This window comes from Musa acuminata, chromosome BXJ2-11, assembly GCF_036884655.1.
Source record: "Musa acuminata AAA Group cultivar baxijiao chromosome BXJ2-11, Cavendish_Baxijiao_AAA, whole genome shotgun sequence".
Taxonomy (NCBI): domain Eukaryota; kingdom Viridiplantae; phylum Streptophyta; class Magnoliopsida; order Zingiberales; family Musaceae; genus Musa; species Musa acuminata.
In genome coordinates, this window is record NC_088348.1 from 31,729,616 (window position 1) to 31,867,583 (window position 137,968).

The window sequence follows — 137,968 nt, forward strand, 5'->3', positions numbered from 1 at the left end:
AGGATTCCATGGATTTGGCGTGCTCTGGAATGACCCGATGCAGGAGGCACACCATGGATACGAATTGCCCCCGGTTCAAGGAATCACCCACGAACATCATCCGCTTGCCTCGAAGCATTTCCAGCATTAAGGTGGCGTCGAAGCTGTCATCCATGACGAAATGGACTCAAATCGCTGAAATTGATCTTTCGAAAGAACAATCAACCATTGACGAGGTTAACCTGCAAACTCTTATCACACCTTCCCATGTCTCACGTCCTAATCCCCGAGTAGTACATTCCCATGTGCCCAAGCGTGGGCCAAAATCCTTACATTACTATCAACAATGGCACAGAATCTTTTGTCGTCATAATGGGCGGCGTTCGGCCCAAGCCCAACTTATGGTCCATCACGCGATGTGATGTAAGACACGACTCCGTCGTCACCAAGCTTACAAGAACACCAAGGAAGAGGGGTTGATTACATCCCTCACGCCATTCCCGACGCATATGCGTTCGAGAATTCTTAAGCATCTCACGGGAAAATATATCTTCGGGGAACCATTTGTGTTTCACCACCGATCAACCAAACAAAACCAGAGAAAAAAAGAAAGATGGAATCGAGTCGCCGTCGGCGGAAAAGAAGCTAAGCAGTTTGTATCGGCAGATGCAGAAAGATAGACAGATACCTGGGTAAAGAGCAGCGATGCGGCTGCCATCTCCAGTGCTGGTAGCCGGAGTCGGGCCTGCCGTGCGTCTGGCATGTCAGCTGGGGCTGGATGTAGGGGCAGTCCCCCTCGCCGTAGTGCGGCCTCGATAACTCGTCGTACACCCATTCCCCCGCGAAGACATCGCATCCCTCCTCCGTCTTCCCCACCGCGAACGGCATCACCGCCTCGTCCTTCTCTGTTCCGAATCAACATCGACTCGGTCAGTCAGTCAGGCTATTCATTCATACGCACTAATTCACAACGAAGTCTCGTTTCCTTTCTCTCTTTCGAACCTCTCGGGACTCTTCCTTGCTGCTGCTGCTGCTGCGGCGGCGGCGGTGGATCATCTGGTCGCCGGAATGGAGTGCCGAGGATGCACGTGAAGTCCTCGCCGTAGAGGACGATCATGAAGGCGACGAAGGAGAAGACGAAAAGACGGGTGCGGAGGTTGCGCCTTCTATGGGGGAACGGCGACTTCATCGACTCACACCCAACGACGCAGCTTTTGGTCGGCCTCTCCAGATTGCGAAGGCATTCATTGAAGGCTTCCGGTGGCCTCTTAATTAAATGGTCACAAGGCTATACATGATTTGACATATTTATCCTTGTGAATATATATACATTCGAACTTGACATACATATATCATTGCACGACAATAAAAATTATTCTTCAATACAATTTTTATTTTTCATGAGATTAAAAGGGATTCAGAGTTGAGATTCCTTATCCGAGAATAAATTATTATTAGTTCACAAGGAAACAACCAAAGAGTGCAGGGGGGAGTGTAGGGGGACAGGTCACGCATGGATCGGTCCATGTGAAGGCCATATTTTTTGGCAGTAGCATCGTTGGTAGGCAGAGAGTCATTTGCCATCGCACGGCATGATTCTAATGTTTTGATCCAAGTCTGACCCAAAGAAACAAGACAAAAAAAAAAAAAAAAAAAGAATCATTTTGGCGGAATAAATGAGAAATATGTGCGCCGAACGAATGAGAAATATGGGCTCATTCATTTTTGTTCTCTCATGTCCGGAGAAAGTGGGGCCGCGTGTTCCGTCGATTTCAACATGGCATTATGAAGCTACATAGGTTGGTGAATCAGCGTATGTATGTAATGGGACGAGAACACGTTAAAGGTGGTGGTGGTGGGGTTGGGGTGGTTGGCTTTTTGGTGGGGGAAAGTAATATTGAATTTGATGCACACATCAACGTTTAAGTCCAATTAGTTGGGTGACATGCATGTTAGGACGGTAGCATTGATTTAAACTCGTGACGTCTATGCAATGGGCTTTCCTTTTAGAATGAAATTTAGATTACCTTAAAGACTTGTATTCCATGCTTCTCGAGGGTTTAAATGAGCTAATTTTACATCCATATGATGAAACTTTTTGAACTCCTAATAAAATTAGCTACGAAACACATGAAACTATTTATATTCAACAAATCATTTTGCTAGATTGAGTATTTTAAAATAATTAATAAAAATCAAGGGAGATTTTAAGATTGTTGCTTGTTCAAAACCTTGAAGAGGAGCTTGCTATTTTTTTCACTTCTAATATTGATGTTTTAGTTGAATAGCATGTTTTATTTTAATCTTAATTATCATCGAATTTAATTTTTTTTTTTTTTAATGATATATACCTAGCCAATAAGATGCTCAAATTAGTTCCGAACTAAAGGTGAGAGTTTTGAGTAAATATTAATTGTCCTCAATTATAACGAGTTTTTATGGTATATTAAATTCAGAAGAATATTCTATAGTATTATTGGAATTTTTTTAAAAATTAACATCCACATGGCTCGATTGTTGGCTATGACTTATTCCTACTAGCTAATTGTTGTTACCACATGTTTGAGCTATGATTGAGCGAATTCATTTTCTCTATCATTTATCCTCTCGAAGGTATAGTTCGAGAGCTTTCTCAAAGCGGTTTGGAAGTACAACCAAGTGTGGCTTGGCACACTATTGATCAATGCATTAGACACCATCCAAGCCTATCTCGAGGGAGATGACTTGAGTGCTTTTTAATGTTTAGTCTAAAAGAATGTATTTGAAATACTTTTTATGCTTTAACTCGAGAAGGATCCATTAGACATATTGTGTTTCCTTAGCCTGATAAAGGATGCATTGGGCATATTTTTATGCTTAATCCGAGAAAAATATATTAGATATATATTTTATGCTTAGTTCGAAAATAACACATCAAGTGCATTTTCGATGACATATATTTGATGCTTAGTCCAAGAAGGACACATCGAGTGTATTTTCAATGCTTAGATCAAGAAAAATACATCGAATGTATTACAAAAAGTATATCGAGTACATTTACGATATTTGATGCTTAGACCAAGAATGATACATCGGATGTATTTTCAATGCTTAACTCAAGAAGAATACATCAGACATATTTTCAATATTTAGCCTAAGAAGATCATATCAGATATGTTTATGATGCTTGGTCCCGAGAAAAATGTGTCAAGCATATTTTTGATACTTAATCCGAGGAAGACATCATGTATCTTTTTGATTCATGATGCATCAGACACTTTTTTTTTTTTATGTTGAACTCAAGAGCTCATTTTCGATCCTTGACCTAAGATAGTACACTATATATATATATATATATATATAACCTAACGCTATCATGAAAACAACAATCGACACGATTTTATTGGTAAAAATATTTAGTATATTTTTTTCCTTGTCTTTTTCTTCGTATTGTATTGTGGCTTATGGACAACAGTATGTCAAAGGAAACCGGTGCTCAGCTCAGACTTAAGCTGAACTATCATTGTCATTGTCAGTGCAATTTATGACACTTGCCAACAAGTCAAATCGTAAGGTTTGGTACACCCAATTCCAACCTTGGCGACACTCGAAACATTAATTCCCAACCACACCATGTACAAAGAAGATGTGAAACACAACTGAATAGTCCGATCGGCATAGATAGATGATGAGTTAATTTGTGATCCATGAAATATATTCTTAAAAATGTTGGAGTGATCGAGTCCGAACGATAAGAATCTTTGGTGAACGAAATGTAAGGGTGGGTAGTGAGCTTTCTATTCGTTTCTATCGTTATAATTACGTCCTTTTCTAAAGAAACAAACATTAATTGGAATCACTTATGTAGCATTGACCAAACTTCCCAATGTGCGCGATTTAGGTGAGGAGAGGAAGCAATTTCTATTAGGTAAGAGGACCATAGTGTTGGTGAACAAATATGTCATGACTGATGAGTCAGTACGGCTTAGTCCACGGATTGATGTAGGGAGTTTTCTGTCAGCTAAGATGGATATCGAGGTAGGTCGGGCCCTCTCGATGGGGTGTTGATCGACGTTCCTCGGTCGATGCACCGTTTGTGTTGAGCAATGTCTTTTCCGTCTCTAGGTTGGTCGGTAGCTCGTCTTCGTACACTAGATGACAATTCCCATGTTGAGACGCTCGCGACTTGATGGTGGTCGCTTTCCTGCAAAAAAGATCCTCGTCGGGTGATTTTCGACTTTGGCCCCTCCGACAAGTTTGCGCGTGGGGGTGAAGCGTCGTCCCGAGCTTCCGAGACGGGACATACCAAACAACACCTTGGTACAGGTTCTGACTTGGCGCGTGGGGATGCTTCCCTTACTGACTCAGTTGTAGCACAATGTGGTATCGATTGTGATGTGTCTTGGACCCAAAATATATCTTATCACGTAGCATTAACTTGCATTAGTGCAACTTCGAGTTGGCATAGCTTGAACGTGTAAGAACGGCACGTCTGCGACAGTCCTTTAATTAAAGTAAAGTGCGAGCACTGTTCTCACATCATTTATCGTATCGGGTGGGTTCATGTGCCGCACGTAATAAAGAGGCCGACCGGCGAGGCACGCAGAACAGGAGTGGTTGGAGGCATTCATGCCATCTGAGCTGGTGGGGGAAAGACGCGAAAAGAGGTTGTGCAGGCGTTAATTACTCCTCCACGTTCCACAGTATATATATATATATATATATATATATATATATATATATATATATATATATATATATATATATATATATATATATATATATATATATATATATATATATATATATTAATTTAATTTAATTTAATTTAACAACTAAAGCTTTTAGGTTATGGATTAAACGTAGTGGTATAGATCTTTCTTCTGATAACGAATGCAACATTATTTCCAACAACTGTGAGAACGTTGCCTGTTTATTTATTAACTTTGTAGTTTATCGGATCAAGATTAATGGACATATCGGATTGGTTGCTATGGACATGATCGATAGAAGGATATGATGGTCTTCAACTCATTGACCAGATCTGGAGATGCTTGCGTGCAGTCGCTTGTGTTTTAGTTCGATTTACTTAAATGTATTTATTAGCGTTGATAAATAATGCTGATATCAATTTTGATGTGTTATTTCTTTAGATAGATTTTTAATTTTTTTATAAATCATAAGAGTTTAAGTATTTTCAGATTTGAATATGAGACAGAAAAAATAATCAATTTTGTAAAAGATTATGATTTTAATATCAGCTATTATTCTAAAAAGATTAAAGTCTTATAGTTTATATAAATATTCAAAGAAATTTTGATGATGATAAATTTGATAAATATAAAGCTTGAATTTTAACTAAGATAAATAAAGATTTCTTTTGGTATTCTTGATGGCATAATTATTTTTGGTAGAAGATATTAAAGAAAGCCATTCATTAAAAATACAAATATCAAAAGACACCCACATATCAAGATTTAATATCTATTCTATAACTATCAAGATGTTTGTATCAAAACTACTGGTGATATAGTATAAAGAGATATAGTAGAGTTTATGTATGATTTGTTAACACTGAAAGATAGAATATCTAATACCTAATAGAAGAGTGTAAAAGATTTTATTTCCCGAGTTAAATGGAAATATGTTACTATAGATTTTTTAATAGGACTATCCAGGACTACGAAATAATACAATGAAATTTAGGTAGTAGTGGACAGACTCAATAAATTTATTCATTTTTTCCCTAATAAAAAGTATCCCTAGGATAAACTAGCAAGTTTATATATTAAGGAGATCATTACACTATCTCAAATAGATATCAAAGATTTACCTTTAAGTTTTGAAAAAGTTTATAGAAATCCTTGGGCACTTTATGCCTAATTAAGTTTGCTTATAATGATAGCTATCACTCTAGTAAACAAATGGCTTTATTTGAAACTTTTTATTAGGAAAAAATACATATTACTTATGTACTGGGAAAGTGGGATAATAAAAGCTTTTCAAAGCTCAATTGATTTAAAGAGATGTTAATAATATTTGAATTATAGTGAAGAGATTTGGAATTCAAAGCTAGTGATCAAAACTTTTTAAAGGTATCACCAACCAAGAGAGTTATGAGATTTATCTAAAGAGAGAAGCTGACGTATATTAATTAGCTCATTTGAGATCATATCTATAACATATAGATTGACATTACCCTTGAATTTAGCTCACATGTACGATGAATTCCTCGTCTCTATATTTTAGAGGTATATTAAAGATTCATCTTATATTATATCCTACCAACTTTACGACTAATAAATGATGTCACCTTCGTAGAGTAACCAATCTAGATTTTCAATATATATATATATATATATATATATATAGAGGAATAAAATTATATCCCGAGCAAAGATCTATTTGCAAAACCATTCAAATCAAAAGGTAACTTATACCAAATTTCTTTTAACATGAGAGAAATGATCAAATCTTCAATTTAGACTTTTTTTTATTTTCTTACTGATAAATTTTTAAAAATAATTATTCAATATTTTAAGTAGATTGATATTATTTTTTATAAATAATTTAAATAAAAATAAAGGTTAAATACATATAAAAATAAAAAATCTTACCTTATGTGGAGAACTCACCTCCTCCTATTAAAGAGAGAGATTCATCTTCTTTCTTTCTTACTGAACCAAGCCTAATAGTACAAAGAACTTGGAGTTGCATCTTTTTAAGAAAAGATAGGTTCTTATGCCCAAAAAATAATTTTTGTCTGTTTTAAATATTTAAAAAAATTATTTTTAGATTAAAATATATTATAATTATTCATGCTATATGTAATTTCTAATTTTTTTTCTATTCCTTTAATTGTTTGAAATTTTATTATTAGATTAAAATATTTTATAATTATTCATGTTAAGTGAAATTTTAAAATTTTTTTATACCTTTTAAAGGTTTAAAATTTTATTTTAGGATTAAAACTTATTAGAATTATTCATATTATATGATGTTTCTAAAATTTTATCTTAAATGCATGATATTTGATTTTCATTAGATTTATATAGTACTTGATTAAATATATTATTTTCTTTTTTATGTAATTTTATTTTTTAAATATACTATTATTTATTATATTTTAATTACTCAATGCTAATTAATACTTTTTTATTATAATTCTATGATGTCATAATTTAGAATTAGGGGAGTTAGTTATAATTTGAATTCAAATCAACTAGCGGACTAAGCCTAGCTAATAGGCTAGGCCAACCAATAAGCTTCAACTCATAAGTCAGCCTCAACCCTAATCTATTTTAAAGGACTACTATAGAAATAATATCAACACTAATCTCCATAACAAACATATGGATAACAATAGTTGGGACCTAAATGGAGAAGTAAAGTAAGGGTCTATGTTCTCACCCATTAAGAGAGTGAACTTTTAGAATCTATCAGGTATAATCACACTCTATAAAATGTTTGCTACTATACTTATGGATTCCGATTTTATATATTCTTTTAGATCATCTCATTTTGCTATAAGACTGTATAAAAATTCTAAGATAATGAGTGATACACTAATGGTAGCAACTATTTTTGATATGAAAAGGCTTTCAACATACCATACAAGTGATGATTATTTTTTAAATATTATTGCTTTCTCACACCTAGATTAACTATCTTTTAAGTTCATTGCGAATCAAAAAAATCCTCCTCTTATTATTTAAGCATTGAGTGATATCCGACTATTATTAAAAGGATGTTAAGAGTACTTACTCATTATTTTTAAAGAAGAATTAAAGATGCTAGTATTAAAGGACATCCACATTATATAAGATTTATAAAAGATTTTTTAAAAATAACTATACGTTTGTGTAGATTGATATAAAATAATGTGAAGTTTTATATAGAACGATAAGTGTCAACAACATTGATGGGCTACTTAGCCTATCAAGCCTAAGTCATGACATTTTATATTAGAATTAATTTATATTTATTTATATTTGACCATAGTGGGAGGGTTCAAGTAGAAAAGGACTATGTGTAGATGAAGTCAGATGACTCATCACGACGTAGAGTTACCATTGTATTATACCTAATATGCATCATATTAGAATTTGAACTAGGTTATGTTGGGCTCGATAAGGATGTCAAGTGTCAGGGGGAGAAAAATCGTAATATCCTGATTAGTCCCATATTAAAAATAAAAAAAAATTAAAATTAATTTATAAGAATTTGATGGATATATTATTATCAACTCTAATTTAATTAGTAATTTAAATCAAATAAAATTATGATACAGATAGCGTTGGAAAAGATTTGTTACTAAATCAATTACATTCATAATGAAATCTTTAATAGAATTTGATTACATGTCAAATTTACTCTTTCTTTCTATCTTTCTTTTCCATTTTATTGCTCGAGTACTATTTGTCAGAAATGGGGGGTCTCATGAAATCCAAACGGAGGACGAATGGGGCCACAACGCTCGAGTACTCCTTGGCACAAAATGGGGAGTCTCAAGTAATCCAAATGGAGGACCAATGGGGCCACTAATGGACCTGCAACAATGTCTCGAGTTTCCACACATCAACTGCAAGTCCTCAAGTGGAGATTGAATCGGTCACATGAATTAATGAACCGGACATTGTTGCAGATGGACACTTGTGATTTAAATCCGAGCAGCTGTCCCAATCCAATCTTGCCATCGATGTCATTGTGGCCCTCATCACATTCTCCAATTTGTTCTTTCGGTAGCACTCCTAAAAAGTAATTTCTACTAGCATCACAAATTTCACAGACAACTATAATAATAACGATGCAAAAATTATCTATCGTACAGAGTACAAATGGTTCTACGACCACTTGGCAAGAATAGACATGAGTGCTGCTCCCAGAAGGAGAGAGATGTTCATGGCAAGTTGTAATTTGGGTTTGTTCTGCACCCTCGGATTCGTAAAATCTTGGGCAAGCAGATCAACGAGGGCCATATAAATCAAGATTCCGGCAGAGGCAGAATCCAGAAGACCTTCGACGACGAGAGCTGTGGGACTGTTTTCGTCGTACACCGATGATGTTCCCATACCTACCGCAATCCCAACCGGTGTCGTGAGGGAGAAGAAGAGCCCCATCGTTACCATTGACTTCATTTGGTACTTCGCCTGCGACACAAAACCACAATGCTTTCGCTAGCAAAAATCAATCGAATAGTAAATCGAATTTTGATGTGCCATTTTTATGTAAATCGATCATGGCTAGTCTAACCCAACACTCCTCATTTGATTTACCTGCACGATGCATCCTCCGAGCCCTACACCCTCGAAGAACTGATGAAAGCTGAGAGCAGCCAGCAGAGACCTTATCGTAGATGGAGTCTCCGATGCCCCCAAGGAAATCCCAATTATTACAGAATGAACCACGATGCCGAGCTCCAAAACCTGTGTTGTGCACCCATCGAAATCAAAATCTCTCTGACTGCTTCACGAAGAAAGCACCGAAGAAATTATCAACTTGTGCCTCGTTAGAGCAAGCAGTTCAGTGATTTTACCTGAGAGATAACGCGATGGCGGATCAGCTGCTGAGCCGAAGGATCCTCGTGAATGTGACCGTGATTTGCATGGCTATGTACATGAACGTCGTTGTGCCCGTGCACGGTGATTTGCATGTCAGCCTTGGTCTCGTCGGTCACGGCCGCCGTCCGAGCCCTAGCGCTGTGCGAGCGGCTAAAGTATCCGGTGGCCACAGTGTCCATCATCAGCGTCGCGATCGCGGCGACCATCGCGCCGAACCCAGCAAACGGAAACTTCTGCCAAGGACTCGGATCGAGACACGAGGAGGTGAGGCCGTCGAAAGCGTCGGGGAGGATGTGGACGAAGCCGGTGGCGAGAATGACACCGGCAGCGAACGACTTGATGACGAAGAAGACATCCTTTTCGGGGTGAAGAGCGGGCCACCATTTGCCTAAGATGGGGATGCAGACGCCGATACTGCCGCACACAAGGATGGAAAATATCGCTGCAATCTTCAGCGGGAGGGCCTTCTTCTTGTCACGGCCCGCCTCATCGGTGGAGCACTCGCAGTCGCCGTGAACAAGCAGAGGAAGAAGAACCACCGCGAGGAAGAAGACCGAGGCACCTCTCATCATCATCTTCCCGGCGCTTGGAGAGAGTCTTGCAATGGATTACCGGGAGGCTGGAGCCGCGTTTGTGTAGATGGTGGGGTGGGAAGGAGGGGGTTTCGAGGGAAAGATGCAGCAATCGATGAGCACATGATTGTCTCCAAACGTTGACACCGATTAGGATAGGATTTGTGGGCTCGTCTTGTTAACGAGAGAGTGAGGCTCTTCTTTTGTGCATCATTCTTCTTCTTCTTCTTTCCGTCGTCCAACATATAATAATACCTTCATCTCTGCTTCTGCGATTGATGTATTGAATTCAAGGCATCAACATGTTTGTAAAGTGGAGATCGTCGATGGGTGCTTCCGTCGGTTGATAAATTACTTGTGTGGGTGTCGACACTGTGTTGTCATTCGGACAGCAGTTTGTTTATAGTAACGCTCGGCGCCATGTACGGTGATATTATATTTATATATATAAATAAAAGAGCAAATAAATAACCAACGAACTAATCGAGAACACAGTGGAAATGATGCAGCACACGAATCTTGAAGTCGGAGGAGACAGGTTTTGTCTCTTGTTGCGGGCTTGAAGGTTGTGGAGCATGTGAACATGTACCTAAAATGCATTGCACTGCAGTCTCAGCAGTGCCTCTCTCTATGTTGGGCCATGAATGAATACCCACTGGTCTCGATGACCTTTTTGACCAAGATTAAGCACACGCCGTGCTCAGGCCGATCAGACGCCCATGGCTGTGTAAGCTAGTGTTCCCAAATAGTCATTAGCAACCATCGACGGTCAAATAAATTGCTTCCCAAGTAACATCAGCATTCTAGAAGCGGCCTTCTGGCTTTCGTTTCCGTGTCTCTCTTGTCTCGTCTCCTTCAACCTCCGCACATGGATTCTTCAAACCTTTGAATGCGACAGGGCTGGGAGATGGAGGAATCGCGGAGCAGGCGAATGGGAAGAGACGTGCCGTGGCGGCTCACGAAGCTCATCCACAAGGCGCGCGAGGTCACCACACGCCTCCTCCACTGATGATTACGATCGCCGTGACAGTGAAGTTTGGCCGCCATCGACTCCTCAAACGACTATTCAGCGTAGGAATCCAACTGTTTTATTCTTTTACGACATCGACTTTCTTTCCAATTGAATTCATATATTATATTCTTTGTTAAATCTATTATAAATCGAAGATGCTCATATAAACTAGGACAAGTGCAATCCACGAATGTGATTGTCTTCTCGTTCTTGGATTTGATTTGTGAATATATATATATATATATATATATATATATATATATATATATATATATATATATTAGTGTAAACAACCTTAAGCCGTGGTCTTGGGACCGACGCGGCTTGGTTCGGATCCGGATGATGGGGATCTTCCTGGGACGTTCCTCGAAACTGCTGAGGTGGCCGATTACGGTGGTCTGATCGGGACGGGGTCGTCGTTTCCTCTAGGCAAGAACTTCTCGCCTGCACCTCCAGTAGGGACCTTCGGCTTCGCATCTGCACAAAGGTTGGGTCGGGGAGCTTGACCCGACCCCTTCGATAATCAAGTCAGTAAGTGATAAATGGGGTTTCTTGGTTGTCCTCCTCCTCCCATTTAGAATGCGAGGGTATTTATAGGGAAGCTTACTGTTTCCTGATGTGCCCGCTTATGGGGGGCAGACTCGTACTCCTGATAGCATTTGACACTAGTGTTGGCATGGCGTGAAGGACCGAGTCTGAACAGGATGGTTAATGTGCCTCGATCGACGTTCCAATCCGTTTGACCAGGTGGTGTCAGGTCAATTGAGGCGTTATCTAGGGCAACTGACGTCACCCTGAGTCTTATCGTCGTTATCACCCTCATCAATATATATTTATTTATTTATTTATTTATATTTATACACCAAAAGATATATGAAAATATAGGCCAGTGAAAGGTAAAAAGATATTTTCCCAAGATTCTCCCCCTTCACACCACACGACGAACTCAGAGGCGGACAGAGTCGTGGGGAGACCACGAGTCCTCCACACGCGCCTCTGCTTCCCCATCGATCTGCACCGTCCACGCGTCCTGCATTCGCTTCGCCTTCTATATGTTCCCCTCGCCCCCTCATCCTTTCTCCGCCGTCCGCCTTGCTCTTCCAAATCCTTTGCTGTTCACACCATGGCGTTGCTTCTCAAGGCCTCCGCCGCTCTCGCTCTTGTTTCCGCCTCCTCCGAGGCCTCGCAGCCGCCTTCTCCCGCCGTCCGCCCTTCCTTGTCTTCTTCTTTCGCTCCTTTTAGATCTCCGAGGCGAATGAACCGGCGCGTCTCAACGGCTGTCGCCGCCGGTTCTAACCATGTCATCACGGGAGTCGTGTTCCAGCCTTTCGAGGAGATCAAGAGCGATGTCTCTCTCGTGCCGGTGGCCCCCGACTCGTCCATCGCTCGTCAGAAGTACGCCGATGAGTGCGAGGCTGCCATTAATGTACAGATCAAGTCGGTTCTCCTTCCTTACTCGAACAGATCAAATTCGAACTACTGGGGATTTAATACCTTTCTCTTACCCTCTGTCTGTGTTTTCTCCTCCAGTGTCGAATACACTAATTCGTACATTTATCATGCCCTCTTCGCTTACTTCGATCGCGACAATGTGGCGCTGAAGGGCTTCGCCAAGTATGTCATCGCAAAAAATCCAGAACATGCCCTTATCTTCCTTCCTGCACAGACACATATATGTCTTAGATCTGCGCTGCTCTTGCTTGTTTCAGGTTCTTTAAGGAGTCGAGCCAAGAGGAACGGGACCATGCAGAGAAATTGATGGAGTACCAAGTGAGTGGTTGCTTTCTTCCCTCTTTTGTTGGATGTTTAGGGGTTCCGTTCTTCCTTTTCGGATCTGTGATGACTAAACCAAACCAAATTTGATGCGGTCAGAACAAGCGCGGAGGAAGAGTGAATCTTCAATCCATTGCTACGCCATTGTCCGAGTTTAATCACGCCGAGAAGGGTGATGCACTGTACGGTAAGTTGTGGTTTCTGCACAGAGCGCGGGTCTACTTATAATTATTGACCAAGAAACATGAATTGCCGATTTATGCATGCTTATCGCTGTCATCATGAAGCTTTTGTCCCTACTTCTTCCTGGGTTGTATTATCTTATTGAGGTGCCATGAAAAAGGGAGTTCTTTTGACAGAAGTTTGCTAGAAAGAATTGAAGTCTCGAGCCTTCATGGACGAGATGAATCCAACTCTGACACCTTATGGACGAGGGCTATTGTTTTATAGATCTATATGGTCGTATAATCTACATGCTCCTGATTAAAAATTATCTTTGTTTATGTGGGTATGCCTATTCCATCTCTTGTTCTGTAGGTGAACCTTCTTATCCAGATCTAAATTGTCTATATTGACCTAGATGAGGGTCCTGACTTCATGCATGTTTCTTTGAGATAAGATTACTCGGAAGCCTGCAATTTCTGCTTATTCATGCTTCTGTTTTTTTTGTTTTGTTTGATGGTTTCATCAGACTTCAAATTATGGTGACATAGTTTTAGCAAGTTGTTTATGTTGTTGCAGCAATGGAATTAGCCTTGTGTCTTGAGAAGCTGACAAACGAGAAATTACTCGGATTACATGATGTAAGTAATCCTGACCTATGAAATTAATGTGTTGTTTTTGGCAGGTTAGTACCAGCTTATGTTATCGGAGTCTTCACTGTGTTCAAATTTCATGAAACAGGTGGCCGAAAAATGCAACGATGCTCAGATGGCAGATTTTATCGAGAGCGAATTCCTTGAAGAACAGGTGAAAGACTCCCATATTATCCACAATTAATGAGTTGTTTTATACATATTTTCCTTTACTTTTGGAACTATAATGTAAAAAAGCTGCAATTTTCTTTCTAATTGATACTTTCTAGTTGCTGTCGTGGCCATTAGAGGATAGTTGTTAAGATGTTCATCATTCGTGATCCTAACCAAAAAGAAGAAAAAAAAGAATAGAATATTGCCATTTGTTTGGTAATTTTTCATCATCTTCAAGTGGTAGAATTAGATGCATCATGACCTAATCGATTAATCTAATCTAAGTACTTTTATTATGTTGAGAGTCTCTCTTAATTAGTTCTTCTCTTCTATTATCCAGGTGGAAGCCATCAAAAAGATATCTGAATATGTTGCTCAACTGAGAAGAGTGGGGAAGGGACATGGTGAGGTTTTATACACACATACACTCTCTTTAAAATTTAGTCAGCATTCGAAGTTGTTGAGTTGGTCTTACAATCATATAACTTTACTCATCGTAGGGGTTTGGCACTTTGATCGGATGCTGCTCGATGAAGGAAAGTTGCATCAGGCATAGGAATCATGTGGCTTTGTCTTGGTGTGCAGGATGTCTTAGATGAGGTCTCTTTACATGAAGCTTTGGTTTGGCATTTGTATTGGTGTTTCTTCAGTAATAGACTTTTGAGAATTAGAGACGTGTGTGACATGGTCCCCTGCTAAATTTGTTTTTTATGTAAGTCTAGACCGTATAATAAATGTTGCCGAGCTTAATACGAATAGTATGCTGGATGATTGATGATGATGATATCGGGGGGAAATAAGAGGTCATAATAATGAAGTCAATTCTGTGTTCCGATTGCTCAGTTCGCAGGGAAATGGGCCAATTTGGGCCTTCGAGTACGGACAATCATGAGGACCTCCTGTTTCGCTTTGTCATTGTCGATTCGCCTCCTAATGAAAGGTCCTTCGGCTGGTACAGTTCCCTTCAAGATGTATCCGAGGGGTCGAGCACAGCCCACGCTGTCAGCACTCGGAGTGCTTCCTTCCGTCCTCTCGGCCCGTGCTTCAAGGTGAAGGGCTTCAGAGACATGGCTACACCCCGTCCTAATTACAGCATTACACATCCCTATGGTGGCCATGACGTGTTCCTGTACGATCAAATGATCAGCAGGCAGCAACAGGAGATTCACATGCATCATCGACTCGGCCTTGGATGCCTCGACCTTTCTTCTTCTGCATCGCAGTATGATCATACGCTGCCTAAGCTTTTTATTATCACCACCCGGTCGACATCGCTCCCAGTGGTGTGCCTGCCATTTCAGCAGCTCCCTTTTGTGAGAATCCATAACTCGAGTTAGCAGGTAAGGCTTCGGCTTTTGTGGCCATTGGTCTCGAGAGAGAAGAAACATCCTATCATTCCGTACGTGTGGTGTTCCAGACAGACATCCTTTGTAACATGACTCCAGTAAATTAATTTAGATATATGCAACTCATTTATCAAACAAGATTTAGTTGGAGAGAGAAAAAAAAAGGAGGATGAGCCTATCTCGCATTCTGTCCAATTATTCCTTCTCATCATGGCCTTCTTACGTCACAGCAAACTTCGACATATTATTTATCATATAACTTTGTGTGCATACGTATATAATACTTTTGATTCTTTATATCTTGTTCCTTGTGGTCTCAGAACCGTCGGATTTGCAGGCTTCTCTCTCAGACATCATTAAATAAGCACAATAATTTTAAAATAATAAAAAAAGAATGGCTAATATATATATATATATATATATATATATATATATATATATATATATATATATATATATAATGGAAATTTGACTTTAAAAAGGGACTTATTTAAACTGCGTGGCATCTGAATTAAGCATAACCGAGAAGCTGAGAGACGCATCTAACGTAGCATAATTAATTGCAGTCGTATTGTAAGTGGCTTTCCCACTATACATTCCTTCTCATTTCTTAATCTAACGTCTCTTTCACAATATATATTCATAGGACGAGCCATATCTATTGATGAACAATTTTAATGATTAATTATTCTGAAACACTATAAAAATAAAATTGTTGTCCTTCATGTTATGCAATTAATTAGTAAGAGGTTGAAACCGTTGGCGCGCCATTCCCTCTGAATGCTCTCCTAGTTTTAGAGCTTATAACACATACGAGAATCCACCATGCTAACCAAAGAAATCACTCGTGGTCAAATTTCCATGTTAACTTTTATTTTTCTAATTTCATTATTTATCTTCATCAGAATATATATATATATATATATATATATATATATATATATATATATATATATATATATATATATATATATATATATTCTTGAACATATTAGAACTGTTACTATCCAACCCCGTTTGGGTGGAAACACATTATTTGAATGCGAACGCCGTACAATAATTGGTGAGGAGGATCCTAACCTACTAACCAACCAGCCGAGTTGATTCTTAATTAACAAGTAATTCCCATGGTGATGGGAGTAGCGTTATGTACGTGGAAGCTAATCCCTCACCGCCACGTGTTCGTTTCATTAGGGTGGGTCTACATACATACATGCATGTTGATGCCGGCCGGGTGAAGCCTAGACAAGACCGGTATTCCCGTCGTTGGACTGTGCTACATGCAAGAGAATTAAGGAGCTTGTCAGCATCTTACCTGATAGTGTGAAGTACTCGCTGTGGTTGAGACATTGTTGATTCTCTTCTTTCGACTACATAATTGAAGAACGACTTGAGATAGCTGACGTATGTGCTGACAGACTTAATTTATGAGGCATATTTACGGTTCCAATACTTGTTCGACAATAAAAATCTCCACTGCCAATGTCTTACTGTACCTGCAGCTTATGGGAGGGGAAGAAACTTGCCGATAGCAACAATTAATTCGTATTCCAAGTTGCAGCAAGCCGCTAAAAGATATCAGTGGTTGCAGGAAACGATTCATCTCAGCTTCGAATTGTGCATCAAGAGTTTGGTCCATCCAAAGGGAGAATAAATAATATACTCCTGTATTTTGCTGTTGTTCTTGTGATGACATCTGCCCATGAGAACCATAAAATGGTTCTGTGTTGGCAGCAACGCATACGGCGTTGAGTATAGATCACTAGGACTGCTAAGCTTAGAGTGGTTGTTTGTCAAAGAGGTTGTAGTTTCTCGTAGATGTCACTAAGAAAAGGATGTAAGTAACAAGAAACAAAACCGGTTCTTAGAGAGAGAGAGAGAGAGAGAGAGAGAGAGAGAGAGAGAGATGGCAGATGGAACTGATGGTGGCTAGAAGAAGGGGAGATTTGGTGTTACTGCAAATCACAGTTGGAGATGAAGACTTGTTGTGGAAGAGAGGAAGCACGTACGTGTGGGGGCTCCTGATCGAACAATTCTCACGTCGGTCGCTACCGCAGATGAGAGAAAAAGACGGAAGGGAAGCTTTTCCTAGGATCAAAGATGTTGACGAGATTGAGGAATGTAGAGGAGCTTGTAATGGATTGAGGAATGACTTACTTTGGAGTTCTATTCCTGGAGGTGGAATTAAGTCTCACTCAGCTGAAATATTAATGGAGGGCCTGTATCAGTGCTTCCGAACTAAGGGTTAGAAGGAAAAAAAGAAGAGAGAAGATGAGATCAAACCCTACAGTGCAGTGCAGAAAGCAAAAACAATCGAAAGAGCAAAATTACAGAAAGTACAACAACGTAGAGCGAGAAGAAATAACGACATGGGATAGCAACCCAGTTATCACAAAGGAATCGAGATCGATCTCGACATCATTATATCTTAAGGTTTTTGAAGCATCCTGAAGATGGCATAGCAATGATGAAAGCAACCTCAAGGCAGCATAGCATAGCAAAGCAAAGACGAAGTGCTCAGAGTTCAGTTCAAAGTATATACTACAGAATTATAATCAGCCCACTAAAGCATCCAAACGAAATGAGCGCAGAAGAAACATCCAATCATAACACCATTTAAAAGAGAGAATTAATTCAAACAAGTACTGCATCAGGAAAAATAAAAAGTGCATTCTGTCTTGTGTTCATCAAAAACAGGTTGAATCAAAGAAGATCGCCAAATCTAACGAACACTACCAACAGTAACTCTTGTGATCCATCCCAACTCCCTCACCATCATCATCGGCAACACCGGCAGAAGCGAGATTATATCTCGATCAAGGGATAGATGAGCCACCCGGCGGAGCAGTAGTAGATCCCTCCGGGAGGCTCGAACCTGAACCACCACCACCACCCAGGACGGCGGCGGTCGAAGAATGCTCACCTGCATCCCCACCGGTAGAAGGCGGAGTTCGCTTCCGCTTCTTCTTCTCGTAGCGGATCCCCCGGGCCTTTGCCTGGCTGTCCCGGACATCGCGGAGATAGAAGCGGACGGCGCGGGCGGCGAACGGGTTGGTCTCAGGCTTCCCCCCGCTCTCCTCGTACGCCGCTCGGAGGCGCCCGATGAGGGCGTCCAGGGAGCCCCAGGCCTGCCTGAGCGGGCACGGGCACGGCGCCGGCGGGTTAGGGCAACCGAAGAAAGCGCACCCTGGCGCGTGCACCTTCGTCTTCCCGAACTGGTCGATGTACCGCAGGAACTCGATCACATGGGCGCCGCCGCACCCCGCCAGCGCCAGCGGCGGCCTCTGGTTCCGGATGTACTGCAGGAAAGTGTTCCAGTCCCGGCGCTTCTGCGACTCGTACCTGCTGAGCGGCGCCACCGACGCCCGGGGCTGCTTGTCTGCGGTTCCCCCGGGCGCCGCGCCGGCGGTGGAAGATACAGAGGAGGAGGAGGACGGGCCTTCCCCCCCCGGCGGGCGGTGGTCGTTGTCGGATGTAGTCGAGTCCATGCACCGACGTCAGAAGAGGAAAGCGAGATGTAGATGTATCTTGATGGGACCAAGAAAGACAATAGAGAGAGAAGGAGAGAGAGAGAGAGAGAGAGAGAGGGAGAGGGCAAGTAAAACTAACTAGTATGAAGGGATTCACATGGTGTCCCGTCGGTCAGCACCACCGAACAGGGCTTCTCCTAATAGCAATAGTGATGAAGAGCGTTGGGCATCGGTTTGAGCACAGAAAGCAGTGCATGTTACTCCTCCCACCAACAAAAGAAGAATGACGTTTCAAGGCTTCTTGTGTTGGTAGATGATGAGTGGCTGCTCGTTTACTTTCCTATTTTTCGCTATTTTTGTCACTTTGCAGTACGAGTACTTCGATTCCATTGTTAGTGATTTCAATATCTTGTGATAGGGCACGATAGGAAGATGATACATAGGATGAGCTTAAGCTGACGCTCAAGAATTTGGACAACTCGTTAGATTCTATACTTTCCAGATGTCAAATCAACATATATAAATTCTGAAAACTGCAATTCGATGTATATTATGCTCAGCTCATGATCGAGAGGAAGCCATCTAAAATCGATACCTTTATTCGATTAAAATCCTAGAAAAAAAAGAGGTAATTCTGAAACATTGATCGGTTTGATTAGAATGCTCCAAAGCCTCAAACGGTCGATGCTAATGCTTCTTATATTTAAGAAAAATGATAAAGGAATCTTTTACGCAATACATTCATCATCATGTCATCACTAAATTAGGCGGCTCGAAATTGACCGTATGTGCGTATGAGTTGACGTCTGGAAATTAATTCTTCCTCCCTCTTATCTTGTGTTTTTCTCGATAGGATATAGCCACTCCAATCATTCTTCGAAAAATTCAAACAGAATGATGTGTTCTTGGACTATCGGTCACAACTATTACAGTAACGCCTAATGTTAGGTACAATTAGTCCATTTATACAAGGCTCAAAACTCTGGTTAAGGCGTTTCTAGATGTACCTCTCTTGTAACAGGGTTTTCCGACGAGAAACATCATCCATGGATAACATATATTTAACGTGAAGATTAAGGTTGTACATGCTAAACAAACATCATCCATGGATTACTCTCAGCCTGCTGATCTAATTAAATCCAGCGGAAAGTTAACCCTAGTGATCGAAAATGGAGAGGATCGACATGTGCGTCCTCCCCCCCCTTCTTCGAGCTTAACAAGGGGAGGAGCAGCCAGCAGCAGGCGAGGGACATTCCTGCTTCCCTGCGCGTCGGTAAACGAGACCGGTAACAGTGAGACACAAAACGATAGGAAAGGAAACCCTATACCTTTCATTGAATAACTACAAGATAAAAACATTTTCATACGATTTCTTCCTCCGGTCAACAACATGGGACCCCCTTGTTAGCATGAGCCGAGCAGGTAAACCAGCACACCAGCGGAACCGGACGACCGATGTGGCCGACCTTTTTCTGCAATCCAACCACGGCAACTCACAGCTCGGTCCTTTCTCCCAGGAGCATTTCTCTCGCTCGACCACGGCGTGCCGCTGCAACACCGACTGCTACTGCTTCCATCGCCCACACCAAGCTGAGCCAAAGTTGATACCAAGCTGAGCCAAAGTTGATCTCTGTACTCGGGATGCTACGAGATTGGATCTTTGACCCTTCGTTTGTTGGGCTCGCGGGACGTAGGAATCCCCCACACCCGGGTACACCCATCACCGTCTTCACCATCAAGCATTGGACAAAGCCGTGCCCATCGATCTTGTCAGCGTCGCATCAACCCTTGTCTTTTATTTTTATGTCATATTCCCGTCCCCGCCTTTCTTCCCAACACTTCGTTCCACCCACACCGTCGTGTCGGAGTCTCACGTTTTACGGACTCCGGTAAAGTAGTCCATGTCCCAAAAACAACAGTAAGGCACGCATGCATTGCACCAGATGCGATGATGGTCTTAATCCTATGATTAGACCACCTCTTCTCTCACGACACAGTCCTCATCTTCTTTTCTTTTACTGAACCAAATAGGATGCAAGTCAAGAATTGGCAAGTCATGTCATCCGTTGCTTCTGGACTCCTGTGTTCATCTGAACGGTCGCGATCTCGTAGGTATCCACTATGCCCTTCTCGAACAACATATTTGATGGCCGTCGTCATACTGGGAGGAAGAACATAATAATACATTAGAAGGTTGAGTTGGGTTTCAAGATTGTTTTTATCAGTAAATTAATTATTTAATGAAGTATTTTTTTTTTATTATTTTCTAACGATTCGAAAATGCAATATACTACTTTGTCGAATTCTTTTTTGTTTGGAAAAACAGAAACATTATATCTATAAATGTGTGTGCAGAGCGACATCGCTCGTCGCAACCGCCTGACCATAACAGCATATAAATAAGCCTGGAGGTTGAGAGTGGTGTGATGCCGTTGTTCGTCTCTCCACCGCCTCATCCTTTTCGCCTTGAAACCCTCTGGATGAATCAAGGAGAAGAAGGGATCACGATCAAGAAGCGGCGATTCCGCTTGATCTCTGCATCCCGCCCCGACTCCGGTCTTCGGGTACGTTTTCTGTGTCTTTTGTCCTCTCTGTCGTTAGGGTTAGGGGATCGTTGCGGTGGCTCTTGCGGCCATTCGCCATGTTGTTGTTGTGTTCTTGTCTCGATTTTTCTCGTTTCTGATTGTTCTTGGGCTGGTGGGGGGTTTTGAGCAATGTGCTGCTTTATTGTCGTAGAAAGAACTCTGCGGGAGTTGAGATTGAAGACGACCACCAACAGATGGCAGAAGAGCCGGTGTCGAAGAAAGCGAAAAGGAACCGATCGAATTTCTTGGAGGCGGCGGTGTCATCGGCGGATGAAATAGGTAACCGACCGGGCCAATGGCTTGAAAGCCGACGAAAATGGGAACACCAGGGAGTCGGAGATCGACGAGAACTTGCATGGCCCAGATCCAGCAGTATATGGTAGGGAGAGGAACCATCGCCCCCTTGCATCCAACGATTTCATCTCTTGGGCTTCAGGGTCCAGGCGCGAATATAGGTAAACATTTCTTTCTCTCGACATGTTCTCTGTTCTTGAAATGGTGGATGGCTATCTTTCTTTAATTGCTTATTATAGTTGAATAGAACGTAATTTTGAAACCACACAAATTTGCCTGTTCATTATTTGGATTGTAAAATTGTTACCGCTGTTTCATTCCTAGAGATTATATTGTTAGATGAAGTCTTTACTCAAGAAAGAGAAAAAAAAAATAAAAGAGTTGAACGAGTAGGTGACAATTTCTTGCTATAAACTCTGTTTCACTTTTATGTCACTTGTTGATTGATGATATAAGTGATATACAGGTTCTTTGATGAGGTTTACATGAGTTCTTGATGTTTTCTTTATCTTGTGATGAATGTGCTTTATTGTTCATGATTATTTTAATGAGTTTCGCTTGAACTTTTTGTCTTGTTTATACTCTTACGTAGGTAATATATGCAAACCAACAACAACAACAACAACAACAACAAATATCTTCCTATTTCTTGTGCTTTTCGAGTTACCATGTTTCAACCACATTTCGTGAATTCCAGAGTACCATATTTGACTTGAATCATAACTGATCTTATAATTGTTCTATTAAACAAAATAATTTAATCTGTATTCCCTCAGTGATCACAAGGTACTTCAGGTGCCTATCTATATTGTCACTACAATTCTTTGAATAATTTGTTTTCTATAATTCTTCTCTTGAAAGTTACATAGCTCAGGCAATATCAAGGTTAAAGAAACTTTTAACATATTTTTTAAAACTTATCTAAATTATTTCCTTGGATGATTCCAGTCCCACAGATTAGATCCAGTCCATTCTGTCGAGTTCATATAGTCACTGGTCAATCCAATCCTAGGAGTCTTGGTTTCTCTCACACAATACTGTGTGTTTATTTATGTTTAGTTACTTGTAGAAAGGAAAGATGTTGTGTTTCCTATGGGCACCATTTCGATGCCGTTGTGCCTTCAGGATGAGAACATTGTGATCAAGTTAGACGTTCCACTCGTATCAATTTGGTAGGCTTGAGAGACCATGAGAACAAAATGTTTAGTGCAGCTTAACTGCAAAAAAAAAAAAAAGAAAGATATTCCTTAGTTTTCAAGTTTACTGGAAATAAATCATGAGGACTCGGTAATGTCTTCTCCTTTCTGCCATCCTTAGAATTGGTGAGGCCTGTAGGTGAAGTTCGCTGTCTATTCTTTAGCAACTACATTATAGAGTGGATTCATATTTCATGCTGCATACTTAATGCGTTGAATAAAAGATATTCATCAAACACGTCTTTCCGTTCACTTGATCTTCGTTTACATATGCTGTATTGTATATTTGATGTATATGTTGAATCAATCTGTCAAGACGTTTTCAAGATTTGTAGTAGTTGATTTTGGGACCGGTTTTACCAATCATATCATTGAGATAGATATTATGATTTAGGAGTTGCCATTCTTGATCGGGCAAATAAATTGAACAAGTTAGTTGATGGTGTTGATTTGACAGTGTCACCTGATTTTAACATGAGTAAAATTATAACAGATGGGTAAGCTACATGATTCTCTGGTGCCATTGTCGGTGATGCTGGTGTTGCTCTTCATCGTGCCACAATGCTGCAACTGTGTGCCTAGAAGCTGCCTCCAGGATCTTATTTGAATCCAGTTCAGTTGGAAAAGGTTAGTTCCTATTTCCTTCTATAAATGCTCAAATATTAGCATCCTGTTTTGTGCATTTCATTTGACTACTATTGTATGGGAAGTAAGGATATTTTCTATGGAGTGTATAATTGTCCTTTGGGTCTTTTTGATGCATGATATATGGCCATTGTTTTTTTGGCTTGGTCAACTAAACCCAATTTGTATTTCCCAAAGCCAAACTGTAACAGACCAAGTTTCTTGGCCGTGGGTTTATTTTGCCCATGATCTCCGTTGTGAGTTTGCCAAATTTGCTAAAGTAACTCGATGTCTATTGATTTTATGCTGTCTTTGTTAGTTCAGAACTATTTTGATTGATCTTGATCTATTTATTTCTCTATTGGAAGCTTTGTTGGCTGAAGAAGTTAGTAGATGTGGGCTAATTTTTGTTTCAGATCATTTGGATCAGACCAGAATCGTGCCTTCTTGAACCATTCGGTCTTTCACAGAATCGTGCAACGATTGTCTTTCTTCAATAACAAGTCAAGGTTGAGATTCCGTGAGTGTTCTCATTTATAATCAGCTAGCTTTTGAAGGCCTTTAGCCTCGGTGTTCTTGTGCATCTGAATTTTCCGGTTTCTACATTATTTTGCTAAATCAAAATTGCCGGTACCTTTCTGAAAATTGGGGGTTATTTTCCCAGCTGGAAATTAATTACGAGATTTTAAATTGAAGATCAGTTCTTTTGCTCATGATGTTCATGCAGCCAGTGCAAAGTGATTAACTTAATCTGCATTTACTTAATCCAACTTGCAAGCACAATGTTCTGATTTTATAGATTTAATTTGGCCAAGTCAAACCACGGCCATACGTCGCCCAGAACTTTGATGAAGTTCTTGCTGGTGAGTGCTTTTCTTTACTTCACACCACATTGTGACGACGCTGTTTAAATAAGGAACGATCCGTCTCCGTCGTAGGGTGGCCACGAGTCTGAGGAGCGCGACCAATGCGAGCGAAACTAAGAGACACCCGAAAGATTTTAAAATTTCAAATACACCCGATTAAAGTAAATATTTTTCTTTAAATAGTATTTTCTCACTCTTCTTAAGGGCTACTTAATATATTTTCTTTTGCTTACTCCAGTTAACAAAAAAAATTTAGCGAAAATTTAAGCTTCCAATTTTCTTTATTTTTTTTCTTCCTCTTGTTAATCTTTTATATTTTCCGTGCAATCAAAACTTCAGTTAAAACTTGCTTCGTCGACCGAAAATGACACTTCAAAATGAGCACGATAAGGAAAAAAAAAAAAAAAAAGGAGCATGATAAGTAACCAACATATACACAAAGGGTAAAATAACAAATTCAAAAATTGGAGCATCAGCAAGTGGAAGATGCCGCTCCTCGATAAGGTTAAAAAAAAAAGGAGCAGGATATTAAATTCAAAAAATCGGAGAATCAGGATAATAGCAAGTGGAAGATGTCCCGCTCCTCGGAACTTTTCGAATCTGCCATACATGAGCTCTATGCATTTATTTTGCAAACTATTAAACTTCTAACTTAGAGAAATATATAAGAAAATCGATTACTTGAAGGCGTCAGTTCTCTCTCTCGACCTTATGTGGTCGCCGTGGATGAGTAGTCGATACCCCGCCACCGCAGGCGCCACCCTCCGCTCTCCCACCACCTCCCACCTCGGGGACCTCCAAGCCATCGTCCATGACGACGCCGACGAACACCCCTCCTCCCACGTCTTCCGCCGCGTCATCCACCGAGCCCGCCCCGCGTCCTCCGCCCTTCGTGCTCTCCGCTCCGCTGCCTCGTATCCCGACCGACGCGGCACCGTCGTCCTCTACTTCACCTCCCTTCACATCGTCCGCCGCACCTTCGAGGATTGCCGCGCCGTCCGCTCCATCCTTCGCGGCCTCCGCGTCGTCATCGACGAACGCGACCTCTCCGTGGATTCGCGCTCCCTCGCCGAGCTCCAGGCCGCCCTTGGCCGCCATCGGCCCACCCTCCCGCAGGTCTTCCTCGCTGGCCGCTGCCTTGGCGGCGCCGACGAGATCTGCCGCCTCCACGAGTCCGGCGAGCTCAAGGCTCTCATCGACGGGACAAACCCCTCCGCCGCATTCCCGTGGTGTCTTTACGATGATTGACGCAATTGAGGAGAAAATATGACATCATGACTTGTATCCCGGCCCCGTGGTATCTTTCTTCTGCATCTGTCATATATATTTTTTAAAGTCATTTTACAAGTGCGATGTGCTTTTCATCCTCGTTTGTTGCGCCATCCTCAACAACTGCCAGCTACTTTATACGAACCTGTTTCTTTCTTTCCCCTGTTTTCACTTTAATTTCTTTGGTGATGATGGTGGATGCCACAATACATCTCCAAGTCCACTGCCTTGTCCCGGAAGAGAGGACAATGTTTAGAGGCGAGATCTGCTTGGTGCTATACACTTATTGTTTCCTAAGTTAATCCCTGATGAACTCTGTTAGAGCGCTGCTTATCTATATGGGTGACCCTCTCTAAACTTTTACCATATTAATGTTAGGGCAACAGCCTATAGATTCATCTATCGAACAAATGATCAAACAATTCTTGGACTTCAAAAAAAAAAAAAAATCAAACTAATGATAGATAGATTATTTGGCCAAATTTATCTTAATTTTGTAAACCAAATTGGTAATAAAATGATGACAAATCATCAGTGTGTTTCTTTTTAATTCATCTCGTTGCATCTTTAAAAGGCTCAGAACAAGTTTATTCTTCTTTCTATTCGGAACATCTTGTGAAGACGGACTATAAATTGCTTTGCAATAATCCACAGTACCGTAACTAATAAAGAATAATGAGGTTTATTACTTCTATGCCCTTACCACTAGATCATGTCTATGAAGCACAATTCCCTCGTATCCTCTCGCCCACTTCTGCCCTGACTCCAAATTGATCCATGTCTTTCTCATGATGCGGACTTACCTAATATTAACTCCTATCCTAATACTCGACCCAACACAAATATCACACTACACATTGTATGATCATGTGGACAATAGATGAAAATAAGGGAATTGCAAAAGTAGCTACTATGTCGGCTACATTCATGAATTTTGTGGCTCTATATTATGTAGCAAGAATTCAAGAATTGCAGATATAATGAGAGAAGCTAAAATTTGACCATTATCTTGAAAGGGCAAAAGGAAGAAAGCATCGGAGATAGATGGTGCAGACGGATCAAGGAAAAGGCACGACGAGATGCATAAAATTGAATTCCTAACTATAGCAAAACACCGATCAGCATCAGGCAGAAGAAAAACTAAGTTATAGAAGAGAATAGACTTACCTGAAATCCCCATCAAGCTTCAGCTGCTGAAATAGAATACGCCAAATGAGACATCGCTCGCCTCAACCCGATCCCGTTCTTCTCCAACTTCCTTGAGATAATCACGGAACTGATTACGCCATAAATCTGAATTCGACCTCAGATTTCATCAGCAATAACTAACCATACGAAGCAACAAGTATAAAGGAAAAGAGAAAGATGGGCACAGAAACCCTAAACAGATAACATCAAAGCTTGGAACTCGCTCGTTTGTCCAAGGATTAACCGGACACGGATGCATCGTGAGACGCTGCAGGGCGCGGAAGCATTACTGAGTAGGGATCATGGGTGCTTCTCTTCCAAGATTCGAGGGGGGAGCCGATTCCCTCATCGGCTGAATGCCACTGCAGCAGCGATCGGACGGGATCAATCAGGAGCAAGGCAGATGGAGCGTAAGATATTGTTTAGGATCTCATCTTTCTTTTCCGTCGGGAAGAGAGGATTTCTTACCGAATCAAATGGCGGAGAGGATTGCCGCCATGGCGGTTCTTGACCGCCTCCTTTTCTTTTAGAGAGAGAGAGCGCGCGCGCGGATCAAATAGCGGAGAGGATCCCCGCCATGGCGCTTCTGGATCGTCTCTTTTTCCAGCAGGAGAGAGAGAGAGAGAGATACCGAATCAAATGGCGGAGAGGATCGTCACCATGACGCTTCTTGATCGCATCTTTTCCGGGCAGGAGAGAGAGAGAGAGAGAGCGAATCAAATGGCGGAGAGGATCGCCGCCATGGCGCTTCTTGATCGCCTCTTTTTGCAGCAGGAGAGAGAGAGAGAGAGAGAGAGATACCGAACCAAATGGCGGAGAGGATCGCCACCATGACGCTTCTTGATCGCATCTTTTCCGGGCAGGAGGGAGAGAGAGAGAGAGAGAGAGAGCGAATCAAATGGCGGAGAGGATCGCCGCCATGGCGCTTCTTGATCGCCTCTTTTTCTTGCAGTAGAGGGTGAGAGGCCTCGCATGTTGAGAGGTCTTTCAGTGTGAGTGTGTGTATATATATATATATATATATATATATATATATATATATATATATATATATATATATATATATATATATATATATATATATATATATATATGGAGCTTTAGTTTGGGTTTGATGTTGGGCTTAGCGTTTTAAAGGGGTATATATATATATATATATATATATATATAGAGAGAGAGAGAGAGAGAGAGAGAGAGAGAGAGAGAGAGAGCTTTAGTTTGGGTTTGATGTTGGGCTTAGCGTTTTAAAGGGGTAGACCCAATCGCACCACTACGCTGGCAAATTGAGGCATACTACCCATACACATTGAGTTGGACGCATAAGACCCATTGATATTGATCTAAGCTCATCATAGAAGGGCAACCTTTCACACGATTCGCTTCTCCTGCCCGCCAAGTGTTAAAGGCTCCTGTGCCCTGCACCGGTGTCCTACAGGACATAAGATGTACGGAGCCGGATTGGCGAGTCGACACGTGCCACCCACACAGTCACCGTACATAGCCCCCGAACTATTTATCTTGGCAATAAATTGTCAAACAAAAGCGAAACATAATCAGGAAAGGACCCCTTCTTTTCCAAATTTCCCAAGCACATGTATTAAAACTTGCTGTGCTTCTTCTTGTGAACCCTTTACACCAGCAAATGCTTAAATCTCCCACACCTACACCCACCATCATTGCAATTGGGCTTGTGGCCCACTGGGCTTCAACTATACAATCACCTGTAGAATACTAAATTTATATGCCATTTCCAAGACATTCATAACTTTACTATGGTCATTCATGTACCATGTAATTTCGCTTTCTATGTGTGTATATTTCAAGAATTTATTTATGCGCGTGATCATCACGTCGCGCAACCCAACACCATTAGCGACATCTTGTCTACTTCTCATTGTGCTGGCAAACAGAGGGGTTAAAGCAAGATAGCGTGCGTGAAGCAAATCGATACACAACAAGCAAGCTTCCAAATCCCTCCTGTCGCACCCTCAGCAATTAGCTGGAAGGACCGAGAAGTATCCTGACTTCTTACCTCTCAATTAATTGCTGACCGCCACAGCCCTTTAATTGGAAGTTTTATTTCGTATCAGCCTATACCAAAACTGGGGATTAGAAACCTTCATGCAGAACGGCTCTGCCATCCCTGGCCAGCTCTTCGTTCTTTGCGTAGAAACACCGCCATCTCCACCAACAACAGTGAATGAGATGAGCCAAAACTACCCTTTTCTTTAATGTGAGACGAAGGGCAAGCTGGAAAGCGAGGTGAATGGGATGGCATGGCATGGGCCGAAACCCTCTTGCACCACTCGACGCTTTCATCCTTTGGAAGCCACTCGCCGAGCCATCCCCACCCTCATAAAAGCCCAAACTCGAATCCATATCCACCACCACCACCAACACCGGTGAGGATGGCAGCACAGGACGCTCAGCCCTTCCGTTGGCACTACGACGCGCTCGACGACAAGAACTTCCACGTCCGTGGCCGGGGTCTCCTCTTCCTTCTCATCTCCTTTACCATTCTCCTCTTCTTCACCCTCATCTGCCTCTACGTGAGGTGGGCGTGCCGCCACCGTCCGCAATGGGGGGCCGAAACCGCCCCGGTGAGCATGTCGTCGGCCGCGACATCGCATCGCACAGCAGGCCTCGATCCGCGGATCATCGACAGCTTCCCGGTGCACCTGCACCGGGACTTGGAGGCCGGCGAGGAGGCGCAGTGCTCGATATGCCTGAGTAGCCTGACGGAGGGGGATAAGGTCAAAGTGCTGCCCAGCTGCGGCCACACGTTCCATGTGGAGTGCGTGGACGAGTGGTTAAAGGCTCACACGAGCTGCCCGCTGTGCCGGGCTTCGCTCGCCGACTCGTCCGTGGCCGCGGAGCCGGCGGGGGCTGCGGTTTGAGGGTGAGAGAAGATGGAGCAGGATGCATGAAGGACAGAAGCTGCAGAGAGATGGCGAAGTGAAGAGACATGGCCTTGTTCTGGAACGCGGAAGATGGTGGGCATGCAAGAGAGAGCCGTGGGGGAGGGTGGGGAGGGGGAAGCTTGCTGTTCGCTAGCTGCCGTCGAGGGTAGCTCTTTCTGTGGGTCCAGAACACTCTGGTGTTGTACGCATTCACATGAGATGGATACTTTTTATCTTTTCATGTCTCCTTACGTAAATAGAACTGAAATGATGTGGGTTTTGTTGTCAGTGTGGGTTGTAGCCGAAAGGAATTTATGAGTTGCGTGTGGTGAGATCGATGCAATGCACAGATATTTGGGACGAATATTCTTCACTGGATGCCTGATGCGCGGCCATGCTTTGGTTCATAGATATGGTTGTGTGACATCCTTTATTCCTACGATTCACAGGTTTATGCTGTATCAGCATATCTGACAGTGAGAAGGTTGAGGTGACAACAACGTCAAAAATTAAGTTATTCCTATAGTTCTCACCCTTGTAAGCTATAAAGCAGATCAAAACGCTAATTGAAGCAAAAAAAAATCACGAATTAAGTTAGAAATCGTATCAAAAAGCATAATTGAAAGAAAACGACAAGCAAATGTGGCTGCTGGGATGCTAATTGAAGCAAAACAAGTTGACGATTTAATCTATAAAGCATATCAAAAATCATAATTAAAAGAAAACGATAAATATTTGTGGCTGCTGGGATTCGAGCCCAGGTCTCCACGGCCACAACGTGGAATTCTAACCACTAAACTACAGCCACATGTCATTGCTAATCTACGCATAAGATTTTAATTATATTATAAATGTAGGTTACTCCCAGAGAACAACAATAGTCATCCACAGCAATAGTGCTACAATAGACAAGTATTTTACCTTACTTGGCAACCTTCATGATATGCAATTCCCTCAGGAATTGCATGGGAATTTTTACATTAAAAATATTGTTATTTAGGGTAATAGTTTTCCAAACAGAAGTAAGCAAGAACCAAAGAGAAGGCTTCTCCTTGTTCAAAATGTTGATAAATAGTTAAGAATCAGATTCCACTTCCAGCCTTGATGGCTCAAAGTGCTAACTTTCAATTCATTTTTAACCATATAAATTATGTTTATTTTTTCTAGCTAACCAATATGTGACTTATCCCCCACCAGCCTTCAGACCGATTAAACACTTCATAGCAAGAGACAATAGGCAATTGCTCTATATATGATGGAGGAAGAAGAGACCTTCACCCCCCTTGAAAACTGTCTCGTTCAGGCCCTTCCAGATCAACTACATGCAGTAGACAGTAAGGACTTTTAAGGATCAAGGAACAACTCTTAGATAAATCCTCCACTTGCCTAATCCAAGCTCCAATTTTCCAATCATGAAAGAAATATAATTTGAGATCCAACTTGGAAAGCTCTCCCTAAAAGTTCACATGAACTCTGCAAACTCGATTGAGGTTCAGTTTATATGACTGCTTACATATTTTATGGTAGTAGTATTTTCACAATTATGATCTGCAACAGCAACGAAGTTGGTAGAAGATTTTGGTAGTTTGAACACCAAGTTAGGGATTTTCCTACGGCTGAAGAACTTCGGCAACCACAGATATAAGCAAGAAAAGAAAACTTCCCAATGAAAACCAAAACCATAAACCAAATATTAACCTACGGCCAATAGATGAAAATTCGTAACGAAATGCTTACTTTCCACACGGCCGAAGCGGATGCAGATCATCTCCTACTTCGCGATCAGCAAAATGTAACAGGCATGACTTATCGTCTCCCGCATCCTCCTGGATCAAAATCGTCGGTACAACTGCACGCCGAACGAAGAAAAATTAGAAGCGGGAAGAACAACCGATTTCGTCCTGGAAAGAACGTAGCCTGAATCAAGAAAGGAAAAAGGACCAACCAAGATGGTTAGCGCCGATCTTGAGGGTCTTGGATTGCCGCATCACGAACCCGACTTTGCCACAAATCGTGATCGATCGGGGTTTGAGAGGGGCACGTCCTCATCCTCGTCGCCGGCGGTGACTGCGACTTCCAAAAGGGGGTGACGATGGGGGCGATCTGAGTTCGACCAGACGGACGGTTGGCAACTGGGGTGGAGTGAGAGGTCGTTGGGGTCGGAAGAAGAACGCCACCTTCTCTATACGTACGAATGGAATTCTGTGACCACCGGATTATATCGTCCCGAGGTCCGGTCTGTCAACCCAATCCTCGATCGCATCAATATATATATATACATATATATGTATATGTATATACATATATATATATATATGTATATGTATATACATATAGATATGTATATGTATATACATATATATATGTATATGTATATGTATATACATATATATATGTATATGTATATGTATATACATATATATATGTATATACATATACATATATATATGTATATACATATACATATATATATGTATATACATATACATATATATATATACATATATATATATATATATATATATACATATATATATATATATATATATATATATATATAGAGAGAGAGAGAGAGAGATGTGAGGAAAATATACGTACCCTTTTACTAAAACATGACATAATAATATTCTTAATAATTGAAATACCTTCTTATCTTGAGAAGCCCCGCTGAAGCAACTGCAACAGAGCCCCAGCCACATATACAACTCGTCTTCACAAGGTAATATGCTTGTGCATAAATGAGTCCACGACTGAAGCAACACAATTTATTTGTTTTGACATCCTCCTCACTGAAGCTTTGCGAAATTTTAGTACAAAAATCCTTTACCTCTCCTCGAATTAGAATAATGTGCATTTCCATTTCCCAAACACACAATTCATGCAAAGGTTGGAAGGCTTGGGGAAGCACTAACAAATTCAATAGGAGTACACCAAAACTCAAGACACTGGTCAGACTAAGCAGCTGCGGTATTCGATGCAGTGTCGATTGGTTCGGCGTCAGCGGAGTCATCACGGCCATCTCCTTTCTTGCCTACAAGCAGCAAAAAAAAATGGCATAGATACAAGACTATCAAAGTAAATAGTAAATTTGCTGGCATAAAAAATCATCAGCGAAGGAATTAAAACCACAGATACCTATGTTCTGTAAATAAGCACGAGACACTTGACAACTAATACACTTTCAAACTAACACCTAGCAGGGTGAACTAGGACAACGGATGCTCACCCTTTTTCTTCTTTCCTCCACCTTTCTTCTTCGTCTTTGTTCCCAACGCCAACCATGCTTTTATTTCAGGATTGTCATCGATAGTCTTGGTAGGCTGCAACTGTTGAAGTGGGTGAGAAGTAACCCTGTCTGACCCATTGGGCATCAACAGTAACGTAAACTTAATGTGCGCAACAAGATCTCCTGTAAACATAAGCCAATAGGTTAACTCACTAGTGAACAATCTACATAACCGATGACATGTATTTGAAGACCATTAGCATTCGGCCATTCTAAACGACTTCAATGTTTAGTTTCACAGCAGAATTCAACCAAAAAAAAAGAAATTGAAAGAAGTTAGCCAGCAATTTGACATACAACTGCCAGAGCTAATAAATCATACCAGGCTTCTCATGCAACACAGGGTATGGCTGTAAAAGATCATGGTTCACACATTCAACAAGTCCAAGTCGAGCTCGCTTCTCTTCTAAAGCCCTGTGAAAAATAATAAAAGGCACATGGTTCCAAAATAAAAAGCCCAAAAAGAAACAGAGTACTTGAGTTCTAGAAAAGAACACATGAAGGCAAACCTTGCAGAAAATGGCATAATTGGGAATTTTTGGCTTATTTCACTGAAAATAAACCTCGATGACTTCATTTTTAAGTGATAGCTTTTGTCGACAGCTCTTTTGTATATGGTAGTTTGCTTCTCATCCAACAGTTTCGGCTGCAAGTTAATTTGTCATGAATCAGTAGAGAAGACTGAGGATGAATTACAAGAGCAAATGAAGTAAAAACATATCAAGAGGCATGAATTTCAGTGATGATAATCACACAATAAGTCTTAAGAACACCATTCTCACCTTTCCTTCACCTGTACTAGTCACGATATCAATTGCGTACACTTCATTTTCTTCGAATTCCACTTCATCAACACGAGTTTCAGGGTTCGTTACACTTATTATGACTTTGTTCCCATCAATTACAAACTGTTTTAACTGATGACTAAGCACTCCCTCAACAATTTTGCAATCATAGGCAGCAGCTACCTTCTGAATAGCTTCTGTGACGTCCTTATTCTGCCAAAACAAAGCATGATACAAGAACTAAAACTCACAAGGAATTCACAACTAGACACATAAGAACACCTGATTGTACTGCTTGTGCTACATTAACATAAAATATAACTGACAATTAGATATCTAGAACCCATTCCTCAACTAGCTGATAGACATACGAGGTTAAGAAGCTAAGCAGTCCAAAGATGGAGTGAGTGAATGAGAAACTGCATAATTACAAAATCCAAATGAAAATATGAGTCGATGAATTCTGGAAAGCATTATTGACTATATGACTAAGAACAAACCACTGAAGCTCCTATAAGTACTTCACAACTAAGAAAGACACCAAAAAAAAAGCTTGTGTGGTGAAACTCATAAACCTACTTATGAAGATCAACAAAGAATGATATTTAATAAACTGGAAATAACTTGCTCGATTGTAAGCAAGTTCTTAAAATCCAACATGTTGATTTGAACATTAATTAAAAATTTTCCAAGCATCTCAACGCTAACTGCACAATACCAGCATAATATTCATCTCAAACTCACACCAACTAACTCGGGTTAATAGGTGCAGACCCATAGCATAACTTACTGTTGGTAGGCAGATTTCTAATCAATATAAGAGACTGCAAATTAATTGTAAAGGCATCACAATCATGATTTTTTTTTAAAAATTAATCTTTCTATTAATCTGCACCTATCTGAAGTATTGTAGTGGAACCTTATTCCCAGAAACAAATAAGGGCTTCCACAATTGGGTAACCGACTTTCTAAACAGCCTTTGCAGTTGTAGGTCTTCTAATTTGTCAGAATCTTCCAGTGATCCAGATTAGGACAATAGAATAATTAAACAGTTGATTAAAATGTCAGCAAACATCCAACACCATCAAAAATCAGACTGACCAACAATTAATTTATCATAGTGGAAAACATTTGCACAATTTATTTATAAAAGTGAACTGAAAGTAGATCCTTTTTCAAACACAAAGGTAGACAATGACAATCTTGTTAACCATGTAAGAAAAAACCAGTCAAAGAACCGTCCACCTCATCATAATAAGTTTGGTGAAGCCAATGACAAAGTAGATTCTTCTTGGTGAAGCAGTTGGTTAAACGGTACAAGCATCAATATCCAGTATGTTCACAGCAAACTAAAATTCAAACACGATGGCCCCACATAGTGAATTCACACAACCATTTAAGAAAAGACCTAGATGGAAAATGAAGAACAGTATAATGAGTTCAGTAAGATAGGAATTTTATTGAAAATATTCCAAACAGGAAAAACTTGAATCGCCATTTACACAGCAAAAAGAATCTGGGAGAACAACTAGTCACATTCTAAAAATCACATGCGCAAAACACCAAATCCTCATAAACTTAAGAAACCAATATATAAGTTTGTTTGTTAGAATTAGTTCCCTTTGAAGATAAATGATGCTGAGGCTCAAAAAGTTATTATTTTGATGACAAAAGTTGCGTTGACAACGAAAAAGACAAATAATTGCATGCACAAAAGTATCTTTGAGTAGAAACCATGAAAGAGAAGGGAAAAGGGAAAATATGCTGAAAAACTTAGCTGTGTAACTATCTGGATAATGATACACGCATGAGAACGACATAGGGTTAGTTGGTTTGCCTTTTTTGGGTTAAGCACAAATAGAAATACTGGTCATTTACAACATCATGTATGGTATTACAATCTTGCTAGTCGCCAATCTCATGATCGATTTGGTCAAAAAAACAATTACACCTGAAAGCTTAAAACTCAATGAACCATAAAATTCTGAACATCCCACAGAAGCAACCGGCATCCAAACACCAACTCAATTTCCAAAACAACCATATTAACAGATATAAATTGTGCATCTAATTATTAATTAGACAGTCCACACAACTGACGATAATTGATCTTTTGGGAATTTATTGTTCATGCATCTGACAGATCTGAGCACTTCAAAGCATTCAAATAAATCTAAAACAAAAATATTGGTCCAATGCCTCTCGAACTCATGACTTGCATTTGTTCTTGATATGCCCATATGATGCTCTTTGCTCTATTGCTATCGGTGAATCGAATGATATGTTAAATATGACCCTATTCTTGAGCTCATGTCTTACATTATGATCATGATTTGCTCCTATGTTCTCATATATTCCTTTGATATCAATGAATCGAATGACAAGTCAAATATGACTCCATTCTTGAACTCATGCCTTACATTATGATCTTGATTCACTCTTATGTTGCTATATGTTCATTTGATATCAATGAATCAAATGAAATGACATATATGCCTCTTGAGCTCTACCTTTTGATCATGATTTGCTTATACATTGCTCTTTTCTCCCGGTTAAGTATGAATCATAAGAAATGCTAAGTATGACTCTTGAATCCATGTTTTGCATCTTGATGCTTATGCCACATGATTAACTTCCTCTATGTCATGGATATGATAGTCACTTGCTGAACTTTGTAACTCACATTGTTGCTATATAAAATTTTCAGGCTAGCTTGCCACTCACACATGTTAGTTTTAGACTGGGCAGTGGAATGCTAGAATATTGTGACATTTTTGGTGGTCTAACAAGATGTTATTGTAAAGAACATTTTGCTTGTAATGTAATCTAAAACTATAAGTTGGTGTGTGTTGTTGTAAAGGTTAAAAGATCTCCCATGTTTTGAAAGTTTATAATGTTAAATGTGAAGGCTTTATATTGGTCTGAACTTCTGGTAAATGATTGATTTTTATGATTACGGTATTTGCATTGGATCTTGTGAGTCTATAAGTGGTTATTAATGATTTTGATTTGACATTGGGTTTTATAGAGTTATCAAGTGATGTGTTATATGTTTATAGACCGCATAGGTTTTATAGTATGTGTGTGAATGAGAATTGAATGCATTTGATGTCCTCAAATTCCATGTTATGGATTTGGGTTTGGATACGCGGGCAATTGAAAATTATTATTGATTTAAGATAGGTTCATGCCTCTAGGATGTCATCTTAGAGGTGTGACAGGGGTGGTATCAACATTTAACCATTTTATTATTATCCACTAAACACCAAAAAGAAAGCACCAATCCATTGGCACATGTGGGCACGAAATTAAAATTAACATAACTATGATACAACCGAGTGATAAGATGAACATTTCAGAAGCAAGTAATCAGGAAAAACAATTTTGGTTTTATTATGCTTATAGAATAATACAAATTCCATATTCGAAAAATGGTTAACTTAATACTAATCTCATGCTTAAAAATAGTTACCTTCTTTCCAGGCCTCACGAGCCGCAAGGCAACTTCTGCTGCGGTATTGGCAGCAGCGATCACATCTGCAGCCCTGCCGGTCACAGGTCCTTCCTGGATAACATGAGTGTGTGCGACCACCGCAATAAACCCATCGATATGGCATCCCATGTCACTGCAAAACAGAGAACCATCGGAAGAGACATTACACATCACCGGTCCCTCAGAACGGATATCACCTAACAATTGATATTCGTCAATACGTACATTTTCACAATGTCATTCGCTTCCAGAACTGCCTCGTCGCTCCCTAGCGGTGAGAAATGGCACACTGTATTATTGACAGAAACGCATGTTGGGAAGCCTACACCCCTTTCAATCTTTCTCTTTACATTTTTGTACATGTTCCTCGTTTGCCTAATTGCACCCATGACAAGCTTCCACTTCCTCAATATTCAATATACCGAAGTAGAAAAGACGATGAGTAACAAGAAATACATACTCTCTGATAAAAGCGTCGCCTTTCTCGCAGAGATCAACGATCTTGGCTTTGGGTTTGCACTCCGATACCACCAGCTGAAGGGCCTCTGCACGGGGCAAACAATTAGCTCTTAGAATCAACATTTTCCAGCATCATAGACACCGAAAGAAAGAATCTAAAGAATGGGTCGGGAACACTACTATTGACGATCTCAGCGGCGCTCTTGTACTTGGTGACGACATCGGGGGAGGTGAGATCCAACTCCTTCTCCTCCCTTGCTTCGTCGTCCGACATCCCTCGAAACCCTAGACCTTATACTCCAAAGAGGAAGATAAAGAAATTATAGAAACAGACGATCGCTATAAAACAGAAGAACCATTTGAGCGCTCGAAATAGATGTCTACCTGAGGAAAACAGATGGAAAGCACAACGATGCGTGCGCGGGTACAGGGGCTCTTCGAGGGTCACGTCAAATCAACGAGAAGAAGAAAAGATTTAGGGTTTCGGGCGGCCGGCACAAACAGTCGGTGGCGGCTTAGGGCATTAGTTGTAGTCGATCACGAGAATTGCACGTGCTGCGGTGATTCCGTCCGATGATATTGCCAATGTTGGTCCTTTTGCATGCAAGTCCTCTTGCAATTAAATTTTCACATGGGGGTTCCTATAATAATTAAATATGGATAACAAAACAATAAATTGACTTAAATTGGTTTTTTTTTTTGTGATTTATCTTTTTTTTTATTTCATGGAGAACAATATGTGATTTATCTATAAGAGAATTTTTTTGGGCTAGAAAATATCCATGTTTTAGGTATTTTCTAAAGGGTATCCCTCTTTTATTTTTATAAATAATATCTCTGATTTAAAACTATCTTTTTGTCAAAATTTTCACTGATTTTATTATTTTTAACTGTTACGATATTTTTATATAACTCATTTATGGTGTTTTTTTATGCATCAAAAACACTATAATATTGTTTTTTAATTATAATATTTTTTAATTTACAGAATTTTATTTTTTAAAAAAAATCATCACGTTAAATGGCATCAATTTAAACAACAGTGATGAGTATTTAGTATCAACATTAATTGGCCATTCATACTCTTGTCGACATGGCCAAGAGTACGATCACACTGTTATGGTTTCTATTTATTGGGACCCAACAACTTATGAAAGGTTATGTTTGTAAATCCAAATGCAATGCTGAGTAATCCCATCACAACATCTCTTGTCAAGTTTAAGGGAATTCTTCTTTTCGCGATTCGGATGATTAAGACTTAATAATGAAAATAATAATTTTTATTATTATTATAAATTAAATAATAATAATTTTAATGGAGTTCTGTTATATATATATATATATATATATATATATATATACTAAAGGTATTGCACTACCCCCTCAAACCTCTTAATGCAGTCAACAGTTGTACTGCGTTATGGTAATGCTCGGTCACTTTGACAAACTCGAGTGTAAATAATCAATTTCATTGACCTCTACTTAGGTTTCGTTTGAGCTTCACATCGCAATGTCAAACACAAGTATGGCTTTTGTCATATATTATATTCTCATTTTATATATTTAATAATAATATTTATTTGTTTGATTTTGTCCTTTACTTTACGAGGTTTTCTCGAGTGGATATGAATTTTGGAACAATCCATCTCCTAATAAATCTAGTCATATATTTGTATGATCAAGTTCCTCCCGAGACTCATTGTTACTTGCACTCGAAAGTTTCACCTTTGTAATATCGTGATACTTCCTTATGTTTATAACTTTTTTTCTAATATAAAATTTGATGCATATGCATGAAAGATCCATCACTACAATATCATGTATCATCCTTTAATGTTCATAGTCTTCGATCTAACATGTTTACGATCAAGTTGTTCTCGAGTATTCCATCTTGGACCCGAGATCACCATAATATCTTATTTCTATTTATCAACTACTTTTATAAAAGGTGTTCAAACCATTAATCGATTTAATTAGTTTATAATATTAAATATTTTAAAAAATTTATTAAAAAAATTAAATTAAATTGAATCTTAATCCAATCAGATGATACGATAATATTTATGAAATTAAGCCCACGTTATTTATAAAATTAAATATTTTGATCGATTTAATTAATACATTTAAATCGATTAAAGCTTAGGGTATTGTACTCAATCAAATTGATATCTTTTAAATTAAAATCGATTTGATTTTATTCAAACCGATTAGTAAAACGAAAGAAAAGTACTTTTGAATCAAAACCACTTGTAGCCATCGAGGTTGAACCATTAATGAACCGATTTGATTCTAGTTCGTTTCGATTCGATTTTTTTATTCAATTTAAACTGATTTTTCGATTCAATTTGAACACTCTTAACTTCCGTAAATCCTATGACTCAAAGAAGTATTTTATTTTTTTATCTTTCGCTAATTAAAATTTAATAAAAATTAAATTAGGAAAATATGAAAAAAAGTAAATGTAAAAATATTTTTTAAATAAATAATAAATCAATAAATTTATATTAAGTGACGTATATAACCAATCGGACTCTTAACGGAAACACGGAATTAAATTTACAGTTTCTTTTCTTTATCTTTTCCTTTCTCAAATCCTAACACAGTAAATTTCGAATTTTCCTTTCCCAAATCGTAACACAAGTTCTTGCTCAGGTTCAAAGATCATGGCCTCAGCGAACCACAACTCCATTTGACTGGCTAATGAACTCGGTTTGACTGCGTCGCTGTAGACAGCCGACATGGACAGCATCCACGTCGGCCGTCCTTTGCACCCGCAGGTATATCCTGATGAGACGACGCGGTGATCTCAGCGGTGGTCCGTGGGTTTCGCCCGAGAGAGAAATCACCTGGAAAGAGAAGGCTGGCAGAGAGCACAGGCCGAGGATACGGCTCCGGCGATCACTTCGCCGCAAATGAGCGACGAATCAAAGCAACGTGGAAAGCATGCTGATGCTGGTACGCTCGAGAATCGAAGTGGCTCTCGTCGTATCAGTCAAACAGCGGAAAAAAACTGGTCTTCGCTGTTGAATGATCCGCTGGAGGATGTCATCTACCACAACCCCAGAGAGACGCAAGCAACACAGCGCGAATGTGACAACACGACGCACGTCCACATGCAGCTGATGTCATATTTGCGCCGCAGCTGTTTGAGGAAACGACCGAAAGAGCTCTCGCGCCAAAAGCTTTTGCGGTGCACGTCTGTCGGCCACTGCTGCCGGTGTCGCTGCATGCGGCCGCAATGGCACGCATCAAGAACACGTTGCGGTGCAGAAAGATGCAACCATGGAACGGCAAGTCGATGCTTGCTGCAGATTAAAATGAATATAAAGGAGCGAAGCTTTGACCGTACTCTCTTCGGGTGTTCCAAATGCAGTGAATCTGCCATGGAAGAGCCAATCCCATCCACAAGGTTGGTCTTTCAACGTCACTACCATGGAGCGGCGGTGCTTGTGGCCCGTACTCCACGTAGAGAAGCAGAAGTAGAGGCTAAGAAAATGCAAATTGCCATCGAATGATGTTACTTTTCGATAAAGAACAATAATTTTTGTTGATCCGTCTTCAACCTCTGCTTCTTTTACGGTGAGAAATGCATCGTATGGACGACCGTATCTAAATGAAACACTATAATTCGACCAAGTAGGAAAATAAGAGACATGAGCAATGGAATCGGACCTATGAATGTTGCACGTCCAAATGAACTCCTGATAAATATGACGAGCCATCGTCGTCTACCTGAAAAATGGATTTAAAGTCAAAGCAAAGATGTACTGACCATAATTGATTTGACATGGAGAAGATAACTAGAACGTGCAAATGCTTTCGTTCAACTTTAGAGGCTACGAGATCACTGTTCTTTGTTTTGTGTTGATGCGTGTGTGAAAACTTGAACGAGAAATAAAGGAATAATCTCACATAGCCATCCGATGATTGATTAAGTTTGATCAATAATTTAACACGATTAAATTTCTGTGTCGAATTGATAACTAATCTCATAATTGATTGATTTCGGCTCAAAACTTATCATATGATTTAAAATATCTCAAATTATGTTAACCCAAGTAAATAAAAAATATTTAAAAAAAATCAAACGATAAGTAAGATTCAAGTTTGGGTCCTTCGAAATAAATATATATTAAATATGATTTTATGAAAAATTACTATGATTTCAAACCCTTGATCTCTGATAAGTCAGACTAATGTTATCATTCTAACTTTTATAATACCGACTCGGTATGTGTATATTAATCTCATAAGCTAAAGCAACCCTAGTTTTGAAACTAAGCTACTTATAATTTTCTCGTTTTGAAACTAATGTTTTTATTTTAACTACACCACTTATAATTTTTAAAAAAAATATAATTATGATCGACTTATGATGGGAAGATTGTCAATGATGTCTCTATCAACCTGATTTGATCCTAAGCTACATGTGCATAAATTCAAAGATAACTAAGAAGATGACTCGAATGCTCCCTTACCTACCTTATGATCGACACGTAAAAAGATTAGAATAAAATGGGATACTTGACGTAATATATTTGATGTTTAAACGTTAGGATCGAAATGAAAAGCGAAGTTATAGGTAAACAATAACTATCTCGATAACAGTAAGTTGATGAGACCTTTATAATAGGCTGAGCCTTAGGAAAATATTTGCAGCATAAGCTGCATATTGCATTGTTGTTTTTCTTTTATTAAAACTAAAAAATAATTATTGTTTGACAAATGAAACCTTATAGAGTACAATTAATCAATTTAATATCTCATACAAATCCTCAACGAAAAATTAGTCTAAAGGGCTTTGCGGCGACACTGTCATCGTCGATGGCTTCGTTGTGGGCTCATATAAAGACCAAAGAAAAATAAGAAGCAACAAAATTGACCAAATCCCATTTCTTTAATGTTCCACAGATTCAGACCCGCTCAGCGGTTCACATTCTTTCTTCCCATCTGAAACACATGCTATTTTAATCCTTCCGATCCAATAAACTATACGGTGGACTGCGCTCACCGTAGAATTTGGCATATAAATACGTATGTCACAAGTCAACCAATCAGAGGACGGCAGAAGACGACTTTTTTTTTTTATGCTTTTAGATCATCAACCGTTGCAGTCTGCATCGTGATTTGCGAATTTGTTGATCTCGAATCACAATGACGGTATGTCCGTGCGTATTATTTTCTCGTTCATCTTTTCGTGGAGGGGAATCGTTCCTCCTTTGCATTCAAGTCGGCCAAACACGACTTGCATCATTTTTCTTCTTTAATTTATCCAATCAAAAAAGTCCACTCGCCACCATTTTTATCACGTTAGCATCACAATCCAAACCTCACATCACCACCACCACCACCACCATCACCTTCCCCCGCCCCCATCCACCACACCTCTCTTTCTTTTTCTCACTTGTCCATCTTGCTCTATAAATACGCTCGTCCTATGGACGCTTACGGCCGTAGCTCAACAAACGAGACTTGTTGCTGCGGTTGTCGTCCCCTAGATTGCTTCGACGCCTTGGAGTTGTAGTCTCATGGATTGCCCGCAAGGATGGCCCGAACAGGTAGTTCGTGTCCAGGCCTTGTCCGACAGCGGTCTGATGACGATTCCAGACCTGTACGTCAAGCCGCCGGCCGAGCGCCCGTCGGTTGGTAACGGTGGTGACGTTACGTCCGACATCCCGGTCATCGAACTGGGGGGGCTGGCGGAGGGCGCGGCGGAGTGCCGCGCCACCATCCGCGCCGTGGGGGACGCGTGCAGCGAGTGGGGATTCTTCCAGGTGGTGAACCATGGGGTAAGCCCGGACCTCGTCGCCAGGGTCCGGGAGGTGTGGCGGGCCTTCTTCCATCTCCCTATGGAGGAGAAGCAAGCTTACGCTAATGACCCCAAGACTTACGAGGGCTACGGCAGCCGTGTCGGCGTCGAAAAGGGTGCCATATTGGACTGGGGTGACTACTTCTTCCTCCACCTCCTCCCCGAATCCATCAAGAACCAGAACAAGTGGCCTGCCCTGCCATCGTCTTGCAGGTACGGTACACTCCATTGTCATATAACAGTACTAGTAACGACGGAAAACCATAGTATTCATGGACATGCATGCGCGTGATCGAGCAGGGAGACGGTGCAAGAGTATGCAGATGAGTTAGCGAAGCTGTGTGGGACGCTGATGAAGGCGCTGTCCATAAGCTTAGGCCTGGACGTGGAGCAGCTGCAGACCGCCTTCGGAGGGGACGCCGTCGGCGCCTGCCTCCGCGTGAACTACTACCCAAGGTGCCCGCAGCCGGAGCTCACCCTCGGCCTCTCCGCCCACTCCGATCCCGGTGGCCTCACCATCCTCCTCGCCGACGACTGCGTCAACGGTCTCCAAGTCCGCAGAGGCGACGACTGGGTCACCGTCCAGCCCATCCCCGGCGCTTTCATCGTCAACGTCGGCGACCAGATTCAGGTATAGCCCCGATCCACCTTGTGGCGGTACGTGTGTCGTGCATCTCTTAGCGACTACTTTGTTCGTTGATGGTTATGTTGGTTTCTTAACCATCTGTCAGTATCTTATTTACGTATGGCCATTCGGATGCACGAGTCCGACATCCCCCATTCCCTCTGTGGATGACGCGAGGTTTTGTCTTCATATACCGTGTGCTTCGTCCTACCTAGTTTTGGACGCTTGCCGCCATCGCTGTTCGCCCTCTGGCGGTGGTGATCGATAGCTATCTTAATCTTTGGTCACCATCCGAAACACATGGGCCGGGTTGACCGTAGCACAGTGACTTACAAAACAAGTCTACCTAAGCCGCTCACGTCGGATGCGATGCACACGATGGACGTGGAAACGGCAGCAGCAGGTTTAACCTGCGTTTCATTTGGTTGCAGGTTCTGAGTAACGCAGTGTACAGGAGCGTGGAACACCGAGTGGTGGTGAACGCAGCACAGGAGCGGCTCTCGCTGGCCTTCTTCTACAATCCGAGGAGCGACATAGCGATCGCACCGGTGAGCAAGCTGGTGACGCCGGAGCGGCCGCAGCTGTACCGGCCGATGACCTTCGACGAGTATCGTCTGTACATCAGGAAGAAGGGGCCGAAGGGGAAGTCGCAGGTGGAGTCATTGAAGGCTCAGAGTGTTAATTGATCAGGTGTACGTCATCTGCTTGCTGTGATATGTCCACATGTAGCGAGCCATGATTGCAGATCTTGCTTGGGTTATACTATATATACGTACATGTCGAAGTTGTTGGGAGGTAAAGAAATAATTCAGAAATGAATAAATAATATGTCAGAAAATCCATATAAGACTTAAATATCATTTCACAAATCTCACGTACGTTGAAAGAAGCTTTATCGAAGAAGTGAAGAAGCTTAAATGCATTAATATGTCCCTCTATTTATACGGATTAGAAGAGAGGATTTCTCTCAACATAATAGAGGATTTATCTCGACAGAATAAAAAGATTAATTACCGATATTGCTCTTCGATAATGACGTTGAATTTTCATTTTTTTTGTCTGTAAATATGTGATATCTTATAAAAAAAAATTCAAAAATTTATTAGGTTCCAACAGATTAAATCGACACATAATTGTGACAAAGAAAAGATGCATGCCGAATACACCTAATGACATGTAGCATGAGAAACCAATCCCTCAAGAACAAGATGTCGATCAAACCAGTGTTCTTTCTTTCTGTAACACTTTGACAAGCGATGAACTCTTTGCTAACATCTTCAAGACAAGTGGGCCGAGTTAATTACCACGTCACATTCTCTTTGATCATTCACTAAGTTTTACAATGCCGAACTCTAATCCATCCAATAAATGGAAATGCTCTTTTGTTTGTTCTTGTGATAACCACGGTTTAAGGACAGAGCAAAGAAGAGCTCAGCCATAAAGGAGGGGCAGAACTAAAGAATGATTAAGCAGTACGACTTTTTACTCGTAGCGAGTCAATCTCTGTTCGAGCATTAATGCATGCCGACATCTTCTTCTTTGAACCCACGAATAATCTTCTATCTTCAATCATGCCAGTACGAAGTGTATGTGAATCTTTAATGGTTCATCATGGTCGGCATGATGAACCATATTAACAAGACTTTTGATGAGGTCAACGACCCTTCGAGCAATCTCCAAACGACTCGAGCAGTAAACAACGGGTGGAGCCAACATTCTTAAAGCTCCATCCACTGAATCGAGACGTCACTCACAAGCTTCAACAACGCTGCTTTGATTAATCCTGAGAGAGAGAGAGAGAGAGAGAGAGAGAGAGAGAGAGAGAGATTCCAGGCTCTGCTGACACAGTTAATGAAGAGGTTTCTGTGGACTCCAATGGATTTCGCCACTGGCCATGTGGAGGGAACCCCTCATCGTCTGCAAGCTGATCATGAGACCCAACTTCTCTCCGCATGCAATGAATCAGAGTTCTATAAGCTTCACCGGTCCTTTCTACAAATAAAATAGGAAGGTCATGAGATGCCGACCTCCGATTGCTTTCAGTAAAGCATGGAGTGCTCCTCCTCCGTCGCAATAGATGCCGCCGACATGTCAACCTAAGATTCTACTCAAAGCTGGCAGTTGTCGACACACTTCCGCCTTCTTTGTCAAGGCTTCCCGCGTTGTGTGGTGTTCAATGGTATATGTGCAGGTTTACAAGTCTTCCCAATATTTTCACGTTGCACTTTCTAGTCTATAAGCCTTAAGTCTTCGTGTAGCATGTGAAGTCCGAGATGTGGGGGATGAAATGTCGTTCTGTGCTCGTTGCTCAGTTGATGGCTTTGGCTTTTCTTATCAGGATGGCTTTGACCGGTTACCGAAGAGACTTGTTTGTTTGGTTCTGTACTTTTAATGATGAGCGAACCATAATGCAATCAGATCAAGGGTCGGTCGGTTGGGGGGGGGGGGGGAGAAAAGACAACAATAGCAGTGGAAGTAAAGAGAGAGAGAGAGAGAAGGGGAAAGGGAATTAGCGGAAAAGTCTATAGTATTAGGTTTTTATTAGCTGGTATCTGCATAGTTAATATTTACTCACGGACGTCCCTTTGATAATATTTTTGAATCGATCTGTTTTACACCTATAGATTCATGGGCCGATTTGATCCAATCTAACCATTTTGGATCGAATCGAATTGAATTGAATTGAATTTTGTTGAATATATGAAACATATGAGTATAATCAAGATATCCTCATCAAATCAATCTTTTTTTTTTCCTAAAATACTAGACATGATTTTAAGGTATTTAACATTTATTTATTTATTTATTTTTTATAATTTTAGGGTGAATAAATTTTTGAATAATATATTTTTGATTGAATTGATGATAAACTATAATTAGTTAAATTTTCACTAAATCTTTCTAAACTTCTTTAGTATTACTAAGTGAGATATAATATATTTAGTATTGTTTTTCTATTTTATATAAATTTAGAGTGTTATTTTTGAAATAAGATAGTTTTAAGTTGAATTTGTGATTGATTGTAACTCGAGTATAACTCCTTATAATTTTTGTTAAATCTATCTAAACATATCTAGAACTGCAATGACGAGATATAATATATCTAGTATATTTTTTTTCGTATGAATTAATAATAATTAATTTTTAAAAATAATATTATTTTTGTGTTGAATGATCAACTTGAGTGTAACTTCTTTTTAAAATAAACCGTTAGAATGAAGAGCAGGTAACATTCGAGTTGAAGTGGGATAATAAGGAGGAAAAGGTGAAGAGGAGAATGAGAAAGAGGAGAGAGGAGGCAATGATGGAGTTGGGAGTGGATGATGAGGAGGAGGAAGTCTAAGGGGTCGGGAAGGAGATGGTCATAGCAAAGGATAAGGAGGAGGAGACGGAGATGATGGAGTAGTAGGAGGAGAAAGACGGTAATAAGAAGGGTGCGGAGGAGAAAGTCAATGAGGATGAGAAGGATAAGGAGGAGGAGATGGAGATGATGGAGTGGAAGGAGGAAGAAGCTAATAAATAGGAAGGAAGTGGAGGAGAAAGTCAATGAGGATGAGAAGAAGATAGGTAGAGATAATAGTTTGAAAAAAATTAGAAAACAATCTAGTTAAAATTTAGTTGAATTAATCTAGTCGGATTTAACTAAAAAAATCGATTCAATCTTAAAAATTCTAAGCCAACCATAGTTGAGGATAGTCACAGTCTTTTTATCATCGAAGATGTTTTTAATAAAAAAAACCCTTTGATAAAAATCAAAATATGAAAACAGCATCTTATAAAAATCTATCAGTAAAAGACTTTTTTTCGGTAAATTATCCCCAAAAGAAATCTTTTTATCGAGAGGAGTCAACACTACCCGATTACTCATTTCTGATGTCTAAGTTGACTTTCTTTTATGAGTGCTCCCAACACTAATTTAAAGAACGATTCAACTCTTCAATGGCATAGAAAGAACACGCTTGTATTCCACAAAAGAAAAGCTTGCATCAAAGGGCATATACTACAAGTGTAAGTCATGCCCCCTGGGGCTGGCAGTGCCTGACGCCCCTATCCCATGAGACTCTTTAAACTTCCGGTACCTACATATGCCCCTCTCAAGCTAAAGGGGCTGTGTCATATGCCACACTAGTAATAACAAGAGCCGAGACATTATACATGTACAAAAATAATAATAATAAAAAAAACAAAAAACCCCTCATTTCATGGAGAACTTCTGAAAGCATATTAACACTTCATTTTGGGAAAAAGAAAGTTTGGAAAAAAAAAATAGTTTTATACAAAGCTGTATGAAGTATGTCGTCCCACAAATAACGTCTATTTACAAATTAACAGGATAACCGAGTGACCTAATAATCATCCAAGACAGACTTATTGCTCCAGCAAACAACCGTTCTGAGCGGAGGCCTTGCAGATTGGGCACGCATTCTTGATCAGTAACCATTTCTTAATACAACAAGCATGGAAATCATGTCCACAACTCAATCTTCCAAGACAATCTTTTCCCTTGTATGTTTCCTGTTCATGATATAGAATAGAATATAACAATCAGGTTAAGTAGCAAAAGACAGGTTCTGTGGTCAACGTAGAAATATGTTTTCTACTTGTGCTTGCACAAGATGGAAAATGTCTGATGAAATGATTTATTAAACCTCACCAGGCATATCGTGCAGCGTCCTTTCTCATGGTCACCCAGCGTTTGATCTGAACAGTAAATTGCCTCCATCAAGCATCTGGAGATGGCAACTTCTGATAGACCCGTGTTCACGTTACCAATCCGTTCTTCCAAAGCAAGAAGATCCTACAAAATAAAAGAGTAGATATTGGATCGATTTAGGCAAAAATCACTACATCGCAAGTACTGGATTATGCAAAACTCTCTTTACCTCATAGCTCATGTTATCTATGTCTAGTCTCATGTCATGATGCTCATCAAACAAATTTCTGGAATCATACAAGGTTGACCGATCCATCACAGCTAGAGTCTGCAATGTCAATGCATGACAAATTATTCTCCTCTGATACGAGTAAAGAGGAAGAAATTATTTCTGCAATAATAGCATCATAGTTTATTCTCTGGTGATCAGAACTTCACCTCTGATGCCCATCTACTGTGGCCGATGCCCTCATCCCCATCATCACGAATCCTTATGCTCCCATTCCTCTCATTCATATGCCCTTGCAAAGAGGGATGCCCTGGATACCGTGGAGGGACAACTCTTCCCACTGCTGGTAGCCTAAAATCCACCAAATTGGCTTCCGAACCCACAGATTGGTAGCTTGAGTTGGCCCTATACGATGTTCTTTGGCTATAGGAACTGCGATCCACCATTAAGTCAGGCGAAGGCCAACCTGGAATGAGAAAGAAGTTGCGACGACCATCTATATCCACAGCAATGTTGGTGGCATGGCGTCCAGGCAACTGGTTCATCTCATGATTGAAGGAGCCAATCCCTGCAATATGTAGGTCACATTAGAAAACAATTTATTATCACCATATGCTACAAAGTGACAAAAGTGTATATACAAAGGACAAAGGTGGTAATTGGACAAACCTGAAGACATAAGCCTTATATGGGGATCCAGAGGCACAGGAGCAAGGTTCACACCAGAAGTATTTGCTAGTGGATGAAAATGGTCAGAGAAGTTGCTGGATGAATGGTTTGTCAACGAGATGTTACCAGGATGAAGCACACTGGCAGGTCTACTTCTAACATTCCAGTGATCTTCCTCAGAAGATAGCAGATTGTTGCTTCTGTAACTAGAGGCCATGTTGACAGGATCCCGTAGGAAACAATGAGGACCTAATGTATGTGTTGATTCTAAAAGCCCAGTCGAAACAGGACGATTGGAAGAACTTGCATCACTACGATGTCCATTTGTGCTTCCACTGTCAGGAAAAGTTTGGATGGTCGGCATTTTCCTTTTATATGTTGCTCCATCATAGTCTGTGGGAGGGTTAATCGTGCCATTAATATCCCCAACAGTGACTTGGTTGAAGCAAGGTTCATGCAGGACATAATATGGTGGAAATTGACTAGAGCTGCGAACAGATGGATAAGGCGTGTAAGATTCCTGAGCCATTCGTGAATTAGCTCTTACATAGCAGGGAGCCTCTATGTTAAAATTTGGCATGACAGGATAATTTGCTGCAGACGCAGGATTAGCAAATGCCACAGAATTTGGTCCACAAACTGCAATATTTTCAGGAGATATGAAAGTACCAGGTCCTGCAAACAGATTTAAAGGAATAAACTGAATTACTTGTTAAAAATTGACTATCATGATGAAATATTGATTCATAAAACTGATCAATCACCCAAGTTTGACCGAGGATCAGGGTGTGGATGATTCCATATTTGCTCTTGATCCCTCACAGACATCTGAGGTTGACCAACCAAGTGTCTATGTTCCATAGCCTCTTTGTCAAACTAAAATCAGCATCAACTCTGTAAAAATTAAAAGAAATTAGTCTAATAATTAGATTTTACATGTAAAAGGAAATTTTGATAACAGGCCTTTTGCTTGACTAGTTTGTAATCAAAATTCGAAATCCCTGTTGAACCAAGATTTTATTCCCACTCCTGAAGTTTTGGGTTCTTTGAATTTCGACCCTTTGTTTTGGTGGCCATCCTAAGTGGGTATATGTAAAGTTTATTCACCCATAATATATCATATACACATATGTGTATGTATCTGTCTGTGTACACCATATTTATATATTAATCTTTTGGTTTAAAAAACACAGAGTCTACTCAGGGGCAAAAATCAAAGTCAAATAGAGAGCAGAAGTTCTCCAATAGAACATTAATCTTGGGTATTCAACTAGCACCATACTTTAAGACTGTTGCCAATCCGTAGAACTATAAAGCATGAATGCATACATCCAGAATTGCTTGAATACCCTGGGAATCACCACAGCCAGCATCAGTTCCCATATTCCTGGTACTTGAACCGGCCAAGGGTAGATTTGTGACTGTGAACTCTAAAGGCATAGAAAATACAAAAGATATTCGACTAGAAATTTTCACTATGATAACAAGTAATACAATTCATAAATAAATAAACAAAACTAAAATTCCATATTGCATCTCAAATCAAACTTAGCTTGCATGCTGTTATTAAAGCAAAAGAACACTGTTATCAACAATCATAACCAAGGGATTATGTTGCATATCCTCCAAAATATACAGGTATAACAATAGATTACCAGTCAATCTCATCTCATGACACCCATACCAAAGGGTTGGTAGACAGAAATCCAATCTTAATAAAAGCTGCATCATAGTCACTGGTTGTCCCAGTCTCACTTTGAGGAGCTAACAAAGACCATAAATGTGCTACTTTGCTACTTCCCAATATCAAATGCTATCTGCAGTCTGGAATAATCCTTCTAGTCATTCACAAAATACCAATAAGAGATCCATATCGTCAGACAATGTCTGACTGCAACTCGAACACCCCAAGTAATTGCTGCTATCATCAATCAACAGAGCAATTCAAGTAATGTTTACTTCTAGAGGGGCATTCTGGCTCAACCTTATAACCACCAGCAACCCAGAACCTCTAAGTTTTAGACCTAGTACAATGCAAAAGAATCTGGCTGCTCAGACCTTACTTAGCCAACAGTTGCACTGCTACTCTTCAGTCTAGGCACTCAAAGATCATATTTCTCTACTTACAGACTGGGACTTTAAAAATTCCAGTCGCACAAAGTCCACCAGACATGAAACAGCACCAAACACTTTTCTAGTTGTGCTTCTTCAATTTTCTTTTTAACGACATTTTGTATTTTTTAACGACATCAATCAACAGAGCAATTCAAGTAATGTTTACTTCTAGAGGGGCATTCTGGCTCAACCTTATAACCACCAGCAACCCAGAACCTCTAAGTTTTAGACCTAGTACAATGCAAAAGAATCTGGCTGCTCAGACCTTACTTAGCCAACAGTTGCACTGCTACTCTTCAGTCTAGGCACTCAAAGATCATATTTCTCTACTTACAGACTGGGACTTTAAAAATTCCAGTCGCACAAAGTCCACCAGACATGAAACAGCACCAAACACTTTTCTAGTTGTGCTTCTTCAATTTTCTTTTTAACGACATTTTGTATTTTGGGTCTGTGCTGTATAAGATAGATAACCAGATCATGAACTTTTTAACTTCAGGAAGCTAAAGTGTAGAAAAATGGATAGATAATCATCATAAAATGTTATGGACTTCCAAATAGACCCTGGTACACTGAAGCGATCAAAATGGTAGAGCTACACAGGCTTCCAATAATAAAAATGACAACATCTCGACTCTAAACAGTATCCACAGAAGTTTGGGAGGACCATTTTGCATGAAAGATACTTCCAGCATCCATAACCAAAGAAGCTGACACGTGTTTAAGCAATATTATCAGATGAACAATAACTTTGTTCTGTACAATTGATCACACTACTCCAAAATCCAATGAGTGTGAATTCTAAATCTATCTCTAAAATTAGTAGCAAATTATTACATGGTCACCTCGTGAACATTGAATAATGCCTTATCTGAAGTGATGATAAAAACAAGGGTTCAGAGGAGACATGACCATAGTAAAAAGTAAAAAAAAAAAATGGAGATTGCAAATCAATAGGTATCATTAAAATGCTGAAAGATAACATACAAATTCTGGCAAGTTAAATGGAGCTCTGACCAATGTCATCACAGCATATACAATGAAGCGATGTCACCCAAAATTAACTTTCCCTGCCATCATCAGTTCTTTTAGTGATACACAGGCACCAATAGGGATGGTTGCATGCACATGTTTTATTTCCATGTTTCCGATCATCACACCATCCAGAGGGTAATCATTGAGGAAAAAAAAAATCAAAAGTGATTGATGGCCTATTCCATTTGCAGGATGTATGTAAACTGACTAAAACTCAAATACAGATCCCCAAAGATTGCGACCAGTTCATACACCATAACAACCAAAGCCTGTTTGGTGTGGGCGCTACCACCAACCAAAAATATTTCTTTTGTTAAATATAATGTATCATCACTGATCTTAAATACTATGCTACTCAGAGACGAATAAATGTGCAAAGGCATTGATCGTCCAACCATCATGGGAAAAATCTTTAAGGTTGGAAAAGTAACTGTCATCCTATCTTCAGATTTATCAGCAGGCGCTACAACAGTAATTATAGCGTATGGTTGTACCAACATCATCTTCATTAAGGGAATCACAAGATTACCAAGGTATCATGGGGCCATCACATCATTGATGCTCCTTTGCATATTTTGCATAACCACTTCAATTTTCCAACTCAGAGAAGCTAATCCACAAATATTATCATCCCAGAATGATGTTGAATTGAACCTTGCTTCTGACATAATAGTTGAAGAACCCAAGGAGACAAAAAAATTCAAGGAGCCTCATGCTGCTGTTGATGTATTAAAACTCCAGATAGGCAACATTGGTATGTCATCAAGATATGAGGCCAGCATTAAAGGGCCTCAAAGCTGAAGGTGTTAACACTTGATAGTTTGTTTAAAAACTAAAAACTCAAGATTCCAAAGTCTTTTCTTCATGGGCCAAATGGTAAAAAATGTTCCTGCAACACCAGTTATGATTCAGTTGAAAACTGACAAAAAATGCTGTCAACGTAACCTACCTTATAAAAAGCCACCTATGAATGACTGTCAAATTTGTGACCCTCGTGAAACTAATTGCCTGAACAAAGACTGGAAATAGTTCAGAGACCGAAGAAAGAAAAAAAGATACAAAAATGATTTCCCCCCCTTTTTTACCCTTTCCCCAGGGAAACCCAACCTCAACATGCTAAGAACAGTCAGTCCACGACATAATAAATATTAAGTGACTTTATGGTGATGCTCTAACTGCTGAATAGAAGGATCAACTTAACCTGCAACTCACCTGTGCAGAATTGAGTTCCAAGACAAATGTCAAAATTAATGGTCCCTGGTATTCCAAATTATGGTTACCAGACAACTTCTACCGTGGCAGTTTCCAAGAAAAGTTATTAGTACTGAAGCAACATACATTTACAACTATGGACCTGTGAATTAGACAAGACCAGCTAATCTTCAGAGGTTGCATATAAAAATATACAAGAATAAGAGCACCTGAGGTAAGCACTATGATTCGCCATTGATATCTAAAATAATCTGGAATGTAAGGATGTGGCTAATATTAGGATTCTTGTCCATTCCCAACCCTAAATTTTTATACCACTAATAAGCTTTGATACCAATGACAGAGAATAATATTAGTGTGATAACAACAATGTGGGTCAATCCATCCATCTTCAGTTATATTTCACTCAAATTATTATGCAAACTTGCTTATTGTCTAGATCCGTTAATCACAACATGGAGCAACAGCATAAAGAGAAATTAAGAAGACTTAAAATCATAAAAATCTGAATGTGATGATAGTTTTCTATACTCACCCAATCATCATATGTTTATGCTTTGTGTGTAATGAAAAGCTCAATGTCTAAATTGGACAAATCTGATATATGAGTTTGCTTAGTTACTTGACTATGCAGAAAAAGGATGTGAGTTACCATTGGCAATATAGTAATGAAGTCAAGATTTTTCCAAATGATTGTGGAATAATTCAAACTGGGAATTGAGAGAATTTCATGATTATGAATTTTGTAAACTTAAGTTGCAGAAAACAAAATAATATATTGCAAGGTGATGATGGTGATTTTTGTAGATGTCACTAAAGGTTTTCTAACCATGGATTCCTAAAGCAAGAATACGCCGATCAGGGAAAACAACTGATAACAAAATTTATATCATAAAATATTGTACAGTACTTATTTGCGACCTTAGAAAGAAAACAAGGCTTCCGATGTGACAGATACCATGGCTTTCTTGATAAAACATACCAAAAGATCTAACAAAAAAGAAGAATAAGAAGTGTTGAATTCGACATACGACAAGTAATCTAAAGGTATAAAAAACAATGCTCCAGAAAAGAGTCAGAACATTTGCATGGAGAGGAAGATGAATTAAATCAATAATCTAAGAGAATAATCTTCATAGGCTCTGATTGTATTCTATGTCATAATCAAGCCAAAATTCAGTTTATGGCATTACCTTCAGAAATGCCAAAGTCAGTTTTATATCATTCCTGGGAAGAAAATCAAGTTTTAAATAAGGCTAATTAGAAATGTAGATGAGCATAGCGACAGAGATATATCTATTACATAAAAGGTCGAATACCCCCAAAAGATAGATGATGGATCTTTATCATGCTCTCAAGAAGAAGATCGTTCTTAGTTTTTCGCCCTTGCCATGATTAAATTGAAACAAACGCTGTACTAAAAAACAGATGGAAAATTAACCTATTACTGCAGGAGAAAACAGAATCTCAGGTACACTAAATGGGACGAATGAACTGTTCTCCTACACTTATCTGAAGGACAAATGGCTAGAACTGCCATCACGGTCATTACCTTGACTCACAAAGTCAAATGTAAAACTCCTCCTCCCTGAAGAAGGAAGAGTCATGCTTGGCTCAGGCACCAAAAGAGGGTTGTCAAATATTACATGATAAGCTTTGATCAGCAGAAAAGACACCTGCAAATGCCAAAAAAGTTGAGCTCCACCAAACATCAAAAGATGGCCACAAAATGTCTTGACACTTCAGTGATCCCTTAAGAGCAACTAATAAGGAAAGTGACTCAGGATAACTTCCATCATCAAAACTCAACCTTTTGTCTTTGTTGAGACATTCGGGTTGGTTAGGAAATTGTTGCACAAGAAATAGGTCTGAATTTCGAGTGTATTTGATGTGATGAAAATTTCTTCCATTTCTTTTAAACTCAACTTTAAATTCAACTAGGAACTATATCTTCTTATAAAATTAATGAGAGAAACCTTATCCACGTAGCTCGACGCGCACCAGAGAGCATAAGACTTAATTGTGAGGAAAACTACGTAATCCAGAAGGCTTCTAGAAACCAAGCTCAAAACTCAACAATAGAAGACTGAATCAAGGGGGAAAAATCTTAAAGATCCGAAACTTCATCCTTGTATATGCAACCCAAATTGTACGAAGTAAAAGACTGACAAAATGATCGGTGTGATTACAAAGGTTTCCTGCAAGAACTGTGACGTATTAAATCAATATCAAGATCTTCCTCTTTCCTCGTGCAGAGAGACAGGACATCGTCACAGAAGGCAAATTCCCTTCTGGCAATTTCGGATATATCAATTCCAACATACTCGTCAGTCAAATTTTCCAGCGAAAAGCGCGCCCGAGCCGATGGATTTACCATAGACAAGTACAACTCCCAACGCATATACCAAATTTAAACCAAGACAAACATGAACCACACATGAGAAAAATTTTTGGCAGGTAAAATAAACGTCAATCGGACGCCATGTCGGCAATCGAGAGGCAACAACGGGGTCGATCTACAAGATAACGGCATACCTTCCAGTCCGTAGAAGATTTCTCGTATCGCGCCTCGATCTCGATAGATTAGCGCCGAGATCTAAAGATCTGCCTTCGATCGGAAATTTAGGTTAGGGTTCGAAAGGGCACAAAAGGGGAGAAATCAACCAACTCGACGACACGACGACATGAGCCCATCATCGTCGTCGAGGAAGAAAGAATCAACGACGACCACCAAACGAACAGGGGAGGATTACTCACCGACGGAAGCTACCACCGCTTCCCTCCGGCTTCCAATCTGTGTCTCAATTCAACCCCGTGCGCTGTCTTTTGGGGCATATATATAACGCACTGTCAGTTCTTATCATTTAATAAACAATTATAAAAAACAATAAAAAATTAGTTTTCTGTTAGTGTCTATCGCAAGCGTGGTCGATGTTTGATTCGGCTGATCCGACTCAATTGGGTCGCATCAAATGGGCCGATTGGGCCGAGTCTAGCCTTTGGTTGCTCGTGTTCGGATTTGAACCGTTCGATTCAGCTATTACTGTTCGAGTTCGTCTGATCTTTTCTTGATTTGATTCACCCTTTCGATTTCTCGTTCGATGCACGATGAAATGATTCGATCGGTGCTTTTGTTTGATGGGTCCAGAGGCAGCCGCGGCCCCACCTAAAGGTGCACGAGGACTACTGACACGTCCTACGATTTAGCCTGACCAATGGCACCGACGAAGTCTCATCTGACATGACCACCCATGTGGGCCACCACCGCCTGATCATTCACCACCATTGGATTACAATTCTAGTCGATAGAGCTCGACAATTACTCACTTCGATCCCAACTCACGCTCGTCTTCGGTCGCCAAAATAATAATAACAATAATTATATATATATAAAGGTCAATAACTTTTATTTATATTCATAAAAAGTTATTTTTTATATATTTTTTTTCAAAATATGAAGATATATAAATATTGTGGAGTTGGAGGAAAAATGAGAATGTGTGGCTGGTGAGGAAGCTAAAACGATGAAGACCTTTTTCTTTGGGATGAGCATATAGTGGCTGATAAGGGGGACATGTAGGATGAGAGCAGAACAGTAGCAGATAAGGAGTAGGACCGATAGGAAGACATAGTCGACGATGGTGATGCATGCAATGAACAGCGAGGCCAGTTGTTGTGCCTCTCTGTGCTGATACAAGTGACGGTGACGTGAAGTCGCAATGCAAACCGTTCGAGAGCGTCGTTGACATGCAAAGCTCGAGAAATCACTAATATATTAGGAATCACTAATTTTAAGCCGAAAGATATGATCGAGTAATCACTAATTTCAAAAGCTTAATATATTAGGAATCTTATCTCATAAGGTACTTGGTGTGAGATCACACTGATCAGATTCTACTGATCAAGAGAGAGAGAGGAAATTTCCATGGAGTCGAGAAGAAGCACGATCAAAGGGAATGAGAAGTTATAGAAAACAACATCTGATGCATGAAAGATATGAGGAATGACATGCAACAGATGGTCTACTTCTCAGGAGCCCATTGTAAAAAGCCTTCGATCGCCATCCAATAAGCTCGACTGGATTTTATGACGAAGGAGACCGAGCATCGTCACTTCGCTGTTTAACAGCCTGCAATCTAATCTCCAGGAGAATTAGAAGGGTAATGAATGGTAATCATGTAGCAAGATAAGGGGTGTCGTAGAAATGTAGGAGAAAAAGGAATATGAATGGGAGAAGATATTTCCTTACGTTACTAAGCAAAGATCGAATTACATAGTAAAATTTGATCCACAATTTTCTATCATCTTAAATATTTCTTGAATAGAAAGAAAAAAAGAGAGATGAACTAAAGCGGAAGAAAAAACCAAAAGATTAGTATTTCAAAGATTGTAGGTTATGACATTCCTGTGAGCAAGAAAACGCCAAGTATCTCAGATTGCACTACTGCTAACATCGATCTCATGTTCCACTAAGATTTCTATGCTTGTCCACGAAGCCACCTCCAGGATTCCAGAGTCCCAAACTTAGATAAGGTGTGTTCTTATGTTTCTTTGCGCAGATTTGCTACCTTTCTTCTCCGTAGGCAAACCAAAGACGATTTCGATGAGTAGCAATCATGAAGAGAATTTTTGGGGAACACCACCACCCACTCCTTTCCAGAATCGTTCATGATGTATCCACGACCATTTCCTTGCTCCTTTTGCATACAAAAGATGATGCTCCTGCGGCCAACGATGCAATGCAAAGAGAGTGACTGCAAACTGATCTCCATATAATTTTGAGGTCACCACTCCCATAAAATAATATAAAGGGAAACGAGAGAGGAGATGGGAAGATACATGAGAGAGTCGAACAGCTTGCAGAACAAAAATACAACAGCTAGCCATAAATATGGCACCTTACATCAAGGAGCTATTGATTAGTCCCTGCCAAGAAGGACCGACGCCGTTCCAGCAGTAATCTCTTTCTGAATCCATGGATCCATCCTGCCATAGAAGACTCATCTCTACGTGGCCATCCCCTCCGTCCATAGGTTTGCATGACCCTTGGCAAGTCGTCGTGCCTGCCGTTGCACCACTCAGCCCTGCACCGGTTGGCATCCCCCAGCTGCCACTGGTTCCAAGGCCGTAGTCATAGTCGATGTTGCTAAAGCTGCTCGGGCTTGAGATGTCGACCAAGCCATTTCTTAGGTAGTCGAGGAAGCCTTTCGTTGCGGTTGGAGCAGATGGCATTGGGTCAGAATCGTTTACGAGGAAAGAAAACGGGTCGGTGTTTGTGTTCCCTACGAGAAAGTTATGGCCATTCTCATGATCCGAACCAAACTGCTTCATCGGCAGTGGCTTTTGAAGACTCGTGAGGTCGTCACTCGGATCATGTGAAAGGGGTGGAGGGACGAGGAACGGGGCTGCCTTCTTGGATGAAGAGGAGGAGGATCTCTTGGTCTTCCTGCAGCCACCTCCCACTGGAACATTCCTGAGGGAGCCTCCCTGAGTCCAATACCTCCTGCATCCCTTGCAGAAGTATCTGGGCTGGGAGAGGCTGTAGTTGTTGTAGTAGCAGAACTTGGTGTTGGTGGAGGCGCACCTGGGGCACTGCAGGGCGTGCTCCGGATGAGGCCTTGCCTTCCTATCCTGCTGCTGCTGCTGCTGCTGCTGCTGGGTCTTGGGACATGCCACGACTTCCTCCGGCCCACGGCTGCCCATTGCCTGTGGGTACACCGAAAAAGACATTACCAAACTCCAATCACCTACAAAATCTAAGAGATGCTTTGACGCTACGTTCAGAAAGCGGAAATCTCTCAACTACTGCTCTTAGAGGGCACACACACTTCGCTACCAAGTTGTAATACCATGTGAATATATTATTTCCTTTATTCCCTTCTCTGTACTTGTAGTTTTCTGCATCATGCATTTAGAAAACCGAGTCATGAATGATTCTGTCCTTGGAAACAAGCCCACATGCTGCGCTGCAACTTTATCTACAACAGCTATAGTGGGATGTCAGAAATCAAAGATGCAAGTCTGAAACGCCTTCAAGTAGATGAATACAAGAAGGAAGAACTCTTATTGGTCAGACCAAAGGACTTGGGAAGGATAATGGAAGAAGAAGAAGAAGAAGAAGAAGAACATGGATCTCCCTGGTTGTATCTGTTCTCGTAAAAGAGAAGGAACAGCGCGTAGTCGCTTCCAGAAAAGAAAAAGAAATCCTCTTAAAATCTCTAGTTCATGTTGGAAGCATATGGAGGATGCATGAGCAAACCCTAGGAAACAAGCAAAAGTGCTTTCTCACGCAAACAGTCATCCGAATGGAAGAAGAGGGAAACAACAATAATAGGTTTCTTTGGTATCTCGGCCTTCACACAGTGCAGAAACACAAGGAGCATAAAAATGAGAAATGGAGAATCTTTTTTCTTCGGGTGTCGGAATCTCCACCGGAATGTGTTCGCTTTGAAACATGCCAAGGCCGCAGCCCTATCAGGAAACTACATAGCCGAATGAATTTACGATACACAAAAGAACCCAATCAAACAATCAAAGTCCTTGATCTCTTTCTTAATACGTTAGAAAAGGGAGCACGACGCGATGATCAACACGAACTTTAGATTTAAGCCGAGAAAGATGAGAAGAATGGCTCATCATGGATCAACCGGAAATGAAAGAGGCTATATGATGAAGAGGACAAGATGAGGAAAGAAGCAAGAGAAACTAGTTCTTGGCTAGTGAATTCCCACTGTCGATCATACCTGATGGCGAGCATTAGAGATCTCCATGCACGCCGAAGGAAGAGAGAAGTCTCTCTCCAGAGGAAGCCAAGGTGACAGAGAGGAAAGCAGAATTGAGTTCTTCCCTCAGCCCATAAAAAATAAGGTTGAGAGAGAGAGAGAGAGAGAGAGAGAGGAGAGGGAGGAATGATTAGACTATGTACGAAAGAAATGCGTTCGTCTTTGATCCCGGAAAAATACTACTACTACTACTATTATGATTATTATTATTAAAGGAGGAAGGAAAAGAATGGTGGAGTCGCGTCTTCAACCACAAACTCCTCGAGAGAAGGGTCCCACCCACCTTGGCGTGAAGCACAAAACATCACTCCTCGGTGGACCGGGCCCCACCGCCCTTCCCAAGCTTTCATGGCGTGCGAATGTGATGTATGTATGAATTGCTTCACGCGCTTCCCATTAAGATTCCAAGTGAGGCTCGGTTTCATGCCTTGGCTGTCTTTAGTCTAAAACTAGCGGACGTCACGCGATCGGCCAAATGGCGACTGGCCAACGTGGAGCTCACGGCGATGAGCCACATCAGCCGGCCGCCGGGTATTGTTTCAGGTCGGACTGAGGACGAGACGGATTGATGCAGACGTTGATCGTTGAACGGTTGACCAAATCAATCAGTCTTCGATCGGACTGAGGACGACGCAATATGGAACGAATCGAACCGTTGGATTGGAAGACGCGCCCATCGTATGGGTGCGGGCAAGCTTGGTGGACTCCTTCACTGAGACGAACGTGATTCTGCCGAACCATTTTATGGCCCCCCCGCCCCCCTCTCTCTCTCTCTCTCTACCTTAGCTACGGAGGAGGACGGACGGACGGAAGGAACGAAGGAATAAGGCGGACGGAGGGGAAGGTGGGTGGGACCCACGTTGTGACAGCCACACGTTATGGTCGGTGGGGCGGGACCCAACGGCAGGGAGAACCGATGCCCGACAGAAGGCCGGGATGCATGACAGCCGTCAAAAGTTGGTTCCGAGTCACGGCCAAAAAAAGACGGGAGCGACGGTCGACATGACCCCTTATATTTCTTTATTTATGTCAACCATCATCTGATTTGATTTGATTTGATTTGATCAAATCAATTCTTAAAATTAAAAAGGACATCAGCAATTGACATTAAAAAAAGAAAACTGGATGATCTATCCGCTTCCGATCGTGGAATTGATTGAAGGAATATAAGCATCTGATTTGTCAAATATTTGAAATGAACTATAAAAATACTAATATATAATTAATATATCAAACCCGTTATATTTTCACCTCAAGTGATTTTACTAGACTCATTTAAGATTTAGGACTTAAATAAAATCATACTCACATGATTTTTATGTTTTTTTCTTTCCCTTTTTAGGTAAAGCATGAGAAAAATCATTCCTTTCACATGCTAAATTAATTTCTCTTTAAACATAAGAAAACCATAAAATGAAAGATAAAACTTTCCTAACTCGCATGCAAATAGAGATATAACGTTGGCAAGTTATATCGCCACCCGTTTCACTTATCAATGTGAGAATTTGAAACCAACTTCTAAAAGTGTAAAGTATGCTTCATTACTTACCCTTTAAAAAAATCCACATAAGTTCATAAACCTTTGAATCGATATCCACGTTATCGTATAGCATTTAAAGGAGGCCGAGCAATGTAGTCACGTAATGATGTGTTTCAATTAGATCACCTCATATAACACAAGCTGGACGGTGCTGCAGCTTATTGATTCGAAGCGTTGGCCCTAATCAGGAGAAACAGACAATAGTTTTTCATCACATCAGTTCGGCATGGAGCAAATAGTAATGTAGAATGAGGTCTAATGCTGGTAAGATTGTAATCACGTTTTGTAAAAATTATCAATAAAAATCTATGCTGAAATTGAAGCACACTGCATTAGCATGTTATCTGGGATGATATCTATGCTGAAATTAAGATTTAAGTTTTGGCATGATGTTGCATACCTGGTTCTGCAGCTCAAGTAAAATAAGATAAATTACGCCTTATTGTAACGATCAATCCATTAGGTTAGATGTAGCTGAGCAAAACAGTAATGTCTCTTGATGTGTCCATGACAACTCCGTTTGTAAGAATTTTGCAATCTTCTTAGTGATGCCACCGTCTTACGGATTCGAAATTTTGGAATCAGTGTGCTTATTGGTCTTAGGAATGTTGACCTATCTTGTATCCATCTGCTCCCATCCTTTTGCTTAATTCACTCTGTGAGCCAGCAGCTTAATGAAAGGTCATACTATTTTTGGTAAGAACATGAAAGACACAGCAACATAAAGCGGAGGCACATAATATGCTTTATTTAGAGTCAGAAATCTCAGGAAAGAACACAAGGATAAAGAGAACCAATCAATCACTAATGGGTTTTTGAGCCTAAGTTTGGCATGTCAATAGCCAAGGGCAAATTGTAAGTCACTTGCAATATTCTTACCATTATATCATACCAGCAGAACAATGGCAATGACGAGAAGGTATAATTCCCAACGAGTGAGGTCAACGACATGAACACTTCTCCACCATTGAGCTCCATAAGAAACTATTGTTCGTTAACTAATTAATTAAAAGATTAACAAGTCCTTTTTTATTGTTTCCAACAAAATCTTCTATGCTTTTCCTTTCTTTTCAGACAAATGTCAATCAACTGGCCCAATCTTTTTGGTGCATTTGGCAATTTGAGGAGTCAACCTTGAACAGCTATCTTTCAATTTATTTTCATTCAATACATCCCCTAATTATTCATGATAACTAACATTTCTTGTTCTACCTTCTACGGCTGTATCATTCATCTATCTCAAAATCTACTTCAAAACCTTGAACAGCTATCTTTCAATTTATTTTCATTCGATACATCCCCTAATTATTCATGATAACTAACATTTCTTGTTCTACCTTCTACGACTTTATCATTCATCTATCTCAAAATCAATTTAATAGTACAAATTTTATAAGTTATTATGCTTTTTAATAACCCAGCCCACAAAGCAAAGAAATTCTTACAACTATTTAATGGTGTTTTTAACCTAAGAGGCAGTCAGTGGTCGCACAATAGTTTCAAAATCTTTCTCCATTGTAATTATCCTGTTTCAATTTCTTGTCATGTAGTTTGCTAGGGTAGAATATGATTTTGAATAAAATAAGTTCTAAAAAATGATATTGGAATTAGAAAAGCTTAATATAACCATCAAGCATCTAATAAATGCCAACTCAAATTCTCTAAAGATTCTTCTATATACAAGTAGAAAATACACTTGCTGCTCAAACCAATGCACAAGTAGCATCAGCAAGGACATGAAAGGTAAACATTTTGTTCATATGATGCAAATCAAGAGACTCAGTATACACAAAACAAGATAAGTGATTACCAGGAAAAGGTGCATACCTGAATTTGTCTAGTGATATGCCCTATACCCTGTTTTCCATTGAACAATAGCAGTCAGAAGAAGAATAATCATAATTGCTTCTCAAAATTCTGAAAATAGAAAGTACACACACCTGAAACCGCTTCACTACCCATGACAACTCCTTCCAAGTTTTCAGGTGAAACTCTTTAAATGAAGTTGGAGCTTGAATTGTCTCAACATGCTGCACAAGCCTCAGGCTACCTTTAAACGATATCAGACCAAGCCAGGAAGCAAACATATATGTTTTGCTCAACAAACATATGAACAACATCTCAACAAATGTATGGCCGGCTACATGGATACTCTCCCACTATTAGGGGTGTGCTTACCATCATTCATACATTTGTAATTTTAGATAGATAAAAAACATAAACATTCATGCTATTTCATTTTCGGGAAGTCTGCTTATTGTCACCATATTATAATTGTTCTTAGGATATAGAAGAGATGTTTGGTAAACAGAAAATAAGAAAAGGAAGCTGATGGAGAAGAAGAAGGTGAAGTGGAGGAGAGTGAGGGAAGAGCAGAGACATGAGAAGGGGAGGCAGAGACAAAAAAGAAGAGAGGAGGAGGTGGAGGAGAAGCAGCAGCAGATTAACACGAGGAGGGAATTAAAGGAAAAAAAATCAAATAAAAATGAGGAGCCAAGTGAAAGAAAAGAAAAGAAGAGGGAAAAAAGAAGGAAAAAAAAAAGGTCAGGTAGCAGAAAAGGGAAAGATAACAAGAAAAGAAAAACACGAAATTGAAGAAAATTTTATTTATATACACGATCATATTTTTATATATTTCTAATCGAACCAACCGCTGCAACTGATTGATCCACCAGCCAACCAATCACCCATTTACCGAGGGTTGGCTGGGTCGATGACCAGTTGAGTCCTGATAACTATGATTAAAGTGACTCAAATCCTTAAGTGGATTTGCAGAACAAGAAACTATCTTCTGAAGAAAATAACAACATAAAGCACCACTAAAAGATGGAATTAGGAGATGACAAAATATTCTATAGATTCAATCCCAATTAGGTAGAAATGTGCTTCTAACCAATGTTGTCATTTTGCAATTTTTTGGACCTAACATCAATGTGAAGAATGCCAAGAAGAACAAGATCGTTAAAAACATAGATTAAAGAAACTACAGAATGGGGAAAAGTGTACTAGTGCCGAGATATGTTGCTGCACAGGATCAACTTAAAAGATGCAAATAGAGTTCTTCTAGTGCCTAGATTCTCGCCTTCTCAAAATGATATGTTCTGTATAACAATAAACTACCTAGATACTCATTCGAAATTCAATAACAATGATAATCAAAGCTACACAATTACTAATGAAGAAAGAGGTGGTACAGAAATTAAACTGCCGAAAATATTGAAAACTGTCTTAACTTGTAATGAAGGCCTCCTGCCAAAGCTCATGGTTGGACCATGATGGTGCAGATTCCTCCACAAGGATGCCCAGACTAGAGCAAATCCTGCATATAAACACACACACGCGCGCGCGCACATAAATCATCAGAAAATAGCATTACAGTAAACTTAATTAGTTTATCATCTTGATAGCCATTGTAAGGTTCAAATGTCTAAGGGAACTCAGTAAACCAATAGATCATGGTGTAATGAAACAGCTTCCAATTTCTGAAAAGGAAAAATATCAGGATGCACCCGAATACAACTTCAATAAAGTAGGAATAAACCTACACTTTCTACATAATTCAAGGTAAAATCATGAGAAAAAATTACAGGAAAGACCAAAAAGTACAAATCAGTTTAAATTCACGTTCTAGGACTGATGACAGACAACTGTTCACAATATATGCTACTTAAAATTCCAATGTTAGATAATTTTTTAAGTAGCCTGATTAATTATTCTAATAATCATCATGCTCCTCAGAACATAAAATCAGATTTATATACTTAAATACTAAAACTAATATGAGAGTATATGTTACCACTTAAAATGTCTAAGACACTTCCATGTAAAAGTAATTATTACTCATAACCAGTTCACGGACTGAAGTGCATCAGTAACATAAGGTGCCAAATATAGCAGGCATATAAATGAGCTACTTGATGCAAGAGTGAGAGAACCATGCATATTGCATCAAGAGCACCATGCCACATTATCCTTTATGAGAGAACCATGAGTGATAGAAATTCTAGCTCCAGCTCAGATATTTGTGGATGTTAAAGCATGCCTTTTCATGCAAGCCATGGGTTCAACCACCCAACATTTCCTTGAATTAAAGTACACAACATGGTGGGAAGACGTCACATAGGTAGGATAAGAGTAATAGCTATCAGGTGAGAAATCTGCAATTGTGATTGACAGCAATGTCCAGTAACACAGACTGATGGTTTTCAATGTTCATCTTGATACACCAAGAGTGCAAATTATCAATCAGCTAACTTCCAAGACCACACTGCCTTTTCACATCCTAGCTGCCGAATAGCTACTAACCTCATTAGATATAACTACGACCATTAAACTCCTCTGAAATCAACTAGATTTCATGATGGTGTATCTGACCTTTTTCTTTTGACATCTCTTACTTCAGAAAATCATTTGTTCCATCGGTTACCTTTCTGGGTTTTTGATGTAATGACAATCATTGTTTCAAAGCATTAAAGATTGTCTCTTAATTTTCAAATTTATAATTATAGATCCAGAAACCATAAATATATCTGTCGTATTTGTGTATTTTCACTATACAAATATAACGATTATATGACAAAATAGCTGTTCAAGGGACTAGAATTTACTCGATCACTAGTTGGCGTATAACTCCTGGAAGAACGCCACCGCTTATAGGTGCTGTTTGCACTACGAATGTACATGATGATTCTGAATCTGACGGAGGCAGATCGGTGAGACCATTTACCACCTGGCAAGGAGGCAAAATGCTCTCAGAAAGCTAAAGAGCCTTGAAAGTCACCAGAAAAGTTCTCACGGTCAATAGAACAATTCCAATCGAAGTGATCAAGCATGACCAGCAGATAAGCAGTTAAGAGCAAGAGAGCTCAGCATTCACCTTTCTACAGACAACAAAAAAGTTGGTCACGCTGCCTTCCAGAATCCTATCACCGTCGTTCGTCAATAACAGCTCCGTGGCCGAAGGAGGCCTCACCTTCTCCATACCCTGCCTAACCCTAGCATCGAAGAGAATATCAAACCACTATTAATAAAGGGAGGTAAGTAAAGGGAAATCTTAAACCCTAGTGGATGGATAGCACATGAACGGATGGAGAAAACATCCACGGGCTCACCGCACCCAATCGGAGTACTTGGCCTCCGCCGGCTCCCTCCCGCGGCCAGCGACCGCTAAATGGGCTCCGACGGCGCCGAATGGCGGCGGAACGAAAAACCCAAGATGGAGGAGCACATCGAGGCAGTCAGTCTCGCGGCGGCCGCGGACCAAGGCCGTGATGGCCAGCTCGTCATCCGACCCGGCGCGGTCGCGCTCCCGAAGAGCTAAGCGGAGCCCGACCAGGAGCGATTCGTGGACCAGATTCTCGATAGAGTCGATGAGCGCGGTAGAGTCGCCGCCGGCGGCTGCGGCCGATCCGAGGGGGAGGACGAAGAGACTTGGGTGGGACCGGGCAAGGATGCGGGTCGAGTGGGCGAGGCGGCGGAGGTGACGATCCCAGAAGAGGACGAGCGAGGCGCCGCCGTGGGTGCGCGTTGTGGTGTAAGCGCCTGAGAGAGGGCGAGCGTAAGGGAAAACGTCGGCGTCAGCTGTTATCATAGGGAATAAAGGGAAGCAACGGGTGAGGGTACCAGGGCTGGACTGGAGGAACGTCGCGACAGGGGGAACGTCGCCGGTGAAGAGGACGCCGTTCACCACCAAGAAGGTGGCAACGCCACCACTCGACGCCATTTCTCTATTTTGTGAAGCGACAAATAGAATTAAAAGCAAAAGCAAAAGTGAGAGTCTTATAGAATTCGGGAAAAAAAAAAATCAGATTACTATTTATAATCTTATTTTTATTTATTTTTAATAATTTTAAAATATTATCCATAAATAAATATAAATATCATTTATTTCATCTTCTTTTTCTTTTATTCCTCTCTTTCGTCATCACTATCGTTATAAGAGGAGAACAATATCAATGAAATAACGAGTGATATAAAATAATATCGAATTACATCGAAGTATAGGCTAATGACAAAGAATTTAGATTAAAAGAGCATAGATTGGATGACAACGATCAACAATTGAAAGCATAAGTTGAGAGAGTCAAAATGCACGACGATCACATGAGTTATGCATAAAGAAAAAAAAGATAAAATAAACAATAATAGGACTATAAATAGTAAGATATTTTTATTAAACTTTTTAAAAATTTAAATAATAAAAAATTATCAATAGTAAAAAGAGACTCTAAATATTAAGCTTAAAAAAAATATCATATTTTTTTATTTTTGAGATTAAACCTTCCTATTTTTGAGATTAAAAAAATAAATAATCGACCAAAATCCATTTTTCAACCAAACTAGTTGTATCAAACTGATTATAATTTTTTTGATCAAATTATTATCATTCTATCCATAACTATTGTAGCTGAACTTTAATTAGTTCAAGTCTTCACCAACCTTAATTATCAAGTTTTGACATTTTAAAAATGATTTGTAGAAAAAGTCTAATCGGTATTGGATGGAAAATTTCAAAATAAATATGATATATCTTTTTTCATTTACTTTTAAGTTTTATAATTGATCATAAATTAAACTGAATTGATTTGATTGGAAAAGCATGCAATTCGATCGGGTTCTTAATGTCATTTTGAGAAGTAGGAGTTCTAACATAAAAAAAAAAATTAGGACTTGGTTTGAACAAAATAAAAATTAATTTTTTTCTAAAAATTCACCCAAATAAGAAAGCACAAACATATATGTTGGATTAATGAAAGTAATAATAAATATGTTAGTTTCTAAGATTTATCGATTTTTTGCAATTTCTTTGGCTTTCACATAAAAAGTATTTCATCTCATGCTCCGATATCGTATATTTTTGTTGAATATACAAGTATGCTATATACTATACGATACAAGAAACGTAGTGATAATGATATTATCCAATACGATTATTGGCATGTCAATTTGGTTGAATTCAAATCATCGATCAAAATATTTAAATTAAAATTTTTAATAATATATCTATTATATTTTTATAAGTTGATTTTTTTATTTTCGATATGAGATTAACCAAAATGTTACTCGAAAGACAATGGCCATAAAAAATAGGTAGGTGACGGTGTCGGTGAGGAAGACAAGACTATGATCATAGAGAGAGAGAGAGAGAGAGAGAGAGAGAGAGAGAGAGAGAGGAAAAGATGAGAAGGTAGGATGATTACTTGGTGGTTGGCTACACCTTTCATCATAACTCATTTCTGCGCTGTCGAGGGGGTATACATGAATATAAAATATTATCTGATAGAATAAAAGAAGCTTAAAGAAATTGTGCATAGTACAATTATCGACCTAATAAATGATGTTTGAAGATTAAAAAGTGCAGTGTGATGTGCTCACTGCACTTTTTTCTGAGGCTTTGCACGATCTGTTGCCAAGCAGCTTTTGGACTCTATCTATCTTCGATTGGTTAGTCACTGTATCCGATGTGACTCACTTGGATAAATCTTTCTTATACATCTGAGTATTACCTCTAAAATTACTACGATAATGTAATCACTCTCAGGATAGTAAGTATTAGTTATATACTCTTTAAAATTATGAAATTAGATCGGAGGATGATTATTCGATGTTTCGAGCCAACTCCATTTTTCAAATGTTATTATATTTAAAAATTAATTTTTTGAGTTTTCGACGATGAATGAATACTCGTAAGAATTAACATAAATGATGTGTTGGATACCTTGACTCCGAGTGGGCTAAGATATAAAATAAAAGAGGTTTTGGATCTCACTTTATGCATATACTTGAACAATAATGGAGAAGGAAGAAATTATAGTGGTCCTCTTTGGGTGAATAAACAAAGGTAGCAAATTACCACCAAGGTGGTGACATTTGATGCTCACTTGCAAGATCTAAACATATTTAATGTGATCGACAAGGACTTTAACCAGCAGCAATCGATTCAGATTCTTCTAATCAATGCTTATAAACTCCTGTTCACTGGAAAGCCTCTCATAACCTACTGAATAGTAGGCTTCTCTGGATTTAGAAGTTCACTATTGTTTAGTGAGTTTAGAATGGATACAAATTTTTTTTAGATATTTAATTTATATAGAAGCTGACATGATATGTGAAAATATTAGACCAGTTGACAAAAAATAATAATATCAATTATTGAAATCAACTGTATAAGGCAACTGCTGATAGTGAAGCAAGTCAACTACCAGTGTCTAAGAAAGAATAGGATAATGTATATGATTAAATTGTTGGAGGTTGACATCTGGTGGTTGTCCAGTGACTGTGTTCTTGGAGGATATACTAGTATTTGTTGTGGACTGAAAGAAAAATACACTTCTACATACTGCCACTCCATCATTCTGATTGATTGATTTGATTATGTGTATGCATATGGGCATGTCTTGTCTCATCCCCAAACTCCACAATCTGCTTCAGAAGGGACCCCTCTGAGCTTTCACTGTTGCAACCTTTCAGCTCAGGCACATACATCTCTTGAACATGGAATTGTATTCTTGGAGGATATACTAGTATTTGTTGTGGACTGAAAGAAAAATACATTTCTACATACTGCCACTCCATCATTCTGATTGATTGATTATGTGTATGCATATGGGCATGTCTTGTCTCATCCCAAACTCCACAATCTGCTTCAGAAGGGACCCCTCTGAGCTTTCACTGTTGCAACCTTTCAGCTCAGGCACATACATCTCTTGAACATGGAATGTAATGGAATGGTGTACATACTAAAGCTTTTATTCTTTTTATTTCTTTCTCTCCTCTTAACTTTATTCCATCACAAATAATTCATAAAATTTGAAGATAGCTTTTTGTTCTGTATACAAATTTATTTATATTTTAGATTTAGGCTAATGGTCATAATTATGTTGCTTATCTTTATTTAAAATTTTAAATAACTAAAATTACAAGGGAAATTTTTTCTAAAAATCTCATCTCTTTATATTTTTTTCTGAAAAACATCTCATATTTTCAAAAATTCACATTATAGCACCTTTTTTTTCCCTAATATCTATAATATCTTTTTTTCATTCTTTTTCTTATGAATCGGTAACACCATGTCATAGTTTTTCAGTAATACTAGAAAAAAAAATACTATAATTCAGTTTCAAAATATTATAACATAATATTTTTATATAAATTTTATAAAAAAATATTATGTTTAAAATATTTTTAAATTATATTATGGTATGATAAAGTTGATTTTGGGCGGTTGAGCTAAAGGCTAATTTAGATTTAACTTGGTTTCCTCTTGAGTCAATCTGTTGAAAATTTATCAAGTTGGACATCTAATCCCTATAAAACTAAGTCGACGGCAATCTCGATAATGTTGTATCGATGCTCAAATCAGTACTTAAGTTAAGCAAGCCTAATTTTATTTATTATTTTCTTTATATTGGATATATCTGATTCTTTTTATAGTAGATGCCTAAGAAAAGACATTACATAGTTAGTTTAGGTTCCTTAGGTTGCTGTAATCGCTTATTAGATCGATTGAAATTACCTGAAGCTACCACCAATAAACTTGGACATATGATGACAGATCTTTGTTAGACTGATAGTAGGAATGATATCGAGTATTGATGTGCTAGTTACATAAGGTGCCAATAGGACAATCATGTTATTGTTGTAAAAATATTATAATATATAAATTTTTTATTTTTAATAATATAAAAAACTAAAATATAGTAAAAATGTTATGATACATATTATTTTATTTTATTATTATTTTGATATTATTAAAAATATTATAACTAAGTGTAAAAATATTATAAATTGGTTCATTCTACGGACCCATCGATAGAAAAAAAAATGAGTGAAAGAAAGGGAAAAAGAATAATTGACGGAGGATCTTTTAAGTATTAAATAAACAAATATTAATTAAAATTTTTGAAGAAGAAGAAGAACATTTTTCGAAAAAATATAAAGATAAATATTTTTTTCGAAAATTCGGTCCAAAATACGGTCGCTCGCAGCTCGCCGTCGGCACGTGACTCGGGGCGGACAAAAGGGAAAAAGGACGAACGGAGAAACCGGGAGACCGGCCGTCACCCGTCGGCCGTACGTTCGACGCAACCTCCCACCTCCCTAATAATACTATTTTTGAGCACTCCTCCCCTCAGCGTGATAATTGTTTATATAGGAATCATAAAGACACTGAGAATGGTAATAACATATGTGCCACTTTGGTTGTATCTAACGTCCTCGTCCTCTTTCTCCCTCTTCCTCTTCTGTTGTCTTCTCCCGAATGGATCGGATCGCCTCCGGCGGCGTTCTCTTCCGCCTCCCCGCCGCCTTCTGATTTTGCTTGATTTTCTGCACTTTGTCGGCGAGAGTCGGGTTCCGTGGACTACTCGATCGATCGCGCAGAAAGAGATCATGGAGTTTGATCTCAATGCGGTCTCTCCCGGCGAGTCCTCTGCCGAGGCGTCGAACTCCTCTGAAGCATCGCGCAACGCTGCTGCCGCCTCCTTTCAGTTCGACATCGTCCGGCGCCGCCCCGCTGATGACGATGAGGAAGACGTGAAGGAGGGTAGTGTCTCGCCGCAGCCGGGCATCTCCACACTGCAGCTGTTCCCTCGGCCCGCGGATGTAACGGCGGTGCAGCATCGTGTAGCCACTGCCTCTTCCTCCTCCTTGCGCTGGACCAATATCGGCTTCGGGAAGGGGACGGTGGACGGCGCGGCTGAGGCTGAGGCGGAGGCCAAGTTGTTGTTGCATCGGCAGCAGCAGCCGGTGAGGAAGAGCAGGAGAGGACCGAGGTCTCGGAGTTCACAGTATCGCGGAGTCACTTTCTACAGGAGAACCGGGAGATGGGAGTCCCACATTTGGTTAGCAGATTCTTCTCCTCCTCGTTCTTTTTAATGTGTTCCGTTTTGAGAGGATGAGCTTTTTCTCCCTCTAATTTTGAGCAGGGATTGCGGAAAGCAAATCTACTTGGGTAAGATCTCTACTTCATTTGCTTACTATGACCTAAGATCACTAATTATATTTGTTTTGGGGTTTAACTGTTGTGTTTCTGTTTGGCTGGAATCTTTAGGAGGCTTTGATACTGCTCATACTGCTGCAAGGTTTGATTCCTTTTCCCCTCCTCTTAATCTGATTGGATGGTCAAGTATAATGTTACAGTTGTTCATTGTTTGGGAAAAATAAAGTTGTATCCGATAGATAAATTGCATTACAGAGCATATGATCGTGCTGCAATCAAGTTCAGGGGACTTGATGCCGACATCAATTTCAATCTTAGTGATTATGAGGAGGATTTAAAACAGGTAATCATGGAAATAGATATATGTAGGTGCTGAAGCTATGTGATTGATATGCAGGACTAAAGGTATGTATGGTTATGTGATTGAATCACAGATGAAGAATCTAACCAAGGAAGAATTTGTGCATATACTTCGTCGACATAGCACCGGATTTGCAAGGGGAAGCTCCAAGTTCAGAGGGGTGACCCTGCACAAGTGTGGTCGTTGGGAGGCTCGCATGGGGCAGTTCCTTGGCAAAAAGTATGATGTCTAATATTTCCTCATGTTTTTAATCATTCTTGAGTTTGTGTGATGTTTCTTATTAATTAGTACCGCCGAGGTGCCTCAGCAAATCCTTAAATTTAACATCATTGTTTCCTCTGGTTTGATGAATGTCCCAAGTTATATGGCCGTGCAATTACAATTAAAAATCACATGGATGGTTCTTAGTGTGGAAAAGTAATGAGAAAATGTGAGACATACTAGATTTTTTCCAAAGGAAATTCTTTGAGATGATTAAAATATTTGAATAAAAGACCAAGGTTAGCAGCTGCAAAAAGACAAACCAGACCTTCATGTTTCTTGAAGAACTCCATATTTTTATTTTTAACTTAATTTTCTGTGCAGGTACATATATCTTGGTTTATTTGATAGCGAAGTAGAGGCTGCAAGGTCTGATTTTATTCAGTACACATAATGGGTGTTTGATATGAATCTTTAACATAAGAATTTATAAACTAAAGTAATGTTCTTCATTCTTCTTCCCCCTTTGCTTTTGGACTTCAGGGCATATGACAAGGCTGCTATCAAGTGTAATGGAAGGGAAGCTGTAACCAATTTTGAGCCAAGCGTTTATGAAGCCGAGACACTTACTGAGCCTGAAGGTATCATTAGGATATGATCATTGTGCATGCTGGTCTACCTTAAATAGTGTTCTCCCCAGATTGTGTTGTTTCTTGGTAAACTTTACTTGGAAACTAATCTTCCGTCTGTGATAGTTGCCTCTGAGGATGTTGATTTAAATTTGAGGATTTCTCAACCTGACCTCCATAATCTAAAGAGGGATGGTAATTCAAGTGGTACCAATTTCTGTCGTGGCTCATTTGAGGCCATGCAAATGGGAAACACTCAGGTAGATGATGATCCTCTGTCTATGTTTCTTTATAATGTTTGGTTTTGTTGGAATATTTAAGCATATGGAGCTGTTCTTTGTGGAGCCAATTCCTAAAATATTTTCTCCCAATTCCAATCCTCTTCTAACTGATTTTAATTCCTCTTCACTTCTATTGAACTACCAATGTAGCTGCTGTAAATATTTCATTATGATCATGCCTTTAAGAAGTCACACCTTAAATAAAAAATCATAATGTAAACTGTTAAGTCAAAGTAATGAAGTTTTTTTGGGAAATTTCCAAGTGCATTACCAAGAAAGCAATATTACATTTACATAAACCCTTCTTTTGTATAACATATGCTAAGTAATGAAGTTACTGTTTTGCATTTCATTTTATGTTTTCAGGAATCACATTATGATGTACTAGATATATTATTGTCCATTTTTTATTTTGTGCTTGGGTTTGGTGACAATGGTAGGCCCAATGTAAGATGCTCCTGCCAATGCAGTATACATACTAAATAATTTTTCATGCTGGAATGATGATATGATGGATCCCGCAATGCATAATTATTTATATGTTTAAATGTATACAAACCATTATTAATTGGCTTTCTCTTTCGGTTGTTGTTACAGGCTGACAGCCATTATCATCTGGGCTATGATCCTCACTTGGCGACGACACCTTGCCATCCTCATTGGTGGGCTTCTTCCTATCCAGGCTTCTTTCTCAGCATTGCGGTAAAATCCTACTATTTATTATACTTCTAATTTTTGAAATTCTTCCTAGTAGCAACTGGTGTCCATATGGTTACTGTTTGTTTCTTTTTTCCTTATGATAATTTAGTTTTAGTATACAATCTATCATCTTCTTGTCCAACAGTGATTCTGTTCCATAATTTGTGCACAACACTATCATTGATCCTTGATGCTAAACAACTTTTTATAGTTCAGTCTTTTGGTCAGCTGCTTCTCTTTCTATAATGGCAGTCTTGATCATTGCTTAAACAATAAAAATAATGAGAACAAATAGGGCCTTGACATTTAAGGTACATATTATTTTTGCACGAGAGACCTACCTGTTTTTATGGTGGCTGGCTGTACGGTGCGATTTAGCATTGTAGAGTCTTTGTATTATTAGTTTGTTGGTGTCTGTCCCACCGTCGAGGCACACCATGCAGTCTTTGTAGTATTAGTTGATCGGTCTATCTAACTGTCATCTTTTCTTATAAACCCTTCACACAATTCAACTCTTTGCGGTAGAAGAATTGTAGTTGATTATTCTAACTGGTACTTTCTGATAGTCTGCGTGTTGAGGTTAACAAACACAGGTGGAAGTGCTAATCCTCTGCTTTTTGCTCACTCATCAAATTATTTACAGAATTCCTTTTTACCTGTTTCCTGATTACTTAACCATGGGTTAATAAGGTGATTGGAGTGTTTAGGCAGCTGGGACCCGACAGATGGTCCGCAGCCACCTATCCAATCATCGGTCTCTACCCATGGGTAATTGAGGTCAGCACTAGGTGAAGTAACAAGTAGGATTCTATATCTCTACTGAATCTTCTATGTCATCAAATTAATGTAGGAGAAAGGGAACCAGCAGAGGCCTGAGATGGGTTCGCAAGTCCTCCCCAACTGGGCATGGCAAATGCATGATCCTACACCACTGCCATCAGCCTCTTCTGCAGCATCATCAGGATTCTCTACTGCGACCATGATGGCCACAGTTCCACCACCACGGGCAGCTCCGCCGCCTTCAAACACCCATCACTACCATTTCCCTCCATCAGCAAGCGCTAACTATGACTTTGCAAATTGATTATACGTTCGTCTCCAGCGATTGCTGCTGCTGCATATTGTTCTAAAAGATTGCCGATACTCAAATTGGTGCAAGCCAGCACCAACCAAATGCATGGCACTTGCGTTTTTGGTATTGTAGTGTTAAGAAGCGAACAATCTTTGCCGTAGTTCCAGACTATGGCTTTTGTGAGAACTTTTGCCGTGAAAAGCTTCCATGTTAAATGCTGAGCACATTTCCTTTCGCCTTCTGATGGCAGCAGTATCTACGAGGAAAGCCTATTCCCTCCATCAACTGTACCAGCTCTTGCTGTGGCTTCTAAAAAGTTGTACTCTTCTTTTGGTGTAATAGGCTGATCTCCTGCCTACTGTCAAACCTACTTTTCCTTGCTTTGGGTAAATGTGGTGGATTCCTTTACCTAGCATAGCAGATTGGATTAGCATTTGTACTCGCTTTTGGGGGTTAATTACATATTACCACCCCTCACCTGTTAAGCATCTCAGTTTATAAATTTTTAAAAAATATATTAATATTTTCATAATTATGAAAGTAAAATATTTAATTTTATTTATCTTAAATTATCGGTTTTACTAATGATAAAATAGTTATTTTAGATATTAATTAAAATGCAAAAGAAATGGGTCATTCGTTTACGTGATATTTTAAGTCTAGAGATCAAGATGATAAAGAGATCTATCTATCAAGAAGGTGTAATATGTAATTAACTTTGTAGCCAAGGTAAAGGAGCTTTGTGCATCAGTTAATTTCTGCAAGGAAATTAACTAAATCTTAATCTGTTCAACTAAATCTTAGAATGTGAACAGAATTAAATTTAGTAGAGAAAAGATTGAGATCTAAAGGTCAATTGAAAAGTGTTTAGGCAAGAAAGCCGAGTGTACCATTAAACAACTTCAATTTCAACCTCACTGTTTCATCCTACCAGTGACTATCATGACACAATAATTGAATCCTTTTTCCGCCTTTACTATGATTGTATACACTATAAAAGAACCGATCAGACAATTTTCTTACATCCTAAGAAGCCAGCCCTTACTCTTGGTAAGTAAGTTCAGTTTAATACCTTCGAAAAATGGAAACCGAACCTTGCAGATTGGAAGCGCAAAATAACTGTCTAGAAAAGCAGCCGACTGAGCTCCTCCAGTTCTCTCTCTTTTAAGTAATCCTCCCTATTCTGGAATCAAGCATATAAAACACCTTTTAAGTTGAGTCAAATATAGCAAATCAGAAAGTAAAATTAAACAGAGCTGCTTACTTATTTGACCTGATCTAATTAACACAACCACAGCCCAAATATAATTTGAATGAAATGAACTCAAATTGTCTAACTGGGTACTCTTCTTTAGGGGTCAAAGATGAAACTTGATCCCATCATGGATTGTGTCACTATGAGAAAACAAGTGTTAGAACTTCTACTAAGAACCCTATAAGCAGAAAAGCAGTTGATGCTGGAATCATTGGAGATAATACAAGGTGCAGATCGTAGGCGCTTGGCAACCAAATAAATGGAAATTCCCAGCTCATATCGTGCTAGTCATAGTATATTGTAAGCTCACCTGTACAGGATAAGGGAAGCACATTATGCTGGATGTCAAATGGCAGAAAGTCCCCACCCCATGTAGTGCAAGTCATAATTTTAGGTCCGCTTGATCTGAACACAATGAAGGGTGCTCATCATGCTGGGATGTCAAATGACTGACTCCCCAGTTCATATTTCAGTCATAATTTAAGATCAACTGTACTCACACAGCATGAAGGAAGCACATTATGCTGTATGTCAATTGCCAAAAGTCACCAACTGCATATCAATCATAATTTAATGTCAGCTGTACCTACACAGGATGAGAAGAGCTCATTAAAGGGATCTCAAATGTCAGAATCTTGCTATACCAGAATCACCTGTTTTTTGGCATTTAAAAAGTTGGATTTAAAAGATAAAACATTTTTTTTATATTCAACAAGCTTGAAAAATAAATAAATAAACTTTTTTCAATCCCACGAGCAAAATTCTTATAATATCCAATTTCTGAACAATTAACTTATTTAATGTAACTCTACTACTAGCATTTAAATCGAAAGATCTAGTAGATTCTTATCAGTTAATCATCTTTAGGCCAATTATATAAACACTGAGATATTAGCATCACCGAGAGTTAACAAATTGATGCGTAATCTACATAAAACTTGTGACTGTTACTGTATCATGCCCACATAAAAGCATTGCCATGCAAAATTATAACCAAATTCATATCTTCAATCAAATAAATAGTAGCTACATCCAGATCTGCAGGTTTCCATAAACTAAAGTTGTCCGTTATACAGTGTTTTGAATACACAAGGATGCAAATAAGGTGTTGGGGAGGTTGGATCACTGGATCACCCTAAGATTGTCAATTGGATGCACACAAGCATACATACAGTATACACACATATATATGTCAAGAAAAAGAAAGAGAAAGCAGCAGCTATTCCAATATTATCATGTACACCATTCATCATTCAGGTTCTCTCTGTATCACTCTTAAAAACCATTGCTTCGGTAACAACCAAAGTTATACCGGAAATTAGTATCAAAAGGAAAACCAAACAGTACTTTACTAGAAAATGAAATCACACAACGTTCGCTCAGCTTTTTCCTCAGACAACACATTTGTAAATTTTCTTACATATTTTCTGTCAGAACTTTTGCCACAAATCTAGCAGTGAAGTAAAAAGCATAGGAATTGAGACAGTATATTTTCTCACATGTTCACTGTCAGATGAAACTTTTACTAGAAATCCAATAGTGCAGAAGTAAAAACCTAGAAATTGAGACAGATCATCTTTTGAATGAAGACAAAAAAAAGCATTAAATTTCTACTGCAAAGAATTTTGAAGAAAATTTAAGTTCCATATATGGGTTGAATCCTCAAAGTGATGGAAAACCATAACATAAGTTTGAAAATGCCAGTACACATACTCATACTGGAATCTCATTTGATTGGTATGTATCAACTGGTATGAAATGGAATGCCTTGGTAAACTAATTAGAAGCATACTGAAAATTGTTTGACATGTTAATACAACTAGTTCGATGCACTAGTACAGTAGAATCAGTATAAAATGGTACTTGAAAGTTGAAACCAAGTTGTAACAGTCAAAGGCACCCAAGTCCTGATACACATGGCTGCCAGTAGTACTTGTAATTTGTTCGCCAGAGCATCTCCAAGTTCATGCCGGCTACAGCTCCTTCCATAATTAAAATTCCAGGATTGACAGCACAAGAAGTTGGCAATCATCACATGATAAAAACCACTAATATAATCAAAAGATTACTTATAGAATCCTAGCCTGCTAGAAAAATTACAGCTAAAGGGGCAAATTAATCCAGCAATTCTTGATCTTTTTTATGTCTGCAACTTAACCAACAGTGCTCAATCTCAACTGCCTGTTGACTTGGTGACAACCATATATGTAAATTGGTATTAAGTTCTAAACCTGGAACTTTTCCTGACAAAAGGGACATGGAAGCCCAGAGCATAGATAACATGTAGGTGGTGAACCATATTGTCCATCAAGAATCAAGCAAGCTCCTCAAGAACTCAGAAAAGGCCAATATTCCACTAGAATCTGGTCTCCTATCAAATCCTATCTATGCAGTGCATTAGTTAAATCATCAAGTTCATTGGTAGTATTTGACTCATTTAAGTGCTACTACCTGCAGAATATGACCATTTTATCTATCTACGATGCATCACCCTCTAACCCACAAACAAATACTTTTCATCTTGACACAATCAGAGGAAAAAGATGATTCATATCTCATGAAACATACCTTTGAAAATTACTACAATATAAGCACCTTTTTCCAAGCACATGAATGAAGAAAATATTGTTCTGGATGTTGCCAATATGGTTCTTATTATATCACACAGCTGGGAACCTTTCTTCAGGTGCACAGCTTTCTAGGGGCATCATAGATGAAAGGTATGCTGCTATGGAATCATACATGCCTCCTACATCAAACTTGTAGTGAAGCCTAAAGGAAGTTCTGTTGGTCTGAAAACAAGAGCCTTAAACAACACATACGATGTAAGAGGCATAAATGTCCTATCCACAGAAATAGTGCAGCCAAGGATACCATTTTGGTACCACAAGCTTGGCAAATTGTATTCCGCTGAAGTGCTGTCATGGAGGGATCTCTTCGTATTGAAGATCAATGTTTGCAGCAGCTGTATACTTGGAGAGTTCCATATGACATGCTAAAGAATCCAAAATTGTGAGTATCTCATTCATTTTATCATTTGATCTATCTTCTGCTTTAAAATTATACACCTTGTTACCAATTTCAATCCAGCTGTACCCAGGACTTGTGCGCAGCCCTCTCTCCTTCATCAGCTTCCGAACTTTTGCTACATGATTCCAGTAACCTACACTTGCATAAAGATTTGCTAACTGAACATAAGTTGCAGCACAGCCTGGCTCTAACAACAACCTGTTCTCAGCAGCGTGAATGCCTATCCATACATTTCCATGAACCCTGCATGACGAAAGTAATGAGCCCCATATAACAGCATTTGGGTGGATTGGCATTTTCTTAATGACATCTAATGCCTCTTCCAACAACCCTGCACGGCCAAGAAGATCAACGATGCATGAGTAATGATCTAATTCTGGGTTTAGCCCACGTTTAAGCATTGAATCAAAACAACGCTGGCCTTGCTCCACAAGTCCCACATGCCGGCACGAGGAGAGAACACAAAGGTAAGATATAGCATCAGGTGTTACATTCTGAGTATCCATTTGATTCAGCAAGTTCATGGCATTCTTAGCAAGTCCATGTTGGGAGAACCCAGAAATCATCGAATTCCATGAGATTAGATCCCTACATGGTATGTTCTTGAAGACACAATGGGCTTCCTCAATGCTTCCAGATTTAGCGTACATCGAGATCAATGCATTAGAAACATGTGTATACAGATCAAAACCCATTTTAAATTCTAAAGAGTGGATGCTCCTACCAAACCCAAGATAAGCACTGCTGGTGCAAGCACTCAAAACACTTGCAAATGTGATGTCATTCGGTTCTATCAGAGCCTGTCTCATCAAATAGAACAGTCGTGAACATGTGTCGACCTCCCAGGACTGTGCAAAACCTGCAATTATAGCAGTCCATGGTACAACATTCCTTGTGGGCATCATATCAAAAACATGATAAGCATTCCCCAACTGCCCAAGTTTGGAGTACAAGCTGATCAATGAGCTTCCACCAGGAATAGATACATCACAACCATTTTTAACCGAGAGAGCATGAAGCTGCAGCCCTGTTCCAAAAGTGCCTGTGGACACACAAGAACTAATTACAACAGAAAAATTAGATGCATCCAAGCTGATTCCTCTCTTATGCAATTCAAGAAATAACAAAAGAGCATCTTCCTTCACTGATTTACTGATTTGAGAGCATAAAAGAGATTTACAGTGATGACTCTTTTCAGACATAACCTTAGCATGATTACACAATTTACTACTTGTACTCTTCTTAATGAACTTTAAGCAATTCCGTTGATCAACTTCAAGAAGATCATGCTTGCACCCCTGTATTAGGTGATAATGGCATGACTTGCTTTCAACCTTACTGGTCCTAGGGGTGACCAAGTCCAAAACTTTCAATGCCTTGTCAATCCCCTTACCATGTAACTTGCTATATCTACTAGAAGCTGTAAATGTGCTGAACTGCGATCGAACATGATGTGCTATGGAAAAGGGTCTGAAGATAGCAAAAGAATGCTCGAAAGAACCGTGAAGAAAGTGATTGTACATCACAGTACTTATCCATGTCTAAGTTCCATTTTCCAAAAATTACCATTTAGTAACTGTAAACATGAAGCAAATCTACTAGCTGTAGCTTTCCAATTAATTTGCGTAAACATAAGGATGTACTTTAGCTTGCAAGATAGTGCACAACTAGTGTAAATGCACCTGCAAGACAAAAAGATTAGTTACCCTAACCAAAAAAGGATAATTCCATTCATGCTAAGAAGTTATTTAAAGAAAATCCTCTTTAAATTTATGCAAAAGATTCTAAAAAACACTTGGTAGTGGCTTAAGCAGTTAAAACAGTGTTCATACTGAATACTGAATTTGGACACAAACAAAACAAGATAATTGATATCAGCTGATGGAGCAGATACATTCTTAAGATATTTGTAAACAAATGTGGTATTTCTCCATCATTTTCTATGATATTTTTACTCTCTTGTACAATGTTGTTCAAGGTTATACATGATTATGACGATTACTATAGTTGACACTTGACAATAGTACAGAGACACGACGGGCATCCAGATGAAACAAAAAAAATAGAAACTTCACTCTGAAAATTTTGCAAAATCTAATTTTTAACCAAAAGAGTTGCTTACAAAGACGCAGAGAGAATAGATTTAACTTTATTTTTCCTTTGCAAATCCCAAAACCAAGAAGTTGACAAATTTTGTGGAATCCTCATCCACTCCTTGAGAAAGAGCCGGTTGATAATTACACGGCTTATCAAAGAATTGCCTACGACGAAGTGACGGCCAATTCCAAAGCCTGACATGAACAACCAAACCGGAAATGAACAAAGCCATTGCACATAGCTTTTCCCATCTTCTCTTTTCTCGCGAATCAAATTATAGATCAAATACAAAAATAAAATAACAAAAAAATAAACTAAAGGTGTATAGAAACGAGGTGGAGCGAGGCGGGGAATCATCGAAACTTAAAACTAGAGCTCGGATGGTACATTCTTATCGAAGAACGAAAGGAAGAGTCGAGACGATGTCGCGCACCATTACGAGTGGCCACAATTCTGCTTCTGTTGCTGCTGCTGCGATGAGGAGGCACGACAGGGGTGACGATTGCTTGCCGACAGTGCAGAGTCGGCGATCGACGGACTTGCGCTGGCGGCGACCGACATGGGATGGGATTCGTTCTCGTCTCGGCGTCAGTAAAGGGTTTGGGGACTCAACTTGATGCCCAAACCCAAAACCTAGGGATGGTAATCCGGTAATATCCGATCCGTTTACATCGGGTTCGGGTATCTTCTTTCGTTGGATTTAAAATGGGTTCGGGTTTCAGTGCGAACAGCACGCTTAACCGACGGCCACACATCGCGCGGATGCTGTTCCTCCTCCCTCCCTCCCTCCTCTCCTCCATGATTCGCCTCGTCTCGATTCACATGAGATAGCTAAGATTTCACCGTCAAATCGATCCAAAGTAATGGGATGAGGGAAGCATCGTTGCGAATCCGAGCTCGCCTTCTGGATTTCTTCCTCGACCGCGAACCCTTCTTGTAGGGTTCGTGGTCTCATGGGGTCTACTTGCGTACGTTTCCCCTTTTCCCTCTTCTCTTTCTCTTTAATCCTGTTTGGTCATGCTAAATATCTTCAATCTTAGACAGAGAATGCAGCAGATGATGTGTCCGGCTTGTTATGAAAATTGGTCAGTTTCTTTCACTGATCAGTTATATTCTGTGCATTGAGCACAATTTAATGGCTAAAACATCAATACTGTTGTTGATTACATTAGAAGTTATGCAACTTTACATGACTCTTTCATTTTAGTATATGATTTCATTAATGTGATTTCACTACTTATAACACATTATTTGCAGTAACACACAATTTTGTATGCTTCAATGGAACTTCATATATGAAACTGTCAAGGTTCAAGCTGCAGTCAGAATCATCCTTGGGTGTGCCATTGATGGTGTCTCACTTATATTGCCAAACGTAAATGGATGTCTTGTATGGAACAAATAAACCATTAAGAATGAGGATGATGATGCCAATGAGAGCGGAAGATCTAGCATGGTAGAAGAAGGTTTTCAAGAAAGGTAGAAAGGGATCACAAATTCGTGTCTCAGATTTCAGCATTAATTTTATGTTGTCTATTATTAAATCCTAGTCATAACTAAGATGTCATTATGAAAATGAAACATTGGCGCGATCAATTTTGGCCATCAACTCGAAATGGTGAGATTGACTTGACTTGACCCATTTTTCAAATGCTATTGCACTTGGAAGAGGACAAGAAGATCTTCTTGAGAGAATGTGATATGGGAGTCATGACTAGTCAGAGAGAAATTCCCCTAGGGACAGAAAATTTGTGTATCTCATATCTCATTTTGGTTTGTTCTCATAAAATATTATGTCGAGGTGTGTCTGGTAAGAACCCTCAGTCGAGTCAGTTTTGTTCGTTATGGGTAAAAGAAGATCCATAAGAAATATGAGTGTTCAGATTTATTTGAGTGAGTTTAGAAACTAAAACGTCTCATAAGAAATACGAGTTTATATAGAGTTGGTTTTGTTATCACCATCAATTATGAAATATTTAGTTGTTTAATGAGAAAATATTTCTTTTAGGTATCATTGCTGATATAGGTAATGGTGTTTTATCAAATGTTGTTGATTCAAAAAAAAGTAAGAGTACAACAAAAATAACAAAGTTTTAAAGTCATAACTATTTAATGTCAGTTATATGGATCTCTTACCAGATGGCTACAACCAAGTGAAAGAGAACAATAAATCGAAACACACTTTGGCCTACCCTACAAATAAGGGAAGAGACGATTGGGACACAGTTAAATAGGGGATGTTTGGTAGAATATTCATGTGTGTGAAAGAACTAAGAGAGGACCAAGGAATACTCCTAAATTGCTAACTCTTAAAAAGAGTGGGGTGACATATATTGAGTTCGGCCACATCATTAGATTGAATTGGTGTCCCGTCTTGTATATGTCAACCTTGACTAGTTTGACTTAAACTTGTCATCAATTTTAAGTGTCTATAAAATCATGAATTTTGAAACCCAAGAGGAAGATAATGAGTATTAAGCACACTATGGAGCTGACAACTCCAGATTAGTGTATATGAAAGCCACTCTGGGAAAAGAATTACCTCGTATGTTGGAATAAATAATTGGTGACACAAAGCACCTTTCTTGGTCACATAAAGCTCAATCACAGGCCCCAAGGCCCTTGTGCTGCAAGAAATTAAGGAATTCATACTGTGGAACCAGATCTGGGAACATAATCGTGTTCCTAATTATTCACTGTCCAAATCTGTTCTTTCTCCACAAGGGAAAAAAGACACAATCTATGACATACTGGTAGAAATATAGACTTTTTTTTACTCTGGAACTTCATATTGTTTTTCTATAATTGAAAACCTAATATCATAATCATTTTGGAGAGAAGCAAACACTGTCTTTGCAAATGAGATATTACTTAATAATATCACCTCGTTTTGTCTGAGAGCAGTTTGGTAGCATGAGAAGGATATTCTGGTCCTGCTCTGGTAATGCTGCTTTCTGGACTAAATAGTATTCATCAAGGCAATTCTTTCTTGAATATTTTAACCCATAACGTAAGAAAAGTTGGTGGTGCATAAATATTTCATTTGTTTCAACACACATTCTTCAGTTTTGAGCTTATCATGCAAGATAGTGAAATTGAACATATTCTATTATTGAGATATAATAATCCAGTTATTTTAGAAGTTTATGGCATATCGACCATATTTCTCTGCGTATTGAGCCATTATTGATGCTCAGACTTGAGTAAATTATACTAAAAACATGGATCCTTGATGCATACAAATCAAGCACACAAAAAGGGTGCCAAACAATTAAGCCTAAGATGAATACTAGACTTGGTTTACACTGAAACGTTACACAAGGCATTTCGTACAGAAACTCTCACCTTTTAGGCCTTGATTTTACAGGTAAGAGATGAACCAAAAGTGTCAGAATCCTTCATGTTTATTTTTTCTTTCAAATCTGTATGCTGTATAGTATGGGCGTTTGTATAACATTTGAGAAATGGGCATAAATTTAGGAGTCATTGAAGGGAAGGTTTGGTCATTTCTGACATTTGAGAAATGAATAACCCAACATAAGCTATCAGGCCTTGTTTGTTGATATAATATCTGGAAATTGGCCTGGCTATTTATACATGGTTACTCTGTATATAGTTAAAATTTGATTACAATGCCTGTTGGTCTATTTAGAATACTTCCACTCTACTGCAATTACTGGATAATAATGCATATCAGCGAGATTAAATTTTTTCAAAACACTACCTGCCAAAGGTGGTCATGATTTTTAAAAGTATGTTGTTGGTGCAAGAGTAATCCCATGGTCTCATGTATTAGGTGTAATTGGTCGGATTACAGCTAATTTAACAAGTTTATAAATCTAAGTAAGCATAATCAATTGGAGCATCTCACTGATGTAGAGCCTATCCTTGGTGTCCAATCTATACAAAAGTATGATCTTGCTATTGCCAAGTTTTAACAACAGCAATACTGCCTATGATATTCCGCACAATCTAATGCTGGATGTCCTACATTTATGAAGCCCTTAAATAAATGGATTGACTTTGAGAGAGATCACAGGGGATTTTGTATATATACAGGATACATGACCTAGAAGGGCAGTGCAGAATTGGTCCTTTGAGGGCAAAATTTAAAGGACAAGAAACCAAATAAAAAATGATTTGTTTCTACTTAGGCATGGCTATTTAAACAAATATCATTCACATTTTTCTATTCATTTTGTCTCTCAGGAAATGATGGCATGCTTGTGCATGTCTCTCAGAATTCTATTTCCAGTGATCATGGTATTCATTATTGCTTTCTCTTTTTATCTTTGTTAGAATCTAACTGATTTTTGTATATTATTACTGTTAGGTGGCAGACAATATCCTATGGGACTGAATCATGTACAGTAAGGTGCAGTTTGGCAAGGTTTGGTCTTTGTCCACTTGCTCTTAGCTGCTACTCCCAACCTCTAATAGAATATGTTGGAATAGAGCATTTCTTAATCCTCAAAGTCTTCCTACTTCATTAAAGAAGAGAAAGAGGACATTAACGAATCATGACATGCTTCAGGAGGAATGTCATGCTGGTGCAGACCATGTGCTACGAGAAAAGGATCCCATATGTTTGGTGATGATGCAGTCTTCTCCTTCCAGAACAAATAAGAGGAGTTGAAGTAGGCGTTGATGCTGGACCAGCAACGTGCTTCCCAACACTAAATCTTATGCCCGGAAGACCTGCTTGCATATCTGCTGCATCGAGTAAAGACTCTCTCTTTCTTTCCTTTTTTCTTTTCTTTTGTCTTGTCTCAGCTGAGCTGTTGGTGATGAGCAGCAGCGCATGTTCTGTTTCCTTTCTGTATTGCTGGAAGCTAAATCTTGTTGCAGAAGCAATAGTTTTTACTCGCCTTGGCGTCTGACCTCTGATATGCTTTCCCTGCAGCAACAACCGTGTTCAATAAAGCACTGGCATGTGGACCAGAAAGAGTAGCACGCATGTTGCCATCTTACGCTATAATGTAATTGTGTCATTCATTGATTGAACATTTCCTCACACTTGTTAGCTAATTTTCTCCATTTTTTGTTAGATTTGGAGTGCCATATCAATCATCTCAAGACAGCTGAAGTGGTTCGCAGAAGGATCCTCCATTAACCTTCTAAGAATCGCCATGTTACGGATATCATATCATAGCATCGAGGTGGGTGAAGTGTCTTGACATCAATTTTTATATATTAAAGAATAATTATAATGCATGTACTCTCTACAGTTGAAATATCAATGTCAAGCAGCCCTGCATAATTCTTTTTCTTTGTTTTCTCTTCACAAAAAAAAAAAAAGAAACACTGCATTCATTAATTAGATCGTTTCAACCTACTGAAATACCATAAAATTTTAATCTATTATTAAATATATTTTAATATTTTCTAAACACATCTAAGTTTTGCGTTTTCATTATTTGAATGAAAAGGAAAAAATAAATAAAATACTTTACCATTTTTATAATATTTTTAATTATATAATTTATAACCATACTTATTTTATTAAAAATTTAAATTTAGACTATCGATCCATCGATGTAAGACTTGACCGAATCGATATCCCGTGCGATTCGAACTGATCGCGTCCAGCGGCGGCGATTGGGACACGCCGGCATGCAATTACTTCTTAGCCCGAGGAAAGTACGACTATAGCATGGACCGTCCTGGCTGGACCCAATCTACTCGACGCATGGCCATGTGAAAATTGGTGGGCCGTCGCCCTCGCGGGGTCCACCTCCAAATTTGGTAAGTGTCAAACCGGGTGCACTGTTTGGGTGTCCGACAGCCAACCATGACGTTGACTCCATGGACGATCACCACAAGCACAACTGGTTTCCAAGCGCTTGGTAATGCTCACCCACGCCTTGGCCGTACGCCGGGAAGTCCACCCTTGGCGATACGGTATCAACCCATCCGGTCAACTCTAAACATTCACCAACTCATGGCTACGGTAGTAAGTAAGTACGAACACAAATACCACTCAGACTACTGTTTGTGATGCGGACTTAACTGATTTACCTAATTAATGTAATATCCCCTTATTTTCTTGTAATCTGATGAGATTAAGAAAACAAATTGAACTATTTTTCAATTCTTACATATTATTTCTTTGAAAGATAAAAAAATTAAAATTAGTTAAAAACATAAATGAATTCCATAATGGAGTGGTTAGCACTTCATATTTGAAGTATAATGACTTGGATTTAAATATTAATAAAAATATTTTTATTTTTTTTATGAATCAGAATTGACAATATGAACTTGAACCTAAATCGCTTGAAATCGATTTTATTCTAATTCTAATTTTCATGGAACTAGATTCATCAGTACGAGAAAACACATGAATGGTCATAGAATTTACCTCTACTAAATCTAAAAATTTATATAATAGTTTGCGACAATATAAAGAGATTTATGTCTCAATTTATATATTCATATAAAAATTTGATTTACTTCGTAAATATATAACCGAATATCGTCTATTATTATTATATTATTATTATTATTATTATTATATTATTATTATTAATCTTTTGATCTTATTACTATATATATATCCAAATATAAATTTGAAATACCATAAATATAACAATAAGAACAATAATTTACTTGTGAGGGGAGGAATGGAATGGACCGCAACATCGCCGATGTCGGTGGACCGACCTCAAATTTCCCATATTCGATGTTACGTGGCCGATAAGCCGGTCACAGTTGTTGTGTCATTTCAAATTTCGACTGGTAGAATTCTCCTCCTCCCTATTAATTTCCCAAACACCCCCTCACCCTCTCCCCCCACTCCTCTCTCTCTCTCGACCGCCATGGAACCTGCAACTCCGCCGTAGAGGGAGATAGACACAGGAAGCGGGTGACGGGAGGAGATATACCGCCAGTTACCAGACACCAAAGAGAGAATGGGACCAGCGCGCGGCTGCATGGATGTCCCCCTCGGTGACCACACGGCGCATGAGCTGGAGAGCATCGTGGTTCATGGCGACCAAATCCAGCCGGCTGCGGACCCGCCGCCGCCGACCAATGCGACGCCGAGGAGCTCCGCCCGGAGCCTCCTGCCCCAGCCGTCCAAGATCAAGTTGGGATTCCGGGATTCGACCAGGAGCACCGGCGGTGGGGAGAGGAAGAACCCCGGGAAGATGACCCGGATGGTGTCCAGCGCGCAGATGGGGATCAAGGGCCTCCGCTTCCTCGACAAGACGTCCGGTGGCAAGGAGGGGTGGAACGCCGTCGAGAAGCGGTTCGGCCAATTCGCCGTCGGTGGACGGCTTCCCAAGGAGCACTTCGGCCGTTGCATTGGTGAGTGCCTCCATCTTTTGCTTTGAGGATGTAGAATAACCCAGAGCTTAGTCTTGTAAGTGAAGTCTCCATTCAATCTAGCACTCCTGAGGCGGCAAATTAGGGAAGAATCGAGTTCTGATGCAAGCAGTTCGTAGTGAAGTTACAGAATAGGTTGTGCACATGGTGAAGAGCATCACTGAATGGTCTTATTTCCTAATTGGTTTGATATCGATCTGCCGTGGCCATCAGACATTGTTATCACATCAATAGAGCGATTTAACCCACAAAAAGCATATATCAGAATCTACAGGATCACACTGACGATTTGGAAGTGCTGATGAGGAAAAAAACACTTCAAACAAAAGAAATGAAAAAGACAGGATGTGATATTTCGTAGTAAAAGACAGATCTTTGTTCCTTTCTTTTCCTGAGAAATTGATTATATCTAGGAATGAATTTGTTGGTTCTTATATATAATTTTGTTCTGGGTTCCCATTTGTAAGGCATGGCTGAGTCGGAGTTTGCTGGGGAGCTATTTGTTGCTTTAGCAAGGAGGAGAAACTTGGAGCCAGAAAACGGTGTGACCAAAGCCGAACTGAAGGAGTTTTGGGAGGAAATGACAGACCGAAACTTTGATTCTCGGCTACAGATATTCTTCGACATGTAACCATTTTTTCTCAACTTTATCTGCTTTCTGCGCTGAGACCCACTAATTTTTACATGACATGATCTGCTATGTTGCCGAAATAGGTGTGACAAGAACGGTGATGGAAAGCTCTCAGAAGAGGAGGTGAAAGAGGTAGACAATCTTGATATCTCTATTAAATCTCACTTCCCATTGGTTGGAAATGCTCTATTCCTTTACGGCGTGGACAAATTAATGACACACAGATTGTCTTCCTCACAGATTATCATACTCAGTGCCTCGGCAAACAAGCTTGCCAAGCTGAAAGCAAATGCAGCCACCTATGCTGCTCTCATAATGGAGGAGCTTGACCCAGATGGTCTAGGCTATATTGAGGTACCGAGGCATCTGTTGAATTTTCAAAGAAATATCAGAATTTGGACAAATATCTTGTATCAGGAAGATCTAGTAGACTAATCGCACTAACACTTTTGTGTCTTATGATATCTATTCCAGCTTTGGCAGCTTGAGACATTACTTCGAGGGATGGTTAGCTCACAAGGATCTGAGAAAACACTCAAGCGTTCACACAGCCTTGCAAGGACAATGATACCGATGAGATACAGAAACCCAGTTAACAAGTTTGTCAGCAAGACTGCAGATTCTGTTCATGAGAACTGGAAGAGGATATGGGTTATTTCCTTTTGGTTGACACTCAATATAGTCCTAGCAGCATGGAAATTTGCCCAGTACAAAAGGAAGGCAGCATTTGAGGTGATGGGTTACTGTGTCTGCATAGCCAAGGCTGCAGCTGAGACCCTGAAATTCAACATGGCTCTAATTCTCATCCCTGTTTGTCGGAACACCCTCACGAGGCTCAGATCAACCCGTCTTAGTTCAGTATTCCCATTTGATGACAACATCAACTTCCACAAGGTAAGCAAGCCTTTCGAACATTAAGCTTACTGAAAAAGAAATACTTTGTGAATGTCCATATGCGTTCCTCTTACATACAAATATTTGCAGGTCATTGCACTGGGAATAACAATCGGAACTTTAGTGCATACCCTCGCTCATGTAACCTGTGATTTTCCAAGGCTAATAAGATGCCCAAAGTCAAAGTTCATGAGAACACTTGGGCCCAATTTCCACTACAAGCAACCAACTTATCCATCTCTGTTAGCAAGTGCTCCTGGGGTCACTGGTATCCTCATGATCATCATCATGGCATTTTCTTTCACACTGGCAACACATTCTTTTAGGAGGAGTGTCGTGAAGTTGCCATCACCCCTTCACCATTTAGCTGGTTTCAATGCATTTTGGTATGCACACCATCTTCTGGCTGTCGTATATGCCCTTCTGATAGTGCATTCATACTTCATTTTTCTCACCAAGGAATGGTACAAGAAGACAGTAAGTCATGCTTTATATTCATCATATAGCAATATTAAAGTAGTTATTGTTATTCTGGCAGATAATAACTTATCTTTCTTTGGACAGACATGGATGTATCTAATGATTCCAGTCCTATTTTATGTCTGTGAGAGATCAATTCGGAAAGTTCGTGAGAAAAGCTTTCGTGTCAGCATTGTTAAGGTAAGCTACTCATATCTATATGTATATATGTATATGTATATGTATATGTATGTGCATGTATATATATATATATATATATATATATGTATATATATATGTGTATATATATGTATGTGTATATATATCCATGAACTGGCCAATCAACAAAAGAAGTGCAAAAATGAAATGCATCACCTTTTGTATATGTCATACAGGCAGCAATATATCCGGGTAATGTCCTTTCAATACATATGAAAAAGCCACCAGGTTTCAAATACAAAAGCGGAATGTACCTATTCGTCAAATGTCCAGATGTCTCACCTTATGAATGGTATGTGCTTAGCTTCACATCACATTTGACTTAGTGACAATTCCTGTATTCACCTTTGTATTTATCTCCACAGGCATCCATTCTCAATCACTTCGGCACCAGGAGATGAGCACCTGAGTGTTCATATCCGTACCCTGGGGGACTGGACATCTGAGCTAAGGAATCTATTTGGAAAGGTTAGTTCAAGCAGAAAGTTATTGCCAAAGAGGACTATCTAAAATTTTTTCAGAATTTTCTAACAGAAGTCTCTTCATACAGGTTTGCCAGGCTCAGGTGACTTCAAAGAAGGCTAACCTAGTTAGACTTGAAACCACAGTTTTTGCAGATGTTCAATTTGACGATACAAGGTGATCGGAACTCTGTAGAAGCAAGTAATATTAACCTATAAACACTATGCAAATTGTAAACGCATTAATTGCTTTTCAGATTTCCTAAGCTCTACATTGATGGGCCATATGGTGCACCAGCTCAAAATTACAAGAAATATGACATTCTTTTGCTCGTTGGACTAGGAATTGGTGCAACTCCATTTATAAGTATACTGAAGGATCTCCTGAACAATATAAAGACCAACGAAGTATTCTATACTCTCATTTATTTTCACTAGTAGCAAGGTAGTATTTTAAAGGCATCATTTACAGGCTCAAAACTCATGCAGGAAATGCAAAGAATACATAATGCAGATGCAACTGCCATCAAAGAAAATGGTCCAGGAAGGGCTTACTTCTATTGGGTGACAAGGGAACAAGGATCATTTGAATGGTTCAAAGGTGTCATGAATGATGTTGCCGAAAGTGACTATAATGTACTTCCCTAAAGTTGTTTCCTGGTAACTGACTGGTAATTTCCATTTTTCATAGAACCATAACTGACAAAGAGCGAATGTATATGCAGAATGTCATAGAGATGCATAACTACTTGACAAGTGTGTATGAAGAAGGTGATGCAAGGTCAGCGCTTATTGCAATGGTTCAATCACTTCAGCATGCCAAAAGTGGTGTTGACATCGTCTCTGGAAGTCGGGTAATTGACTTTCTTAATTCAGATAAATGAACATTTGCTCCTTTCTAGTTTCTAACTCATACTTGACAGATACGCACACACTTTGCAAGGCCAAATTGGAGGAAAGTGTTCACTGACTTGGCGAGTGCCCACAAAGCTGCTCGAATTGGTGAACTCTTGTCGAACTTTTAGTATGTCAAACTTCTCACTTCCTAGATCCCTAATATGTGGTATTGCAGGTGTTTTTTACTGTGGATCCCCCACACTCACAAAACAACTGAGGGATCTCTCACAAGAATTCAGCTATAATACCACTACTCGATTCCATTTCCACAAGGAGAACTTCTAGAGACGATAGAAGTTGACACTGATAGTTGAAACATCACTGTATATGAAAAGAGAGCCAATTTAGTAAAAGAGTCTTGTATAGAAATCCAGTGTTGATTGGTGAAATGTCACATTACACACACAAAGAAAAGATTTAGAACAGGTGTGAAATAGTGAGGAATAATTCCAATCTCAATAATCACTGCCTGAAGGTGATTTAAGGATTATATTCAATCATGAGTATTTTGAAGAAAATTTCTTTCATTTCTCTCTAGCTTGTCTGATGTACCAGTTGTTATGTTTCACTTCCCTACTTTCATCTTATAATCTTTCTGTGCAGCTGCTTCCTAAATTAGATCATTTGGTAATGATATTTCAACTTTAATTTCTCTGCAATGGATATAACACATTCAACTGCTTTCAGCGTTTGAGAGACTTAACTAAGATCCATCATTTTGTAGCTCAGATGCAGAGTTATAATTATTGTTGCAGATAGAAAAACAAGCTTCTCCATTTTCTCTAGTCTTCCTTTTGCATATCCAAAATCTCCTCTGTTCCTATTGAGCTGCTTCAAACAGCTACTATTTTATAGTGGAACTGAAATGTGGAGTGGCAATCTTACTTCCAGACTTGTTGCAGCCACTTGCTAAAACATGGATGCTATATAGTTTCTAGGTTAATGGATGCTGCAGAACAAGCAGATGAAGGTGGCAGATTTCCTGATGATTGCTATTCTTCTACATCATGACTTGCTTTTAAGAGTCATCATGTTGGCTTAACTCATAACTTGGCTCGTTTGCTCATTTGCATCCTCCAAATCTGATACCATATTAAGGATTCGAAAGGACTTCGAGTCTGAGTCAAACTCTGTGTTTCATTTTTTCTCATGTAAAAAGCCAGTTTGCCGTTCTTGTCGATCTTCAATATCGACTCAAGTACGATGATCTTGGAATGTCATCAAATAGCTACCTACTAATCAATCTGGATGATTATAATGTACTAAAAACTCAATTTGCACTAGAAGATCAATTTGCCTAACCTATCAACATTCTACCTAAATATTGAATTCAAAGGAACAAGACTAGAGAACCAGAGAAGTCAACGCGTTGAATCACTTGAACTTGCCGTGGCGACCTTAGCCATGGTGCTGCGTCCCACGGCCAAGATGAAGGTGCCCATGCGACAACAACCGGTGAGCCCCCGCGGCCGCCGCAGCTGCTGCTCCCCCTAGCAACGCCCCCACGCCGGAACCGTGCCCTGGATACACGATAAGCACGCATTATGATGGAACTAGTTTCCAGTGCTGGTGAATTACTACCATGATGCGGCGGCACTGACGGCCCGGGGGCCGGTGGATATCCTGATGGCGGCTGCGGGTATCCGTAAGGTGGCTATCCCTAAGGAGGATATCCATACAGTAGTGGTGGTGGTGGTGTTGTTGGGGTGCATGTCCGGCAAGTCCATGTGCTATGTTTGGAAGCAGTCCTTTGATACTAGAATGCGATGCTTCGTGCTTCATCTTTTCCACCTCCCATGTTATCTTCACTGCAATGGGTGAAAGCAAAAGCCTCTTTAGAGGGAGACACACAGCTCTCGCTCGAGGAGAAAGAGGTGCAGCCGATCCCATCTTCCGCGAACGCGGCCTCGAATCCATCCGATGACGCGGCGTGACTCAACCGGGGCCTACTCATCAGCCTCCGGATCTTCCTGGGCTGTCATTCGAGTAAGATTTTGCCTTTTTCTTTAATTACCCTGCAATTAGATATTTTTAGCATTGTAATTTTTAAATTTAAAAAAATTACATTAAAATTTTTATAATTATAAAAATATAACATTTAACTATATTTACCCTATTGACACGGACTTAGCTGGTTTTGCCTAAGTCGTGCGGCACCCTTGCGTGTCCGTCCGCAAAGGTCAGCCTCCCCGAAGTCTCCCATTGTCCCTTAGGACCACCAAAAGAAAGAACGGGTTAGAGAGAACGCCTCAATCGGGATCCACAAGCAAACATATCCGAAAAACACTTCATAGACAATGCAAATTACAAACAGACTTTACAAGCTCTGAACAGTGGCACAACAAAGGGTAAAATGGTCCATTACAGACCGAAAAGCTCTCGAACATGTCCACATGACACAACCTTTATTTACAAGCCTAAAGAGGCCACCAACCCAACTAAAATGGGACTATTAAGCCTTCGGCCGCCCCTCTACCTGTTGTACAAGGCACGAACATGCCAAACGACACGGACATACATAAGCATTACATCAAACACCTTGTTTAGAAGTTTGTCCGTGACATTCTCCCCCACTTATCCCTTCGACGTCCTCGTCGAAGCCTTTGTGAACACTGCAACTCTTCGCCTTTGCTGAGTCTTCAATCTTCTGCTCCAGCTGCAATGCGCCTCCTGGCTCCCAGCTGCTCTCCGCTGTTGTTTTTTTTTTTTTTTGAGTAGTCGAACCTTTGATCCGCCATGCTGCTTCAACTCGCCAATGACTCTGACTCTGGTGTGGGGTTGGCTGAGTTGTGTTGATCCTCGTTGATTCCTGCGGATCCACCAAAATGAAGGAAAAGACCATCCTTACTGCGCTAGTCTCTCAAAAATTCCACATGCTGCTTGAACTGGGTGGATGCTTGTTGGAGCTTTAACGAGCATCGCATCGCAAACTTCTGAAGTTTTGGGTCCTTCCTCCACAACATCTGCTCATTGACTCTTCTTTCAGTTAGTTGTCACATCCAAGTAGGTTCGCATCACTTCCGCTTTCGATTGGCATTTCATTGGGAAATGAAGCGGACAATCTACTCTCAGTAGCACTGATCACCGTTGGTGAGGATTTGACAACTATTGTCTTCCATTATCTTCGAAGGGTCTTTGAACATATGCAGAGCTCCTCTACTGGATAGATAAGAGAATTAGGGTACTCGGTTTCGCCCATTCTCTTAAGAGTTGAGAAGGCAAAGGTTACTTGACTTCGCCCGCCTCCTCGAGGTTGTACTTCATGCATCGAGCTGGTTACTGGCCTTCGCCTGCTCTTTGCTCACACTTCTGAAGCACTTGAAGTGTTTGCACTCCTTGCGTTGAGTTAGCTACTGTGATTCACCTTCTCAATGCTATTGAACTTCTGGAATGCAGGAAGTTTTCACCCCAACTTGGAGTAATTCTCTGATAGATGAGGTCGCCTCTGGGATTGTACCGTCTTCTCCATCAACCCTGCCGCCTACTCCACTGAGTAGCAAAGGTACAGTACCACGTACTGCTTGTTTCGTTCCTTGGTCGTGCACTCTTGCATGACCCGAAGTCCTTCACTTACGGCTATCTTGATGAGAAACTTGTTGACACCGGTCTTACGAAGTTCTTCGGCCTCTGCCCTTCATCCTTGTCTCGGTACTTGAAGATTGCCTCTGCATGCTCCACCTCCTCGGCCCCTTTCACGACCAAACACTCTCCCTCCATGAGAGTAAGGGATCAATGACCTTCACGGAAGTCCCGCCTCTGCGGTACCATGGCGCTGCCATGCCCATGGCACTACTATCCGTCGCCTCGCATCTCCATCCCTTTTCTTCACAATCAGTAGATATGTCTCTGTGGCGCTCCTCTGAGTCCACCTCCATTCTAACTGATGCTTGATTTTGGGTAGCTAAGTCCCTCTGGACTCGTCGTCGCTTCCTCGCCCCTTTCGACCCCCCCCTGCTTCAACACCTCTGTGTTCTCCAAGCAGTCTGTTTGGTCGATGGAGAGACAGACTGCAACTCCCATGCATGGCCTCTGCCATCACGTTGTAGGGTTTGCACCAATTCTGTTCTCCTTAGCTTCCTTGGTAGCAACGTTCGCTTACTCGGCCTTGTCCTCTGACTTGCCGAGCTCCCTTAAGCGAATATGAGCTCTGGAGCAGTCCAACTCTCCAGCTGCTTCGATCATACCTTTGCATGATCAAGTTCCTCCCATGGAACTCACTGGTACTTGCATTCGAACTCTTCCCTTAGTGGAACACAACCCCCATATGCTGATGACCAAGGTTTTCATCCGATGCAAAATTCGATGCACGCCCGGAAGACCCGTCTCTACGGTACCATGGCCTTCACTCCTTGAATCCATAGCCCTTCTTGCCGTCGTGTTGTTCACCGAAGTGGAGCTTCCAGTAGCTCCCGATCATACCTCCATATGATCAAGTCCCTCCCGGGACTCACTCGTGTGTATCGCATTGCCACGAACTGTTCCACCACGATCCGCTGCACCATGTCGCCTCCTGGTGACATCTCCATTGCATTCTGATCCTTGTGGAATAAACTCGAATTGTGAACCCTCCATGTGTGGCCTCTGCCAATACATCGCAGGGTCTCTTCCACCTTCGATTTTGTTCGCTCCTTTGGCAATCGACCTTCATCCACCCACTCTTGGGTCACACCTAGATGAAGCACCGCTCTAGGACAGTCCGTCGCCTAGTAGCTCCCAAAGTCCACTGACTTCACTGTAATTTGTGCACCATTGCCTGGATCCTGGGCCTCTGCCCCTACCAGCACAATCTTCGCTGCGCACTGCTTCCTTCATGGCAACTTGAATGGCAACACTGTGACATATTCTTCAAGAGTACCCGCCTCTGCTTCCTCTTGCCCCGTGCTAAGGCCTTCTGAACCCAACTTTGCCTCCGCAAATTGAGTCGCCTTAGTTCCTCCATCAAATGCTCCTCCGAGATAAGGTGCATGTGCCCAGAAGCTCCCTTCGTCTTTGGCACCATGCAAGATGAGTCCACTCCGTCAGAATGAAGGACCCATGGAACAACATGATCCTGCTCTTGTCTCTACAAGAGTTCATGTCCTTGACCTCTGTCTAAGGAAAGCACTGTGCCTCTGCTCCATGTTCCAACTTCTCTGCTGGCTCCCTTCATGCGACTTGGGTACTTCGCCAAGTTACACCCAAGTTGCTCCGCTCCTCGTTTTTGCATTGAGTCGATGGTAGCCCTCGCACCCACCATTCCACGGGTCAGCCCTCCCCTGAGTCTGATCTCCATATCGACTCCAAGTGTGCCTCCATTTGAGTTGCTTTGGGTCACTCCCCCACTTGATCTCGCAATGCATCCACCAATGCATTCTCTCAAGCGAGATCATGCGACGACTCCTCGCCGCTTGCTCAGTCCATCGAGCTTCGTGGAGTTGTTGTTTTGTTGAGGTACTCCTCCTCAACATGTGCAGTCCGTCGCACATGATTCTCCCTCTGGAGAGCCGGGACTTATCCCTCCTGGATAACTATCCCATTTGAGCAACATCTCTCTTCGTTTCGGAGACCACCATCCCCTTGGACTACTCCGATCTGCTGAACAAACTGTGCATTGTTCTGCCTCTTGCAACCGCACTTGCTAGATTGCGCCTCCACGTCAATACAGCCACCGTTGCACCCCTCAAGGCCTAGCAACATGCTGAACTCGTTGCACACTTCAGCCTCCTCCGGACGTATCCTTCGCATGCCGAAGAGAAAGTTTCAATGCTCCATGGCGCCGAGTCTCGACCGCCTTGGGATGGCCACGAACAATCCATCGTCCGCATACAAGCCCATGCATGAGTACCGAATTCTTCGAGTTAGCAATTCCCCTCACCTCTGTGAGCTTTGCACAACTCTTTTGGTCGCTGAGCAACTCATTCCACTTTGCATGGTCTCGTCCTTTGCCAAGCGCCTCGCTTGCCTTGAGCACCATCAAGTAAAGTTGTCAACGTTTAGCCGTAGCTCAAACTCAGCCATCCCAACCTTTGTGCGCTCCGCATTCTTCCAAGCTTGCCTGTTCTCGTGGTGCCTCTTGCGCGAAGGGTTGGCCATTCCTCTGAATGCCAATGTCAGATGCCCGCTCCTCTGAGCGACTCTTTTCCCTACATCTCCATGCCCGTTTTCTCTCAAACGGTCGCGCGTGTGCTGACTGCCCTCAACGCAGCCCCGCTAGGTCCCCCACGTTTGCATGTCAAGTGTTTCTATGAGTGCTTGTCCGGCTCTGATACCATATGACACGGACTTAGCTGGTTTTGCCTAAGTCGTGCGACACCCTTGCGTGTCCGTCCGCAAAGGTCAGCCTCCCTGAAGTCTCCCATTGTCCCTTAGGACCACCAAAAGAGAGAACGGGTTAGAGAGAACGCCTCAATCGGGATCCACAAGCAAACATGTCCGAAAAACACTTCATAGACAATGCAAATTACAAACAGACTTTACAAGCTCTGAACAGTGGCACAACAAAGGGTAAAATGGTCCATTACAGACCGAAAAGCTCTCGAACGTGTTCACATGACACAACCTTTATTTACAAGCCTAAAGAGGCCATCAACCCAACTAAAATGAGACTATTAAGCCTTCGGCCGCCCCTCTACCTGTTGTACAAGGCACGAACATGCCAAACGACACGGACATACATAAGCATTACATCAAACACATTGTTTAGAAGTTTGTCCGTGACACTATGGACATCAGTTTTATCGACAAAAAATACAACACATGTAGAAATAATATGAAAATAATGGATAAAAAGATAATTTCAATATCTCAATTACGTTTTTCGTGGTGATGGACGACTAAACTACTAGGGGCCACGAATGACTGTGATTGACGAGAATGACGCAGTAATTGGTGAGAACACTAGGAAGAGGACGACGTAGATGCCGACGCTCTACATCTGCGTCGGTACCGATGTAGAGTGCCAGTCGACATCTGCATCGACACTGATATAGATACAGAGCGACGTCGCTTATTCTTCTTCCCTCTTTCTCGATCCCTCATCCTTTTTCCCCCTTTCACTACTTGGCATGCATAAGAGGGTAAAAAGGATGAGCGATGCTCGACATCCTTACATTACTCATCCTTTTTTCTCCTTGCGCATGCTGAGCAATGAAAGAGGGACGAAGGATGAGGGATGCAGGAAGTAGGGAAGAAGGATAAGCATCGCCCTTCCCAGTATTGTTGTTGGCATCGACGCAGATGGAGAGCAGTGCCACCTTTTCGCGCATTATTGTCGGCACTAATATAAATGCAGATATAGAGCATCGCTCGACATCTGCGTCGGCACTGACACAGTTGCCGAGCAATATCGACGCAAATGCAAAATGTCGAAATCTACATCGTCCTCTTCCTCAAGAAGTTACAAAAGTCCTTGGCGTTTTCGTTGTATCGTTTTTATCGACCATAATCACTCGTGGCCCCTAGTGACATCGTCGTTTGCTACAATAAAAAATATAATTAAAATATTAAATTTATCTTTTTATGTTCATTATTTTCATGTCATTTTTACACATGTTGTATTTTTTTCAATAAAACTGATGACCGTAAATGAAGTTAAATATTTTATTTTTATAACGATTTCAATATAATTTTTTAATAAAAAAAAATCTAACTTCAAATGGTAATATGTAATTAACTTTAGTGATAACCTGTCCCATCTACTAGGCTGGACGTGGAGCCCACTTGTAGGGCCAGTAGATTTGGTCAATCAGAAGGCAGATAAGTAGGCTGGGTAGCTATTATTCGGATCCCAAGTCCCACGACACGTAAGTTCGTTGGACTTAAGTGATGGTTATAGCTAAATAAATTAGTAGACATATCATAATTTGCTGGAGATTTATAATTACCGGAGATCTAATATATAGTGAGCAAAATATTATAAATATTATCAGCATTTTGCACATAACAAGCGAGCTTTTAGTTAGTAAGAACTACATTTATAGAAGATGTTTTTTTTAATTGATTAGTAGACATTTTACATTAAACCATGAATTTATGAATAATAACAGGGTCTGCCATATCGATTTGTACCGCCCGGTACGGGTGGTACGTACCGGTCCGAGAGGCGATCGATACGCGGACCGCTCGCTATCGGGCGGTACACAAAAAAAAAACTCGTATCGGACGTTACGGGTAATATCGGGTGGTAACGGTCGAAATTTCGACTGTTACCGCCCGGTACCATTCGGTAACCGCTCGGTACCACTCGGTAACGGTCGGTTACCGGTCGAAACCGACCGTTACCATATTGTAGAAGTGTGGTAAACATTTTTTTCTCTCTCTCAAACATTTTTTTTCTCTCGTAAATTCTCTAAAACAATGATTTGTGAATTCAATCGAGGCTAATTTGGGAAGATTAAGAGGAAGAACTTTCTAATCAAGAGGTATGTATTCGTTTTCTTTAATTAGAGAGTAATTAAGATATTTAAGATTATGATTAGTGTTTTTCATGCATAGTAAGTATTGAATAATATTTATCATAGTAAAATAAGTTTAATTAAATTTTATTAAAGTTATTTAATGCTACGATTAGTTATTTTAATGATGATTTAATCAAAATTTATTTGATTTTATATCAATTTAATGTCTTTAATAGGTGTATTTATCATGTTTATAGTGGTGAAAGAGAAGTAATTAGTGAAAAATTAATTATATTAATCATATAATTAGCATAGATAAATGATAATTTTATCATAATTTGAATTTTGAATCATATTAGATTAAAATTACATATTTAATGTTTCTTTTATGTGTTTAACATATATATGATGGTAAAATAAGTTTAATTATGTTTTATTAAAGTTATTTAATACTGTAATTAGTTATTTTAACGATGATTTAATCAAAATTTATTCGATTTTATGTGAATCAAATATCTTTAATATCTATTAGGGTGTTTTTCATGTTTATAGTGTTGAAAGAGAAATAATTAGTGAAAAATTAACTATATTAATCGCTTAATTAGTGTATCTAATGATTTTAATACTTTTTTTATGCATGTAACATATTTATGATAATAAAATATGATTAGTTATGTTTTAATAAAATTACTTAATATTGTGATTAGTGATTTATGATCGATATTTGGTCAATTTAATATGTTTATGCTTTATAGTTTATTTGATTTAAATTTGATAGGATCATGGCACAACAGCCACATGATGATGCATGGGTTCATGCCTGAAAGCTAGATGGAAACCGTCATCATTGGCAATGTATTTATTGTGACTACATTGGTAAAGGTGGAGGAATAACTCGAGTGAAAATACATTTGGCTGGTGGGTATCCTGATATTGCAAAATACAAGAATGTTCCAATGGAGATCCGTAAATTATTTCAAAGCAAGCTTCAACAAGCAAAGGAAGATACATTAAAAAAGAAGGCAAGAGTTGAGGAAGAATATCATAGGGCTACACAAGAACCAGTTTATGATCAGTATGAGGGTTGCGGCGATGAAGTCGACCCGGATCTCACAGTTGGGATTCGTGCATCATTGGAGCATCAGTATACTATCGATGAAGCAATGAGGCATCGACGACCTGACTCACAATTAGAGCATGGTAGTGGTAGTGGAATCCAGAGGCCAACCAGCATGAGGCAACCAACTGCTCATTCTCAGTTAGGCCGAACTAGTAGCATGAGGTATGGTGGACTCCGTGGTTTTATGAGAGGTCTTGACAGGAGATCCGCACTAGATATTATTGATATTGATTCGCAAGCCTATCCCCCACAAACAGCGAAACAGACACGGATTGACGATGCATACACAAAAGAAAAAAAATGGGATATTGGGAAGGCAATCTCAAAATGGTTCAACTTTCATAGGATTCCAGCCAACACAGCCCAAGGTCCATATTATCATAGCATGATCTCCTCTATTCAAAAGTCTGGCACGGGGATCCAACCTCCAACACCGAAGGAGATTTACGGCGTGTATTTAGATGAGGAGGTGGCAGAACTAAAGGATTGAATCAAATCCTTCAAGAGGCAATGAGACGAATATGGGGTGATATTGATGTGTGATAGTTGGACAGGACCAACAAGAATGAGTATCATCAACTTTCTTGTTTATTGCAATAGAAGAGTGGTGTTTCATAAGTCTGTTAATGCTTCTGAAAAGATCCAAGATGCAAACTACATTGAGAGCTTGATGGACACTATGGTAGAGGAGATTGGACCATAGTATGTTGTCCAAATAATAACTGACAATTGAGCGAATTTCAAAAAGGCCGGTTTGCAATTGATGGAAAAAAGAAAAACTTTGTTTTGGACTCCATGTGCAGCTTATTGCATAGATCTAATGCTGAAGGATAATAGTGAGTTGGATGCGGTCAAGAAATGTGTAGCTCGAGCACAATAAATTACAAAGTTTATATATAATCATCATTGGGTCCACACATTAATGCAAAAGTATGTAAACGGTGAGATACTTCGACCTGAAATTACTCGGTTTGCTACAAATTTTATTACATTAAAGTCATTACAGCAAAAAAGGTATGGCTTGAAGGCAATGGCTAGCTCACAAGAGTGGTCTGAATCTAGATATTCGAAATTGAGTGATGGAAAGAAGATAGAAAAGGCCATTCTTTCCTCTAGATTTTGGGAGACTATAGCAGAAATCATAAAAGGTGTGGAACCACTTTATATTGTCCTCCGTAAGGTCGATATGGACAAGCGTCCACAAATGCCGTATCTTAAATATATGCTGATTTCAGCAAGAGAGGAGGTAAGGAAAGCATTCAAAGATGATTTTAAGGCCGATCAATATGTACGAATCATTGATCGTCGGACCGAAGTTTATATGGATCAAGATATCCATAATGCAGGTAAATTCATATTCAGAATAATTTAATTTATTATTATTTAGATAATAAAAAATCATACTAACAAAATTATGTTTTGCAGCGTATTATCTAAACCCGGCAATTCAATATCGATATGCTCTCGGAACGCAAAATAATTTCCTAACGACACTACGAAATGTTATATATCGGCTCTTGCCAAACACTACCGAGGTAGCCGATGCTCTTATGGAGGGTCGATTATTTCTAGAAACAGTTGGTTCATTCTCCGACGTTGTAGCTGTATCATGCCATTACACTATGGATCCTGGTGAGAAAAAGTTATGCATATTGATTATCAATTATATTTAATATTAATTATTTGTTATGTTAATAAAATCTTATTTATATCTTTTTGCAGTCGAGTGGTGGCTACAATTTGGAGGTGATGCACCACATTTAAGGAAGGTTACCGTTCGTGTACTTTCACAGACAACAACATCTAGTGGTTGCGAACGTAATTGGTCAACGTTTGCATTGATTCATACGAAGGTCCGCAACAGACTCTCCTACAGACGGTTAGAAAAACTAGTATATGTCCATTATAACATGCGGCTAAAATTACGATGTGCTGAGTTGGATAAGGAGCCAGAGGAACCAGATATTGATCCCATTGACCTCCAATTCTACAACGAAGATTTAGAGCCAATGTTAGATTGGGTTGAAGCAGCAGAGAACCAAGAGGATCCTCTACTTGATGAGGTGGGAGATCCTCAGCGTCCTTCATATTTTATCACCGAGGCAATAGAAGAAGAAGAAGCACAACCCCAACAGGTAGAAAATCCCCCTCGATTACAACATGGCAGGAGTCAAACTACTCGAGGAACTACCGATACCCAATGGTCACACTCGTCCGCCCAATGTGCAAAGGCAAAGAGGAAGGCAGTAGCATCAGTTGCATCGTTGGAAAGAATCGAGTCGGGCGACGAGACACCTTCACAATCACATTCTCTTTCTCGCTCGGTCCAGAGACATGACAGCAACATGGACAGCAGTGCCTCGACAGATGATGGCGGTGATGCCGGGCAGTCGTTGGTCTCGTCTACACAACTTGAGGGTGGTGAATGGACTGAGGAGCAATATTTTACACATGCCACTCAAGATTCAGATCATGGAACTCGACAAGGTACTGGTCAAGTTTATGCGCGGAAGGGGAAGGGGAAGGATGAATATGAACAAATGCGATAGAGCATACATGATATAGACACAGAAAGAGACTCATCGTATTCACAACTATCGTATTATGGAGAATCATATGGGCAACAACAGTATGGTGATAGTTGGTCATCCTTCTCTGAGCAACAGCATGATACAGAACAACACCAATATATGCCTCAAGAGTTACCTCGGATAAATATGATTCATGACGATCAATCTACGATCAGCACCACATTGATGCATCAATGGCATACGGTGTATCAATACACTATGTCATGGGATCAATTTCATGATTGGGTCCAACAAACATATCATATTGATATGTATCGGATCGAGGACCCTGATCCACCACCCGTGGAGACCCGTCGTTCGTTTTGGTGGTAGAATTAACAATCAGGTATATCTAGATATATGATTATTTAATTCATTTAGAGTTTATATTGTAACAAAATAGTCTAACAATTCAACTGATTTTTCTGTAGATATTTCAATCTATAACGAGCTAAAATACGAACCTCGAACAAGACTACCTCAAAGCCCGAAAAAGATATATGATGCTATTCTTACCTAATTTACATTGATTTTGCTAAACTTATACTATTACTATATTTATTTGTAACTTGAAAACCCTATCCTAACTTTTTTTTTAATTTTCAGGTATTTTCGGAGGGTTAAATCGATGAAATCAGGTGTACCGCTCGGTACACCTCGGTATACCGCTCGATACGTCGTACCGTACCGAGCCCGAGTCGAAACGCCGGTACGGTACGGTACGACGAACCCTGAATAATAAGTTCACATTTTACAAAATATTATGCGTGAAAAAGGTTTAGTGAAGAATGAGAGAGAGGAGCCATTTTGATAAGCACTAATAAGTAATAATTTAATTTTTTATTTTTAATTTACTTTCACTCATAAAGATAGAATTATAATATTTATTTCTTATGATTAACACACAAAAATAAAATTTGAATTATTTACTTTCTAAAAATTATATTACTTATTATAAAAATAAATTAATTAATAAATTTGAATATACATATATATAATTAAAAAAATTAATTTTCTTTATTTTTAATCATACTATATAAATAATAATAATAATAAGTTTTATTTATGATAAAAAATTTATATCAAGAGAGAAAAATAATCGATGGTTATATTTATACCAAGAATTTGGTGAATATTTATTATACGCAATTAGCAGGGATATGTGATTATTAGCATAGATTTTACTAGCAGAATCAACTTTTGGTGAGAATCTTATTCATAATTAACAGATGTTTTGACTCATTTTTACAATCACAAACAACGATCCGATTAAATCCAACACGAGAACAGTGTTGTGCTGCTGCTGCACCGACAGCATTCAGTGTTGCGTGCGCGCACCTCGCTGTAACGTTTCCTTCCTGTGACAGACTCACACAGCATCTCTCGGTTAGGACGCCACAGTTGATCCAAGGCTAGACCATCTCAACCGTCCATTCATCAAGGCATTTATTTCTATTTATAAACGCCGATCGCCGACACGATCGAGCGAGCTCGCGTGCAAGTCTCAGGCGGCTGGCTGGCTAGGGTTTCCTCTTGTCTCTCCCCTAGGTCTGTCAGGTGACCGATTCTTTCTTATCTTCCTAATTCAAGGTTTTAGCTTACCTTCATGTAATCTTTTCTGACAACTGAGTTTCACCGTGGTTTGATCATTACATGCGATCTGTCGTCTTCTCATGGTGATGGGTGTAGGATTTGGAATCTGGTAAAAATTGGTTCTTGATTCTTTTGATCCAGAAGCATAGGGTCGAGGGACGCTTAGATACATGAAAAACGATTTTTTTTTTTCTGTTATTTGCTTATTAAGAATTTGGTGGATTATTCGAAGTTCATAAATTTGCTGCTACGGGGCTAAAAACCCTTACTTTCCATCTCCTGAGTCTTTCTTTTTTTCCCTTTCCTTGATTAGTGCGGGCTATTTTGATCTGCACATCATCGAATCTGTGTCTGCATCTGCAGACAAAAGGATGGACCTAAGGCAAATAATTAAACAAATGTGGGTTTTGTGTGAGAGAATGTACCAGGCCGGATATGAACGAGGTTAAAGTTAGGTTGTCTATTATTTTAGAAATTCAATGATTTAGTAGTAATGATAAACACAATGCAGTTTTTTGAAAGTCATATCTTGTTTGGTTTCTCTCACAGGTGGAGCAATATGGCATGTGAAGTTTGACTCTTTCACTTAAGATGCTTTGTGATTTATTAAATTCATTCATATTATGTAGAAGTAGCAAAACTAAAATTTCATATTCATTTTGGTTCATTTCAAATTATGACCCGCTTAATAGTTGCTTGTTCTTTCTCTGCATGCAAGTTAATGCCCTTGCTTTTAATCATATGACATCTATATATGTTCAAGTGAGAAGAGGATTAAGAAGGTTTTCTGTTGATATTTTTTTCCTTCTTGAATTAAATCAAACCGTGTAAAAAGCTTCTGATGCTTCGAAACTAAATAAAATATTTTATGTAGGTTCTGAGGTATGGTTACTGGTCGATGTTGGAAATAAAATCTAGCTAAGTATTCTCGTTGAGAGTAATTGAGCTTGTTGTACTAGAGGCTTCCATAAAGATAGTTGAGTGTGATTTAGCACTCTTCAAGTTTTGTTATTCAGCCAAACCCATCACTTTTACTTCTTGTTATTGCTCACTGTCCATGGTAATTTTTGTATTTGCAATGCATTTTTATGAGAGAAGATAGAACAATGCCTTCTAGTTTTTAGTTTGAGCTTTAAAATGAGACAGCTTATAAGTTGAATCCACTCCCTCAAACTTTTTTCGTGCATCTTTAGTCTCTCATTCATCTATCTACAGTTTTAAATAACTATCTACAGTTTTAAATAAGACAATTAAAACAAGTAATGTGTTGACATTAACAGTTAGCTTAACTTTTCATTTTTTTAGCTAGTGCCTTTAAAATACCAGCTTGTGGAAATGCTTGCATAACTTTTATGGTATTTGTTGAAGACTTGCAGCACCCAAAATGCCTCGCTATGATGATCGTTATGGTGGCACACGTCTATATGTTGGCCACCTGTCATCACGTACTCGTTCACATGATCTTGAAGACCTCTTCAGCAGATATGGCAGGTATTAAAGCTCCTGGTGCATACTAATGCTGCATTGTTTTCATCAGGATCTGATTCTAGTAATAATTGTTGTCACTTTGTAGGATGAATCTTTTTTTCTCCATTTATACATTATAAATAATAATATTTAGTCACAAATTGATTAGTTTCACGTATAAGGAGGGCAGTTTTGCTGGCTTTATGCTCACATAATTCTTTGGGTTCTTTGTGGTCATCCTTTAATGTACCACACATTTATGCGTCTGTCATCATCTCCAAAATTTAATTTATTTTCACTATTTTACTGTATATAGAAAGCTGACCATCTGGATTTTTGTGATGGTAGCTATTTTGTTTTCTTTTTCTTTTTCATTTGGTTTCCACAAGATGTCTCCTAGCTGAGATAACTTGCTGAGGTGATTGGAGATGTCATTGTTTCCCAAGCCAGTATGTTGTGCTTGGATGTTTGCCATTTATCTTTATATGTTATATTGCGAGAAGGTTAAAGCAAAGTGAGTGTGTTTTAACTTGAATGATGTTGTTGAAGGTTGTTGGGTTTTTGCCCAGCCGGGAGGTCTCTGGTGAGAGGGTGCCCTCGGTGGAATTGGTGGCTAGTCTTGCAAACTTAAATGAGAGTTTGGCGATTCTTTTGTAGTCTTATTGCGTGTCACAAAGTGGTGTTTTGTTCTTCTGAGGTGCGAATTATCATATGGTGTGCTACTTAACTTCTGATGGCCTTATTCTTTCTGGCAACCATTTCCGCAGAGTACGAGATGTGGATATGAAGCATGACTATGCTTTCATTGTATGTCAACTTATACTCTTTATGCAATCTCTACAGTTTCCTTTCTTTCTTATTATTGGCTTTTGTGATGCCAATAAACATTACCATTCACATGTTTCATTAATACCATCTGATTTAGTTTTTCTGTTTTCTATATGTTGGGTTTGTCTAAACATTTTCAGGAATTTAGCGATCCTCGGGATGCAGATGATGCTAGATACAGCTTAAATGGGAGGGAATTTGATGGGAGTCATATTATTGTGGAATTTGCGAAGGGGGTATGTAGTTTAACTATGAAGTCAATATATTAATTTACCACTTTTTGTTTCCTCCTACTGAAAGTTGGTATTCCCTCAGATTCCACGTGGTTCTGGAGGATCACGTGAGTATCTTGGAAGAGGCCCTCCACCTGGTTCTGGCAGGTGCTTCAACTGTGGCATAGATGGGCATTGGGCTCGAGACTGCAAAGCAGGTGATTGGAAGAACAAGTGTTATCGCTGTGGAGAAAGAGGCCATATTGAAAGAAACTGCCATAACAGTCCAAAAACTCTCAAGTATGATTTGTTTTGGCTTTTCGTATTGGTAATTAGTTCTTTGGCAATGGCTTTTCTGGCACTGGGTAGCTCGTGGAGATTGTCATGGTTCCCTATGCAGACGTGGGAGAAGCTATTCACGATCTCCATCCCCTCGCCGTGGTAGGAGCCGAAGCTATAGTAGAAGCCGCAGTTATAGGTGAAGCAAAAAATATTCAGATCCTTTATGGTTCCTTTCGCAAACTTGGCTTTTAGTTTAAATTTTGGTTTGTTGCTTCTAAATGCTGCATGTCTGTAGAAGACTCATTGTTAGAGGGCTGCATTGTTATTTAAAAGGGTGATGTGACTTTGTGATTGTTCGATAATTATGATGGACATGCAGTTATAGTTTTTGTGTTCATCTAAAAGTACTGGTCTTTCTAACTTTTATGTTTTCCACGACCAGCCGATCTAGGTCTCCTGCTCCTAGAAGAGATGGGCGGAACACAGAACGGGAGGACACAAGGTCAAGAAGTCCTGGTTATGACAGGAGTCCAAGGTCAAGAAGTCCAAGGTCAAGGAGCCCAAGGTCAAGGAAGAGCACATCTTCACCTAAGGGGAGGAAGCAGAGCCTTTCACCCGACGGTAGCAAGAGCCCACGAGCGAGCCGGAGCCCCTCACCTACGGAACGAAGGGAGGTTGAGCGCAACGGATCAAACTACAATGAGAGTCCTGTGAGGGAGAACAGCAGGAGCCCAATGAGTCAGGATCGTGATAACTCTCCAGTGGGTGGAGGGTATCAGAGCCCTGAGACGAACCGGCGGAGCCCTAGTCCCAAGGACGATAGGGACGAAGATGGACATGCTTCTCCCAGAGCTAGCGAGTCACAGGACTGATCTGGATTCAGTAGTTAAACAGAACTCTGTTAGTAGTAAATTCCATAAACGAGAGATGTCTTCAAGGACAATTGTCGGTGTCGGAACTTATAATTGTGTGATTTGTCTTAACTAATTTGCTATACTTTTATATTTTTTGTATTCATGTGATGTGTGGATGCTCAGTTTGACCGATGCAGAAGTTGCATGTTAAATTAGATGGTGGTGTTGAAAGAGTAGGTGAATCTGGGTGATAAATTCGAGTTACAAGGAAAAGTGTTCCAGGAATGTGTTTCAATAGCCCAACTTTCTGCGTCCTTTCCAAGCTTGATCCAATTTTAGAGCATTTCTTGGGTACATTAGTTTGAACCGATGGATCCATTGCGTTCTTTAGATGTTTTGACCTGTCAACTATGACAAGGTGTAATCTCTCTATGCAGTATTCTGTGAAATGTGCTCGAATCCATATTTACTCACAGTATGGTATTGTGAAAAGAAAAAGAAACAAACAAGAACACACCTACCACGGAAGGATAAATTGTGAGGCAGTGTTTCACACCCCCTTCACATCACACACACTCTCTCTGAACACCCCAGCTCAAGCCAATGCTGAAAACTATACTGTTACTCACTTGCACCTTCAAATGTTACTGAACTCTTGGCACTCTTACCTGGTCTTTCTTTGTTCTGACATGGGATGCACAAACCTAAAGCTTGGATCCTATGAATGACACTACCTGGCCATCAGCACAGCCTTGTCACAGAGTTGAATGCACCTCATTGTAGATTATTTGCGACTACTTGTGACTGAAGTTTCCATGACCTCCCGGTGCCGACAGATGAAAGCCCTCGAATTATTATGTTCGTGATTGCTGATCTCCGACCTGCCTGTGGTTCAAACTTGAATTCTTATGATATGTCCATAACCAGCAAAATCTTGTGGCAGCTGACACCCTGCCTTCAACAGATGATCTATGTGGCTATATATATCCACCATCAAAACTAGATCTTTTAACCAGAGGAGCCTATCCTGCCATGAACTCTACAACAAGTTCTTCCAATAGTTCCTCCTTCAGCGTCCTCTCGATCTCCACTCCTACCTCATCGATGTCATCTCCTAAGTCTAGCCATTTAATGTCCAGAACCTTGTCCTCTGCGTTACCCCCACTAAGTTCCATACGTTTCTCCACCAACATTTGCCATGTCTTCTCCACAAGTCCTTCAGAACCCCACATGGGTGCAATCCTTCTTGTGGAATTAACCCATGGATGCCGGTCCATACAAGGAGCGAGGATCTCTGCGAGTGTCGAGTTTGTCAGATCAAACATCAGCCTTCTCTCTGAGTGTGACCATGCAACCAGTTTACTGTACTTCCTCTCCAGCTTTTCAAATAACGTTGGTTTCACTGGATGTTCCGGTGAGTAACATGCATTACAAAGCTTCCCTTGCTTGGCACTGTGAACACCAGACACAATTAGTATATCAAGAAGGTAGGTGTAGTCCCTCTCCTCTTCATCCATGAACTCCTCTTCTAAGTAGCTATTCTGCTGAATGGATTGACAATCCTCACTATCATCCTCGTTACTCAAAGTGATAACTTCTGATGCCTCGGCGCATGGATCTACTGACTCTGAGGGTAAAGTTTTTGTATTGAGCTCTGCAAGTAAGAAAAACATTATGCACATTTGTAAGAGAATGGACTAGGCTAAGAGAGCTGAAGATCCCATTACCATTTATACTTACCAAGAAGGCCTCCATTCAGAATTTTAGGACATCCCAAATCATCTTCTCTCACTGGAAGATCAAGTACAGAAACAGGGCATGGTTGCGAAGCCTCTTTTGTTCTTACAGGAGTGAGCAATTCAATATATAATTGAGAGCCATCAGTTGGTGCTTCCTGAGGGAAAGATTAACCTTTTAGGAAGATGCATGATACAAATTCATCTTGAGATTCAAGATGCAACTGAATATTACTGGAATTTTTAAATTAAAAAAAAGAAAGAAGTATTCACCTACATACCAAGAAAAAGTGATCGAGGGATATGTACCGACAAGGTGTCACATTAAATCTTGGAGAACATATTTCAGAAGGCTAGTTGTCGATCATGAAACAAAAGCAGAACAAAAGCAACAGTGATGAAAATAATCTGAAAAGCTTCAGAATTAACAATAACAAGGACAAGCCTCCAGGTAAATAAGAAATTTTGAAAGAAAATTCCCCCATTTGTTCTAAATCCTGTATCTCCTGCGCTAAAAAAAAGGGTCTATATTTTGGAAAGATAGTGAGTTTGGGAAGGTTTTTGGTGTGTCTCGACCATGCCATGTCATGTGGACAGTATGAGCATAGGGGGTCCACTCCATGTCAATGATTTGCAGACAGGTCTCTACATGAATGTCAGGTTGTGCTTCTCCACTCGGACCTGTGCCGCAGCTTTCTGTTGGTAATGTCTTCAAATTAGAGTTACTAGAAAGGGGCATACTTGCAGATATTAGAACCAAAATTTAAATATTTACAATTAATTCAACTGAGCTTTTGCCCAGTGGTTCCCCTCCTCATCTTGATCAGGTTCTAGTTCTGGTGTCAGCGTAGGTGGCTGCCCAAGTGGGGTATCACTCTTTTGTTATTCTCTAGAAAAACCATATGCAATTATTTTCTACCATGTTAAAAGGTAAAAAACTTGTAATTTATAGTCCACAAAACCCCTTTAAGATTATGCTCGGAGACAACAATTTATTATTCAAGTATACCGCTCCCTTGAAAAAGGAAATTGAAAGGATTTGATAGCTCTCAAATCTATAAAAGTCAAGTGCTAGTAGCAAAGCAGGATTCTATCTTGGTTAATGTCTAACCTGATACCTCAATTCTCAGACAATGTCACAGCAAATGCTTTACGGTACTGTGTCAAAAATGGAGGTTCAGCCATATGATACAAGAAAACTTTAGTAATTTAAATGATCAATTAAAATACTACAAAATGCATTCTAAGAATCGCAAAGACTACAACACCCATAAAGAATGTAAGCATGAACTTAAAAAAATGATAAGATGTAATACAAACTAAGGAAAGAAAAAGGGTTACTTCGTCAGTCATATACTGCTAAACATACTTGTATATCTTAAAAGTAACCTCAATACACACCTTCAAGTTAGGACTGGAAAATTTAGGATTCATTAAGATCATATGAGTCATTGTTGGCTGAGCTAGCTCCTGATCTGTTATCGACATATGCGCATCTGCAGAACGGGGAACAGAAGGAAGTTCAAAATTCAGTTCAGCAGTTGATTCACAAAGTGCACCTTTCCGCATCCTTTCTTGATTCGTGTGAATTTCTTTTGAAGGTAGGTTATTTTCCTCTCCACCAAAATTAGAGTAAAGCTTGAGATTGCCACTTTTAATGCTTTTGAGTGAAGAACTTTCTCTTGGAATGCATTTTTTTTGTCTCAGCCTCAACATATCATGAAATGTACCAAAGTGTTCAACACCAAATCTGTGCATGCTGCTCAAATTTCGACTCCCATAATTAGTTGATGAAGCTGGAAGAGCAGTTGATTTTGGTAGATTTATAAAGAACCCATCTACCCAGCTATCCCTATTGTTAATACTTGAAGGAGAACCCCATGGTGCTCGCATGTCAAGTTTGGATAATTTCTCATCTGAAACAGTATGAACCAATGGTGAACCCGGTGCTGGATTTTGAGTTTCCAAATCGGATAAAGCAAACATTTCAGCCAAAGTACTTGAGCCTTTACCACAATCTCCTGCCTCCTTAATGTGGTCGGTCACCTTCCACTTTCTAGACAAGTTTTTACTGGACTCTCTTCTAAATTCAGTTGAAGTTGCTGAGGAACCATATGTGCTATTCCAGTAATTACATCTGTTGGAAGGTCTACAGGATGCCTCAGAATTGCACAGATTGTTCGCACCAGGCATAATACAAGAGCTCTCATCCCTGGAGAATCTGTTAAGCCCCAAAACTGGCACATGCTTATTACTGCTGCTTTTGGATTCTTTCGGTTGTTCTGTGATCTCTCTAGAAATTTCTCTTAAACCTTTAGTCTTGCAGCCAAAAGCTTCCATATTATGGGAAAAGTTAGACCATTCCCTTCCTACATTGTCAGGCTCTTGAAACACAGTTTGAGTAGTCAGTCTTCTATCAGCAAACTGAATAACCTTAGGAGTTTCAAGAACACTTCTTCCCTTGCTATGGGCTTTATTAGTACTCGGCTTCAAAAGAACAATATGATTGGGATGGACACATGGGTTACTGTTGCCTGCAGATTTTTGCAAAAGAGAATCATTGTGTTCCTTAAGAGAGTGTCCGACCATACCAGTAACTGGTTTTGTAAAAGTGATCATAACATCATTCAGCAGATTAGTGAACCCATCTGTCTTCCTCTCTGATGGACAACATACTTTATCACTTTCAATCTTAGCACCACTTGAAGACTTGAAAAGTGCAATCTTGCTTGTTAAATGAGAGGGTGCAAGCCACTTCAAATCATGAAAATATTTCTTAAATAAGAAATTGGGTTCCTGGAAGGCTTTAAAAAAATGATGCTTCTTGCAATCGTGGTCTGCCAACCTATTATTAGATTTTATAAAAGTTCTTTGTGATTTGTCACTATGAAATTGCTTCACACCCATGAAACTTTGGTCGACAGAGCTTACACCTGGCTTGAATTGTTTGTTCACATCAAACTTGTATTGTTTTAGACTTGGCAATGCCTTATTATCTGGTTTTTTCTTTTCTCTCTCAACTTTTCGCGTTTCTGTGACATCATAAACATCTTTGAATCCTTGGTGCTCAGTGGTGCTCATCCAGGGTGAATGCTCCTCTCTCCTCAGGTACTTGTCTTGCAAGCCAACAGCTGATATTTCCTGAAAGCAATCATTTATTACCTTCTTTTGTTTATTGACTTCTTGTACAGGAGGCTGTTCATCGAGACCCATTAATTTTGCAATTATACTAGGTGAGGACCATCTAATTTCTGCCTCTCTTGTAGTTTCTTGATCCATATGTTTCTCCGATGGTTTCACACTGGTCTTGTCATATGGGCTTTGGCAAGACTGGAGCAAATCACAAATATCAGAATGTTTGAACAAAACAATGTAGGCTTCAGAAGTCAAGCAGACATCCAAATGCATGATAGAAAACATTTTTTTCTTCCTAAAATGTCTTTTTCTTTTCTTAAATAATTTTCTGTTGTTATTGCAATTTTATCAGACGCATCCAGTACAAGTAACTAACACGCTATCTAGGAAATTCAAGACAATACAACATCAGTATTGCTGAACAAGCAATTATTTTACTTCTAGGAAATCTACTATGACATCCATTGTGGATATCTCACAGATAATACTAAAAGTAACAAATTACTCGATGCATGTTAAATGCATGAATAAGAGTGCACATCGGCCTTCAAAACACATCAAAAGATACTGGTGTTCTTTGTATTTTACTGTTTCACTGCATACAGCTTATTCAAAGCAATAGTATACCAGTTGGGAAGAATGGCACTTACATAATCTTCTTCTTTCTGAAAGCTACTACTGCAAGTGGATTCAGATTCCATTTCAAGTCCATTCCTTTGTTCCATCAGATAATCACATCCTGAAAGAAACCTGAAATTTGTTAGACAACTACCAGCCCGATGCGACTCTCAACAGATGAAATTTTGTGTAACTTTGGAAGGTCATTCAAGATCTAAAGCATATACTGGATTATGAACAATCTCCTAATCTGGCACATGATGTAAAATTTAGATAAAGGCAGAGAAAGGATCATTTTTTCTTGAAGCATTTAAGCAACGGAACTATAAACCTCAGCATCTTAAATGCAAGCTGAAGTATATGGTCACACTAAGCTTTTGGCGAGTAGTTAAACATAGTAATCAGTAACATGACAATAATGTTTTTTGCTGGGAGGAATATGGCTTCTCACCATTGTCATCCAAGACCAATTCAGCTATCGATTACAAAACTCTCAATAACTAAGACCAATTCAGCTAATTAATAACAGAAATGAGTTGAACTGTGCTGTTATGCATAGACAATGCGGCAATCATGGTGAAGACTGTGCCTGGAAAACCTGTATGAATAGAATGGGAAAGGGAAATTAAGAACCAGTGGATGATGGTGAAGATGATACAGGAAAAACAAATTCCAGATGGATGATACAACAAAAAACGTCAGGCAACTGCAAAGAGAAGCATACGAAGTTGTTATCTATCACTACTATTTTCTGATGTAAGGAAAAGAAATCCTCGAAGATTTTTGCGAGTCGATGGCAGACGAACTCTCATATGAAGTCCTGATCGAGAAAAAGGAGAACTTTTTGACAGAAGGAGACCTTCCATTTTATTTATTAGCTAACAGAGCAAAGCACGGCCACAATTCTAAGAAGTCTGTGATTAGATCACATAAAATACTTCCCTTTCTGCTGGTCACTACTTGAATCCACATATACTCATGCATCCAAGAAGAAGAAGAAAAGGCGGTACTTCAAACAGACCACAAAAGAACCAAAAGCCACCGGAATGTGGAGAGCGAGATAGAGAGAGAGAGAGCGAGACGAGATGATCCAAGACGCACCGGAGACCCGCAACACGCCACCACCGACCCGATAGGCTCGTTCTCTCCGCTGCCCCCGCCGGCGACTCCGGAAACCCTGCTGCGTCCGAAACCAATCCGCCTCCATCTCTCCTCCTCTTCTCTTATCCGGGAAAAAAGGAAGGATCTTTCACATCAAATCTTCCATAATTCTCTTCTTCGATACAATTGGGACACATTCATCGACGCCACTAAGCATTGTACACCAAGACACCAAATTGTGTGTGTGTGTGTGTGTGTGAGAGAGAGAGAGAGAGAGAGAGAGAGGGAGGTGTTTCGTAGGTGGGGACTCGAGGGCAGACCAGAGAGCGAAGCAGAGGAGATGAGAGAGAGCAAACAAATGGCAGCGGTAAGCATATAGGAGTCGCACTGTATAGAAAGAGTAACGATGACGGCTATTGGCTAACGCTGCATCAAATGTCTGCCCGTTTCATAGCAATAACTGAGTAATGCCATTAATTTAATCTGGTCAATATACAGAACAATATAAATCCTAATCCCAATAGTTACTTCCCCTGTCATCAAGTCACATACTTGTCGTTGTTTGATGTCTTGTCTGTCTGTGTCAATCCAAGTAACAATTGCCATGGCCCATGGTTGATGCGATCACGCGTGCTCGTTGTACCGTTCACCCTTTCCCTTCTTCACAGAGAGAGAGAGAGAGAGAGAGAGAGAGAGAGAATGATAGAGAGAGCTCTTCCTGCTGGTCTGGTATTGCATCATGGAGAAAGTAGAGAGTACATCAACTGATGGAAGATGAAAATGGATGTCTTCGTAGAACTTTGGAGTCATCTCTTTGGTTCTGCTTATAACCCATGACAGCTTCAATGGGTCAAAAACAGGTGCTTCCGTGAGAGGCTATGAAAACTTCTGCCGTATCATTCATCTTCCCCGTAATAATTGGTGAGATGACTGAATCTTAATCGTGCCAATAACGGGCAGGTTTCTGCAGGTGAATCAGTGGTGTTCAGCATCTGCTCAAGTTGTGGTGTGTTTGAGAGGACCACCACAACTTGTTCATAGTTGGCAGAAGGCTACAAGCAGAGGCAAACAAAAAGTCTTCTCGCACATGTAACAGTGGCCCATTTGGGATGCTACCCATCTTGTACTACTCTCTGCATCTCTCATTTGGTTGGAAGTAAGTTCTCATGCCCAAACTCCTTTGAGCAAAAATCCTTTAGCATTCTTCCAAACAAGGAATAAACTTACATCTCATTGTCTATAATATCATTCAGAGTGTCTGCATGGCTTTCTTTCTTCTTCTTCTTCTTCTTCTTCTTAGTAGTGATTGCAGCAGTTTAGGTAACAAAACATAAAACATTCATTGCCTTATCACACAAGGCATAGAATTCCCCCCAAACTCCTTCAATTGTGCAGTAGCACCACTTGTCAGTGATGGTGTTAATTAATGTTGGACAGCTCACTGCTTCAGAAGCATTAAGTAAACATGTGTTCCCACATGCAACCACAAATGATGGACCCAACATACATACATACACAGACAGAGAATATTCTGATGCTTAGTTTAGTGGTGGCTATGAGAAGAAAATGTGGTGCCTATTTAATTATCTTCAACACAAACGGAGGCCATAAGAATGCACAATCATAGCATTATCATGGATAATTATCCATGCTAAAATTCTATGTTCATCTAACAACAGTTGGATTGCTCAATCACATCTGCAACATGTTTGGGACACAACTTATTTGATAGAAGGTCAGAACTCTCCACAAGATATCTTATTGACCTCACCTCCATATATTTTTCTCTTTGTAGTCTCTTGCTTTCCTGACTCACATGGTTTGTTTGTCTTCCCACATTCATGAACTACATTATTATTATTATATCTTTGTATACTACTCCTAAATATTCATCATGTTCTCAGGAACAGATACTGAGAAGGCCAAGATCAACTTTTTTGGGGTGCAAACATGTCACTTGGGAAGTGTTCGAATAGAGCCAAACAGTAAGAGCAGAGACATGTCTGATGTTTACTGTGTATGCTGATTAGTTCTGAGTTAATGATTCAACAGTTTCAAATCGAACTAGAACCAGGAACATCTGATTCAATTCTAGTTCTTGCAAATTGAAATGAGAGTCAAAATATTCATCATTAAAAACACACACAAATAATGGTTAGGATTTTAAATTTTAAATTTAATGACTTAATTTCAATATTGATGGAATGATTTTTCTTTTAATATATCGAAATCGATGATTAGGACAGTAATCGAAACCGATAATTCTGGAATTAAAACCGATAATTTTAGGACTGAAACCGAAACTATGTGAAACTAGTTGGATTTTGATTCTAAACTTGATAGAATAAGAAGCGATTTAATTGGCATGGATGGTCAAACCATAAAGGATAAGTACTGCTAATAAGATAAAACGATGATGACGAAGTGATGAATTGGCCACATCAATCATGACCACTTCTAGCAGGGACTCAACGCATAGATTTGGCACTTTGCCTCAGGCATCTCTAGTTTGTCCTGCCCATCGAATCACCATCTCTAATGCTTCTCACAGAATGGCTCTTATGGTAGGTAATACCAGTCCATCACAGCCTGTTCAAGGCATCATGCGGTGTCACCTTCCCATTAGGAATGCAGCTTGTTAACGCAGAAGATGTTCGACAGAGAAATCTTTTGCACTGCTCATTCCTTCACAGAGGAGGATAGGTAGAATCTGCAGCTCTCAAAACATGAACAAGAAGAAGGTAAAACCACACTGACTTGAATTCACAGATAAATGACCTCAACAGCAGAAGAGACATGAGTAGAAATTTTATCATTCCACAATTGCATGAGCATCAGCAAACCAAATAAAATAAGCAAGTCGATCGTAATTGCTGTGTGTATGTGACTGCAAAGCTCTCCAAACCACCAACTCCAAAGATAGATTCGTAGAAGAGTTCATCTTAGAGACCAAACATATATATAAAACCATGATTATTTAGTGACTCTTATTATAAAGACAAATCGGATTCATTTCGGTGTTTCTTCGTGACCAGAGGGAACAAAGACTAGAGCATATTCTTACACCATTCTCTGAAATAGAGCTTGAAGGACGAACTTGCACAAGAGAAGATATTGTGAAGGCTCAAACTATAGATATAGTTTGTATATGAACATTTTTATATATAGTTTTTTTTTTTTCTTTCGTGAAAACTATATCTGTTAATTGGGAAGGAAGGATAAAGGTCTGTATAATGGGCCAATCCAAGCTCAAATTGAGCCCATTGTTTCTAAATCATTGGGCCTGATTGGGCTCAACGGGCTGAGCGATCACTAATTTAATTTTTTTGCTTTTAATGGCATATATGTATATATATTTATGTATGTTTTTGTTATAGCGAATATGATGTGGCTAACACATTATTTGTTGATGTGTCATCATTTTGATAGTTAATGTCATGTGCTATCTTAATAATAAATCGTATCTTGACCGCATCATCAATTGACATGTGTTAAAGTTGGATTTCGATAAATAACATGACTAACTGATAAATAGTCTAGTTATAAGCAATTACAACTAATAGGTGCAACTATCCTCAACAGATGATGCAATGACACCTCAAGCTTCATTATTATATCTCTAACGTTGAATTAATATTGACTTCAGCATAGGTGCTATTGGAATCACCCCTAAATTAATTTTGCAGGATCGAGAGTCTTACTTAGTGAGTTTTTCTAGAGATCAACTTGAAAAAAAATTGGGTTGGATTCGAATTGGCTTTCAACACAGATAACAAAAATTGACTATAACGTTTTGACACTAGAAGGAGAGTCATCGACCGTTATATCTCTAGAAAATTTCATAAGACCACTATGAGCAAACCCTAAAGATTTGAAACCCCCTCGAAGTTTCATGGATCGACCTTGATACCCCAAATGCTCTTAATCTGAATCGCCCAGTTTTGGCAATACTGAATTATGATTTGATGGGGATGTTGGCTAGATAATTTTCCCTATCTATTTTGGACAAATTCCTTAAGGCTTTAACTTCCTATGTTAGACAACTATGAAGGGAAGGCCGATCCTTCAAAGTATATAGCGATATTTATTTTACAGAGGATTCTTTATGGGACTACGTACACCCTTATGTGTTAGATATTTCCAACATCCCTAAGAGGCCCAACATGCAAGTGGTTCACTAGGCTACCCTCCAAGTCAAACTCTTCCTTTAGATAATTCGTCAAAAAATTTGAGTTTAGTTTTATTAGCTATAAGCTCTCTTAGCTATACGATAGGAAGAGAAGGAATCCTTGGAAAGTTACACCATAAGGTTTAATTATGAAATTTCAACAAGTTTCATGGGAGTTCATGGTGTACAATACTTCTCACATTGAAGTATTCATGCAAATCCAAGAGAATGAACTCTTGAAGACACCCTACCCTCTAAGAGCTCTATTGATAAGAAAAGATATAACCAAAATATTATCGCTTTTACTAGGACTATAAACATAATATCCAAATTGCTATATTTTCAAGGAGCAAATCTAAAATTTAATTCGAAATAAGCACCTTAATAAATTCCTCCATAAAATTCAAAAATCTTTATTAAGACCCCAAGGCCCAATTGAGAGAAAAGTGGATGTGATTGTCGATAAACTAACGACTAAGGGTAGTAGCTCATTTGCTTGAAAGATCTATGCAAGGGAGCCAAAGTTAAAAGGTTTTGCTCGAATGAAGTTCAACCCATTGTATTTAGCTAAAAAAAGGTAAGCACTTAGACCCATGCATGATGATGCATTGGTAGTATCCTTAAAATCATAAACGCATGGGTCAAAAGAATTTGAATCAATGCAAGGAGCTTGACAAATATTTTATACTAATTCTTTTGAATAAAATTAGGTTGTTAACACAAGGTCTTCAACCCATCTCCTCCACCCTTATCGGCTTCAGGAGAGTTGGTTACCTTAATAGGAGCTATCGATATTTTGTAACCTTCTGGTGATTGTACAAAAATAGCAAAAACTAAAATCCTAATGGTCGACACTTCCCCAACTTATAACGTTATCATTGAGTGACCTATTTTCAATCTTACACAAGTAATAATGTCAACCTATTATATGACCCTCAAGTTCCTAACTAGTTCAGAAGTAGAGGAGATTAAGAGCGACTGTAAGGAATCTAGACAGTATTATATGATATTGGTCATCCTTCTGAAAAAGAAAAAAATATTGGTTTAACAAATAGATATGCATAATCTCTCATCATTGGCCTTATACCTTGTGATAAAAGAGTCTTTAAAAGAAATTTTCTTAAATCTAAAATGGTCAGATCACACAATAAAAGTGAGGTCGACCTTAACCCAGGAAAGAAAAAGGGAATTCAATAACTCGAAAGTGTTGGCATGGTTAACTATTGATATGTGTGGGATAGACCATAACGTAGCCTAACATCAACTTAACATAAACCTATAATATAAAGGGATCCATCAAAAGCCTTGAAGATTCACTCTCAATTGCCAAAAGGCAATAAAGGAGGAAATTAAAAAACTCTTGCATGCAGGCTTTATCCACAAAGTCCATTACTCAAAGTGGCTTACTAATATAGTCCTCATAAAAAAGAGTAATTGAAAATAGAGAATGTGTATTACCTGTATCGATCTCAATAAAACTTTCCTAATAGACAATTTTTCTCTTCCACGCATTGACCAGCTTGTTGACTCTACTTTCAGACATAAGTTGTTAACTTTCATAGATATTTTCTCTAGATACAATCTAGAAAAATATGTAAGCAACAAGCATGGTATTACGTACCAAATGGATTGCTTTATAAATAATTCATATCAAATCTCTTGGTGCATTATCTCCACCCTACTAAAGTTGCCCATGTATTTTTTGAAATATATGATAGGGCCTGTGGGGAGTATGTTGGCATATAAACTCTAACATTCAAGATCATACATGAAGGTTATTATTGATCGATTCTTAAGCATGATGTCGAGGAGTACGTCCAATGCTACAACAAGTGTCAACGTAATGCTCGAGTCTAGAGACTACCTATAGTAGAGTTAATCCTCATCGATACGACCTAATCTTTCACACAATGGAGATTGGATATTCTTGGGCATTTTCCACTAGTTATTGGGCAAAGAAAATATGTGATGGTCGGGGTGGATTACTTCACTAAGTGGGTCGATGCCAAACTGTTAACTTCAATTACTGAAAAGTAGGTTGAAAGGTTTGTTTAGAAGAAAATCATCTCTTGGTTTAAAGTATCATGAGTACTAATCATAGACAATGGAATGTAATTCATTAATGCTAGGTTCAAATAAGTCTATTATTCTTTCGAAATTCATCTAAGGTTCAACTTAGTGGCCTATCTATCGATTAACGGTCAAGCTTAAATAACTAATTGAGCTATATTAGATGGTTTAAAAAAGAGTCCCAAGAGCTAAGAGAGCATCATGGGTGGACGAACTCCCAAGCATATTAAGAAGGTATCGAATTATGCTGAAGGTGTTCATTAGGGAATCCCCTTTCTACCTAGCATATGGAACCGAAGTGGTACTCTCAACTGAGATAGCATTGCCGATTGTCTGAACCCAATACTTTACCGAGGAAGAATCAAAGGTCAGGCTTAGAGTAAATTTAGGCCTTATTGATGAAGTCAGAACTCGAGCATACCTTAAAAACTTGGCATACAAAAGAATGGTTCTAAAACTTTCAACACCAAAGTTTGTCCTTATTGGCTAAAAGAAGAGAACTTAGTTTTAAGAAGAACCGAAGTCAGTAACCCAACTCAAGTCAGAAGCAAGCTAGCATCGACTTAGGAAGGAGCATATTGGATTATAAAGGAAGTTTGATCAGGAACTTATCAACTCCAAACTCTCGATGGGTTAGATATTCTTAGAACTTTGCACATTTCAAACTCCTAGGAAATAGTGTCCTTGATGTTATACTCTATAATATAATTGTAATAGAATTTATAACTTTGCCGATGATAGTGAAATATAAAGATGTAACTCTTGCATACTACAATAAAACTTATTTTAAATAAGTTTTTATTTATAAAAAAATATTACACCTTTGTTAGGATATGTCAAAATAGGTCTCCCAACTAAGAAAATAAAAAACAACAAAAATAAATAGAGAGATAATTAGTTTTGTCATTCTTATAGAATCTTTATAATCTCATCAAGGATCAGACTGGATTAGGTCGTTGTGTCACCATACAATGATGTCACTAGTGACACACACCATCGCACTCAATCCCGTAATCCGTTCGTGCGCCTTTATGCTTGTTTGTCTAACCTCATCGTGCTACTATACCTAGCCTCATAGCCCTTCTTGTGCCATCGCGCCTATTCGTTGACCCTATGGCACCATCGTACTTAGCCTTTTGGCTCTTTATGCACCATCATGTCTGGTCACTTAACCCTCTATACGCCACTGCACTTGCCTCTATGGCCTTTCGTGCACCTTTTCCCCAGTCATTCGATCCATAGTGCACCGCTTAGCATAGCTTTTCAATTCTCTACATGTTATTACCTTTGATTTTCTTAAACTAGTACACCATTGTTTATCGAAGCCCTAGATATTCGATCGTCGTATAGGAGTCCTGGAGAAATTATGTTATCGTCACTTGCTTGATGAACTTTATTGTGGCATCACAACTGATCATGCTCTTTCATCTCACCATTATTGCTAGCATACTAGATCAGTAGATAGCCCGATGAAAGGACCTAGTCAAATCAACTGAGTTACGTAGACTAGGTCGAGCAAATTGATCCCTTATTCTCTTATACTAGTATATCTTAAGTGAGCAATACTTACTAACTCAAATTCACAATGCTCCTTGGTTCGAGAAGTGGGGGACATATATTTTAGTGGATATGATGTGGTTGATACCTTAGCATCACATATAACTGATGTATCACCATTTTGAATGCTAATGTATTGCACTACCCAGTAATAATCATATCTCTATATGAATGCACTATCCATTAACATGTGTTAGGGTCAAATAATATGAATAATATGACTAACTAACAAACAATCTAATGTTTGCTATGAGTAGTTATAACCAACAAGGACAATCACTCTGGATAAATGGTGCAATTGCCTTGAAGCTCCACTATAGAGGGGGCTTTATTACATTAATAAATACTAAAGAAAAATAGGCCCGTTAGACTAGTCTAAATAGAATACTTATTCTACTAGGTTGACTAGTTCGAAACCAATATTAACTTAAGCTTTGAAGGGACATTATCGAAATTATCCCCAACTTAATTTTTCAAGAGATCGACTCAAAAAGAAATTAAATTGGACTTGAGTTGACTTCTAACTTATAAACAATTCAATTCGACCCTAATTGTTTCTATAAAACTATATCATTCTTTATTTTTATTATCATAAATTTAATTACTAATTAAATTACTCGATGCCAACATAACTTAAAATATTTTAGTTACTTTATATTATATATTTAATTTAATTAAAAATGATTAAAAATTTTAATTTGGACTTCTCAATATATATATATATATATATATATATATATATATATATGGTGATTGCTAAAATTTTCTTTTTTGAGTATTTTAAGAATGGTATCCTTTTCATAATTTTTAAACAGTCACTTTCTATTTTAAAAAATCTCAAAAATATCTCCCAAAAGCTGCCATATATTTTCTTGCCCAATCCTGAATCTATTTTCTGTAAACTATTTAATATGTTTTGTGGGTTAATTTTTATCCATATTCTTTTAAAAACACTATATAATAAATATTTTTATTATAAAACACTATGATAAAAAATATTCTATAGTGTTTTAAAAATACTGTATTTTTATGATTGAAAAGCAACCCACAAAGCACAAAGCACTGTCAATAATTGGCAAAAAAACTTTTTCGATAGAGTGGGGCAAAATGATAGTTTTTTGAAGAAACATTAACGGAAAAATGGTCACCCCCTATATATATATATATATATATATATATATATATAGGAGGTGTTTAGAATATATTGTGGGTTGATTTTTATCCATAAAAATACTATATAGTGTTTTTGAAAATTATATGGTATTTTTGAACAGATTTACAGTATTTTTATGATTAAAAATCAACAAACAAAGCTCTGTAAATAATTGATGAATTTTTTTTTTTTGGATTCGACGAAAGAAAATGGTAGCTTTTTGAAATATTAGAAATAGAGGTGATTATTTAGGAATGATAAAAATAGGTACTATCCGAGAAATGCCCAAAAAGAATATTTTTTTGGGCAATCGTCATATATATATATATATATATATATATATATATATATATATATATATATAATTAAAATTTATAATAGTAAATATGCTATTTTGAAACTTCGTGAGGATATATATGTAAAAACACCAACACCATTAAGAAAATTCCGGCTATAAAAGTGACGCCTTTGTCCTCTTTTATCGTGATTTATTCTGTTTGTTGTCGTCTCCTCTTCCTCTTCTCCGATCCCCTCAGTGTTTTCTTCGACAAAGTGTAGATCCCGTTGCCCTCTACCTCGTAGATCTGTTTCTCCTCGATGGATTGTTTGATGACTCATTTCTTTTTGACGAAATATGAGGATTTACGGGTTGGTTGTCTGGATCTAGTGATTTCGACCCCCGATCGCTGTCTTCGAAGCGATCGAGCTTGTCTTTCCATAAAAGATACTGTCTTCCTTTGTAAAATACGGATCTTTGGTTAGATTTGAGCTGGATCGCGAGACTCAATCAGTATTTCTTTGAGTTGATCTTTGGCTTTCTCTTATCTGTTTGTGGGTTTTCTCTGATATGTTTATGCAAAGATCTGCTTTTCCTATGACCTTCTATTAACTTATTGTTGGATCTCACCTCTTTATTGCATCTTTTGATGCGGGAGGTTGAACTTTATTGTTGGTTTAGTCGGAAAAGAGAACAGGCCGTCTCTTTTCATTTTGTATATTTTGTTGCTTATTTTTCCTTTTCATACATGTTTTAATGTTCTTCGTAACTTGTATAAAGCAGAGCAAAGCAAGTGTTGATAGACTTATGTTTCTTGCCATTATTGAATCAAGATACAATTTTGGAGGCCAAGAAAAAATTTGGCCATTAAAGAGAACATAGTACTAATTTCCGATTGTTGCTGGGAGTTCTTTATCTTTCTCACCATTTACGAATCGACAATTTCTAGATTTATCACCTAGCTTTTGGGCATTTCTTTTCTCTATTGTTATGCGGTTAAGTGCTAATTTATCCAGTTTTCATTCAGTAATTGTTGATTCTTTATTGAGAGAACCAAGCACAAACTAGGTACTCATTCACAAGATACTTGATCTTTTGTCGGGGAGCTAAATGAGTCTTCGTTTCTAGAAGATCTTTTAAGGCTAAGTACAAATTATCTGCTCTTCCTGTGGAATGATATTTTTTTCAGGAGAGAACTAACAGATTCTAAGCCTTTACAGGTTATTTAAACCTATATTTGGGCTTATTGTAGGATATATGGTCCTTGCAATTTTTTTTTCTCAATTGATAATGACATAAGTAGAATTATGTATTGTTCTGTATGTTCGAGGTAATAAATCAACAATGCGTTTTGATTGTTCATAATTCTTTGAGAGAGCTTTGTCACTATTCAACTTGTGTTAATCATGTGCATTTCTTCAGATTTATAGACAATGGCCGAAGCTGACGATATCCAGCCTCTTGTTTGTGACAATGGTACTGGAATGGTCAAGGTCAGTTGGCATTATCAATTCATCTTCTTTGAAGCATACTATATTCAATTTTGGGCATGCCAAATCATCGGTGCTTCTCTTCCCTTTGTCAAACAGGCTGGATTTGCTGGTGATGATGCACCTAGAGCAGTGTTTCCCAGTATTGTTGGCAGACCTCGTCACACTGGTGTTATGGTTGGGATGGGCCAAAAAGATGCTTACGTTGGTGATGAAGCTCAGTCCAAGAGAGGTATCCTCACCTTGAAGTATCCAATCGAGCACGGAATTGTGAGCAATTGGGATGACATGGAAAAGATTTGGAATCACACCTTTTGCAATGAGCTCCGTGTAGCTCCTGAGGAGCACCCGATCCTTTTGACTGAGGCTCCTCTTAACCCCAAGGCTAACAGAGAGAAGATGACTCAGATCATGTTTGAAAGTTTTAATGTGCCTGCAATGTATGTCGCAATTCAGGCAGTCCTTTCCCTCTATGCTAGTGGCCGAACAACTGGTGTGTATCGATCTGGCCACTTGAGTAGGGTAGTTTAAAATTTTTCATCTCTGATTGGGCTATTTTTTGACAGGTATCGTGCTGGACTCTGGTGATGGTGTCAGCCATACTGTTCCCATTTATGAAGGATATGCACTACCTCATGCCATTCTCCGTTTGGATCTTGCTGGCCGTGATCTCACGGATGCACTCATGAAGATCCTTACAGAGAGAGGTTATTCGTTCACTACAACTGCAGAACGGGAAATTGTAAGGGACATAAAAGAGAAGCTTGCATATGTAGCCCTTGATTATGAACAGGAGCTGGAGACTGCCAAGACTAGCTCTGATGTGGAGAAGAGCTTTGAACTCCCAGATGGGCAGGTCATTACTATTGGTGCTGAGAGATTTAGGTGCCCGGAGGTCCTCTTCCAGCCATCATTGATTGGCATGGAAGCTGCTGGAATCCATGAGACCACATATAATTCCATTATGAAATGTGATGTTGATATCAGGAAAGATTTGTATGGGAACATCGTGCTCAGTGGTGGATCAACCATGTTCGCTGGTATCGCTGATCGTATGAGCAAGGAGATCACTGCTCTTGCCCCAAGCAGCATGAAGATTAAGGTGGTTGCCCCACCTGAACGTAAGTACAGTGTCTGGATTGGAGGGTCCATCCTTGCTTCTCTTAGCACTTTCCAACAGGTATATCCTACTTCTGATCTCATATCATTATTTTTCACTCGATATGTGTGTTGCATGATCTTGTCGCACTTTACATCCGCAGATGTGGATTTCAAGGGGCGAGTACGAGGAGTCTGGCCCAGCAATTGTCCATCGGAAATGCTTCTGAGCTTCCTTATGTCCTCCTACTGTGTTTTTTAAGCAGATTTTTAGGTCATAGTTATGGCTTGGCTGAATTGGTAGGTTTGCTGAGGATTGTAAGATTTGCCTTTGGGATGCCTATATGCTTTGTGTTTGGGCTAATAAGAGCCCTCTTGTTACATGTCGTTTTGAGCCAAAGGCACCATCAGTATTTGTTGTTGGTTCTGTAGACTCCCCCTTCTTCTTCTATTCTTTGCTTGTTTTGTTTTGGCTATGACTTGTAACACGGTTGGCATGTCCATGGCTTGGCTTTTGGTGTCTTATTGTATGATGATTTTGTAAGTCCGAGATCGTCGAAATGGTCTTTGTAGTTTGGATTCTTTGTGACATTAGTTTTTGTTGTCACTGATCTTATGACTTTCTGGTATTTGCACCAACTTTGTGTTATTGAAAGTATCCAACCAGTGAACAAGATTTCAGGCACTTACGGTTTCACACATTCTGAGCTTGACTTATGCTACTAGAAGAATAAAATCCAGGCCAATGCCAGTGGCTTTTACAGATATGAAGCTAATTATTTCATTTTGATGACACATTTTATTGAAGATGCAGCCTGGATGGAGTTAAGAGAACCTTTTTTCCCCTCTATCAGGCTCATACTCATCATCGTTTTGCCTACTCTAAGCTGAATAGTCTCATCCTATTCATAAACACGAGTACAAATGATACTTACAGACACGCAGCACTATTGTTCTTGTGCTGATGCGCGCGCTATCACCACCTTTCGCCGTGTGATGATGTCGTTCGATAGCGTGCTCGCAAGAATGTTTGGCCTGCATGCATCATGGCATCGCTTTCTTTTCTGCATCCCACAAAGGCACGTCCCATGAACTCGTGACGGCAAGCTTCTCAAGAAAATAGATGCAGGTGAGAGACACAAAAGTAACACTTCAATCCACACTTTACCGAGTGCGGAAGTACTGTTGACACGACGCTTCTTAGAGAGAGCGGAAAAAGCAAGAAAACAAGTTCGACATACTTCTGAAACACATCAATTCTCAGTGAAACTACAAACTTATACCGATGGCTTGTTTGTGTCTCGGCCATGTAAAGCTCACAGGAGCACTGATCAGCTCGTAGACACCTTTTATTGCATGTCCTTCTCCAATCTTGAAGGAGATAAATCTTCATGGAATGGTGGAACCACCTGATCTACCATCATCTGCAATGCGTGGCATTAAGTTTCAGGAATAAGGAGAGAGAGAGAGTGTGTGTGTGTGTGTCTGTCTGTGGCACACGAACAACGTTCATCGAGACTTACGTGCTTCGTTGCAAAATGGCCTCCGGTTGCACTGTTCATGGCACGTCTCGGAGGAGGATTTTTCCGTCGGCGAGGTGCCATCCGGTGAGTTGGTACCGGTTGTTGCCGGTGCTGGAAGGAGAAGCAATCACAGGATGAGCAACAAGCAGGTCATCTTCGCGTTGGCCATCGGGACCGTCTCGGTCGATTCTGGGTGCGTACTGGGTATGATTTGGAGGTGCGATGACGTTGTGTGGCTGTCGGAACGAGGAGGAAGATGGAGGAGGAGGTATTTCATGCTCTTGCAGTGCCTATTTTTGGACAGTCTTGGATGATTGGGTGTGGCCTTTAGAGTCGATAAGAAGCGAGAGAAGATTAATTGACAGAGATAATTCTGTGCATAACCAATGGAGTTTATTGCAATCAAATCGTGTATACGTGTGAGGAATTCCTAAACTGTAATCACATCGAGTTCCTAAACGAACAACTGAAGCAACTGAGAGTGGGAGCTACTCCTCCCGGCCATATCAAATAGGTTGAACTGTAGAGGAGCCATGGCCAAGTCCAGCTCCTCCCCATCACTCCGCATCAGTTCCCCATCCATGGCCTTGTGCCGCCGCATGTGGCCGCCCAACGCCTGTCCCAGCGCGAACCCCGCGCCGCAGATGGAGCACCGGTGCATGCTGGGCTTCGGCGTCGAACGGTCGATTCTCGGGCGCTTGTGGCTGGTCCGGTGTCCGCCGAGCGCTTGGAACGTCGGGAACCGGCGACTGCAGGTCTTGCACTCGAACTCGCCGTCCGCCGTCTTCGTCCTCCTGTGGATCTTCGCAGGAGGCTTGACGCCGAAGGAGAGTGACAGCTGCAAGAGCTCAGCATCTTCTGCGTCCCTCGAGCGCTTCATCGCGCGATGTATGATTACTTGAAGCCTCTGTTGTCAGGTGAGACTTGATGCCTTTTAACAGAGAAATAAATGCCCGCAGTGTTCCGGTCATGTAGATTTGGTTGAGTGGCTCCTGCTATTTATACATTGAGCTCTCGTGGAATCCGAGAAGCTCCGTTTCAATGACGAGGACCATTGCGCGTTGGCTTGATAGCAAGTTTGGGTTCAGAATGGCGCTACTTGGAAGGTTCTCATGACTTGGTGCTCAACGATTCTACTGGGCTAAGCAATTCCATGCGATTGCTTCGTAGTGAAGGAAGAAAAGTAGTGGTAGCGCGCGAGTCCAAAACACTTTGCCTTCGTCGATGGATCACGCGGCGCCGGTTTGACTTACGAGTTAGATCCTTCGGGACGAACGCTCATCGAGGCGGTTGTCGCAGACGGATGAGAAGAGACCAAGTGATTGCGAGTAGATACCGGTCGACATCAGAAAACAATATCTTGTGAACTCACGCAGAAGCTGCGCGAATGAGGTTTGACCAGACGACGTAGTCGTAAATCATTGATAACTGGTCAAACTCCCGAGTGACTTTTCACACTTGTTCATGCGACAAAGATGGGGACATCAAGGGAATCACCCTGCAAGAAACATACATAGTGCAGCCGAGGCTACAATCTTGCATCGTCATTCATCACTATCACATCACCCCACCATAAACCGTGCCGCAGAGGTTACCGTAAGTCGGGGCCACACGAAGTCACTAGTCAGATCTACGAGGACATGGTGATTGATGTAGGTGTTTGGGTCCACTGTAACAGGGAATCAAATGTGTCCAATTTGGGCTGTGGGGAAGGCTTTGCACTTTATCTCCGACATCAACGGAAGGATCCAAGTCTTTGGAAGGATTGGACAAGCGTATGATACACAACACACCTGGCAACCAATAAAATCAAAAGTCTTTGAGATGCTGCTGCCGTAAGTGAGCACAAAAACCTGGTCGCGGACAGGCGACAACAGATAAGAAGCTTGTAAAGGAGGAAGACAATAATAGAACAGGAAATGCAGGTTTGCGATACCAAGTGTGAGAAACGTCAGTTCGGTTCACCAGTCTAAAACCCAATGTGGCTAAGAATATATGGATTAAAATTACAAGCACCAACCACATCTCCACAGCTGCCTGCCTACAAGCAAAACATTTTTCCCAGCTAAATCCAGTCCATCACAACCACCCCAAATCATTCTCTCAAGACCCGCAGCATGCCGACCTTGGTGCTGCGGAACCCTCAGCGGTTGCCTGGTCTGGTTTGTTAATCTTGATTGTCTTATCCTGCATGCAAACAACTGATTAAGATCCATTTGATTTCTACTTTCTGCTTCCACACACACACACACAACGAGTAGTCTACCTCAGATTTTGAATCAGTTTCCGCAAGCCTTTGCTTGATATCTCTAGCTATCGAAAAGAAGACCTGTTCCACATTCAAATTTGTCTTTGCACTCTGCGACATACAAGATGCCAGTTACAACTTACCATAAACTGCCATAAAACCATGAAATCAAAAGGGTGCATGTGATATTGCAGCTTACCGTTTCAAAAAACTTGATTCCGTATTCATCAGCAAGCGCTTGTCCCTTTGCAGTAGGCACAGCCTGTGAATCACAGTTTAGATATCCTCATTGGCAAGGGGGCCTGAGTGACCATCAGAAATGGGGAAAATAAATATGATCCGACCAGCTAAAATGAACAACGGGAACGTACCCGCTTGCTCTCATCCATGTCGGCCTTATTACCCACAAGAATCTTGTTGACATTATCAGAAGCATGCTGTTCAATGTTGCGGATCCAATTCCTTATGTCTGCAAGTAACAGAAACCATGGACCAAGGGAATCAAAAAATAAAATTATTTGAGCACTAAAATGTACAACTAAAAAGTGCAAAGGTGATTACTGTTAAAAGATGACTCATCAGTGACATCATAAACAAGCAAAATACCCATGGCACCTCGATAGTAAGCTGTACGGTAGAAGAAATTACAAGTTAATCCAGCAAAGCTTTTGGATACCATGTAAAACACAAAACTTCAGAAAAACAATAAACCTACCAGTTGTTATAGTTCGAAAGCGCTCTTGACCAGCAGTATCCCAGATTTGCAGTTTAATACGCTTGCCATCTAGCTCAATAGTTCTTATCTTAAAATCAATACTGTGTAAAGACCAATCAAACTAGAAAATTAGCGATATTCGGCAACATCAAATCAATCAAAAGTCAAAGATAGGGGCAAAAGGAATTTATCAGTGATAGAAACACAGCCCCCACCCTATGGTAGTAATGAAACTTGTTGTGAAGGAGCCATCAGAGAAACGCAAAAGGAGGCAACTCTTCCCAACTCCTGCAGAAGAAGGCTTGATTATAGTGATGAAAACCTCATAAGGAAGTTTGGGTACTTAACAGCATCACTTGGAAAAGAAGTTCTAGGCACTGAAACAACAGAACTTATTCCAGAAATTACTTCACAAGTGAAGTTCGAGAAGTGCACACAAGTCAGTGCTCAACTCAATACAAAGGGTATCCAGGGCCTTGGCCTCCCAAACAAGCAATTTTAAATCAAGCAGCTTCTTAAAAACCAAGGAAAAGGAAAAAAAAAAACCAAATCGCTGCAGAATGGCAGAAATTTTAATGGAATTTTACTTAAATGATTTTGGCCTACAATAAAACACTGTACCTTGCTTACATGGACCATTTCTTACCACACTAAATGAGTTACATTCAAACAGGTTTTTTTTCTCAGGAATCAGGATTAAAGATGGACCACCCTTGAGATGAACACAAGGTAAATGCCAATAGTCCAAGCATAACCCAAACAAAAAAAATTTCTACTTTTGTCTATATAGAATTCTGAATTATGGCTAAAATTATGAAAAAGAAAAGTGGAATACCGAGAAATACAGGGTCTGGTGGTAAAAGGTCTCTTAAAACAAATAAAACATGTCCTACAGGTTACTAGGGCCTAGAATATCACTTAGGAACCACCTAACCAGGGCCTAACTCATGCAGCCATCTTTTGTTATCTTCTGATACAGAACAAAGTTTACTAAAACTGTATGGAGAGATTTTAAAATAATATTGCGTATGACAAATCCATGGACCACCTGGAGTGATTCATATAAGTACAATAATATCAATCTCAATCTTTTTTACTAAAGTATGTTTCTCCAATCTCAATGCGAGTATAAATACCCAGTAAAGTACCACTGTCTTCACACCCATAACAACAGCTAACAGTTATCTTGAGTAAAAAAAAAATCTTACAAACATCTTAACACAGCAAGAGAAAAATAATCTAATGGTTACATATAAAAATTCCATTGCCAAGTTGACTTCCTTGACATCACCATATCTGGTCATATCTGATGGGCCAACTCCAAGGAAGACAAATTTAAATAGGAATATGAAATCCAAACAAATGACAAGAAGCACTGGACAAGTGTATTGGTCTTTTGGAATTAAATGGACTAGGCTTTAGTTAATCTTCAACGTAAAGCAAAATATAGGTTAGTCAGACAACAAATTCATCTCGACTAATATTTATTCGTCCAAAATTGAAATAAATATCAAGATATACTAAAAGGTAGGTGAAAACTAATTTTCCGGAGGTCAGCTACATGGGAACCTTTCACACCATAAATCATTACTGAGAACAGTGTAACTTGCTAAATCGTGAATCATCAAATTCTTTACCTCTCTTGGCACCGTTAATGTGTTAATTACACTTACAAGTCTCCTTTGGTCATATCCAAACCAGCTCAAATGGTTTCCCTCATCTCACCCATGATCAGTTTCACACCTAATTGTTAACTCGAACACCCAATTCTTATTCCCTCTTTTTTCTTGCAACTTCACACTAAGGATACTTTGCTCCACGTGTCAATTGAACTATACATGCTCCTCCTAATTCCATCTCTCTGGTACAAGCATATTCGACATTGCATGACAAAAGACATACTTGATCTTCCAACAAAAAGATTATAACAATACATTCGCCAAGGATGAAAGGGACCTAAAAACAACTTTAACATGGTTTTACTAAATTCATCATTTTGGATACAATCTTTTGCCATCTTCAAGAAATAAATAGGAAGAAAAGCAACAGCAAGAAGACATAGAACCATCAAGCATCATCAATCTTATAAGAATTTTCATGGTATAATCGCACCCCTAAAGCATCTCCCCTGGGAATCTAAATTTCCAATTACCAAGCTCCCAACTTTCTTTCATATGGTAAAAATCTTGACCATCCAAGAAATGGAAAGATTACGGCCCCACGAAATGTTGACCAAAAGATATCTAGTCGAGAGGGTATGAGATTTGCTGAATACCGAAGAAAGAAGCAGAAATAGAAAATAATATCCGTAGCTAGAAAATACCAGAGAAAGGACAGAAATGTTGTATGTGTCGACTCGGCCAAATTATGCAAGCGCAACAACATATTCCCGACATGAAAATATGAACAGATCAACTTATCAGCCTTTCCAATCCAATTAACCTTATATAATGGGGAATCGACGAAAAGAATGCAACGGATAGACAACAAACTTGATGACATAGCATTCTACCAGAGAATGAAAGAAAAACTCGTTTACATTTATCTTGCGAAATGTTAGCGAAAATCTTGAAAGCAGGATAGACCATCAAAAGGTTGACGCTGGATGCCATGCCACAAGAAACCCAGAGCCGTAATCGAAAATATAAGATCCAACAAGATCTAGCTCCCAGATTGTGGTTGACACCGACCCACATAAAGTCGCTAACGAGAACATGTTGCCCTCAACAACAATCAGACTATGAGTTTCCGGCAGATAGATCCCCACAATCGATAGCATTTGTGCCGATCGCTCCCAGCCATACCGAAACATCGAATAGACAAACCTCGACAACAGATTGACAACAACATCGCATGAGCAGGAGAAGGGAAAGAAAGATCCGACCCTACAGACAAGAAAACGAAAAAAAACAGCGAAATGGTCACCAAATCCATGGGAACGAGAGGAAGACGAAAACCCTTACCGCTGTCGCCTATCAGGAGAAGCTTGATGAGGTAATCGTAGTCGGCCCGAGCCCTAGCAGGTGGAGCAGCCATTCAAACCCCAAAAAGAGAAAGAAAATACGATCAAGAATCCCCCCTCAAGTCAAGAATCCCAATCCTACGCCACAGCCAGAGATCCCCCTCCCCACCTCCCGCCCTTCCTGAGCAAAACAAATCTAGCATCCAACCGATCAAGACGATCGCTCACGGAGACGAAATGGGGAAGAAAGAGAAGGGAAAAAAAAAACAAAAGAGGAGAAGCGAAAGGAGAGCAAAACTGACGAGATTCCTCGATTTGAAGCGTAGGAGGAAGAAGACGGCTTTGAGATATCTAGGCGAAGTGGGGTCTTTCCCTGTGGCCGTGGGGATCGGCCGTCGACCGGAGCTTTGCAGAGGAGTAAAAGGAGAAATCATTTCACTGGTTATTTACTTAATACGTTGATATATCTATTTATTTGATACCCTTCTTCATCTTACACCCTCTCTTACCTGGATCGCGATTCGATATGTTTCAGGGCCCGCAAAACCCAAATAAGAAGGCAGAGAGACGTAGTAACTGGTAAGACAATTTTCTCCTTAATCTGTCTCCGACTACCTGTTTCGATTACCAGTCTTATGATTGTAGATATCAGCGGAATCAACTCTGGGTCCCGCAATACGACGACACCATCGGCCACGCTGGAATGATCATTAGATACTGCAGGTAAAACCGTACGGTCTTTTAATGTTTATTTGCGAAATTTAATAATTTTTTAAAAGGTAAAATGACGAAAATAAGATTTACGATAAATTATTAATATATTTAACTGATACAGAGATAGTAACAGTAACAGTACTGCTATATCAGTTAAAAGCAATAAATGATAGACAGCTGCTGATGGCGGATGCGAGACTTTTGGGACCAAAAGAACTCTAAGGAACTTAGAAGTAAGAATTAATCCTGCAGCTTGGATGGGTTGGATTCAGCATATGGGTAGATGAATTGTATGTTGGATCAAGCAATTCCCAACCACTTTGCTTCTCCCAGAAGATGAGCTTGTATTATCTCTTGATTTGGTTTCCTATGTCTTG

At 39.6% G+C, this 137,968-nt stretch overlaps 18 protein-coding genes, 3 long non-coding RNA genes and 1 other non-coding gene across 54 annotated transcripts in view; 9 read left to right on the forward strand and 13 right to left on the reverse strand.

Annotated features, from left to right (window-relative positions):
• The window catches only part of LOC103972243 (protein trichome birefringence-like 33), a 2,290-nt gene extending 1,061 nt beyond the window's left edge, over positions 1-1,229 (reverse strand). Inside the window, exons 1-3 of the mRNA XM_009386511.3 lie at positions 982-1,229; positions 668-884; positions 1-143 (exon numbers count right to left, since the gene is read on the reverse strand). The exon at positions 1-143 is cut by the window's left edge and continues 29 nt beyond it. Of these exons, the coding sequence (XP_009384786.2) occupies positions 1-143; positions 668-884; positions 982-1,168 (547 nt within the window). The 5' untranslated portion in view covers positions 1,169-1,229. The remainder of the gene's footprint in view (positions 144-667; positions 885-981) is intronic.
• Positions 1,230-8,726: 7,497 nt separating this feature from the next.
• Positions 8,727-10,377, reverse strand: LOC103972245 (zinc transporter 8-like). The gene is made up of 3 exons (XM_009386513.3): positions 9,494-10,377; positions 9,234-9,383; positions 8,727-9,107 (listed from the first exon to the last, which is right to left on the reverse strand). The coding sequence occupies exons 1-3, from the start codon at positions 10,091-10,093 to the stop codon at positions 8,802-8,804; spliced, it is 1,056 nt and encodes a 351-aa protein (XP_009384788.2). The 5' UTR covers positions 10,094-10,377; the 3' UTR covers positions 8,727-8,801.
• A 1,793-nt stretch (positions 10,378-12,170) lies between these two features.
• LOC135627109 (ferritin-1, chloroplastic-like) lies at positions 12,171-14,599 on the forward strand. The gene is made up of 8 exons (XM_065133071.1): positions 12,171-12,539; positions 12,633-12,716; positions 12,812-12,872; positions 12,975-13,062; positions 13,617-13,678; positions 13,779-13,844; positions 14,184-14,247; positions 14,344-14,599. The coding sequence occupies exons 1-8, from the start codon at positions 12,226-12,228 to the stop codon at positions 14,397-14,399; spliced, it is 795 nt and encodes a 264-aa protein (XP_064989143.1). The 5' UTR covers positions 12,171-12,225; the 3' UTR covers positions 14,400-14,599.
• Positions 14,600-17,808: 3,209 nt separating this feature from the next.
• Positions 17,809-18,924, reverse strand: LOC135627144 (protein G1-like7). The gene has a single exon (XM_065133136.1). The coding sequence runs from the start codon at positions 18,675-18,677 to the stop codon at positions 18,006-18,008; it is 672 nt and encodes a 223-aa protein (XP_064989208.1). The 5' UTR covers positions 18,678-18,924; the 3' UTR covers positions 17,809-18,005.
• Positions 18,925-21,021: 2,097 nt separating this feature from the next.
• On the forward strand, positions 21,022-24,013 carry LOC135627330 (uncharacterized). Of its 2 annotated transcripts, XR_010492589.1 has the most exons (4): positions 21,022-21,223; positions 21,396-21,699; positions 23,228-23,361; positions 23,775-24,013. It is a non-coding gene; the product is annotated as an uncharacterized LOC135627330 (long non-coding RNA). The 2 variants fall into 2 exon arrangements; XR_010492588.1 differs by lacking the exon at positions 23,775-24,013 and having other exon boundaries at positions 23,228-23,720.
• Positions 24,014-24,688: 675 nt separating this feature from the next.
• LOC135627604 (uncharacterized protein At3g28850-like) lies at positions 24,689-25,472 on the forward strand. The gene has a single exon (XM_065133730.1). It carries the CDS (start codon positions 24,936-24,938, stop codon positions 25,470-25,472), a length of 537 nt encoding a protein of 178 aa, XP_064989802.1. The 5' UTR covers positions 24,689-24,935.
• A 3,018-nt stretch (positions 25,473-28,490) lies between these two features.
• Positions 28,491-31,853, reverse strand: LOC135627456 (uncharacterized). The gene is made up of 2 exons (XR_010492616.1): positions 31,527-31,853; positions 28,491-31,430 (listed from the first exon to the last, which is right to left on the reverse strand). It is a non-coding gene; the product is annotated as an uncharacterized LOC135627456 (long non-coding RNA).
• TRNAH-GUG (transfer RNA histidin (anticodon GUG)) lies at positions 30,318-30,389 on the reverse strand. Its single transcript has one exon. It is a non-coding gene; the product is annotated as a tRNA-His (tRNA).
• Positions 31,854-32,332: 479 nt separating the features above from the next.
• Positions 32,333-38,145, reverse strand: LOC135626855 (ERBB-3 BINDING PROTEIN 1-like). Of its 2 annotated transcripts, none has more exons than XM_065132601.1 (10): positions 37,989-38,145; positions 37,785-37,895; positions 37,606-37,690; positions 37,371-37,520; positions 37,125-37,278; positions 33,650-33,865; positions 33,377-33,513; positions 33,190-33,281; positions 32,808-32,990; positions 32,333-32,612 (listed from the first exon to the last, which is right to left on the reverse strand). In XM_065132601.1, the coding sequence occupies exons 2-10, from the start codon at positions 37,876-37,878 to the stop codon at positions 32,536-32,538; spliced, it is 1,188 nt and encodes a 395-aa protein (XP_064988673.1). In that variant the 5' UTR covers positions 37,879-37,895; positions 37,989-38,145; the 3' UTR covers positions 32,333-32,535. The 2 variants fall into 2 exon arrangements, with proteins under 2 accessions (XP_064988673.1, XP_064988674.1); XM_065132602.1 differs by having other exon boundaries at positions 37,785-37,901.
• A 4,910-nt stretch (positions 38,146-43,055) lies between these two features.
• On the forward strand, positions 43,056-44,898 carry LOC135626410 (jasmonate-induced oxygenase 1-like). Its single transcript, XM_065131665.1, has 3 exons — positions 43,056-43,626; positions 43,714-44,044; positions 44,470-44,898. Exons 1-3 carry the CDS (start codon positions 43,133-43,135, stop codon positions 44,722-44,724), a joined length of 1,080 nt encoding a protein of 359 aa, XP_064987737.1. The 5' UTR covers positions 43,056-43,132; the 3' UTR covers positions 44,725-44,898.
• Positions 44,899-48,194: 3,296 nt separating this feature from the next.
• Positions 48,195-56,781, reverse strand: LOC135585059 (probable E3 ubiquitin-protein ligase ZFP1). Of its 9 annotated transcripts, XM_065132609.1 has the most exons (10): positions 56,710-56,753; positions 56,488-56,556; positions 55,505-55,628; positions 53,270-53,629; positions 50,355-50,484; positions 49,591-50,265; positions 49,131-49,489; positions 48,922-49,020; positions 48,693-48,836; positions 48,195-48,553 (listed from the first exon to the last, which is right to left on the reverse strand). In XM_065132609.1, the coding sequence occupies exons 5-10, from the start codon at positions 50,449-50,451 to the stop codon at positions 48,407-48,409; spliced, it is 1,521 nt and encodes a 506-aa protein (XP_064988681.1). In that variant the 5' UTR covers positions 50,452-50,484; positions 53,270-53,629; positions 55,505-55,628; positions 56,488-56,556; positions 56,710-56,753; the 3' UTR covers positions 48,195-48,406. The 9 variants fall into 9 exon arrangements, with proteins under 9 accessions (XP_064988681.1, XP_064988678.1, XP_064988677.1 ...); XM_065132606.1 differs by lacking the exon at positions 55,505-55,628 and having other exon boundaries at positions 56,710-56,781; XM_065132605.1 differs by lacking the exon at positions 55,505-55,628 and having other exon boundaries at positions 56,488-56,560; positions 56,710-56,772.
• Positions 56,782-58,703: 1,922 nt separating this feature from the next.
• On the reverse strand, positions 58,704-62,814 carry LOC135626857 (dof zinc finger protein DOF5.3-like). Of its 5 annotated transcripts, none has more exons than XM_065132618.1 (3): positions 62,675-62,814; positions 62,284-62,454; positions 58,704-59,658 (listed from the first exon to the last, which is right to left on the reverse strand). In XM_065132618.1, the coding sequence occupies exon 3, from the start codon at positions 59,653-59,655 to the stop codon at positions 58,852-58,854; it is 804 nt and encodes a 267-aa protein (XP_064988690.1). In that variant the 5' UTR covers positions 59,656-59,658; positions 62,284-62,454; positions 62,675-62,814; the 3' UTR covers positions 58,704-58,851. The 5 variants fall into 5 exon arrangements, with proteins under 5 accessions (XP_064988690.1, XP_064988691.1, XP_064988689.1 ...); XM_065132619.1 differs by lacking the exons at positions 62,284-62,454; positions 62,675-62,814 and adding an exon at positions 60,696-60,881 and having other exon boundaries at positions 58,704-59,455; positions 59,537-59,658; XM_065132617.1 differs by lacking the exons at positions 62,284-62,454; positions 62,675-62,814 and adding exons at positions 59,802-59,939; positions 60,696-60,831.
• Positions 62,815-62,826: 12 nt separating this feature from the next.
• LOC135626856 (uncharacterized) lies at positions 62,827-68,030 on the reverse strand. 3 transcript variants are annotated; one of them, XM_065132614.1, is made up of 8 exons: positions 67,897-68,030; positions 67,386-67,815; positions 67,151-67,262; positions 66,882-67,003; positions 65,508-65,593; positions 64,215-64,324; positions 64,102-64,131; positions 62,827-62,930 (listed from the first exon to the last, which is right to left on the reverse strand). In XM_065132614.1, the coding sequence occupies exons 1-8, from the start codon at positions 67,994-67,996 to the stop codon at positions 62,874-62,876; spliced, it is 1,047 nt and encodes a 348-aa protein (XP_064988686.1). In that variant the 5' UTR covers positions 67,997-68,030; the 3' UTR covers positions 62,827-62,873. The 3 variants fall into 3 exon arrangements, with proteins under 3 accessions (XP_064988686.1, XP_064988685.1, XP_064988687.1); XM_065132613.1 differs by having other exon boundaries at positions 67,151-67,268; XM_065132615.1 differs by having other exon boundaries at positions 62,827-62,944; positions 67,151-67,268.
• Positions 68,031-72,446: 4,416 nt separating this feature from the next.
• LOC103972257 (APETALA2-like protein 3) lies at positions 72,447-76,864 on the forward strand. The gene is made up of 10 exons (XM_009386535.3): positions 72,447-73,115; positions 73,200-73,225; positions 73,325-73,355; positions 73,469-73,556; positions 73,648-73,793; positions 74,160-74,204; positions 74,319-74,416; positions 74,531-74,664; positions 75,283-75,387; positions 76,235-76,864. Exons 1-10 carry the CDS (start codon positions 72,448-72,450, stop codon positions 76,466-76,468), a joined length of 1,575 nt encoding a protein of 524 aa, XP_009384810.2. The 5' UTR covers position 72,447; the 3' UTR covers positions 76,469-76,864.
• Positions 76,865-77,278: 414 nt separating this feature from the next.
• Positions 77,279-83,458, reverse strand: LOC135626859 (pentatricopeptide repeat-containing protein At2g37320-like). 7 transcript variants are annotated; one of them, XM_065132627.1, is made up of 5 exons: positions 83,272-83,305; positions 80,280-82,423; positions 78,212-78,297; positions 78,022-78,116; positions 77,279-77,639 (listed from the first exon to the last, which is right to left on the reverse strand). In XM_065132627.1, exon 2 carries the CDS (start codon positions 82,262-82,264, stop codon positions 80,633-80,635), a length of 1,632 nt encoding a protein of 543 aa, XP_064988699.1. In that variant the 5' UTR covers positions 82,265-82,423; positions 83,272-83,305; the 3' UTR covers positions 77,279-77,639; positions 78,022-78,116; positions 78,212-78,297; positions 80,280-80,632. The 7 variants fall into 7 exon arrangements, with proteins under 7 accessions (XP_064988699.1, XP_064988698.1, XP_064988700.1 ...); XM_065132626.1 differs by adding an exon at positions 77,721-77,851 and having other exon boundaries at positions 78,212-82,423; XM_065132628.1 differs by having other exon boundaries at positions 78,022-81,783; positions 82,308-82,423; positions 83,272-83,458.
• A 102-nt stretch (positions 83,459-83,560) lies between these two features.
• Positions 83,561-88,107, forward strand: LOC135585742 (uncharacterized). Of its 5 annotated transcripts, none has more exons than XR_010492483.1 (7): positions 83,561-83,806; positions 83,879-83,923; positions 84,096-84,317; positions 87,172-87,228; positions 87,373-87,560; positions 87,742-87,817; positions 87,887-88,107. It is a non-coding gene; the product is annotated as an uncharacterized LOC135585742 (long non-coding RNA). The 5 variants fall into 5 exon arrangements; XR_010492482.1 differs by having other exon boundaries at positions 83,883-83,923; XR_001976325.2 differs by having other exon boundaries at positions 83,879-84,317.
• Positions 88,108-89,458: 1,351 nt separating this feature from the next.
• Positions 89,459-94,256, forward strand: LOC135627187 (putative respiratory burst oxidase homolog protein H). The gene is made up of 15 exons (XM_065133184.1): positions 89,459-90,146; positions 90,632-90,791; positions 90,879-90,927; positions 91,036-91,149; positions 91,270-91,689; positions 91,780-92,166; positions 92,254-92,349; positions 92,544-92,659; positions 92,733-92,835; positions 92,918-93,006; positions 93,086-93,236; positions 93,318-93,464; positions 93,554-93,682; positions 93,752-93,830; positions 93,901-94,256. Exons 1-15 carry the CDS (start codon positions 89,750-89,752, stop codon positions 94,008-94,010), a joined length of 2,547 nt encoding a protein of 848 aa, XP_064989256.1. The 5' UTR covers positions 89,459-89,749; the 3' UTR covers positions 94,011-94,256.
• A 12,970-nt stretch (positions 94,257-107,226) lies between these two features.
• On the forward strand, positions 107,227-111,176 carry LOC135626865 (serine/arginine-rich splicing factor RS2Z32-like). 5 transcript variants are annotated; one of them, XM_065132642.1, is made up of 7 exons: positions 107,227-107,347; positions 108,752-108,874; positions 109,618-109,657; positions 109,819-109,914; positions 109,994-110,190; positions 110,291-110,368; positions 110,615-111,176. In XM_065132642.1, exons 2-7 carry the CDS (start codon positions 108,768-108,770, stop codon positions 111,042-111,044), a joined length of 948 nt encoding a protein of 315 aa, XP_064988714.1. In that variant the 5' UTR covers positions 107,227-107,347; positions 108,752-108,767; the 3' UTR covers positions 111,045-111,176. The 5 variants fall into 5 exon arrangements, with proteins under 5 accessions (XP_064988714.1, XP_064988715.1, XP_064988716.1 ...); XM_065132643.1 differs by having other exon boundaries at positions 107,235-107,338; XM_065132644.1 differs by having other exon boundaries at positions 107,260-107,347; positions 108,760-108,874.
• Positions 111,177-111,465: 289 nt separating this feature from the next.
• LOC135626864 (uncharacterized) lies at positions 111,466-118,030 on the reverse strand. Of its 2 annotated transcripts, XM_065132640.1 has the most exons (6): positions 117,617-118,030; positions 116,548-116,636; positions 114,164-116,092; positions 113,044-113,115; positions 112,767-112,920; positions 111,466-112,680 (listed from the first exon to the last, which is right to left on the reverse strand). In XM_065132640.1, the coding sequence occupies exons 1-6, from the start codon at positions 117,720-117,722 to the stop codon at positions 112,049-112,051; spliced, it is 2,982 nt and encodes a 993-aa protein (XP_064988712.1). In that variant the 5' UTR covers positions 117,723-118,030; the 3' UTR covers positions 111,466-112,048. The 2 variants fall into 2 exon arrangements, with proteins under 2 accessions (XP_064988712.1, XP_064988713.1); XM_065132641.1 differs by lacking the exon at positions 113,044-113,115 and having other exon boundaries at positions 117,617-118,028.
• Positions 118,031-127,031: 9,001 nt separating this feature from the next.
• Positions 127,032-130,036, forward strand: LOC135626866 (actin-2-like). 2 transcript variants are annotated; one of them, XM_065132647.1, is made up of 5 exons: positions 127,032-127,118; positions 128,264-128,334; positions 128,431-128,824; positions 128,898-129,511; positions 129,594-130,036. In XM_065132647.1, exons 2-5 carry the CDS (start codon positions 128,275-128,277, stop codon positions 129,657-129,659), a joined length of 1,134 nt encoding a protein of 377 aa, XP_064988719.1. In that variant the 5' UTR covers positions 127,032-127,118; positions 128,264-128,274; the 3' UTR covers positions 129,660-130,036. The 2 variants fall into 2 exon arrangements, with proteins under 2 accessions (XP_064988719.1, XP_064988720.1); XM_065132648.1 differs by lacking the exon at positions 127,032-127,118 and adding an exon at positions 127,194-127,212.
• A 1,287-nt stretch (positions 130,037-131,323) lies between these two features.
• On the reverse strand, positions 131,324-131,937 carry LOC135626870 (zinc finger protein ZAT18-like). Its single transcript, XM_065132652.1, has one exon. It carries the CDS (start codon positions 131,830-131,832, stop codon positions 131,407-131,409), a length of 426 nt encoding a protein of 141 aa, XP_064988724.1. The 5' UTR covers positions 131,833-131,937; the 3' UTR covers positions 131,324-131,406.
• Positions 131,938-132,862: 925 nt separating this feature from the next.
• LOC135626867 (ras-related protein RABE1c) overlaps positions 132,863-137,968 on the reverse strand; it is a 5,348-nt gene continuing 242 nt past the window's right edge. Inside the window, exons 2-10 of the mRNA XM_065132649.1 lie at positions 137,180-137,594; positions 136,879-137,058; positions 134,131-134,203; positions 133,916-134,016; positions 133,762-133,827; positions 133,572-133,669; positions 133,400-133,462; positions 133,219-133,311; positions 132,863-133,139 (exon numbers count right to left, since the gene is read on the reverse strand). Of these exons, the coding sequence (XP_064988721.1) occupies positions 133,056-133,139; positions 133,219-133,311; positions 133,400-133,462; positions 133,572-133,669; positions 133,762-133,827; positions 133,916-134,016; positions 134,131-134,203; positions 136,879-136,951 (651 nt within the window). The 5' untranslated portion in view covers positions 136,952-137,058; positions 137,180-137,594 and the 3' untranslated portion in view covers positions 132,863-133,055. The remainder of the gene's footprint in view (positions 133,140-133,218; positions 133,312-133,399; positions 133,463-133,571; positions 133,670-133,761; positions 133,828-133,915; positions 134,017-134,130; positions 134,204-136,878; positions 137,059-137,179; positions 137,595-137,968) is intronic.

Excerpts from the sequence above, each read along its gene's own strand:
- LOC103972245 (XM_009386513.3), bottom strand. The coding sequence starts at position 10,093 with ATGATGATGAGAGGTGCCTCGGTCTTCTTCCTCGCGGTGGTTCTTCTT. Across the intron at positions 9,384-9,493 it reads GCCATCGCGTTATCTCTCAG|GTTTTGGAGCTCGGCATCGT; the intron begins GTAAAATCACTG and ends TGCACAACACAG. Across the intron at positions 9,108-9,233 it reads TCGGAGGATGCATCGTGCAG|GCGAAGTACCAAATGAAGTC; the intron begins GTAAATCAAATG and ends TTTGTGTCGCAG.
- LOC135627109 (XM_065133071.1), top strand. The coding sequence starts at position 12,226 with ATGGCGTTGCTTCTCAAGGCCTCCGCCGCTCTCGCTCTTGTTTCCGCC. Across the intron at positions 12,540-12,632 it reads GCCATTAATGTACAGATCAA|TGTCGAATACACTAATTCGT; the intron begins GTCGGTTCTCCT and ends TTTCTCCTCCAG. Across the intron at positions 13,063-13,616 it reads GAAGGGTGATGCACTGTACG|CAATGGAATTAGCCTTGTGT; the intron begins GTAAGTTGTGGT and ends ATGTTGTTGCAG.
- LOC135627144 (XM_065133136.1), bottom strand. The coding sequence starts at position 18,677 with ATGGACTCGACTACATCCGACAACGACCACCGCCCGCCGGGGGGGGAA.
- LOC135627604 (XM_065133730.1), top strand. The coding sequence starts at position 24,936 with ATGTGGTCGCCGTGGATGAGTAGTCGATACCCCGCCACCGCAGGCGCC.
- LOC135626855 (XM_065132601.1), bottom strand. The coding sequence starts at position 37,878 with ATGTCGGACGACGAAGCAAGGGAGGAGAAGGAGTTGGATCTCACCTCC. Across the intron at positions 37,691-37,784 it reads CGCCGCTGAGATCGTCAATA|AGGCCCTTCAGCTGGTGGTA; the intron begins GTAGTGTTCCCG and ends TGCCCCGTGCAG. Across the intron at positions 32,613-32,807 it reads TGGAGGAAAGAAGAAAAAGG|GCAAGAAAGGAGATGGCCGT; the intron begins GTGAGCATCCGT and ends TGCTGCTTGTAG.
- LOC135626410 (XM_065131665.1), top strand. The coding sequence starts at position 43,133 with ATGGATTGCCCGCAAGGATGGCCCGAACAGGTAGTTCGTGTCCAGGCC. Across the intron at positions 43,627-43,713 it reads GCCCTGCCATCGTCTTGCAG|GGAGACGGTGCAAGAGTATG; the intron begins GTACGGTACACT and ends GTGATCGAGCAG. Across the intron at positions 44,045-44,469 it reads ACGTCGGCGACCAGATTCAG|GTTCTGAGTAACGCAGTGTA; the intron begins GTATAGCCCCGA and ends ATTTGGTTGCAG.
- LOC135585059 (XM_065132603.1), bottom strand. The coding sequence starts at position 50,451 with ATGGAACATAGACACTTGGTTGGTCAACCTCAGATGTCTGTGAGGGAT. Across the intron at positions 49,490-49,590 it reads TATAAGGCTTATGTCTTCAG|GGATTGGCTCCTTCAATCAT; the intron begins GTTTGTCCAATT and ends TACATATTGCAG. Across the intron at positions 48,837-48,921 it reads TAGATAACATGAGCTATGAG|GATCTTCTTGCTTTGGAAGA; the intron begins GTAAAGAGAGTT and ends TTTATTTTGTAG.
- LOC135626857 (XM_065132616.1), bottom strand. The coding sequence starts at position 60,722 with ATGGAGATCTCTAATGCTCGCCATCAG. Across the intron at positions 59,659-60,695 it reads TCTCTAATGCTCGCCATCAG|GCAATGGGCAGCCGTGGGCC; the intron begins GTATGATCGACA and ends GTGTACCCACAG.
- LOC135626856 (XM_065132613.1), bottom strand. The coding sequence starts at position 67,996 with ATGGCGTCGAGTGGTGGCGTTGCCACCTTCTTGGTGGTGAACGGCGTC. Across the intron at positions 67,816-67,896 it reads GTTCCTCCAGTCCAGCCCTG|GCGCTTACACCACAACGCGC; the intron begins GTACCCTCACCC and ends GCCCTCTCTCAG. Across the intron at positions 67,269-67,385 it reads AAGTACTCCGATTGGGTGCG|GGTTAGGCAGGGTATGGAGA; the intron begins GTGAGCCCGTGG and ends CTTCGATGCTAG.
- LOC103972257 (XM_009386535.3), top strand. The coding sequence starts at position 72,448 with ATGGTAATAACATATGTGCCACTTTGGTTGTATCTAACGTCCTCGTCC. Across the intron at positions 73,356-73,468 it reads ACTGCTCATACTGCTGCAAG|AGCATATGATCGTGCTGCAA; the intron begins GTTTGATTCCTT and ends ATTGCATTACAG. Across the intron at positions 75,388-76,234 it reads GCTTCTTTCTCAGCATTGCG|GAGAAAGGGAACCAGCAGAG; the intron begins GTAAAATCCTAC and ends AAATTAATGTAG.
- LOC135626859 (XM_065132627.1), bottom strand. The coding sequence starts at position 82,264 with ATGTACAATCACTTTCTTCACGGTTCTTTCGAGCATTCTTTTGCTATC.
- LOC135627187 (XM_065133184.1), top strand. The coding sequence starts at position 89,750 with ATGGGACCAGCGCGCGGCTGCATGGATGTCCCCCTCGGTGACCACACG. Across the intron at positions 92,836-92,917 it reads TAAGGAATCTATTTGGAAAG|GTTTGCCAGGCTCAGGTGAC; the intron begins GTTAGTTCAAGC and ends CTCTTCATACAG. Across the intron at positions 93,683-93,751 it reads ACATCGTCTCTGGAAGTCGG|ATACGCACACACTTTGCAAG; the intron begins GTAATTGACTTT and ends CATACTTGACAG.
- LOC135626865 (XM_065132642.1), top strand. The coding sequence starts at position 108,768 with ATGCCTCGCTATGATGATCGTTATGGTGGCACACGTCTATATGTTGGC. Across the intron at positions 110,191-110,290 it reads AACAGTCCAAAAACTCTCAA|ACGTGGGAGAAGCTATTCAC; the intron begins GTATGATTTGTT and ends TTCCCTATGCAG. Across the intron at positions 110,369-110,614 it reads AGTAGAAGCCGCAGTTATAG|CCGATCTAGGTCTCCTGCTC; the intron begins GTGAAGCAAAAA and ends TTCCACGACCAG.
- LOC135626864 (XM_065132640.1), bottom strand. The coding sequence starts at position 117,722 with ATGGAGGCGGATTGGTTTCGGACGCAGCAGGGTTTCCGGAGTCGCCGG. Across the intron at positions 116,093-116,547 it reads TTCAGAAAGAAGAAGATTAT|TCTTGCCAAAGCCCATATGA; the intron begins GTAAGTGCCATT and ends GATTTGCTCCAG. Across the intron at positions 113,116-114,163 it reads TTTCCAGTCCTAACTTGAAG|CCTTCTGAAATATGTTCTCC; the intron begins GTGTGTATTGAG and ends ATCGACAACTAG.
- LOC135626866 (XM_065132647.1), top strand. The coding sequence starts at position 128,275 with ATGGCCGAAGCTGACGATATCCAGCCTCTTGTTTGTGACAATGGTACT. Across the intron at positions 128,825-128,897 it reads TGCTAGTGGCCGAACAACTG|GTATCGTGCTGGACTCTGGT; the intron begins GTGTGTATCGAT and ends ATTTTTTGACAG. Across the intron at positions 129,512-129,593 it reads CTCTTAGCACTTTCCAACAG|ATGTGGATTTCAAGGGGCGA; the intron begins GTATATCCTACT and ends TTACATCCGCAG.
- LOC135626870 (XM_065132652.1), bottom strand. The coding sequence starts at position 131,832 with ATGAAGCGCTCGAGGGACGCAGAAGATGCTGAGCTCTTGCAGCTGTCA.